General features: G+C 42.7%; 1 protein-coding gene across 1 annotated transcript; it reads right to left on the bottom strand.

Moving 5' to 3' along the window:
* Positions 1-48,665: 48,665 nt before the first annotated feature.
* On the bottom strand, positions 48,666-128,262 carry LOC106586282 (contactin-associated protein-like 5). The gene is made up of 24 exons (XM_014173412.3): positions 128,038-128,262; positions 118,764-118,874; positions 112,351-112,544; positions 96,413-96,560; positions 94,312-94,515; positions 91,897-92,081; positions 91,631-91,774; positions 90,395-90,662; positions 89,425-89,568; positions 89,084-89,252; positions 80,649-80,755; positions 79,563-79,682; positions 78,131-78,331; positions 71,550-71,706; positions 70,940-71,067; positions 70,556-70,726; positions 69,656-69,874; positions 67,470-67,709; positions 65,706-65,930; positions 65,462-65,595; positions 64,373-64,460; positions 62,367-62,570; positions 50,687-50,761; positions 48,666-50,051 (listed from the first exon to the last, which is right to left on the bottom strand). Exons 1-24 carry the CDS (start codon positions 128,120-128,122, stop codon positions 49,816-49,818), a joined length of 3,957 nt encoding a protein of 1,318 aa, XP_014028887.1. The 5' UTR covers positions 128,123-128,262; the 3' UTR covers positions 48,666-49,815.
* Between the last annotated feature and the right edge of the window lie 15,917 nt (positions 128,263-144,179).

Raw genomic sequence — 144,179 nt, 5'->3', positions numbered from 1 at the left:
AGGGTTGTCCACATACCTTTGTATATATATATATATATACAGTGCATTCGGAAAGTATTCAGACCCCTTCCCTTTTTCCACATTTTGCTACATCACAGCCTTATTCTAAAATGGATTAAATAAAACATTTCCTCATCAATCTACACAATACCCCATAATGACAAAGCGAAAATAGGTTTTTAGAATTATTAACAAATTTGTAGCGGGACCAGAAGGAAACCACTCCTCAGCAAAAGGCACATGACAGCCCGCTTGGAGTTTGCCAAACGGCACCTAAAGACTCTATGACCATGAGAAACAAGATTCTCTGCTCTGATGAAATCAAGATTGAACTCTTTGGCCTGAATGCCAAGCATCATATCTGGATGAAACCTGGCACCATCCCTACGGTGAAGCATGGTCGTGGCAGCATCATGCTGTGGGGATGTTTTTCAGAGGCAGGAACTGGGAGACTAGTCAGGATCAAGGAAAAGATGAATGGAGCAAAGTACAGAGAGATCCTTGATGAAAACCTGCTCCAGAGCGCTCATGACCTCAGACTGGGGCGAAGGTTCACCTTCCAACAGGACACCGACCCTAAGCACACAGCCAAGACAACACAGGAGTTGCTTCGGGACAAATCTAGGAATGTCCTTGAGTGGCCCAGCCAGAGCCTGGACTTGAACCCGATCTAACATTTTGGAGAGACCTCAAAATAGCTGTGCAGCAATGCTCCCCATCCAACCTGACAGAGCTTGAGAGGAGCTGCAGAGAATAATGGGAGAAACACCCCAAATACAGGTGTGCCAAGCTTGTAGCGTCATTCCCAAGAAGACTCGAGGCTGTAATTGCGACCAAAGGTGCTTCAACAAAGTACTGAGTAAAGGGTCTGAATACTTATGTAAATGTGATATTTCAGTTTAAAAAAAAATAATTAATTAGCAAAAATGTTTTTTGCTTTGTCATTGTGTTTTTTGTGTGTAGATTGATAAGGAAAAACAATTTAATACATTTGAGAATAAGGCTGTAACCTAACAAAATGTGGAAAAAGTTAAGGGGTCTGAATACTTTCCGAAGGCACTGTAGATTTGCATGTGATCTAGATTAAGGTTTCAAGAAAGACTCTTTAGTCAGACTTGTCACGCCCTGACCTGAGAGAGACGGTTTATTTCTCTATGTTGTTAGGTCACGGTGTGGGGTGGGTAGTTATTTTCTGTTTTGTTATTCTGTGACCTGAAGGAACTGTTTGGCTGTTTTCGGGTTTGTTTCTTTATTATAGTGTTTTCATTGTCTAAATAAATATAATGAATACTCACCACGCTGCGCTTTGGTCCCCTCCTTTTGACAGCCATAACAGAACTACCCAGCACCAAAGGACCAAGCAGCGTGGGCCGATTGACTGGACCTGGGAGGAAATCCTGGATGGGGCAGGACCCTGGACAAGGCCTGGGGAGTATCGCCGTACGCAAGAAGAGATAGAGGCAGCGAAAGCGGAACGGCGATACTGGGAGGAACAGGCAAGGAAACAACGGAAGCCCGAGAGGCAGCGGCCCCAACAATTTTTTTGGGGGGGGGGCACACGGGGAGCTTGACGAAGTCGGGGTTGAGACCTGAGCCAACTCCCCGTGCTTACCGTGGGGAGCGAGTGACCGAGCAAGCACCGTGTTAAGCGGTGATGCGCACTGTGTCGCCAGTGCGCACTCACAGCCAAGTGCGCTCAGTGCAAGCTCCTCACCGTTGCCGTGCTAGAGTTGGCACTCAGCCAGGAAGGAGTGTGCATGCTCAGCGTTCCTGGTCTCCGGTGCGTCTCTTCGGCCCAGGTTATCCTGCGCCAGCTCTACGCACGGTACCCCTCGTTCACCAGCACAGTCCAGTTCGTCCTGTGCCAGCGCTCCACCCTTGCTGGGCTAAAATAACCATCCAGACCTCCAGTGCGCCTCCATGGCCCAGTATACCCTGTGCCTGCTCTGCGCACCCAGTCTCCTGTGCGTCTCCCCAGTCCGGTGAGACCGGTTCCAGCTCCTTGTAGAAAGCCTCCAGTGATGATCAATGGTCCGAAGCCTCCAGTGATAATCCATGGCACGAAGCCTCCAGTGATGATCCATGGCCTGGAGCCTGTAGTGATGATCCATGGCACGAAGCCTGCAGTGATAATCCATGGCCCGGAGCCTCTAGTGATGATCCACGGCACAAAGCCTCCAGTGATGATCCATGGCGCGGAACCTGTAGTGTTGATCCATGGCACGGAGCCTACAGTGACGGTCCCCAGTCCGGAACCTACAGCGACACTCTCCAGTCCGGAGCATCCAGCGACGCTCCCCAGTCCGGAGCCTCCAGCGACGCTCCCCAGTCCGGAGCCTCCAGCGACGCTCCCCAGTCCGGAGCCTCCAGCGACGCTCCCCAGTCCGGAGCCTCCAGCGACGCTCCCCAGTCCAGAGCCTCCAGCGACGCTCCCCAGTCCGGAGTCTTCAGCGACGGTCCGCAGCCCAGAGTCTTCAGCGACGGTCCGCAGCCCAGAGTCGTCAGCGACGGTCCGCAGCCCAGAGTCGTCAGCGACGGTCCGCAGCCCAGAGTCGTCAGCGACGGTCCGCAGCCCAGAGTCTTCAGCGGCGGTCCACAGCCCCGAGTCTTCAGCAGCCCCGAGTATTCAGTGGCAGTTCGCAGCCCCGAGTATTCAGTGGCGGCCTGCAGCCCAGAGTCTTCAGCGGCGGTCGGCAGTTCAGAGCCTCCGGCGATGATCCACGGTCTGGTTCCTCCGGCGACACAGAAGCGGGGGGATCAGCGGGCGGTGTGGGGGCTACGCCCCGAACCAGAGCCGCCGCCAAGTATAGGTGCCCACCCGGACCCTCCCCTATAGGTTCAGGTTTGCGGCTGGGAGTCCGCACCTTTGGGGGGGTACTGTCACGCCCTGGCCTGAGAGAGACGGTTTATTTCTCTATGTTGTTAGGTCAGGGTGTGGGGTGGGCATTTTATGGTTTATATTTCTATGTTTTGGCCAGGTATGGTTTCCAATCAGAGGCAGCTGCCTATCGTTGTCTCTGATTGGGAACCATACTTAGGCAGCCTTTTTCCCTCCTTGAGTTGTGGGATCTTATTTTTGTACTGCTGTGTAAAGCCTGCAAGACGTGACGGTCGTGTTCCATTGTTTATTATTTTGTTTAACTGTTCAGTGTTTAATAAATATCAAGATGAACACATACCACGCTGCACCTTGGTCTACTCCTTTGGACAAACGTTACAAGACTTGCAAGTCTTAAACATTCCCTCCTTGATAATTTGATGTTAATTATGCACATTTCAATCTTTAAACAGAGTTCATTTGCATTCCTAAATTCTTGATCAATCTGGATATGACAAGGATGAAAATGAATGTACGTTTTCCTTATTATCTTGTGACTGATATGAATGATCACATTGGGCAAATGTAATTTCCCAGTTATTTCCTTATCTTTTTTACCTTGCGTCTCACCCTCTTATATTAGTTCTCCTTATGCTGCAGGAGCAATAGCAGCATGAGATGAATGACGATAAAGCATCTCTTTCTTCTGATAATTGGGGCTGTGGGTGGATTTTTCATTTCCGCTCATCTGAGCTCTTAAACGAGGAACGATCTAACGCTGACTCCTCATTTGTTCTCAAGGACTTTAGAGGGACGTTTAAAAAAGTGCTTGCCTATTGAACGGCCCTCTGAAATACAGAGCCCTCTCGCATAGATAGAGAACAAAGCGTAGGCTGCTTCCTATAGAACATGAGTACTAAGCTCCATGACTGACAACGTACAGCACTTCTCTCAGCTCCCATGCATTCTCTCCCAGCTCGTTTTACCCTTCCCATGTTAGGCGTGAAATTATAATGCTGCAGCTATCATTAGACATGGGAAGAATGTCGTGTGAGACTTGGGACTTTGTGCTGATGTGATTGAGGTAGAATATGGTAGTGTGCATATTTTGCATACACTGTATGTATTTCACTTATTATTCAGTAAAGTGTATTTTTGCAACGTGTGATGTTAACTTTTGAAGTAGGAGTCTCTTAGTGAGTTAGGATATCTATTTAACCTATTCTCTTATTAATTAAATTATGTATTTCACTTATTATGTAAAAGTATGCGGTGGGATTTACATAGTACGTTATGATAACTTTATTTCAAATGTTGAAAATTCTAAATTCTAATGATAAATACAATGCCAGAAAGTAGTATGAGAAATGTCAATCTGCTGAGTGGCACTGTGATATCTATAATGGATCAATTTGGCTCATTGCCATTCTATGATATCAAATAACTGAACGAAAAGAATGCAGTAGCATATATTGTGCTATCTTACATATCTTACATTATTTGACCTTCTCACTGGTTTCCTGAGGAGGTTTGTGTGTCAATAAAAATGGCAAGGATGGATGAGAAATATATAAGAACAATCCAAAATGTATTTTTGATACGGTCGCAAAGCTAACTAAAAAGCAGCATTCCTCAAGAGAGGATGGCTTTCACTTCAGCAGTAATAAATTCATGAACTTCTTTGAGGAAAAGATCATGATCATTAGAAAGCAAATTACGCACTCCTCTTTAAATCTGCGTATTCCTCCAAAGCTCCGTTGTCCTGAGTCTGCACAACTCTGCCAGGACCTAGGATCAAGGGAGACACTAAAGTGTTTTAGTACTATATCTCTTGACACAATGATGAAAATAATCATGGCCTCTAAACCTTCAAGCTGCATACTGGACCCTATTCCAACTAAACTACTGAAAGAGCTGCTTCTTGTGCTTGGCCCTCCTATGTTGAACATAATAAACTGCTCTCTATCCACCGGATGTATACCAAACTCACTAAAGTAATAGCAGTAATAGCAGTAATAAAGCCTCTCTTGAAAAAGCCAAACCTTGACCCAGAAAATATAAAAAACTATCTTCCATTCCTCTCAAATTTTTTTGAAAAAGCTGCCTTCCTGAAGACAAACAATGTATAAGAAAAGCGTCAGTCTGGTTTTAGACCCCATCATAGCACTGAGACTGCACTTGTGAAGGTGGTAAATGACCTTTTAATGATGTCAGACCGAGGCTCTGCATCTGTCCTCGTGCTCCTAGATCTTAGTGCTGCTTTTGATACCATCGATCACCACATTCTTTTGGAGAGATTGGAAACCCAAATTGGTCTACACGGACAAGTTCTGGCCTGGTTTAGATCTTATCTGTCGGAAAGATATCAGTTTGTCTCTGTGAATGGTTTGTCCTCTGACAAATCAACTGTAAATTCCGGTGTTCCTCAAGGATCGGTTTTAAGACCACTATTGTTTTCACTATATATTTTACCTCTTGGGGATGTCATTCGAAAACATAATGTTACATTTCACTGCTATGCGGATGACACACAGCTGTACATTTCAATGAAACATGGTGAAGCCCCAAAATTGCCCTCGCTAGAAGCCTGTGTTTCAGACATAAGGAAGTGGATGGCTGCAAACTTTCTACTTTTAAACTCGGACAAAACAGAGATGCTTGTTCTAGGTCCCAAGAAACAAAGAGATCTTCTGTTAAATCTGACAATTAATCTACAGTCGTCTCAAATAAATCTGTGAAGGACCTCGTCGTTACTCTGGACCCTGATCTCTCTTTTGAAGAACATATCAAAACTGTTTCAAGGGCAGCTTTTTCCCATCTACGTAACATTGCAAAAATCAGAAACTTTCTGTCCACAAATGATGCAGAAAAATGTATCCATGCTTTTGTTACTTCTAGGTTGGACTACTGCAATGCTCTACTTTCCGGCTACCTGGATAAAGCACTAAATAAACTTCAGTTAGTGCTAAATACGGCTGCTAAAATCCTGACTAGAACCAAAAAATTTGATCATATTACTCCAGTGTTAACCTCCCTACACTGGCTTCCTGTTAAGGCAAAGGCTGATTTCAAGGTTTTACTGCTAACCTACAAAGCATTACATGGGCTTGCTCCTACCTATCTTTCCGATTTGGTCCTGCCGTACATACCTACATGTACGCTACAGTCACAAGACGCAGGCCTCCTAATTGTCCCTAGAATTTCTAAGCAAACAGCTGGAGGCAGGGCTTTCTCCTATAGAGCTCCATTTTTATGGAATAGTCTGCCTACCCATGTGAGAGATGCAGACTCGGTCTCAACCTTTAAGTCTTTACTGAAGACTCATCTCTTCAGTGGGTCCTATGATTGAGTGTAGTCTGGCCCAGGAGTGTGAAGGTGAACGGAAAGGCTCTGGAGCAACGAACCACCCTTGCTGTCTCTGCCTGGCCGGTTCCCCTCTCTCCACTGGGATTCTCTGCCTCTAACCCTATTACAGGGGCTGAGTCACTGGCTTATTGGTGCTCTTCCATGCCGTCCGTAGGAGGGGTGCGTCACTTGAGTGGGTTGAGTCACTGACGTGGTCTTCCTGTCTGGGTTGGCGCTCCCCCTTGGGTTGTGTCGTGGCGGAGATCTTTGTGGGCTATACTCGGCCTTGTCTCAGGATGGTATGTTGGTGATTGAAGGTATCCCTCCAGTGGTGTGGGGGCTGTGCTTTGGCAAAGTGGGTGGGGTTATATCCTTCCTGTTTGGCCCTGTCTGGGGGTATCGTCAGATGGGTCCACAGTGTCTCCTGAACCCTCCTGTCTCAGCCTCCAGTATTTATGCTGCAGTAGTTTATGTGTCCGGGGGCTAGGGTCAGTCTGTTATATCTGGAGTATTTCTCCTGTCTTATGCAGTGTCCTGTGTGAATTTAAGTATGCTCTCTCTAATTCTCTCTTTCTCTCTTTCTTTCTTTCTCTCTCTCGGAGGACCTGAACCCTAGGACCATGCCTCAGGACTACCTGACATGATGACTCCTTGCTGTCCCCAGTCCACCTGGCTGTGCTGCTGCTCCAGTTTCAACTGTTATGCCTGCGGCTATGGAACCCTGACCTGTTCACCGGATGTGCTACCTGTCCCAGACCTGCTGTTTTCAACTCTCTAGAGACAGCAGGAGCGGTAGAGATACTCTCAATGATCGGCTATGAAAAGCCAACTGACATTTACTCTTGAGGTGCTGACTTGCTGCACCCTCGACAACTGTGATTATTATTATTTGACCATGCTGGTCATTTATGAACATTTGAACATCTTGGCCATGTTCTGTTATAATCTCCACCCGGCACAGCCAGAAGAGGACTGGCCACCCCTCATAGCCTGGTTCCTCTCTAGGTTTCTTCCTAGGTTTTGGCCTTTCTGGGGAGTTTTTCCTAGCCACCGTGATTCTACACCTGCATTGCTTGCTGTTTGGGGTTTTAGGCTGGGTTTCTGTACAGCACTTTGAGATATCAGCTGATGTAAGAAGGGCTATATAAATACATTTGATTTGATTTGATTTGATGATATAAGCAAGTGTGATATCCATCAGTGTACTTAATTAAAACAATTCTAAACATATACATTGTTTGTCTTTGTCCTGCCTATTATGACAAATGAGAGAAAGTAAACAATGTCTAACATTGATGGATTTGACATTACAAAGATGTAAAAATGATGTGTAGGAGAGATCAATATAGCAATAAGGAACAAGAGATTGTGATACACTGTGAGCATATAGTCATAGCTGAAGGTTTAGTTTGTGAAAGAAGAAAAATATATTTAATTCTCAATTTGTTTGTCTCACATTGTCTCAGCAAACTTTTATTTAATCAATAAAACATTAATTCAGTGATCAAACTGAATTTTTCTGTCATTTTGAGAAGAGACCAAAGAAATGCAACATACACTACATTCAGTTGATAAACTCAGCAAAAAAAGAAACATCCTCTCACTGTCAACTGCGTTTTATTTTTTTATTTTCAGCAAACTTGACATGTGTAAATATTTGTATGAACATAACAAGATTCAACAACTGAGACATAAGCTGAACAAGTTCCACAGACATGTGACGAACAGGAATTTTATAATGTGTCCCTGAACAAAGGGGGGTCAAAATAAAAAGTAACAGTCAGCATCTGGTGTGGCCACCAGCTGCATTAACTACTGCAGTGCATCTTCTCCTCATGGACTGCACCAGATTTGCCAGTTCTTGCTGTGAGATGTTACCCCACTCTTCCACCAAGGCACCTGCAAGTTTCCGGACATTTCTGGGGGGAATGGCACTAGCCCTCACTTTTCGATCCAAGAAGTCCCAGAAGTGCTCAATGGTATTGAGATCCGGGCTCTTTGCTAGGCATGGCAGAACACTGACATTCCTGTCTTGCAGGAAATCATGCACAGAACGAGCAGTATGGCTGGTGGCATTGTCATGCTGGAGGGTCATGTCAGGATGAGCCTGCAGGAAGGGTCTTCCCTGTAACGCACAGCATTGAGATTGCCTGCAATGACAACAAGCTCAGTCCGATGATGCTGTGACACATCGCCCCAGACCATGACGGACCCTCCACCTCCAAATCGATCCCGCTCCAGAGTACAGGCCTCAGTGTAACTCTCATTCCTTTGACGATAAATGCGAATCCGACCATCACCCCTGGTGAGACAAAACCGCGACTCGTCAGTGAAGAGCACTTTTTGCCAGTCCTGTCTGGTCCAGCGATGGTGGGTTTGTGCCTATAGGCGACGTTGTTGCCAGTGATGTCTGGTGAGGACCTGCCTTACAACAGGCCTACAAGCCCTCAGTCCAGCCTCTCTCAGCCTAATCTCCACCTGGCACATCCAAAAGAGGACTGGCCACCCCTCATAGCCTGGTTCCTCTCTAGGTTTCTTCATAGCTTCTGGCCTTTCTAGGGAGTTTTTCCTAGCCACCGTGCTTCTACACCTGCATTGCTTGTTGTTTGGCGTTTTAGGCTGGGTTTCTGTACAGCACTTTGAGATATCAGCTGATGTAAGAAGGGCTTTATAAATACATTTGAATAAATTTGATATTGCGGACAGTCTGAGCACTGATGGAGGGATTGTGCATTCCTGGTGTAACTCAGGCAGTTGTTGTTGCCATCATGTACCTGTCCTGCAGGTGTGATGTTCGGATGTACCGATCCTGTGCAGGTGTTGTTACACGTGGTCTGCCACTGCGAGGACGATCAGCTTTCTATCCTGTCTCCCTGTAGCGCTGTCTTAGGCATCTCACAGTACGGACATTGCAATTTCTTGCCCTGGCCACATCTGCAGTCCTCATGCCTCCTTGCAGCATGCCTAAGGCATGTTCACACAGATGAGCAGGGACCTTGGGAATCTTTCTTTTGGTGTTTTTCAGAGTCAGTAGAAAGGCCTCTTTAGTGTCCTAAGCTTTCATAACTGTGACCTTCACTGCCTCACTTCTGTAAGCTGTTAGTGTCTTAACGACCGTTCCACAAGTGCATGTTCATTAATTGTTTATGGTTCATTGAACAAGCATGGGAGACGGTGTTTAAACCCTTTACAATGAAGATCTGTGAAGTTATTTTGATTTTTACGAATTATCTTTGAAAGACAGGGTCCTGAAAAAGGGTTGTTTCTTTTTTTGCTGAGTTTACTTTTGTATATATATACATTTGTCACGATTCCCACCGACGGTGGCGCCCCCTCCTGCTCGGGTGGCGCTCGGCGGTCGTCGTCACTGGCCTATTAGCTGCCACTGATTCCCTTTTTTGTTTTCCCCCTTTTGTGATTGTTTGCACCTGTTCGTAGTGGCGGTGATTAGCGGGGCTATAATTATCAGCTGGTCCGCCTTCTCATTGTGCGGGATTGTCATTCTTGTTTGTGTGTTTGTGTTTACGCTTGTGCGTTAGTTTTGCGCCGCATGTGTTTTCCCCTGTGTTTGGGGCACTTTGTTTTGTTTGCTCGCTATTCGCTGTTTGGGGTGGCTTGTGTGTGTTCGCCTCTTGACCCATTAAAAAGCCACTACCCTGTGCTCGCTGCTTCCTGCATTTTGATTCCTCACCCACGACGCCCGAGCCTCACAACATTGCATTTGGAAAGTATTCAGACCCCTTCCCTTTTTCCACATTTTTGAAATTATTACAAAAAATTGGACCGAAATGGCAACCAAATCACAGATTTTTGTTGACATTTTGATCCCTCGATTGAGAGGATCACATTTCAGCATGCTCCTAATGATTTCAAAACATTGTGTGACATCTGTGGATTAGAATGATATATAACATGTACCAAAACAGTCCTTGCATATAAAGTAATATTTGCCTTAGTATCATGTCCCATACATCCCACTTAAAAAGGTAGAGTTCAATTGGATTGGCTTCTGTCCATAGATGCGGTAAAGGGGTCAATGGCATGCAGGATTGCCGCACATTCAACAAATCTGATCTAACTGTTTGTCAAATCGTTCATGATTTGTATAATGTAACAGGCCCACAATGTGTTTACTATAAGTCTGATTCTGATATTTTTGGCTGTTTCCGCTGCATAACATTTAGAAGCTGTCATTTTCAAGTGAAGCTAGCATACAGAAATTGGTGGTTGTAGTCAAAGTTGTTTTAGACTGTAATGCAGTTGATTGGTGAAGATGACTTGAACATACTTTTGTATATACAGTGTATGTGGACACCCCTTCAAATTAGCTATTTCAGCCACACCCATTGCTTCACAGTAGGGATAGTGCTAGGTTTCCTCCAGATGTGACGCTTGGCATTCAGGCCAAAGAGTTCAATCTTGGTTTCATCAGACCAGAGAATCTTGTTCCTCATGGTCTGAGAGTCTTTAGGTGCCTTTTGGTAAACTCCAAGCGGGCTGTCATGTACCTTTTACCGAGGAGTGGCTTCCGTCTGGCCACTCTACCATAAAGGCCTGATTGGTTGAGTGCTACAGAGATGATTGTCTACCTAGAAGGTTTTCCTATCTCCACAGAGGAACTCTGGAGCTCTGTCAGAGTGATCATCGGGTTCTTGGTCACCTCCCTGACCAAGGCCCTTCTCCCCCGATTTCTCAATTTGGCCGGGTAGCTAGGTCTAGGGAGAGTCTTGATGGTTCCAAACTTCTTCCATTTAAGAATTATGGAGGCCACTGTGTTCTTGGGGACCTTCAATGCTGCAGAAATATTTTGGTACCCTTCCCCAGATCTGTGGCTCGACACAATCCTGTCTCGGAGCTCTACGGACAATTCCTTCGACCTCATGGCTTGGTTTTTTAAATCTGCAATGGCATTTATTTATTTAGACTTTTACTTACTTTGTTTGAAGGCTGAAAGGTCTCATCATAAAAGCATTTGGTTAAAATGGGTTACCTGTCTCTCTGCTGGACATAATGCATTCCTATGGGATTTCACTTAAAGTGACGTGTACAGGGAAGGTTTCCTGTCATATTTCTTAACCTGTTGGGGCTACAGGTTAGCAATGAACCCCGAGCCGGGATTGCTAACAAGGCTGGAAATTCAAAACATCAAAAATCTAATAATTTCAATTTCTCAAACAATCAACTATTTTACACAATTTAAATGATAAACATCTCCTTAATCTAACCACATTGTTCGATTTTCAAAGAGGCTTTACGGCAAAAGCATAAAGTTAGATTATGTTAGGACAGTACATAGCCACAAAAGTACAAACATCCATTTTCAATTCAAGGTCAGGCGTCACCAAAAGCAGAAACCAGCTTGAATTATGCACTAACTTTTGTCAATCCCCATCAGATGACACTCCTAGGACATTATGTTATACAATACATGCATTTTCTGTTCCATCAAGTTCATATTTATATCCAAAAACAGCATTTTACAGTAGCGTGAAATTCAGATTTTTTTCTTCTCTGAAATGCTTCCGGTGAACATAACAAAATTACTATTCGAAAACATTGGTAAATTATAATATTGTCATTCAAAGAATAATATATTATCATCTCGTAATTGCTACCGAATGGCCAGATCTCAAAATAACTTTACTGGGAAATCACATTTTGCAATAAACGGGGTGCTATGCTAAGAACAACAGGCTATGCTATACAGTTAGCATCATCTAAAATCGATAATAACATTGTAAATATCCCCTTACCTTTGATTATCTCCATCAGGAAGTAGGGATCCCAGGTCCGGAAGGCATCCCAGGTCCGGAACAAATGTGGTTTCTTTTGACAAAGTTCATAATTTATGTCCAAATAACACCAAGTACTTAGCGTTCATTATGCTCCCACAAAACGTGGTGGGGGGACTGTAAAATCACGCCGAAAAGCTAAAAAAACCTAGTAAATAATCTATTTATGTTCGTTCAAACATGTCAAATGTTGTTTAGCATTAATCTTTTGGTCCATTTTTAACGTTAAACATCAGTAATATTTTCACACAACCTATCCTATGTCTAGATTTATGCGCAGGCGCAAAAAAATGAAGTGATGACATGTCAACTTCCTTGGATTCTAATTTGCTCTCTGTTTATCATAGACGCTTCAAACAACTTTATAAAGATCGTTGACATCTAGTGGAAGCCGTAGGTGTTGCGAAATGAATCCTTTCTCACTATGGTATCTATAAAACAATGACACTAAATAGTACAGTCACAAAATTCACATTTTTTTGGATCTATTTTTCACAGGTTTTTGCCTGCAATATGAGTTTTGTTATACTTACAGACACCATTCAAACTGTTTTAGAAAATTCTGAGTGTTTTCTATCCGAATGTGTTAATAATATGCATATCCTAGCTTCTGAGTTGGTGTAGGAGGCAGTTAAAAATGGGCACATATTTTTTTCAAAATGTCTCAATACTGCCCCCGAGCCCCAACAGGATAAACATCATGTTATGTAACTTTTTAGAGTGTTTACATGTACACTATTGGAACTAGCATTGAAAACATTGACCCCAAAAAATAATTGACATTTATATGGGATATTTGGCACATTTTATTGTGTTTTCCAGACCCTCTCGAAGATTTTATGCCGTCATTGGGCTGTATGTACCAATTATTTATCGAGATATAGCCATGTAAATCATTTTCAATATGGCCTCATGCAGCTGGTTGACGGCCATATTGGAAATGGCCTTCGGTGGGGTAATGGACAAAATCTGAAATGGCACTATAGCCAAAGAAAACATATTTATACATGCCCTAGTTGTGTGTGACATTTCTTGGCTCTATCACAAAGTCCCAAAAACTTTTGCGTAACCTCTGGACTATGGTCTTAATGATCTCAATATGACCCCATGAACATCTTATTAGTACTTTCTGATTAGTATGATTGTCTATATTATCTGTGGGGTTTATTTATTGGGTAGATAACATTACAAAATCATTTTCATATTGTTTGATTTTACCCGCTTTTCTTCTAACAGGAAATTGTATTCAAATGGCTGCCCTGGTTGACTGACAGCCTTCCCAGACTTCCTCCAATCTTTAAAATGTTCCTTAACCTGTTAGGGCTAGGGGGCAGTATTGACACGGCCGGATAAAAAACGTACCCGATTTAATCTGGTTACTACTCCTGCCCAGTAACTAGAATATGCATATAATTATTGGCTTTGGATAGAAAACACCCTAAAGTTTCTAAAACTGTTTGACTGGCGTCTGTGAGTATAAAATAACTCATATGGCAGGCAAAAACCTGAGAAGATTCTAAACAGGAAGCGCCCTCTCTGACAAGTTGTTGTTCATCTTGGCTCTTTTTATTGAAGACTGAGGATCTTTGCCGTAACGTGACATTTCCTACGGCTCCCATAGGCTCTCAGAACCCGGGAAAAAGCTGAATGATATCGAGGCAGGCCCAGGCTGAAACACATTATCGCGTTTGGATAGTGGCTGGTCAGAGTACTCTGAGACTCACGCTCGTGCACGAGGGCACGAGATGTATTTATTTTCTCTCTCTTTGTACGTATACAGGCTTTCCCGGTCGGAATAGTATCGCTTTTTTACGAGAAAAATGGCATAAAAATAGATTTTAAACAGCGGTTGACATGCTTTGAAGTACGGTAATGGAATATTTAGAATTTTTTTGTCACGAAATGCGCCATGCTCGCCACCCTTATTTACCCTTTCGGATAGTGTCTTGAACGCACAAACAAAACGCCGCTGTTTGGATATAACAATGGATTATTTGGGACCAAACCAACATTTGTTATTGAAGTAGCAGTCCTGGGAGTGCATTCTGACGAAGAACACCAAAGGTAATCAAACTTTTCTAATAGTAAATCGGAGTTTGGTGAAGGCTAAACTTGCTGGGTGTCTAAATAGCTAGCCCTGTGATGCCGGGCTATCTACTGAGAATATTGCAAAATGTGCTTTCACCGAAAAGCTATTTTAAAATCGGACATATCGAGTGGATAGAGGAGTTCTGTATCTATAATTCTTAAAATAATTGTTATGTTTTTTGTGAACGTTTATCGTGAGTAATTTAGTAAATTCACCGGCAGTGTTCGGTGGGAATGCTAGTCACATGCTAATGTAAAAAGCTGGTTTTTGATATAAATATGAACTTGATTGAACAAAACATGCATGTATTGTATAACAAAATGTCCTAGGGTTGTCATCTGATGAAGATCATCAAAGGTTAGTGCTGCATTTAGCTGTGGTTTGGGTTTATGTGACATTATATGCTAGCTTGAAAAATGGGTGTCTGATTATTTCTGGCTGGGTACTCTGCTGACATAATCTAATGTTTTGCTTTAGTTGTAAAGCCTTTTTGAAATCGGACAGTGTGGTTAGATTAACCTCTATGGGCTAGGCGGGACGAATTCGCCCCACCTACGTAACAGCCACTTGCAGCCTGTGGCGCGATTTTCAAAACCTTAAAAAATCCTATTACTTCAATTTCTCAAACATATGACTATTTTACAGCTATTTAAAGACAAGACTCTCGTTAATCTAACCACACTGTCCGATTTCAAAAAGGCTTTACAACGAAAGCAAAACATTAGATTATGTCAGCAGAGTACCAAGCCAGAAATAATCAGACACCCATTTTTCAAGCCAGCATATAATGTCACCAAAACCCAGAAGACAGCTAAATGCAGCACTCACCTTTGATGATCTTCATCAGATGACACACCTAGGACATTATGTTATACAATACATGCATGTTTTGTTCAATCAAGTTCATATTTATATCAAAAACCAGCTTTTTACATTAGCATGTGACGTTCAGAACTAGCATACCCCCCGCAAACTTCCGGGGAATTCGCTAACATTTTACTAAATTACTCACGATAAACGTTCACAAAAAGCATAACAATTATTTTAAGAATTATAGATACAGACCTCCTCTATGCACTCGATATGTCAGATTTTAAAATAGCTTTTTGGTGAAAGCACATTTTGCAATATTCTAAGTACATAGCCCAGGCATCACGGGCTCGCTATTTAGACACCCGGCAAGTTTAGCACTCACCATAATCATATTTACTATTATAAAAGTTTGATTACCTTTGGTTGTCTTCGTCAGAATGCACTCCCAGGTCTGCTACTTCAATAACAAATGTTGGTTTGGTCCAAAATAATCCATCGTTATATCCGAATAGCGGCGTTTTGTTCGTGCGTTCCAGACACTATCCGAAATGGTAAAGAAGTGTCGCGCGCATGGCGCAATTCGTGACAATAAAATTCTAAATATTCCATTACCGTACTTCGAAGCGTGTCAACCGCTGTTTAAAATCAATTTTTACGCCATTTTTCTCGTAGACAAGCGATAATATTCCGACAGGGAATCTCCTTTTTGGCAAACAGAGGAAAAAAATCACAAAGGCGGGGCGGTCGGGTCACGCGCATAAGCCCAGAGTCCCTTGATCGGCCACTTGAGAAAGGCGATAATGTGTTTCAGGCTGGGGCTGGAATGACGACATTCTGTTTTTTCCCGGGCTCTGAGCGCCTATGGAAGACGTGGGAAGTCACGTTAGAGCAGAGATCCTTAGTAAAAGATAGAGATGGAAAAGAAGTTCAAGAAATTGTCAGACAGGCCACTTCCTGTAAAGGAATCTCTCAGGTTTTGACCTGCCATTTGAGTTCTGTTATACTCACAGACACCATTCAAACAGTTTTAGAAACTTTAGGGTGTTTTCTATCCATATGTAATAAGTATATGCATATTCTAGTTACTGGGTAGGAGTGGTAACCAGATTAAATCGGGTATGTTTTTTATCCAGCCGTGTCAATACTGCCCCCTAGCCCTAACAGGTTAACGAGAGTCTTGTCTTTAAAATGGTGTAAAACAGTCATATGTTTGAAAAATTGAAGTTTTTGCATTTTTGAGGTATTTGAATAACGCGCCACGGGATTACACTGGCTGTTGAGTAGGCTGGCTCTAGCCCATAGAGGTTAAGGTATGTAATATTAGTGTACCAAGTTTGATAATTGTATCATAAAATGCACGATCTTGAGTATATTTAGTTTTTTTACTATGGGGCCCTTGTAAAGGTCAACGGCATCATGGAATTTACAGTGTACAAGGATATTTTAGCCAAAAACCTGGATGCCTCTGCCAGGAGGCTGAAACTTGGCCGCAACTGGATCTTCCAGCAAGACAATAACCCGAAGCACACATCAAAATCCTCAAAGAAATCGTTTATTGGCACATAATAAAAAAATCTCAGTCTCCGGACTTGAAACCCTGTGGATTAAATTGAAGAGGCCGTCCATAAGTACAGATGAAGGATATGAAGGATCTGTAAGGATTCTGTATGGAGGAATGGTCTCAGATACCTCCCAATGTGTTGTCCAACTCATTAATTATTTTAGAAAAGGCCTCAGTGCTGTTATCCAGTTGCGTTTATCAGGATCCAGTTGCGGCCAAGTTTTTATTACTTGTCAGGCAAAATCTCTTTCTCTGAGCAATTGTATTAGTATAAAATAATATAATTTCCCAATTTTTTGGACTGTACAATATACAGTACATAGGCAGTAGTATGTGGACACCCGTCCAAATGAGTAGATTCGGCTATTTCAGCCACACCAGTTACTGACAGGTGTATAAAATTGAGTACACAGCCATGCAATCTCCATAGACAAACATTGGCAGTAGAATGGCCCATACTGAAGAGCTCAGTGACTTTCAACGTGGCACCGTCATAAGATGCCACCTTTCCAACAAGTCAGTTCATCAAATTTCTGCCCTGCTAGAGCTACCCCGGTCGACTGTAAGTGCTGTTATTTTGAAGTGGAAACATCTAGGAGTCACAACAGCTCAGCTGCGAAGAGGTAGACCACATAAGTTTAAAGAACGGGACCGCCGAGTCCTGAAGCACGTAGCACATAAAGATGGTCTGTCCTCGGTTGCAACACTCACTAGCGAGTTCCAAACTGCCTCTGGAAGCAACGTCAGCAGAAGAACTGTTCGTCGGGAGCTTTGTGAAATGGGTTTCCATGGCCGAGCGGCCGCACACAAGCCTAAGATCACATTGCGCAATGCCAAGCAGCGAATGGAGTGGTGTGAAGCTCGACGCCATTGGACTCACTGGAAACGCGTTCTCTGGAGTAATCACGCTTCACCATCTGGCAGTCCGACGGCTGAACCTGGGTTTGGCTACCTGCCCCAATGCATAGTGCCAACTGTAAAGTTTGGTGGAGGAGGAATAATGGTCTGGGGCTGTTTTTTAGGGTTTGGACTAGGCCCTTTGGTTGCAGTGAAGGGTAATCTTAATGCTACAGCATACAATGACATTCTAGATGATTCTGTCCTTCCAACTTTGTGGCAACAGTTTGGGGAAGGCCCTTTCCTGTTTTAGCATGACAATGCCCCCAAGCGAGGTCCATACAGAAATGGTTTGTTTGATCGGTGTGGAAGAACTTGACTGGCCTAACCTCAACCCCATCGAACACTTTTGGGATGAATTTGAATGTCGTCTTCGAGCCAGGCCTAATCGCCCATCATCTGTGCCCGTACTCACTAATGCTCTTGTAGGTGAATGGAAGCAAGTCCCCGCAACAATATTCAAACATCTTGTGGAAAGCCTTCCCAGAAGAATGGAGGCTGTTATAGCAGCAAATGGGGATCAAATCCATATTAATGCCCATGGTTTTTGAATGAGATGTTCGACGAGCAGGTGTCCACATACTTTTGACCATGTAGTGTAGATTTTAATTATTTATTTTATGTAGTCTTTATTAAGGGTGTCATTCATTTCGGACACCACAGTACATATATATATTTCAAGATATTTTTTTTTTATAGAAAGAAATATAGTAATAATAATTTGATAATCTAAAACAAATGTAAAAGGAAACAAAATATTAAGGAAAAAGAAGATACACTTTGGACCATCATTATTTGCCCTTGATCATCATAAGCAACAACAACAAAAATTGTATAAAATAATTAATACATATACTGAGCTATATTGTTGTGATTTTATACTAATAAAATTGCTCAGAGTAAGATATTTTGTTTAACAAGAAATACAAAACTATACAAAAAAGATAGGGTTCAAAATGATTGGCAGCCCTGTTTTCAGTACTCCAGCACCCTACCCTTTCAATGATAACAGCCTTTTTCTAAAATATTTAATGAGAGATGTCGGTACAATGAGATCATGTCGTCTACTGTAAATGGCTGCAGGTATAAGTGTAACAACATTGAATACGTACTATGACATACAATGAGATAATCTATGGAATGTAGGTGTGCATGCAGATGTCAGTAGTGTCTGTGTGTATGTGTGTGTGTGTGTATTACATGTTCTTTGATGTATTATTTAATGCGTTTTTAGAGTGTATACATGAGGTGTTGTGTGTGAGTATGTCGAAATGAAATTAGTAAAATAATTAAATAAGAACACAAAACCAAAACAAACACATCGAAACAAAACAAAAACACTAACAACCGCAAAGGCTATCCCATCTCTCTCTGGTTGTGGCAAAGGGTAACACATTTAGCTGCCAGCTATCTCTCTCACACACACACCCTGGCTATCAACAGGCACACAATCACACATACATAAACATGAACCATCCGCTTCTCCTGCTTGGCCTCTATAAGTTTATATACATTTATATATATTTCTGACAATGACAGGATATGAAATTATGACCCAAAGTATAATTACTTTACATCTTCAATATCGCTCAGCCTCTTTCCATCCTTAGTAAAAGCCTTTTTATTTCTAATCAAATGAACCTGTTGAAAATGATAAACAATGCAATGAGGCTGAACTTCAACTTGATGAATATCCCTGCAATCTTCCCTGCTTTAATGGCTCCCAGCTTTAATCAGATGCGATTTTAAAACACCGAAGTGCAAAAACAATTAGGACCAGACCCCAATGAAAAACCGAAAAACAACTGGTACCCCTTGCCTTCTAGAAGCCCTTTAGCCTACCCTATGTATTACAGATTGTAGCGTACCCTGTGATTTACAGATTTTAGCCTACCCTGTGAATTACAGATTGTAGCCTACCCTGTGAATTGCAGATTGTAGCCTGCCTTGTGATTTACAGATTGTAGGCTACCCTGTGATTACAGATTGAAGCCTACCCTGTGATTTGCAGATTTGCAGCCTACCCTGTGAATTACAGATTGTAGCCTACCCTGTGATTACCGATTATAGCCTACCCTGTAAATTACATGTTGTAGATTACCCAGTGAATTACAGATTGTAGCCTACCCTGTGTATTGCAGATTGTAGCCTGCCTTGTGATTTACAGATTGTAGGCTACCCTGTGATTACAGATTGAAGCCTACCCTGTGATTTGCAGATTTGTAGCCTACCCTGTGATTTACAGATTGTAGCCTACCCTGTGATTACCGATTATAGCCTACCCTGTAAATTACATGTTGTAGATTACCCAGTGAATTACAGATTGTAGCCTACCCTGTGTATTGCAGATTGTAGCCTACCCTGTGATGTACAGATTGTAACCTACCCTGTGGTTTACAGATTGTAGCCTACCCTGTGATTTACAGATTGTAGTCTACCCTGTGAATTACAGATTGTAGCCTACTCTGTGGATTACAGATTGTAGTCTTCCCTGTGCATTACATGTTGTAGATTACCCTGTGAATTACAGATTGTTGCCTACCCTGTTTATTACACATTTAGTGAAATGTAGTATATGCATAAAACATCAGATAGGTCTATTTACTGAGTGCACTAGAATGAGTATATCTATTCGCATGATTCCCTTTTTCATTGCCACTTGATAGTCAGCTGCAGGCACTAATTTGTATTATTCAATATCATTACAATGCAGTTCTGACTATGGATTTACTTAACCTACATGAACTTTCACATAACTTTTCAATAGACAACAGGCCCTTTCTGTCTGACGGTTTGTTAGTTGTCATAGCCTGTTGTAGCATGTTTTGTATAGTAGAAACCAAAGTACAGTGCGTTCGGAAAGTATTCAAACACCTTCCCTTTTTCCAAATTTCTAAAATGGATTACATTATTTTTTCCCTCATCAATCTACACACAATACCCCATAATTACAGAGCAAAAACAGGTTTTTAGAATTTTTGAAAATGTACTACAAATAAAACAGAAATACCTAATTTACATAAGTATTCAGACCCTTTGCTATCAGACTCAAAAATGAGCTCAGGTGAATCCTGTTTCCATTGATCATCCTTGAGATGTTTCTACAACTTGATTCAATTCCACCTGTGGTAAATTCAATTGATTGGAGATGATTTGAAAAGGCACACACCTTTTCAAAGGAATTGTTCGTAGATCTCCGAGACAGGATTGTGTCGAGGCACAGATCTACGGAAGGGTACCAAAATATTTATGTAGCATTGAAGATCCCCAAGAAGACAGTGGCTTCCATCATACTTAAATGGAAGTTGTTTGGAACCACCAAGACTCTTCCTAGAGCTGGCCGCCCGGCCAAACTGAGCAATCGGGTCTTGGTCAGGGAGGTAACCAAGAACCCAATGGTCACTCTGACAGAGCTCCAGAGTTCCTCTGTGGAGATTGGAGAACTTCCAGAAGGACAACCATCTCTGCAGCACTCCACCAATCAGGCCTTTGTGGTAGAGTGGCCAGACGGAAGCCATTTCTCAGTAAAAATCACATGACAGCCTGCTTGGAGTTTGCCAAAAGGCACCAAAAGGACTCTCAGACCATGAGATACAAGATTCTCTGGTCTGATGAAACCAAGACTTTACACTTTGGCCTGAATGCCAAGCGTCACGTTTGGAGGAAACCTGACACCATCCCTATGGTGAAGCATAGTGGTGGCAGCATCAAGCTGTGGTGATGGATTTAAGCGGCAGGGACTGGGAGAAAGATGAACGGAGCAAAGTACAGAGAGATCCTTGATGAAAACCTGCTCCAGAGCGCTCAGAACCTCAGACTGGGGTGACGGTTCACCTTTCAACAGGACAACAACCCTTAGCAGACAGCCAAGACAACGCAGAAGTGGCTTCGGGACAAGTCTCCGAACTTCCTTAAGTGGCCTAGCCAGAGCCCAAACTTAAACCTGATCAAACGTCTCTGGAGAGACCTGAAAAAAGCTGTGCAGCGACGTTCCCAGTCCAACTTGACAGAGAGGATCTGTGGAGAAGAATGGGAGAAACTCCCCAAATACAGGTGTGCCAAGCTTTTAGCGTCATACCCAAGAAGACTCGAAGCTGTAATCGTTGCCAAAGGGTCTCAATACTTACAGTATGTAAATGACATATCTCCGTTTTTTTTGTTTTTTTTTGGTGCACATTTTTCTTAAAATCTGTTTTTGCTTTGTAATTATGGGGTATTGCGTGTAGATTGATAGCGGGAAAAAACTATTTAATTAATTTTAGAATAATTGTTTTATTTCATCCATTTTCGAATTAGGCTGTAACGTAAGAAAATCTGAAAAAAGTCAAGGGCTCTGAATATTATACAAATGCACTGTAGGTCTTACTCTAGTAAAATGCTGTTTTTGTCATTATACCAATACAACCAACAGATGAACACTAATACTAGCATTGGATTAACTTGACTTCCATGCATTTAACAAAGATCCAAGTTTTTGGCTGTAGAATTTTTCTCCAGCTGTAGCGATGATGCAGTCTCCCTATAAATTAGACTGACGCTTGTTATTATAAAAAGAGTGCTATATTCCCAAGGCCAACAGGCCCAGACAGACCTCTGATTGGCTTTCTCAGAGGGCTTCACACACACACACACACACACACACACACACACACACACACACACACACACACACACACACACACACACACACACACACACACACACACACACACACACACATTGGAATCAATCAGAGGTAAATTGTGCAAACCTGATCCAACTATAGCTGTAATTACTACCATTATGGCAATGGAGTTGATGGAGTAAATGTGTTGATACACTGTGTGTGCTTTTGGGGGAGGAGGGGGGGGGGGGGGGGGGGGTTGCTTTGTGCATGCGTGTGTGCATGCCGTAGAAATTACTTAACACCCGCAAAGATATTTAATGATATGTTTGTCACCCACGTACACCGCTAAATACAGTTGAAGTCGGAAGTTTACATACACTTAGGTTGGAGTCATTAAAACTCGTTTTTCAGCCACTCCATACATTTCTTGTTAACAAACTATAGTTTTGGCAAGTCGTTTAGGAAATTAACTTTGTGCTGGAAACAAGTAATTTTTCCAACAATTGTTTACAGACAGATTATTTCACTTATAATTCACTGTGTCACAATTCCAGTGGGTCAGAAGTTTATAAACACTAAGTTGACTGTGCCTTTAAACAGCTTGAAAAAATCCAGAAAAGGATGTCATGGCTTTAGAAGCTTCTGACAGGTTAATTGACATCATTTGAGTCAACTGGAGGTGTACCTGTGGATGTATTTCAAGGCTTACCTTCAAACTCAGTGCCTCTTTGCTTGACATCAAAAGAAATCAGCCAAGACCTCCAAATTGTAGACCTCCACAAGTCTTGTTCATCCTTCGGAGCAATTTCCAAATGCCTGAAGGTACCACATTCATCTGTACAAACAATGGTACGCAAGTATAAACACCTTGGGACCACGCAGCCGTCATACCGCTCAGGAAGGAGACGCCTTCTGTCTCCTAAAGATGAATGTACTTTGGTGCAAAAAGTGCAAATCAATCCCAGAACAACATCAAAGGACCTTGTGAAGATGCTGGAGGAAATGGGTACAAAAGTATCTATATCCACAGTAAAACGAGTCCTATATTCACATAACCTGAAAGGCCGCTCAGCAAGGAAGAAGCCAGTGCTACAAAAAAGCAATAAAAAAGCCAGACTACGGTTTGCAACTGCACATGGGGACAAAGATCGTACTTTTTGGAGAAATGTCCTCTGGTCTGATGAAACAAAAATGGAACTGTTTGGCCATAATGACCATTGTTATGTTTGGAGGAAAAAGGGGGAGGCTTGCAAGCCGAAGAACACCATCCCAACCGTGAAGCACGGTGTGGCAGCATCATGTTGTGGGGGTGCTTTGCTGCAGGAGGGAGTGGTGCACTTCACAAAATAGATTGCATCATGAGGGAGGAAAATTACGTGGATATATTGAAGCAACATCTCAAGACATGAGTCAGGAAGTTAAAGCTTGGTCACAAATGGGTCTTCCAAATGGACAATGACCCCAAGCATTCTTCCAAAGTTGTGGCAAAATGGCTTCAGGATAACAAAGTCATGGTATTGGAGTGGCCATCACAAAGACTCAGTTACACCAGCTCTGTCAGGAGGAATGGGCCAAAATTCACCCAAAATTCACCCAACTTATCGTGGGAAGCTTGTGGAAGGCTACGTGAAACATTTGACCCAAGTTAAACAATTTAAAGGCAATGCTACCAAATGCTAATTGAGTGTATGTAAACTTCTGACCCACTCGGAATGTGATGAAAGAATTTAAAGCTGAAATAAATCATTCTCTCTACTATTATTCTGACATTTCACGTTCTTAAAATTAAGTGGTGATCCTAACTGACCTAAGACTGGGAATTTTTACTAGGATTAAATGTCAGGAATTGTGAAAAACTGAGTTTAAATGTATTTGGCTAAGGTGTATGTAAACCTCTGACTTCAACTGTATTTTATTGACGTGAATTCTAAATTAACTGCAGGTTATGGTCGTAGTTTAGAGTTATTATATGTTTACAGTTACCAAATAGCTGAAGTCATTGTGCAGAAAACAAAGGTCATTTCTGTTTTGTACACAGTCATACGATACAGGGTATAGAAAAGTAGAGTACAATTTGAAGACACAGTCCATCTAAATGCCTAGAATCCAGGCCCTAGATAAACTGCATATCACGGCTGTGATAAGGAGTGGACCAAAGCGCAGCGTTTTCGTAGTTCCACATCTTTATTTAATAGTGAAACGTGATGCAATACATAAATATTTAAACTAACCAGAAAACAACAAACCGTGACGCAGCGAGGGAATAAAACACACTACTCAAAATATAATCACCCACAAACAACATGCAGAAACACCCCTCCTAAATATGACCTCCAATTAGAGGCAACGAGGACCAGCTGCCTCCAATCGAAGGTCAACACAAAAAAACCCAACCTAGAATTAGACAAACTAGAACTACAAAGGTGCAGACTCCGAATGCCAACACCACAACAAAATCCCCCCCGCATCTGCGGTGAAATGTGGCATAGCTCGAGCGGTGTTTGTCAGACCATGAGACATCCCGAAAATCATTATTCTCACGAAAACGCCTGTAGCGTCTGAACGGTTTGACCTACAAACTATTATGACCACTCTATTGAACGGGGAGACTCTCACAAACACGATGGTGTTCTCTGTAGCACGGGACTCGTCTCAAGGTAACCGGTACCTTTTTTCCATTTATTAATGTTTTATTCAATGCATTTCTATGGACTTTAGTGGTAAAGGCTGAAATTTATATTTTACAAAATATTTTTTCTATACCTAAAGGGGTTCTAAAATTCAAAATCAAATATAGCTAAATGATCTGTAGTATGACCATTATAAAACAATTACATATTTCAATTTAGCACCCCCCCCCCAAAGAATTAAGTACATTTTCAGTCCCTGAAACTCGATTACATCAAAATTATGTGAAATAGACTTACACTAAGAAACTTTTTAAACTGCCCTCACAGGGAGATATTTGAACCATAGCTCATTAGTCGGGATGTTTTGGAAAAACTTTGCCTCTAAGTGTTCATAATGCAGTAAAATAACGAGATGAGCAGTGTCCCCCAAAGTTACAATGGATGGCCCTGAAGTCATTAAGTAATTGCTGAATCTAATAAATAAGCAAAGAAAGTGATTTTAATCACTCCATTTCATTCCTCTGGTTTCTTGGATACAAGTTTACTGTGTGTGTGTGTGTGTGTGTGTGTGTGTGCGTGTGCGTGTGCGTGTGCGTGTGCGTGTGCGTGTGTGTGTGTGTGTGTGTGTGTGTGTGTGTGTGTGTGTGAGAAACAAAGTTCAATATGCATACAGTGCCTTCTGAGAATAGTCACACCCTCTGGCTTTGTCCACATTTTGTTGTGTTACAGCCTGAATTTAAAATGTATCAACATGAGTGTTTTGTCACTAGCCTACACACAATAACCCATAATGCCAAAGTGGAACACGTCTCCAGTCTCTGGGCAAAGTACAGCAGCAGAGTTTGTAAGTGGCCTGCCTGGGGACAGTGACACTGGAGATGCACGTTCACGAGACTTCGCCATTTTTTTTCTTTCTCTCTTTGAATGAATAAAACGTTGTCTGGTTGGAATATTATCGCTATTTTACGAGAAAAATAGCATAAACATTTATTTTAAACAGCATTTGACATGCTTCTAAGTACGGTAATGGAATATTTTGAATTTTTTTGTCACGAAATGCGCTCGCACGTTACCCTTCGGATAGTGACCTGAACGCACAAACAAAACGGAGGTATTTGGATATAACTATGGATTATTTGGAACCAAAACAACATTTGTTGTTGAAGTAGAAGTCCTGGGAGTGCATTCTGACGAAGAACAGCAAAGGTAATCCAATTTTTCTAATAGTAATTCTGAGTTTAGGTTGTCCCAAACTTGGTGGGTGTCAAATTAGCTAGCCGTGATGGCTGAGCTATGTACTCAGAATATTGCAAAATGTGCTTTAAAATCTGACACCGCGATTGCATAAAGGAGTTCTGTATCTATAATTCTTAAAATAATTGTTATGTATTTTGTCAACATTTATCATGAGTAATTTAGTAAATTCACCGGAAGTTTTCGGTGCGTATGCTAGTTCTGAACATAACATGCTAATGTAAAAAGCTGGTTTTTGATATAAATATGAACTTGATTGAACAAAACATACATGTATTGTATAACATAATGTCCTAGGAGTGTTATCTGATGAAGATCATCAAAGGTTAGTGCTGCATTTAGCTGTGGTTTTGGTTTTTGTGATATATATGCTTGCTTTGAAAATGGCTGTGTGATTATTTTTGGCAGGGTACTCTCCTGACATAATCTAATGTTTTGCTTTCGCTGTAAAGCCTTTTTGAAATCGGACAGTGTGGTTGGATTAACGAGAGTCTTATCTTTGAAATGGTGTAAAATAGTCATATGTTTGAGAAATTGAAGTTGTAGCATTTTTGAGGTATTTGTATTTCGCGCCACGCGATTCCACTGGCTGTTGAATAGCGTGGGACGCAAACGTTCTGCTGGCCCAGAGAGGTTAACTTGGTATGCCCAGAGAATTGCCCTAAAGACAGTTACTCACACTTCTGACCTGAGGATATAAGACATGTGAGTTAAGAATTAACATATCAGACTAAGTGACCCGAGCTGCAGCCATGGTCTGAATAGTCAACGAACGCAAAACACAACACAAGGTTGAAGACAAAGAAATCTTTTTTCTACCCATGCTACGGATGAGTAGCTGTGTCTAAGCGGGTGAATTCAAGCCGGACCACCTAGCCTCCACTCTCCATCAAATCGTGGTATCTCCGCTGTTTCATTCCTACGCTGTGAGCTCTGAGCTACAGAGCTGTCTGTCCTCAGAAGACCCCTTCCAGAGCAAGGGCGAGGAATCAGACCACTAAGCCAAAAGGACACTGACATCGTGAGGACAACCAGAGAGTTGCGCCGGAGAAGTGCTTCATTGAGAAGCCTAAACGACCCACGCGGAGTTTCCCATCTGAGACCACCAACACGTAATTACATCATTATATTCTGACCCATAAGAGCGGCAGTTCGGGGCAAGGCTAGGGTTGAAATAGCATAGCTGACAAATGCACCCAAATGTATATTTCTCTCGTGTACTTTCTCTTTTTCTCTCTCTTTTAAATCCCCATTTTGGGTAACACGCGCCATAGTGTGTTGGCCCGTTATACTAAGTTCTAATCAATAGCCTAGACTGTGTTTTGTGTATGTGTATCTTTTATCATCATTTTAGCTTTCTAGTAAATAAATAATCAACTCAAATTGGTGTGGTACGAAGTCATTGATGGGACCCGGGTTTGTGCAGATTCCCGGATTATGCGACCTTCAGAATGATATAGATATGACGAAGGGCCTCATCCAGTTCAGCCATTGAAGGGATGATAACCTCACAAACCAAGAGCATTATTGTTATTTGGTGGATAAAACAAAATAACACCATAGAAATCAGGAGGACTTTCAGAGGCTGTTGAAGTCTCGCACCCTGCACACTCTGAGGACATAGCAGACAAAGAGCAAAGACAATGTTCAGCAAAATCGCTATGAATGAAATGGGTCCATTAATTGCTGCAAAGACAACATTCTGCATCCTCAAAACGTCCGTTGTTGAGATCTCGCTAGAATGAATGTATCATTGAATGAATGATAGGTCTTGCGATGAATCAACCCAACCTATTTTACATCTACAGTGTCAACACAGACATGTATTTTTAGTTGAATCATTGCTTTGTTAAATTGAACCAATGGTGTCGCCATTGAGCATGTAAAGTGGGAATGGTTTGTATCTTTAGCTTAGAGGATGTCACGAGAGGTTAATTGAGAATGCTGAGCTAAGTCACCGAAGGCAGGTCTCCCACTCCAGTGAAGGTACAGATCAGGGATGGGCAACTTTGATGGCGGTGGGGACCACAGTTGCTTGCGGGTCTGCGTACTCACATGATAGGGAGTGAGGTTACGACTCCGTTACAACCTCTCTGAGGACATAGCAGACAAAAGGTAAAGGGCAAAGGTAAAGACCATTTTCAGCACTATAGCATTTTCAAAATGACTGTTTTCTTGAAATCTCTCTTGAACAAATCAATTAGTGATTGAATGACATCTCTGTCAACGTATCATCCCAACAGCCCAACCTTTGTCTTGATAAAATGTTATTTGTTTTAACATTTTTCACATCTACAGTTTCAACAGTGACATGTTTTGTAGGTGGCTCATTAAGATAGTGATATTTCAAACTGACTGTACCAACCCTTACAGTCAAGTCAACCTTTGCAGACAGAATAACAGCAAAGTAGGTGCATTAGCATTTGTTTAAGCTATTTTCTAGTGACATTCATTTGGATACATTGATAACAATAAGCTGATGGTACACGATTTTGCATGGCATAGACAATTTGCTTTCTCGTCAGGACACTGTTCATTTTGAGGAGATCGCATTGCATAAAAATACAAAATAAATAAATCAACATATGTGCCTTATGTAAAATAAACATACCTTATTTGTCTAGGCCAGTTCTAATGCTATTACAAACAATCCTCTATTACATGCAACCGTCACCAAAAATAATTACTAAGAAAGTTAATTCATGGAACATTTAGTGTCAATTTCCCAGACACTGATAAAGCGTAGCCCGGGAGATTCTCAGATGAACATGCTTTTTAGTCTAGTACTAGATTGAAACTGTGTCCGGGAAACAGCCCCATAGAGTATTGGAAATTACATTAGCTATGTTTCCATTACTTGCCCAGGGATATTTTGGTCAACATTTAGTGTCACGCCCTGATCTGTTTCGCCTGTCCTTGTGCTTGTCTCCACCCCCCTCCAAGTGTTGCCCATCTTCCACATTATCCCCTGGGTACTGATATCTGTGTTCTCTGTTTGTCTGTGCCAGTTCGTCTTGTTTGTCAAGTCAACCAGCATTTTGTCTCATCTCCTGCTTTTTCCCACTCTCTCTTTTTCTTGCCCTCCTGGTTTTGACCCTTGCCTGTCCTGACTCTGACTCTGAGCCTGCCTGCATCATGCCTGCTGTCCTGTACCTTTGCCCCACTCTGGATTACCGACCTCTGCCTGACCTGAGCCTGCCTGCCGTCCTGTACCTTTGCCCCACTACTCTGGATTACCTGTCGTTTGCCTGCCCCTGTTGCTGTAATAAACATTGTTACGTCAACACAGTCTACATTTGGGTCATACCTGAAACGTGATCATTTAGAAAATAGATGTGACAATTGCCTGCTAGGATGCATTTCCATTTAACTATCTTGTGACAATAAAAACAGCTGGACGAAATGACATCACACCTAGAAAAATAATAATTTTCGCAAAAACATACAGTGTTGAATATAAATGTAGTGGTTAAAATGTCTCCTATATCTGCTGTTTCCATTACACATATCGCAACGATTTGTTTTGCGAGATTGCTTTTGATAAATAAACTTGGATCAATGGAAACCTGCCTATTGTTAAACCGGAACACAAAACAGTTCCCCATTACCCTTGAAAATTCCCTTATTACATTGCTTGAAAACTCCCTCAAATATAAACACTGCCCTCGGTCTAAAGACAGTTTGGAAGAGCCCCAGACACACAGAGCTGCTTAGGGCAACCAGAGAGGAAACTGTGACCTGGATAAATCAATGGGGATCAAAGTCCTCATACATTGCCAGACTGACAAGAAACATCACACTCGTTGTCCATAAACAGCAGGGCAAATACAGAACAGCATGGACTAAACCTATAACAGTGACCCTCATCTGGCTCTGTAGCTGTGGCTGGGAGAAAGGGCCACTGCTCTCCTCCATCTTCTTCATGTGCCTTCTCAGATACATGTAGGTGCTGCTCCAAGACAGATTCATAGTCCTAAAGTAGATGATCAAGAAAACATCAGTGCCTAATTCTGCAGTGATGTTGAAGTAGGATGATGAATTGATGATGAGTATAGCCAAATAACTCTGCCAAGAAGCACGATTCTGTCCACAATGAGACCAATGTATAACACATTCTTGATGTGTCTCTTCAGCCAGACAACATCGTGCCCATTGTTGGGCACGATGTTGATGTAGTAGACGTTCACTGAAGGCAGATTCACCCCACTGGTGAAGTTACAGATCTGATGAAGGGCCTCATCCAGTTAAGCCATTGAAGGGATGATAACCTCATAAACAAAGACCATTATTGCGATTTGGTGGATTAACCTGTTAGGGCTAGGGGGCAGTATTGACACGGCTGGATAAAAAACATACCCGATTTAATCTGGTTACCACTCCTACCCAGTAACTAGAATATGCATATACTTATTACATATGGATAGAAAACACCCTAAAGTTTCTAAAACTGTTTGAATGGTGTCTGTGAGTATAACAGAACTCAAATGGCAGGTCAAAACCTGAGAGATTCCTTTACAGGAAGTGGCCTGTCTGACCATTTCTTGAACCTCTTTTCCATCTCCATCTTTTACTAAGGATCTCTGCTCTAACGTGACACTTCCTACGTCGTCCATAGGCGCTCAGAGCCCGGGAAAAAACAGAATGTCGTCATCCCAGCCCCAGGCTGAAACACATTATCGCCTTTCTCAAGTGACCGATCAAGGGACTCTGGGCTTAGGCGCGTGACCCGACCGCCCCCGCCTCTGTGATTTTTTCCTCTGTTTGCCGAAAAGGAGATTCCCTGTCAGAATATTATCGCTTTTCTACGAGAAAAATGTCGTAAAAATTGATTTTAAACAGCGGTTGACATGCTTCGAAGTACGGTAATGGAATATTTAGAATTTTTTTGTCACGAATTGCGCCATGCGCGCGACCCTTCTTTACCATTTCGGATAGTGTCTGGAACGCACAAACAAAACGCCGCTATTCGGATATAACGATGGATTATTTTGGACCAAACCAACATTTGTTATTGAAGTAGCAGTCCTGGGAGTGCATTCTGACGAAGACAACAAAAGGTAATCAAACTTTTATAATAGTAAATATGATTATGGTGAGTGCTAAACTTGCCGGGTGTCTAAATAGCTAGCCCGTGATGCCTGGGCTATGTACTTAGAATATTGCAAAATGTGCTTTCACCAAAAAGCTATTTTAAAATCTGACATATCGAGTGCATAGAGGAGGTCTGTATCTATAATTCTTAAAATAATTGTTATGCTTTTTGTGAACGTTTATCGTGAGTAATTTAGTAAAATGTTAGCGAATTCCCCGGAAGTTTGCGGGGGGTATGCTAGTTCTGAACGTCACATGCTAATGTAAAAAGCTGGTTTTTGATATAAATATGAACTTGATTGAACAAAACATGCATGTATTGTATAACATAATGTCCTAGGGTTGTCATCTGATGAAGATCATCAAAGGTGAGTGCTGCATTTAGCTGTCTTCTGGGTTTTGGTGAGATTATATGCTAGCTTGAAAAATGGGTGTCTGATTATTTCTGGCTTGGTACTCTGCTGACATAATCTAATGTTTTGCTTTCGTTGTAAAGCCTTTTTGAAATCGGACAGTGTGGTTAGATTAATGAGAGTCTTGTCTTTAAATAGCTGTAAAATAGTCATATGTTTGAGAAATTGAAGTAATAGGATTTTTAAGGTTTTGAAAATCGTGCCACAGGCTTCAAGTGGCTGTTACGTAGGTGGGACGAATTCAGGAAGGATATTCAGAGACTGAATTCTCGCCCCCTGCCCAGTCTGAGGACATAGCAGACAAAGGTAAAGACCATGTTCAGCACTATAGCATCTTCAGAACAGCTGTTTTCTTGAGATGTCTCTTGAACAACTCAATCAGTGAATGAATGACAGCTCTGTCAGTTTGTCATCTCAACAGCCCAACCCATGTCTAGATAATATTTGATTTGATTTGATTTAACTTATTTTACATCTGCAGTGTCAACAGAGACATGTTTTTGTAGGCAGCTCATGGCCTTGTTGTTCTTTGTCAAACTGATTGTATCAACCCTCCATTGAGCATGTAAAGTGGGGAGTGTTTGTATCTATTTGCCAGGAAGACTACAAGAGGTTAGATGAGGATTTGGGGAATTTGAAGCAGATGATCCTATGATCTTGCATTTGACATTGATTTTACAATCAATATTTTAATGTAAGTTACTACATTTTGGAAAGTTTCAGGTTGACTTGCAAATCCTCCCCACTGGGAATTGACCCTATCAGGTTTTCACATTTTGTCTGCAGTTTTCTTTACTTTTGAAGTGGGATATACACTTTACTCATCTTTCCATTTACAGCAAAATGCTCCCATTTGAGCATAATCCATCATTTATGTAAGGGATAAACACTGATGTTCTGTACATTACCTTGGAAATAATGGATGAGGATGAAGATGAGTGCGGTTGAATTTATCCAAGGTAAAGTACATAACGGAGGTGTTTATACCTCTTATACTACCGTTGCCAAACAAAACAATACTAAAGCACACATTTACCCATAGAAACGACATGTTTTATTTATTTAAATATTTTTTATTTATTATAGAATATTAAAACTTTCAATCTACCTGCAGTGAAGCCGCTGAACATTTACATTACATTCAGTCATCTAACAGATTCCCATCCAGGGCGACCCACAGGAGTAGCCAGGGTCTAGCACCCTGCCCAAGGGCACATTTACAGATCTCCCACCAAGTCAAAACGGGGACCCGAACCAGCGACCTATCGTCCACCGGCCCAAGCTCCCAACCGCCAGGTCACCAACAATCCAAGATCCCCCAACAGTTCCCCGAGAGCTGCCCCCCTCTCCCCCCCACAGTCCCCCAATGCACCAACAACCAAAAACAAAAATGCATACGTGTGCGTTTGAATGTGTTTGTGTTTATATGCATGTGTACACAAGAACAAGCACCTGCGCTGCATCAGCCTCAGGCAAACAGGTATTGGATGTAACAGGCATTGGATTGTTCATTTTTTTGATTAAGTACATGTTTTATTGATATACAGTACCAGTAAAAAAAGGTAAATTCATGATTTTTCATCCTCCCACCAAACCTGATTGTTAGTCTGTTGCCAAAGACACGACACAGTTGTTCATTCTTTCTGTTCTATATCTATGAATGGGACCCAGTCGTTCATTCTTTTTATTCGGTTGCCATGCTGTTTGGCAATGTTTTTATTCTTTGCTTGCTAGCTAGCCAACTAAGGCTAACACAGTTACATCAACCTCTGCAGCCAAAATAACAGCAAAAGGGGGGTCAATGCAGATCATTCGTTTTTTGGGGCGGGGTTAAGTATCTACTAGTCTTATGGCTTGGGGGTAGAAGCTGTTCAGGGTCCTGTTGGTTCCAGACTTGCATCGGAACCGCTTGACGTGTGGTAGCAGAGAGAACAGTCTATGACTTGGGTGGCTGGAGTCTCAGAAAATGTTTAGCATCTTCAGCTGAAACCCCCTAGTATAGAGGTTCTGGATGGCAGGCAGCTTGGCCCCAGTGATGTACTGGGCCATATGCACTACCCTCTGTAGCGTCTTGCGGTCGGAGGCCGAGCAGTTGCCATACCAGGCGGTGATGCAACCAGTCAATATGATCTCACTGGTGCAGCTGTAGAACTGTTTGAGAATCTGAGGGCCCATACCAAATCTTTTCAACCATCAGATACATCATCAGAGCGTGCAACAGAACACTGTACTGTCTAGACTCGGTTTGTTGTTTATATTAAAAACATTTTATTCCGAACGAAAGTTTTGTTGCTAAGGATTCCACGATGTGGTTAGCCTTTACAGCTGGGACTGCAAGTTTGTGTTCCTTTTTTTTGCGTGGATTCCGCGAGTGCTAGCTGGCTGTACTACAGACACCTGTCGTCGTCGTGGGAAAGACTCATTGTTATCTTTCGTAAAACAACTGGTTGCAGTAAAGAGCCAATCTGGATACGAAGGAGATCCTGAGGGAAATCGATGAGTACCAACAGCTTTACGCTATGGAGGAACAACATACTTCATCATGGAAAGATCCGACCACCTCACAAAATAACTTTAACCCGACAAAAAAAAGAAAAACAGATTAATCTATAAACACGGACGATTTACTTACCATTGAGGTAGAGGCTAGTGCTCTGGCTGGAATCCATGCAACACTGGAAAAGTTGTGTGAGGAGGTAGCAGGGCTGAGGGGGAGTTTGGAGTTCAGCCAGAGTGAAATTCTCACGCTCCAAAGAGAAAACAAGACACTCACAGCCAAGGTAAAAATCCACGATTCCAACATGGATTGCCTACTCAGAGAAAATAGGGTGATGAAGGAGTCGCTACTAGACATACAAAGTCGTAGCATGCATGAAAATCAATTTTTTTCTGGGATTCCTGAGGACGCATCCAATAATCCAGAGGGCGCGATCAGAGAATTCATGCAATCCGCCTTGAAACTTCCTATAGAGACTGTAAACACCGAGTACACAGACTTGGAGCTCGGAGCCACAAGACCAAGGGTCCCCGACCGATCATCGCAGAATTTGAACACTACCAACAAAAGGAGCTGATCAAAAGCAGGGAAAGGGAGCTTAAAGGGACCAAATTCGGTCTCAATGACCAATTTCCAAGGGAGATAAATGAACGTCGTAAGAGACTGTATCCGGTACAAAGACAACAAAGGGAGAATGGTAAGCGTGCCTTTATCATTGTGGACAAACTCTTTATAGATGGACAGCTATTCCGAGATAGCTCCATAACACCGTGGCTGTACTAAATTCTACAGGGACTTCAGGTTACGAATAAAAAGAATGTATGGGAACTGTAAAAATATCTGAACATTATGAAGTGGATATGAACACACGTACTCAATTACATGCCTGCTTACACATACGGACTTATACATACACACACACCTGATCTCGTTCTCTTCTCTCACTCTCTCGTTCTCTCTTTTCTCTTCTCTTCTCTCCCTCTCTCTCTATTGTCGAGAACTGTTTTATAATTTAATGTGTTTATTGTTTGTCTATCTTTTTTATGTATTTGTCTACAAGTTTATATATGTTTACAGCAAGTAAGGAGAAGATATCAGAATAGGGGCATTGGGGAATAATAACATATTGTACGGAATACATTTGTACTGTAGTGAAGCCGTCTAGAATATTGCAAGGTCTCTTTCATGATCATGTGAAACATCAATTGCTATGGAAATGCTGGGATGTTATCAATTATGTTAAAGGTAATTATGATGCAACTATGATGGTGATACGATATGGATTACAATTATCATCATGAATATTAAGGCTATACGCACTACATGTTACACACATAGACACTCAACCATGAAAATTGGCAGAGTTATTATTTATTTGGACATCACACATTATAGTCTTGCTCTTATGCAGACATCGTACACACTCTCACTATGTCACATCCAATATCATACACATCAACCTACTCAAAATTTGCTACACACAAAATCTTGTCTCAATTTTCTAACATCTCTGGCGTTGGCTCACAGGCAAACAGGCAAGGCAATAAAACAAATATTGCTAGAACCTATTTCTTGAATTCTAAATATCAGACATTTGAAAGCTCTAGTTTTGAACTTCATAATCCCTCTGATGGCAGTAACTTCACAAGCACTAATTATAGTCAATTTAGACTGAGAATAGTATCTAGTTATGGTAAAGGGTGAAATAAGCATAGCCAGTTATTATTGTAACGGTTTAGCAGATTATAAAAAAAGAAGATCGGTCTTTACATGGCTAAAAGAAAAGGAATATAACATATACTGTTTACAGGAAACTCACTCTACATCCTTAGATGAAGTTGCATGGAAAAAGGAATTGGGTGGTGAAATAATTTTCTGTCATGGACAAAGGAACTCAAAGGATGTGATGATATTAATTAACAAAAAATTCGATCTGAATGTGCAAATAGTCAGGAATGATTTGCAAGGAAGGTGGATTCTTTTGAATATGAAAGTGGACGAAAAAGGGCTTTGGCTCATTAATCTATACGGTCCAAATCAGGATGATCCACACTTCTTTGAAAACATTTATACCAATTTATTGAACTTACAGGCAACAAATGATCTAATCATTATGATAGGAGACTATAACACAGTGTTAAGTACCTCAATGGACCATAAAGGTAATCACTCAATAAACTATCATCACCGTGGTTAACCTGTCTGGGCTAGGGGGCAGTATTTTCACGGCCGGATAAAAAACGTACCCGATTTAAACTGGTTTCTACTCTTGCCCAGAAACGAGAATATGCATATTATTATTAGATTTTGATAGAAAACACCCTGAAGTTTCTAAAACTGTTTGAATGGTGTCTGTGAGTATAACAGAACTCATATGCCAGGCAAAAACCTGAGAAAATTCCAAGCAGGAAGTGGCCTGTGTGACAATTTGTAGTTCTCCTTTTGCTTCTCTATCGAAACTACAGGATCTGTGGGGTTATGTGACACTTTCTAAGGCTTCCATTAGCTCTCTAAAGCCTTCAGAAACCGGATTGAGGCGTCTCCTGTCTCTGGGCAGAGTATAGCAACTCAGTTTGTCAGTGGACCGCCTGGTGACTAAGAGATTGGATATGCGCATTCACGAGACCACGCCATTTTTTATTTTCGTCTTTGAATGAATACACTATTGTCCGGTTGGAATATTATCACTATTTTACGAGAAAAATAACATAAAAATTGATTTTAAACAGCGTTTGACATGCTTCTAAGTACGGTAATGGAACATTTTTTATTTTTTTGTCTCGATATGTGCTCGCGCGTTACCCTTTGGATAGTGACCTGAACACACGAACAAAACGGAGATATTTTGACATAACTATGGATTATTTGGAACAAAAACAACATTTCTTGTGGAAGTAGCAGTCCTGGGAGTGCATTCTGACGAAAAACAGCAAAGGTAATACCATTTTTCTAATACTAATTCTGAGTTTAGTGTGCGCCGAACTTGGCGGGTGTCAAATTAGCTAGCCGTGATGGCAGAGCTATGTACTCAGAATATTGCAAAATATTTTAAAATCTGACATAGCGATTGCATAAAGGAGTTCTGTATCTATAATTCTTAACCTCTTACATCTAGACGTTCCGCTAGCGAAATACAAACTCCTCTAAAATCCGAAAACTTCAATTTTTCAAACATATGACTATTTTACAGCATTTTAAAGACAAGACTCTCGTTAATCTAACCACACTGTCTGATTTCAAAAAGGCTTTACAACGAAAGCAAAACATTAGATTATGTCAGCAGAGTACCCAGCCAGAAATAATCAGACACCCATTTTTCAAGCTAGCATATAATGTCACATAAACCCAAACCACAGCTAAATGTAGCACTAACCTTTGATGATCTTCATCAGATGACAACCCTAGAACATTATGTTATACAATACATGCATGTTTTGTTCAATCAAGTTCATATTTATATCAAAAAACAGCTTTTTACATTAGCATGTGACTAGCATGTGACTAGCATTCCCACCGAACACTGCCGGTGAATTTACTAAATTACTCACGATAAACGTTCACAAAAAGCATAACAATAATTTTAAGAATTATAGACACAGAACTCCTCTATGCACTCGATATGTCCGATTTTAAAATAGCTTTTCGGTGAAAGCACATTTTGCAATATTCTCAGTAGATAGCGCAGCCATCACGGCTAGCCATTTAGACACCAAGCAAGTTTAGCACTCACCAAAGTCAGATTTACTATAAGAAAAATGTTATTACCTTTGCTGTCTTCGTCAGAATGCACTCCCAGGACTTCTACTTCATATAACAAATGTTGGTTTGGTTCAAAATAATCCATTGTTATATCCAAATAGCGGCGTTTTGTTCGTGCGTTCAAGACACTATCTGAAAGGGTAAATAAGGGTGACGAGCATGGTGCAATTCGTGACAAAAAAATTCTAAATATTCCATTACCGTACTTCGAAGCATGTCAACCGCTGTTTAAAATCAATTTTTATGCCATTTTTCTCATAAAAATGAGTAAATATTCCGACCTGGAATCTGCGTTTAGGTAAACAGACGAAAGAAAATAAAGCATGGGGTCGACTCGGGCACGCGCCTAAGCCCATAGTACTCTGATCGGCCACTTGCCAAACGCGATAAAGTGTTTCAGCCAGAGGCTGCCTCGATATTGTTCAGCTTTTTCCCGGGCTCTGAGAGCCTATGGGAGCCATAGGAAGTGTCACGTTATAGCAAAGATCCTCAGTCTTCAATAAAAAGAGCCAAGATGAAACACAACTTGTCAGACAGGCCACTTCCTGCATGGAATCTTCTCAGGTTTTGGCCTGCCATATGAGTTCTGTTATACTCACAGACACCATTCAAACAGTTTTAGAAACTTTAGGGTGTTTTCTATCCAAAGCCAATAATTATATGCATATTCTAGTTACTGGGCAGGAGTAGTAACCAGATTAAATCGGGTACGTTTTTTATCCGGCCATGTCAATACTGCCCCCTACCCCCAACAGGTTAACTAAGACAAAATAATTCATAACTGAATTTTTCCAGTATGATATAGGTTCAGCAAATCCTCTTGTTGTTTGGGATACCTTTAAATGTACCTTCGGGGTCATTCAATTCAATATTCATCAATAATAAAAAAGCAGTTTCTGGCTAAAGAGACAAGACTAACAAGGGAAATCCATTAACTAATAGTACAGGTAGATAGCAATAAAAGCGATACTACTGAGATACAAAATAAGTTAGAGGAAAAACATAAAGAACTTGAGGAACTTATTCAAGAACAATCTAATGTAATCTATTACAAAAATAAAGCAAACTAGATGGAATATGGAGAAAAATAAACAAAATTCTTCCTGAATCTCCAATACAGGAACGCTAACAAAAATAATTTGCAGAAACTCGTTACTGAAGACGGAGTCATCTATGATTCTCCGAACTATATTTTAAAAGAGGAAACTAACATTTTTGGCAGATGTTCTCAATTCCATCTCATCCTTTCCCACTGAATGAAGATTATGGTAAGGAATTCTTTCCAAATAATATAAAAAATGGAAAATTAACAAATGTACAAAAAGATCAGTGAGAAGGCAAATATAAAATCCTTTCAGTCTGGAAAACCCCCAGAGCTTGATGGCATACCGGTAGAGGTATATCAAGTATTTTTTGATATACTAAAAGCTCCATTGTTAGATTGTTTTAACTTGTTTCCCCTCTGTTTCCCTTCTCTCCACTGGGGTTCTCTGCCTTTAACCCCATTACAGGGGTTGAGTCACTGGCTTACTGGTGCTCTTCCATGCCGTCCCTAGGAGTGGTGCGTCACTTTAGTGGGTTGAGTCACTGACGTGATCTTCCTGTCCGGGTTGGCGTCCCCCTTGGGTTGTGCCGTGGCGGAGATCTTTGTGGGCTATACTCTGCCTTGTCTCAGGACGGTAAGTTGGTGGTTGAAGATATCCTTCTAGTGGTGTGGGGGCTGTGCTTTGGCAAAGTGGGTGGGGTTATATCCTGCCTGTTTGGCCCTGTCCGGGGGTATCATCGGATGGGGCCACAGTGTCTCCCGACCCCTCCTGTCTCAGCCTCCAGTATTTATGCTGCAGTAGTTTATGTGTCAGGGGGGCTATGGTCAGTCTGTTATATCTGGAGTATTTCTCCTGTCTTATCCGGTGTCCTGGGTGAATTTAAGTATGCTCTCTCTAATTATCTCTCTCTTTTTCTTTCTTTCTTTCTTCTTTCTTTCTTTCTTTCTTTCTTTCTTTCTTTCTTTCTTTCTTTCTTTCTCTCGGAGGAGCTGAGCCCTAGGACCATGCCTCAGGACTACCTGGCCTGATGACTCCGTGCTGTCCCCAGTCCACCTGGCCGTGCTGCTGCTCCAGTTTCAACTGTTCTGCCTGCGGCTATGGAACAGTGACCTGTTCACCGGACGTGCTATCTGTCCCAGACCTGCTGTTTTCAACTCTCTAGAGACAGCAGGAGCAGTAGAGATACTCTGAATGATTGGCTATGAAAAGCCAACTGACATTTACTCCTGAGGTGCTGAACTGTTGCACCCTCAACAGCCACTGTGATTATTATTATTTGACCCTGCTGGTCATCTATGAACATTTGAACATCTTGGCCATGTTCTGTTATAATCTCCACCCGGCATAGCCAGAAGAGGATTGGCCACCCCTCATAGCCTGGTTCCTCTCTAGGTTTTTTCATAGCTTCTGGCCTTTCTAGGGAGTTTTTCCTAGCCACCATGCTTCTACACCTGCATTGCTTGCTGTTTGGGGTTTTAGGCTGGGTTTCTGTACAGCACTTTGTGACATCAGCTGATGTAAGAAGGGCTTTATAAATACATTTGATTGATTGATATAGACATTTTTAGTCTGTCAGGTACTCAGCAGGAAGGTCTGATTTCTCTATTATTAAAACAAGACCCAGATGGTAAATATAAAGACCCAGTCTATCTAAAAAAAACTGGAGGCCCCTTACACTTCAATGTTGTGATGCAAAAATACTAGCAAAATGCATCGCACTCAGAATTAAAAGGGTTTTACCAGGTATTGTTCATCCTGATCAGACAGGTTTTTTACATGGACGATACATTGCAGATAATATACGACAACTACTAGAAATAATAGAACATCATGAAACATATAAGAAGCCAGGAATGGTAGTTATAGCAGATTTTGAAAAGGCATTTGATAAAGTTAGACTGATTTTATTTATAAATGCCTGGATTTTTTCAATTTCGTTAATTCTCTTAGAAAATGGGTAAAAATAATGTATAGCAACCCCAGGCGTAAAATAGTAAATAACGGCAACTTCTCAGAGAGTTTTGAATTGTCAAGAGGAGTTAAACGAGGGTGTCCGCTGTCACCATATCTATTCGTTATTGCCATCGAAATGCTAGCCATTAAAATCAGATCCAATAACAACATTAGAGGAGTAGAAAGGCTTAAAAACAAAGGTGTCCATGTATGCCGATGACTCAAGTTTTATATTAAGTCCGCAAGCTAGATCCCTGCAATGTCTCATTGAAGATCTAGATAACTTTTCTGTACTCTCTGGACTAAAACCTAATTATGATAAGTGTACAATATTACGTATTGGATCCTTAAAAAATACAACTTTTACATTACCCTGAAGTTTACCTATAAAATGGGCTGATGGTGAAGTAGACATACTCGGTATTCATATCACAAAAGATATAAATAAGCTCTCCACAATGAATTTCAATCGAAAAATAGACAAGATCCAGCAACCATGGAGAGGTAAATACCTGTCTATTTATGGAAAAAATGCCCTGATTAACCCCTTAGTCATATCTCAGTTTACTCACTTACTTATGGCGCTGCCTACTCATGATGATTCATTTTTCAAATCATAAGAGCAAAAAATATTTCGCTTTATCTGGTATGCTAAACCAGACAAAATAAAATGTGCCTATCTATATAATGAATATGAATTGGGTAGGTTGAGATGATAAAATACAAAAGCACTTAACCTCTCTCTAAAAGCTTCACTCATTCAAAAGTTTTATTTGAACCCTAAATGGTTCTCAAGTAGATTACTAAGAAAAGCTCATCCATTGTTTAAAAATGGCCTTTTTGCCTTTGTGCAGATTGTCATGTCTCATTTTCGATTAATTGAAAATGACACAATTTTCAAAGATTCTCTCTTTTTCAAACAAGCGTTGCAGAGCTGGCTACAATTTCAATTTCACCCCCCTGAAAAGATAGAACAAATATTGCAACAAATATTATGGCTGAACTCAAATGTGTTGGTTGATAAAATACCTGTATTTATGGGAAAGATGTTAGAAAGGGGTATTTTGTTCTTAAATGATATTTTAAATTGGAATGGTAGAGTTATGTCCTTCATGTAGTTATCAGAATTGTACGGAAAGGTCTGCTCAATCCAAGAGTACAACCAATTGATTACAGCATTACCCCAAAAATGGAGGAGGCAGGTGGCAGCGGGAGGAGGTAGGGAACTGGTGTAACGGCCGTCGTCGGTGAAAGTAGGAGACCAAGGTGCAGCGGAGGATGTGTTCATCATTAGAATTTTAATTGACTGAACGAACACAATACAAAACGAAACAAAAACGACCAGAAACAGTTCTGTCAGGAAAACACACTAACAGAATACATCTACCCACAAACCCCAAAGGAAAAACAGGCTGCCTATGTATGACTCCCAATCAGCAACAACGAACTACAGCTGTTCCTGATTGAGAGCCACACACGGCCAAACCAAAGAAACAAACCAACATAGAAAAATAAACATAGAACGCCCACCCATGTAACACCCTGGCCTAACCAAACTAGAGAACCAAAAACCCTTCTCTATGGCCAGGGTGTTACAGTACCCCCCAAAAGGTGCGGACTCCGGCCGCAAAACCTGACACTAAAGGGGAGGGCCCGGGTGGGCCTTCCTACGGCGGCGGCTCTGGTGTGGGCCGTGGACCCTGCTCCACCCTTGGCTTAGCCCACTTAGGTGGCGCCCCTGGCTGCGCCCGGCTGGCGAGCGACTCTGGCTGCGCCCGGCTTGCGGGCGACTCTGGCTGCGCCCGGCTGGCGGGCAACTCTGGCTGCGCCCGGCTGGCGGGCGACTCTGTCTGCTCCGGATAGGTGGGCGGCTCCGGACAGGCGGGCGACTCTGGCGGCTCCGGACAGGCGTTCGGCTCTGGCGGCTCCGGACATGCGGCCGGCTCTGGCGGCTCCGCACCAGGACTCACCAGGCTGGGGAGACATGAAGGAGGCCTGGCCCTGGGCGCAGGCACTGGACTCACCAGGCTGGGGAGACCCACTGGAGGCCTGGTCCGTGGAGGAGGCACAGGACTGACCAGGATGGGGAGACCCACTGGAGGCCTGGTCCTTGGAGGAGGTACAGGACTGACCAGGATGGGGGGACCCACTGGAGGCCTGGTCCGAGGAGGAGGCACAGGATAAACCGGGCTGTGGGGGAGCACTGGAGTTCTGGTACGTAGGCTCTTTACCCACACTCCAGGCTGAATGCCCACTTTGGCCTGGCACGGGCGGAGCGCAGGCATTGGGCGAACTGGGCCCTCCCAGCGCCCTGGAGACACAGTGCGCGGAGCCGGTGCAGGATAACCTGGACCGAAAAGGCGCACTGGAGACCAGACGCGCTGAGCTGGCACAATCCGTCCTGGCTCGATGCCTGCAATCGCATGGCACTTGCGGGGGGCTGGCCTATAGCACACCGGGCTATGAACGCGCACTGGAGACACCGTGCGCTTCACAGCATAACACGGTGCCTTACCAGTACCACACTGCTTCCGGTAAGCACGGGGAGTTGGCTCAGGTCTAACGCCTGACTCCGCCAATCTCCCCGTGTGCCCCCTCCAATTATTTTGGGGGGGCTGCCTCTCGTGTCCGTCGCGCTCCCTCGGCAGGTTGCTGCAGTGGTCAAATAATTGATCCCATGTCCAGTCAATCCTTGACTCCAAAACCTCCAGCAACCAGGATGCCATTACCTCCCGAGCACGCTGCTTCATCCCCTCCTGGTGCTGCTCCTTCCTCCGTTGCTTGGTCCGGTGTTGGTGGGTGATTCTGTAACGGCCGTCGTCGGTGAAAGTAGGAGACCAAGGTGCAGAGGAGGATGTGTTCATCATTAGAATTTTAATTGACTGAATGAACACAATACAAAACGAAACAAAAATGACCAGAAACAGTTCTGTCAGGAAAACACACTAACAGAATACATCTACCTACAAACCCCAAAGGAAAAACAGGCTGCCTATGTATGACTCCCAATCAGCAACAACGAACTACAGCTGTTCCTGATTGAGAGCCACACACGGCCAAACCAAAGAAACAAACCAACATAGAAAAATAAACATAGAACGCCCACCCATGTAACACCCTGGCCTAACCAAAATAGAGAACCAAAAACCCCTCTCTATGGCCAGGGCGTTACAACTGGTCTGTCTGCCCAATATAAAGGATCAAAACTGGCAGAGGAATAAAAATAGCATAAATAGGAAAGTATACCAGTTTCATTTGAGGACCAGGATGTTGACAACTGTGCCATACAGATTGCAAAATAGTTGGGAAGAGATTTTTGATGTACCGATTCCATGGTACAGGGTGTATGATATATAAAACAACACAAGATTCAAGACTTCGTACTTTTCAGCTAAAATTATTACATAGAATTCTTGCCACCAACAAAATGTTGAATATTTGGGGCATAAAATCATCGAAGCACTGCAGATTTTGTTGTGAGGATACAGAATCAATAGACCATTTATTTTGGTATTGCCCTTCGGTAGCCTGTTTCTGGTCACAGGTTGATGAATGGCTGAAAATGCATAGCACTGATCTAAAATTGACCCTAGAAATAGTACTGTTTGGAGATCTGGAGAGACCGGGTCAGTCAATTACTAATATACTAATATCCTTAGTAAAAGTATTTATCTTCAACTCGCAATCTGTGGAATCTATTCGATTAGATAGATTGAAATTGTACGTTAAACATCACAGCATAGTTGAAAGATATGTGTTGCGTAGAAACCCGAAGTGGGTGGCCAGCAGAGATAGATGGGATGGGCTGAGGGAAGCTGAGGGTTGGTATGTGGAATTGGAGACAAGTGGGAGTGGAGTTGCTGTGTGGGAGATATAATGATGGTCAAAGTAAAAAATAAATACATTTTAAAAGTCAAAATAAATGCATATACTCACACTCTCATTCAAATAAACATATACAAGAACACCCACATACATGTAATAGTGGCAGGCATGCACACACACATATACAGTTGGCATTACTGTTATGATTTTAGTTGTCCTTGATGTAATTTTTTTTTTTTTTAAATGTGTGCATTGTTGTTTGCGGTTTTCTTCTCTCTTTTCCTTTTTTCTCTTTAGTTCATTCTCTATTGGATGTTGGTGCATTGGGGGGTTCTTGGGGGTGGGGAATGGAATAAATTGTATTTTTTATTTTTATTTGGGACTGTGGGATGGTCTCGCATGGTTGAAGGACAGCTATTGGGGAACTGTGGGGGGATCTTGGAGTGTTCGGATTCACGTTTTTTGGCCTGGTGGTAGATCGGTCAACATGCCCTTGAGCAGGGCATTGAATCTGGATGCTTCTGTGTAAAGAATATATACTGCTCAAAAAAATAAAGGGAACACTTAAACAACACAATGTAACTCCAAGTCAATCACACTTCTGTGAAATCAGACTGTCCACTTTGGAAGCAACACTGATTGACAATAAATGTCACATGCTGTTGTGCAAATGGAATAGACAACAGGTGGAAATGATAGGCAATTAGCAAGACACGCCCAATAAAGGAGTGGTTCTGCAGGTGGTAACCACAGACCACTTCTCAGTTCCTATGCTTCCTGGCTGATGTTTTGGTCACTTTTGAATGCTGGCGGTGCTTTCACTCTAGTGGTAGCATGAGACGGAGTCTACAACCCACACAAGTGGCTCAGGTAGTGCAGCTCATCCAGGATGGCACATCAATGCGAGCTGTGGCAAGAAGGTTTGCTGTGTCTGTCAGCGTAGTGTCCAGAGCATGGAGGCGCTACCAGGAGACAGGCCAGTACATCAGGAGACGTAGAGGAGGCCGTAGGAGGGCAACAACCCAGCAGCAGGACCGCTACCTCCGCCTTTGTGCAAGGAGGAGCAGGAGGAGCACTGCCAGAGCCCTGCAAAAGGACCTCCAGCAGGCCACAAATGTGCATGTGTCTGCTCAAATGGTCAGAAACAGACTCCATGAGGGTAGTATGAGGGCCCGACGTCCACAGGTGGGGGTTGTGCTTACAGCCCAACACCGTGCAGGACGTTTGGCATTTGCCAGAGAACACCAAGATTGGCAAATTCGCCACTGGCGCCCTGTGCTCTTCACAGATGAAAGCAGGTTCACACTGAGCATGTGACAGACGTGACAGAGTCTGGAGACGCCGTGGAGAACGTTCTGCTGCCTGCAACATCCTCCAGCATGACCGGTTTGGCGGTGGGTCAGTCATGGTGTGGGGTGGCATTTCTTTGGGGGGCCGCACAGCCCTCCATGTGCTCGCCAGAGGTAGCCTGACTGCCATTAGGTACCGAGATGAGATCCTCAGACCCCTTGTGAGACCATATGCTAGTGCGGTTGGCCCTGGGTTCCTCCTAATGCAAGACAATGCTAGACCTCATGTGGCTGGAGTGTGTCAGCAGTTCCTGCAAGAGGAAGGCACTGATGCTATGGACTGGCCCGCCCGTTCCCCAGACCTGAATCCAATTGAGCACATCTGGGACATCATGTCTCGCTCCATCCACCAACGCCACGTTGCACCACAGACTGTCCAGCAGTTGGCGGATGCTTTAGTCCAGGTCTGGGAGGAGATCCCTCAGGAGACCATCCGCCACATCATCAGGAGCATGCCCAGGCGTTGTAGGGAGGTCATACAGGCACGTGGAGGCCACACACACTACTGAGCCTCATTTTGACTTGTTTTAAGGACATTACATCAAAGTTGGATCAGCCTGTAGTGTGGTTTTCCACTTTAATTTTGAGTGTGACTCCAAATCCAGAACTCCATGGGTTGATAAATTGGATTTCCATTGATTCTTTTTGTGTGATTTTGTTGTCAGCACATTCAACTATGCAAAGAAAAAAGTATTTAATAAGCTTATTTCTTTCATTCAGATCTAGGATGTGTTGTTTAAGTGTTCCCTTTATTTTTTCGAGCAGTGTATATATATTTTTTAAAATAATAAAAAAAATGTATTTTCAACCTCCTGAGGGGAAAGAAGCGTTGTCGTGCCTTCTTCACAACAGTGTTGCTGTGTTTGAACCATGTTAATTCCTTAGTGATGCGGACACCATAGATCGTGAAGCTATCGACCCGCTTCACTACAGGATGTGGATCGGCCCATGCTCGGCCCTCTGTTTCCTGTAGTTCACGATCAGCTGACGTTGAGGGAGAGGTTGATGTCCTGGCACCACACGGCCAGGTAACTAAACTACTCCCTGTATGATTTCTCATCATATTCAGTGATCAGGCCTACCATCGTTGTGTTGTCAGCAAACTTAATGATGGTGTTGGAGTCGTGCTTGGTCATGCAGTCGTGGGTGAACAGGGAGTACAGGAGTTGAGTAAGCACCCACCCCTGAGGGGCCCCCGTGTTGAGGTTCAGTGTGGCGGATGTATTGTTGCCAACCCTTAGCTCCTGGGGCAGCCCATCAGGAAGTCCAGGATCCAGTTGCAGAGGAAGGTGTTCAGTCCTAGGGTCCTGAGCTTAGCAATGAGTTTGGAGGGCACTATGGTGTTGAACACTGAGCTGTAGTCAATGAACAGCATTCTCACGTAGGTGTTCCTCTTGTCCAGGTGGGAGAAAAGTGTGGAGTGCAATAGAGATTGCATCATCTGTGGATACAGTATGTTGGGGCAGTATGCAAATTGGAGTGGGTCCAAGTTTCCTGGGATGATGGTGTTGATGTGAGCCATGACCAGCCTTTCAAAGCATTTCATGGCTACAGAGTTCTATGGGGCAAAAGTAATTTAGACAGGTTACCTTGACATTCTTGGGCACGGAGACTATGGTGGTCTGCTTGTAACATGTACAGTTGAAGTCGGAAGTTTACATACACCTTAGCCAAATACATTTAAACTCAGTTTTTCACAATTCCTGATATTTAATCTTAGTAAAGATTCCCTGCCTTAGGTCAGTTAGGATCAAAACTTTATTTTAAGAATGTGAAATGTCAGAATAATAGTTGAGAGAATGATTTATTTTAGCTTTTATTTCTTTCATCACATTCCCAGTGGGCCAGAAATGTACATACACTCAAATAGTATTTGGTATGATTGCCTTTAAATTGTTTAACTTGGGTCAAACATTTTGGGTAGCCTTCCACAAGCTTCCCACAATAAGTTTGGTGAATTTTGACCCATTCCTCCAGACAGAGCTGGAGTAACTGCGTCAGGTTTGTAGGCCTCCTTGCTCGCACACGCTTTTTCAGTTCTGCCCACAAATTGGAAGAAGCCACTGCTCCAAAACCGCCATAAAAAAGCCAGACTACGGTTTGCAACTGCACATGGGGACAAAGATCGTACTTTTTGGAGAAATGTGCTCTGGTCTGATGAAACAAAAATAGAACTGTTAGGCCATAATGACCATCGTTATGTTTGGAGGAAAAAGGGGGAGGCTTGCAAGCCAAAGAACACCATCCCAACTGTGAAGCACAAGGGGTGGCAGCATCATGTTCTGGGGGTGCTTTGCTGCAGGAGGGAGTGGTGCACTTCACAAAATAGATGGCATCATGAGGGAGGAAAATTATGTGGATATATTGAAGCAACAGCTCAAGACATCAGTCCGGAAGTTAAAACATGGTCGCAAATGGGTCTTCCAAATGGACAACGACCCCAAGCATTCTTCCAAAGTTGTGGCAAAATGGCTTAAGAACATCTCTCTTGAACATGTCAATCAGTGAATGAATGATATATCTCTCAATTTATCATCCCAACAGCCCAACCTTTGTCTTGATACATTTTGATTTGATTGAACTTATTTTACATATACACTGTCAGAGATATTTTATTTAAGCGGCTCATGACCTAGTTGTTTTATTTCAAACTGACTGTATCAACCCTCCATTGAGCATGTAAAGTGGGGAGTGTTTGTATCTATTTGCCTGGAAGATCACAAGAGGTTAGATGAGGATTTGGGGAATATTACATGATCCTATAATCATGCATTTCATTTTGATATTTCAATAAACATATTTTAATGTAGGTTACTACATTTCTGAAGATTGGATTGACTTGCAAATCCACATCATTTTAATTGACATCACAGTCAACTGAACTATTCCAAGGGATGTAAGAAGGGAAAAAGCTACATTACAATATATAATTAAGAATGTCTTCCGTTTATTAATAAATATACATCTATACAATATACCTGTACAACTGCAACTATACAAATCATAAAGAAGGAAAGGTAAATAAATGACAAATGTAATAAAACAATGAGCAAAATCTCATTGTTAGTGGTTAGTAAAGTTTTTCTATAGAGACATCTGATCATTTCTTGTCTTGAGACACAGCTTCGTGACTTGAATCTTCGCACAACCATGCATTGATTTGAATGGCAAATTTGTAGGTAAATTCCAGTCACAGGCATGTCTCTAAATGATCTAGGTCAGCACAGCTTTTGAAGTGGAACATAAACTGTACTTATCAATCCATCTGATAGCAAAATACTCCCCTTTGAGCATAATGCATCATTTAAACATAAATTACAGCATTGTATAATTACAACAAAATACACCTTCCATTTGTTATAGGTTCGAACAGAGGATGATTTTACAGTACAGGTGCGTCATGTTCAGATGTGTGATTGATTCCCTTATACAAAATTCAAAACACAAGTTAACACTAATGAGTTGAAACCAAGTTGTAAAGGGTTGTTAAAAAAATAGGTTAAAACAATATGAAGAGGCACTCTTACAGAAGGCAGTATAGGCCCCTTGCCACACTGGAAAGTTCACAGTTGGCGTCATTTACAGACCTACAGTACGTTCGTATCTTTCACATGTAATTTAGGACGTTCCAAAGAACTCTGAGGGAAATCTTGAAGAATATTGGGGGTTACAAGAATAATGATGTATTCAGGAATTTGTACACATTCAGTAGGTGTGGCAGGTGAAATTCACTTATGTTTCCCTTCCTTCTTTATCTCAGTCCTTACTTCTGCTGGTTGAGAAATGGTTCACAATCACACCTGCATATTCACTCCATATTGTTTAACAGTTCCACCAACCACATAATACACTTACAGCCCTAAAAATCGTCTAAACTCGCTGTCCACTACCTACATGTTTTGTAACAATCAGACATTGGCCCTGGCAGAATCCCTGTGCAAGGGTACTGGGCATGGGCTCTGGGTTCATTTGATTTTCCGGAATGTTGTCCATGATTCTGCAGCAACATCTCTACTTCCAAATCCACTAACAGAGAAGAGGCCTTCCCTGATGACCAAGGGACTGGGACACTGGTGTTCAGATGTAGTACTCCCTGTTGTCCCTGAGGGTGGAGCTGTGGTGGAGGTGGAGCTCTGTTCGGTACGCTGGTTCTGCCTGGTAGGCTGCTTCTCTCCGGTAGGCTGTTTCCAGGTTGTGACGGTGCTCCTTCTCCTTGATGCTGGCATCTCTCTGGGCTTGCCGGTGTTGATACAGGAAACGGGTCATCACCGCCACCACACACAGAGTGATGAAGACCACCGCTGACACCACTCCTGTGGGGGAGAAATAGCAATCATCTTTAGTGGACCACAGAGGAAGTTCTTTCTTCTATTAGGATAAATGTTTTTCTATGTCTATATTATATCTATTAAGTAATTTCTCTCTCTCTGAATTGTTGGGAAGGGCCCGTAAGCATTTCACTGTTGTTCTACACCTGTTGATTACGAAGCATGTGACAAATAACATCTGATTTGATTGTAATTTGACTGTTTAGGCTCAGCAAAATGACCTTCCATATCTTTTAACTTCAGTGGCACAGATAATTGTTTGAACTTAAAATCCATTGACAAAAATGTCTCTCACTAGGAATTTACTCAGGAATTATATATATATATATTTTTAGATCAGTCAATCCATTAACTCCATGGCATACAATCATATCTGACTGAAAGTCAATTTACAAGACCTTTTACTTTACAGTTCAAATAACATCGCTTCTGGGTAATTACTTTGGAAGTCTCACCAGTGCTGGAAATACCTTAAACTGTGGCATGTTATCCTATCTTGACAGACACACATTATTCAGAGAAAACGTCTGATGAGAGAGGCAGAGATCGCTGGGGCTCATTTCACATCACACTGACTTTGGCAATTGAGCACTTTAACAACTCTGAATTGGAAAACTCACCTCCAATTACCACTGAGTTGTTTTTTGAAGCTTTCCTTAATGGCCCCTTGCCTCTGCTGACTGTCTCTGAATGATCTACCGGAGGAGGGAAGAGAGAGCAGTGAGGAATGGATTAGATCATTGATCTGTCATTTGTTTTAGAACTGGGTGACCGAAGGATATAGATGAAAAACAAACATAAAAGAATAAGCAACATTCACTTGGGTACCATCATTGTGACAACGTAAGAATCTGTTAGACTGAAAACTCTATCACTGCTTCGGTGTTGACAAGATTGGAATGTTAAAGTAACTGTGTCCGGTGAAAATCACACTTTTGAAGGCTGATATTCTATTAACTTATACACAAATAATGTTGACTCTTCCTATACTCACACTTGTAGACAAAGCATAAATAAGACCAAAAATTATTTAAAAAAAATCCCACCTCAAACTTACAGACTGTTTAAAAAATGCTTGCTATTTCCACATTTATCATGACAAAATGCTGGCTCAGTGGCTGAGCTGCCCAATCAGCTTTTTAATATTATAAATGACCGGTATTCGCCCGCACCCGACACTAACCTGTTAATGTAGAAAATGCGCTGTAAGCTACAGTCAGAGACTGCGGAAAGATTTTTTGACAGGGTGTGCACGTTTTTTTGGGGCCTGATTTAGATATGTTTCTCCTTATAATTTCCAACATTTTGGTAAGATATTTGTTAGTCAACTTGTCTATAAGCTCCCGAGCGGCATCAGTCTAAGGCACTGCATCTCAGTGCAAGAGGCATCACTACAGTCCCTGGTTCGAATCCAGGCTGTATCACATTAGGCCGTGATTGGGCGGCGCACAATTGGCCCAGTGTCACCATCTATTGGCCGGGGTAGGCCTTCATTGTAAATAAGAATTTGTTCTTAACTGACTTGCCTAGTTAAATAAAGGTTAAATAAAAAAAAATATATATAATAATAATAATAATATACATGCAGCTTCTATCCTGTCATTATATGTTGCCCTTGAAGAAAAATGAACCCTTGCTCACGAGAATAATGTAATAAATCGATAGAATGAATACTTCTATCTAGTTGACATCAGTACAGTATTCTCTGTCATCTCGGCTTCTTTGGCGGAGATGTTTAGGCACCGGGAGAAAATGCAAAAATATATATATACACTGCTCAAAAAAATAAAGGGAACACTTAAACAACACAATGTAACTCCAAGTCAATCACACTTCTGTGAAATCAAACTGTCCACTTAGGAAGCAACACTGATTGACAATAAATTTCACATGCTGTTGTGCAAATGGAATAGACAACAGGTGGAAATTATAGGCAATTAGCAAGACACCCCCAATAAAGGAGTGGTTGTGCAGGTGGGGACCACAGACCACTTCTCAGTTCTTATGCTTCCTGGCTGATGTTTTGGTCACTTTTGAATGCTGGCGGTGCTTTCACTCTAGTGGTACCATGAGACGGAGTCTACAACCCACACAAGTGTCTCAGGTAGTGCAGCTCATCCAGAATGGCACATCAATGCAAGCTGTGGCAAGAAGGTTTGCTGTGTCTGTCAGCGTAGTGTCCAGGGCATGGAGGCGCTACCAGGAGACAGGCCAGTACATCAGGAGACGTGGAGGAGGCCGTAGGAGGGCAACAACCGAGCAGCAGGACCGCTACCTCCGCCTTTGTGCAAGGAGGAGCAGGAGGAGCACTGCCAGAGCCCTGCAAAATGACCTCCAGCAGGCCACAAATGTGCATGTGTCTGCTCAAACGGGCAGAACCAGACTCCATGAGGGTGGTATGAGGGCCCGACGTCCACAGGTGGGTGTTGTGCTTACAGCCCAACACCGTGCAGGACGTTTGGCATTTGCCAGAGAACACCAAGATTGGCAAATTCGCCACTGGCGCCCTGTGCTCTTCACAGATGAAAGCAGGTTCACACTGAGCACGTGACAGACGTGACAGAGTCTGGAGATGCCGTGGAGAACGTTCTGCTGCCTGCAACATCCTCCAGCATGACCGGTTTGGCGGTGGGTCAGTCATGGTGTGGGGTGGCATTTCTTTGGGGGGCTGCACAGCCCTCCATGTGCTCGCCAGAGGTAGCCTGACTGCCATTAGGTACTGAGATGAGATCCTCAGACCCCTTGTGAGACCATATGCTGGTGCGGTTGTCCCTAGGTTCCTCCTAATGCAAGACAATGCTAGACCTCATGTAGCTGGAGTGTGTCAGCAGATCCTGCAAGAGGAAGGCATTGATGCTATGGACTGGCCCGCCCGTTCCCCAGACGTAAATCGAATTGAGCACATCTGGGACATCATGTCTCGCTCCATCCACCAACGCCACGTTGCACCACAGACTGTCCAGGAGTTGGCGGATGCTTTAGTCCAGGTCTGGGAGGAGATCCCTCAGGACCATCCGCCACCTCATCAGGAGCATGCCCAGGCATTGTAGGGAGGTCATACAGGCACGTGGAGGCCACACACACTACTGAGCCTCATTTTGACTTGTTTTAAGGACATTACATCAAAGTTGGATCAGCCTGTAGTGTGGTTTTCCACTTTAATTTTGAGTGTGACTCCAAATCCAGACCTCCATGGGTTGATAAATTGGATTTCCATTGATTCTTTTTGTGTGATTTTGTTGTCAGGACATTCAACTATGTAAAGAAAAAAGTATTTAATAAGATTATTTCATTCATTCAGATCTAGGATGTGTTATTTTAGTGTTCCCTTTATTTTTTTGAGCAGTATATATTCAACGGGAACGATTTTCTGTACAAAATGTCCGAATGACATCGGTTTGACTGGTTGTAAGGAAAAAGAAAGTAATACTATCAGCTTTGATGATACTGATAAAGACAATACCTCTACAGATTGTATCTAACGGCACATTCACATTATCTGAAGATGCTGAAAGAAATAAATCATATCTCTCTACTTCTGTTCCATTGTCAAAATATTAAGGCTATGTGAGAGGTTATAGACCTACAGTCAGTGTCTAGATTTCAGTTTCCATTTAACCCATCTGAACAGTAGGCTACAGTAGGCCTATTTGAGATCCCTGTCTTGTGACTGTCAAATTTGTCTAGGGCCTCAATCATCACACATAACATAGCCGGCACTGCTATCATCCTTCTTTACCACCCATATGTTCACTTGGCTATGCATGCCTCTCTCTAATATCAATATGCCTCGTCCATTACTGTCCTGGTTAGTGATTACTGTCTTATTTCACTGTAGAGCCTCTAGCCCTGCTCAATATGCCTTAACCAACCATGTTGTTCCCAGGCTAGCTATTTTGACACCCACCAAGTGTGGTACTCACCAAACTCAGAATTACTATTAGAAAAATTGGATTACCTTTGCTGTTCTTCGTCAGAATGCACATCCCAGGACTTCTATTTCAATAACAAATGTTGGTTTGGTTCCAAATAATCCATAGTTATATCCAAATAGCGGCGTTTTGTTCGTGCGTTCAAGACACTATCCGAAGGGTAAAGAAGGGTGACGCGCCCGACGCGTTTCGTGACAAAAAATTTCAAAATATTCCATTACTGTACTTCGAAGCATGTCAAACGCTGTTTAAAATCAATTTTTATGCGATTTTTCTCGTAAAAAAGCGATAATATTCCGACCGGGAGTCGTTGTTTTCGTTCAAAGAGAGAGAAAGTAAACATGGTGTCGGCTCGTGCACGCGCCTCCAGTCTCATTGTCCTCAGATCGACCACTATCCAAATGCGCTAATGTTTTTCAGCCATGGCCTGCAAAGTCACCATTCATCGTTCTGGCACCTTCTGAGAGCCTATGGGAGCGTTAGAAAATGTCACGTTATGCCAGAGATCCCCTGTTTTGGTTAGAGATGATCAAGAAGGCCAAGAAATAGTCAGAGAGAGAGATTCCTGTTTGGAATCTTCTCAGATTTTGGCCTGCCAAATGAGTTCTGTTATACTCACAGACACCATTCAAACAGTTTTAGAAACTTTAGGGTGTTTTCTATCCAAATCAAACAATTATATGCATATTCTAGTTACTGGGCAGGAGTAGTAACCAGATTAAATCGGGTACGTTTTTTATCCGGCCGTGCAAATACTGCCCCCTATCCCCAACAGGTTAACCTCTCTTGGGTAGGGGGCAGTATTTTCACGGCCGGACGAAAAACGTACCCAAATTAAACGGCCAGGAACTAGAATATGCATATTATTGGATAGAAAACACTCTGAAGTTTCTAAAACTGTTTGAATGATGTCTGTGAGTATAACAGAACTCATATGGCAGGCAAAAACTTGAGAAAAAATCCAACCAGGATGTGGAGGATCTGAGGCTGTAGTTTTTTCAAGTGATTGCCAATCTAACACACAGTGACTTAGGGTTCATTTTGCACTTCCTAAGGCTTCCACTAGATGTCAACAGTCATTAGAAAGTTGTTTGAGGCATCTATGGTGAACAGAGAGCCAACAAAGGAAGTTGGAAGTTGTTGACTCAGGAAAGCACATGAGTTCATTGGTGCGCGTTCACGTGAGGGGTAGCTGTGTTCCAAAACGTTTTTCAAGACATTGGAATCGTCCGGTTAGAATATTATTGAAGTTCTAAGTTAAAAAGGCCCTAAAGATTGATGCTATACAACGTTTGACATGTTTGAACGAACGTAAATATAACTTTTTTTGACTTTTCGTTGTGACATTTTGGCCGCGTTTCCTACACTTGGAGTAGCTTACTGAACGCGCAAACAACAAGGAGCTATTTGGACATAAATTATGGACTTTATTGAACAAAACAACATTTATTGTGGACCTGGGATTCCTGGAAGTGCCTTCTGATGAAGATCATCAAAGGTAAGTGAATATTTCTAATGCTATTTATGATTTTAGATGACTCCAAAATGGCGGGTATCTGTATTGCTTGAGGTCTTTTTCTGACCGCAGTACTCAGATTATTGCAAAGTGTGCTTTCCCCGTGAAGCTCTTTTGACGCTAGCGTCCCACCTGCCCAAGAGAGGTTAACAAACAGATTACCGACCATTTCGAATCCCACCGTACCTTCTCCGCTATGCAATCTGGTTTCAGAGATGGTCATGGGTGCACCTCAGCCACGCTCAAGGTCCAAAACGTCATCATAACCGCCATCGATAAGAGACATTACTGTGCAGCCATATTCATCAACCTGGCCAAGGCTTTCGACTCTGTCAGTCACCACATTCTTTTTGGCAGATTCGACAGCCTTGGTTTCTCAAATTATTGCCTCGCCTGGTTTACCAACTACTTCTCTGATAGAGTTCAGTGTGTCAAATTGGAGGGCCTGTTGTCTGGAACTCTGGCAGTCTCTATGGGTGTGCCACAGGGTTCAATTCTCGGGCCGACTCTCTTCTATGTATACATCAATGATGTTGCTCTTGCTGCTGGTGATTCTCTGATCCACCTCTACGCAGACGACACCATTCTGTATACTTCTGGCCCCTCTTTGGACACTGTGTTAACCTGTTAGGGCTAGGGGGCAGTATTTGCACGGCTGGATAAAAAAATGTACCCGATTTAATCTGGTTACTAATCCTACCCAGTAACTAGAATATGCATATACTTATTATATATGGATAGAAAACACTCTAAAGTTTCTAAAACTGTTTGAATGGTGTCTGTGAGTATAACAGAACTCATTTGGCAGGCAAAACCCTGAGACATTTTCTGACAGGAAGTGGATACCTGATGTGTTGTATTACCTTTAAACCTATGCCATTGAAAAACACAGGGGCTGAGGAATATTTTGGCACTTCCTATTGCTTCCACTAGATGTCACCAGCCTTTACAAAGTGTTTTGAGTCTTCTGGAGGGAGATCTGACCGAACAAGAGCCATGGAACGATGATGGCCCATTAGACACCTGGCGCGCGAGTTCATGTTGGGTACCCTCGTTCCAATACGTTATAAAAGAGAATGCATTCGTCCACCTTGAATATTATTCATGTTCTGGTTAAAAAAGGCCCTAATGATTTATGCTATACAACGTTTGACATGTTTGAACGAACGTAAATATATTTTTTCCCCTCGTTCATGAAGTGAAGTCCGGCGGGCTTAGATCATGTGCTAACAAGACGGAGATTTTTGGACATAAATGATGAGCTTTTTTGAACAAAACTACATTCGTTATGGACCTGTGATACCTGGAAGTGACATCTGATGAAGAGAATCAAAGGTAATGGATTATTTACATAGTATTTTCGATTTTAGATCTCCCCAACATGACGGCTAGTCTGTATCGCAACGCGTATTTTTCTGGGCGCAGTGCTCAGATTATTGCAAAGTGTGATTTCCCAGTAAGGTTATTTTTAAATCTGGCAAGTTGATTGCGTTCAAGAGATGTAAATCTATAATTCTTTAAATGACAATATAATATTTTACCAATGTTTTCTAATTTTAATTATTTAATTTGTGGTGCTGACTTGACTGCCGGTTATTGGAGGAAAACGATTTCCTCAACATCAATGCCATAGTAAAACGCTGTTTTTGGATATAAATATGAACTTGATAGAACTAAAAATGCATGTATTGTCTAACATAATGTCCTAGGAGTGTCATCTGATGGAGATTGTAAAAGGTTAGTGCATCATTTTAGCTGGTTTTATGGTTTTGGTGACCCTGTCTTTGAATTGACAAAACATTACACACAACTCTTGTAAATGTACTGTCCTAACATACTCTAAATTTATGCTTTCGCCGTAAAACCTTTTTGAAATCGTAAAACGTGGTTAGATTAAGGAGATGTTTATCTTTCAAAGGGTGTAAAATAGTTGTATGTTTGAAAAATTTGAATTTTGACATTTATTTGGATTCAAATTTGCCGCTCTTGAAATGCATCTGCTGTTGATGGAGTGCACCACGGGTGGGACGCTTGCGTCCCACCTAGCCCATAGAGGTTAACAAACCTCCAGACGAGCTTCATTGCCATACAACTCTCCATCCGTGGCCTCCAACTGCTCTTAACCTGTTATGGCTAGGGGGCAGTATTTTCACGGCCGGATAAAAAACGAACCCGATTTAATCTGATTATTACTCCTGCCCAGAAACTAGAATATGCATACAATTATTAACTTTTGGATAGAAAACACTCCAAAGTTTCTAAAACTGTTTGAATGGTGTCTGTGAGTATAACAGAACTCATTTGGCAGGCCAAAACCTGAGAAGATTCCATGCAGGAAGTGCCCTGTCTGACAATTTCTTGGCCTTCTTGATTATCTCTATCCATTACAGGGGATCTCTGCTGTTACGTGACACTTCCTACGGCTCCCATGGGCTCTCAGAAGGCGGCAAAAAGCTGAATCGTGGCTTTGCAGGCTCTGGCTGAAAAACATTCGCGCGTTTGGATAGTGGCTGGTCACAGTACTGTGAGACTCAGGCTCGTGCACGAGTGGACTCCATGTTTTATCTTTGAACAAAAACCACCACTCCCGATCGGAATATTATCGCTTTTTTACGAGAAAAATGGCATAAAAATTGATTTTAAACAGCGGTTGACATGCTTCGAAGTACGGTAATGGAATATTTAGACATTTTTTGTCACGAAATGCGTCATGACCCTTATTTACACTTCGGATAGTGTCTTGAACGCACGAACAAAACACCGCTATTTGGATATAACTATGGATTATTTTGAACCAAACCAACATTTGTTATTGAAGTAGCAGTCCTGGGAGTGCATTCTGACGAAGAACACCAAAGGTAATCAAACTTTTCTAATAGTAAATCGGAGTTTGGTGAAGGCTAAACTTGCTGGGTGTCTAAATAGCTAGCCCTGTGATGCCGGGCTATGTACTCAGAATATTGCAAAATGTGCTTTCACCGAAAAGCTATTTTAAAATCGGACACCTCGATTGCACAAAGGAGTTCTGTATCTATAATTCTTAAAATAATTGTTATGTTTTTTGTGAACGTTTATCGTGAGTAATTTAGTAAATTCACCGGAAGTGTTCGGTGGGAATGCTAGTTCTGAACGTCACATGCTAATGTAAAAAGCTGGTTTTTGATATAAATATGAACTTGATTGAACAAAACATGCATGTATTGTATAACATAATGTCCTAGGGTTGTCATCTGATGAAGATCATCAAAGGTTAGTGCTGCATTTAGCTGTGGTTTTGTTTTTTTGTGACATTATACACTAGCTTGAAAAATGGGTGTCTGATTATTTCTGGCTTGGTACTCTGCTGACATAATCTAATGTTTTGCTTTCGCTGTAAAGCCTTTTTGAAATCGGACAGTGTGGTTAGATAAAGGAGAGTCTTGTCTTTAAAATGCTGTAAAATAGTCATATGTTTGAAAAATTGAAGTTTTTGTATTTTTGAGGAATTTGTAATTCGCGCCACACCTATCATTGGATATTGGAGCAGGTGTTCCGCTAGCGGAACGTCTAGATGTAAGAGGTTAAACGCAAGTAAAACTAAATGCATGTTATTCAATCGATCACTGCCCGCACCTGCTCGCCCGTCCAGCATCACTACTCTGGACAGCTCTGACTTAGAATACGTGGACAACTACAAATACCTGGGTGTCTGGTTAGACTGTAAACTCTCCTTCCAGACTCACATTAAGCATCTCCAATCCAAAATTACATCTAGAATCGGCTTCCTATATCGCAACAAAGCATCCTTCACTCATGCAGCCAAACATACCCTCCTAAAACTGACCATCCTACTGATCCTCGACTTCGGTGATGTCATCTATAAAATAGCCTCCAACACTCAATACTCAACAAACTGGATGCAGTCTATCACAGTGCCATCCGTTTTCTCACCAAAACCCCATACACTACCCAGCATTGCGACCTGTACACTCTCGTTGGTTGGCCCTCGCTTCATACTCGTCGCCAAACCCACTGGCTCCAGGTTATCTACAAGTCTCTGCTAGGTAAAGCCCCACCTTATCTCAGCTCACTGGTCACCATAGCAGCACCCACTCATAGCACGCGCTCCAGCAGGTATATCTCACTGGTCACCCCCAAAGCCAATTCCTCCTTTGGTCGTCTTTCCTTCCAGTTCTCTGCTGCCAATGACTGGAACGAACTGCAAAAATCTCTGAAGCTGGAGACTCATATCTCCCTCACTAGCTTTAAGCACCAGCTGTCAGAGCAGCTCACAGATCACTGCACCTGTACATAGCCCATCTGTAAACAGCCCATCTATCTACCTACCTCATCCCCATACTGTATTTATTTATTTATCTTGCTCCTTTGCACCCCAGTATCTCTACTTGCACATTCATCTTCTGCACATCTACGATTCCAGTGTTTAATTGCTATATTGTAATTACTTCGCCACCATGGCCTATTTATTGCCTTAACTTACCTCATTTGCACTCACTGTATATAGACTTTTTGTTTTCTTTTGTTCTACTGTATTATTGACTGTATGTTTTGTTTATTCCATGTGTAACTCTGTGTTGTTGTATGTGTCAAATTGCTATGCTTTATCTTGGCCAGGTCGCAGTTGCAAATAAGAACTTGTTCTCAACTAGCCTACCTGGTTAACCTGTTATGGCTAGGGGGCAGTATTTTCACGGCTGGATAAAAAAACGTACCCGATTTATTCTGGTTACTACTCCTGCCCAGTAACTAGAATATGCATATAATTATTGGCTTTGGATAGAAAACACCCTAAAGTTTCTAAAATTGTTTGAATGGTGTCTGTGAGTATAACAGAACTCATATGGCAGGCAAAAACCTGAGAAGATTTCATGCAGGAAGTGGCCTGTCTGACAAGGTGTCGTTCTTCTTGTCTCTGTTTATTGAAGAGTGAGGATCTTAGCTGTCCCGTGACACTTCCTACGGCTGCCATAGGTTCTCAGAAGGCGGCAAAACGCTGAATCGTGGCTTTGCAGGCTCTGGCTGAAACAAAGTAGCGCGTTTGGGTAGTGGCTGGTTACAGTACTGTGAGACTCAGGCTCGTGCCCGCGTCGACCGAAAGCTTTGTTTTCTTTCCTCAGTTTAGCTAAATGGACATTCCCGGTCGGAATATTATCGCTTTTTTACGATAAAAATGGCATAAAAATAGATTTTAAACAGCGGTTGACATGCTTTGAAGTACGGTAATGGATTGCGCCATGCGCACGACCCTTCTTTACCATTCGGATAGTGTCTGGGACGCACAAACAAAACGCCGCTATTCGGATATAACGATGGATTATTTTGGACCAAACCAACATTTGTTATTGAAGTAGCAGTCCTGGGAGTGCATTCTGACGAAGACAACAAAAGGTAATCAAACTTTTATAATAGTAAATCTGATATTGGTGAGTGCTAAACTTGCCGGGTGTCTAAATAGCTAGCCCGTGATGCCTGGGCTATGTACTTAGAATATTGCAAAATGTGCTTTCACCAAAAAGCTATTTTAAAATCGGACATATCGAGTGCATAGAGGAGTTCTGTATCTATAATTCTTAAAATAATTGTTATGCTTTTTGTGAACGTTTATCGTGAGTAATTTAGTAAATTGTTAGCAAATTCCCCGGAAGTATGCTAGTTCTGAACGTCACATGCTAATGTAAAAAGCTGTTTTTTGATATAAATATGAACTTGATTGAACAAAACATGCATGTATTGTATAACATAATGTCCTAGGTGTGTCATCTGATGAAGATCATCAAAGGTTAGTGCTGCATTTAGCTGTCTTCTGGGTTTTTGTGACATTATATGCTAGCTTGAAAAATGGGTGTCTGATTATTTCTGGCTTGGTACTCTGCTGACATAATCTAATGTTTTGCTTTCGCTGTAAAGCCTTTTTGAAATCGGACAGTGTGGTTAGATAAAGGAGAGTCTTGTCTTTAAAATGCTGTGAAATAGTCATATGTTTGAAAAATTGAAGTTTTTGTATTTTTGAGGAATTTGTAATTCGCGCCACGCCTATCATTGGATATTGGAGCAGGTGTTCCGCTAGCGGAACGTCTAGATGTAAGAGGTTAAATAAAGGTTAAATAAAAAATAAATCAATAAAAAACCTCTTCACCAACTCTTTCCCAAACATGAGTTTTCAGGCCCTCCCTTCTCTTTATTTCCAACTCTCCATTTCACAGCTTTTTGCTTCCGTGGATCGAAGTTAACTTTTTCTGTCTGTTACCAAAAGTATTTGGCGATTGGCGTATAGGCTATTTGGCGCACATACAGTTAGGCTCTGATGCTTAGGCTTACGCACTAATGCCAGATAGCCTAAAATAATGAAAGAAAAACCTCAATGTAGTCTATAGATATAAATTGCACAATAATTATACATTTATGGATTTTTTAAGGTATTGCTTTCTCTTCATTCAGCCCGACCGCCCCCACCCGCCTTTTATCCACAAAATAATTCATGACCCTAAACCCGCCTGCCCCGCGGATATAATCAAGGGGACTGCAGGTTACTAGTGAACACGCGCATCACTAACACCCACACCATTCTGTTATTGGGGTACGCCCACACCATTCAAACACAGAAAAGCTGCTTTTTAACATACTGTACTTAATTACAATTTTTGTGAAGAAATAATTCGAAGGAAAAACCATTTCACTCATATCGTAATTAATTATAGCTCATATTTCATAAAAATCTGGAAACACTGGACAGCTACTTTAAATGACATTTTCCATAGTTAAAACTCTAGAAGTTAAATACAGCTAATCTTTGTACCCCACGTCTTCCAAAATGGCAGAAATACATTATATTTTGAATACATCATACAATACCTGACTGAGAGTGTAATATTGTCAAGTCAGCCAACGTCCCACAGTTAGACTCCATCAAGTGACCTCGGACAGTGACCAATGAGCTGCCACGATTTAGTAGCACTGCTTTCAGTGGAGCCATGTGATTAAACTGGACTGATGACAGACAGCCAATGAAGCCCTTAGATCCTGCCCGCATCACTTCCTCATCCACAGCATCCACTCCTGTAAACAATAAGTAAGGTACTCACTTATTCGTTGATTCATCTGAATGTTCATAAAACATTCAAACATCCACGACTGCCACAATTACAACAGCATCCAACTTTGAATAATAGTAATATAATATATGCCATTTAACAGACACTTCTATCAAAAGTGACTTACAGTCATGCGTGCATACATTTCACTAAAGGGCATGTTGTATAGTATCCCTTATAGCAATCACTCTTTGTCAATGTGAGATATGACCCATTGAGCAGGCTCTTTTGAGACTGTATGAAAATTGTCCCTGCTTGTCGTGTTCAACGGGAGAGTCTGTAATTGCATAGGAAATGTATGCAAATGCAATTAGAGCTCCACCATACGTTTATTTAAAGATTCCTCGTCATTTGCAGGAAAGTAATCAATAACGACTGCCACATATGCAGCTAGCATCATGGCTGCTTAAAGCACTTGAATATCATTCATCAGCGATAGGAGAGCTGAGATGCAATTTACGGTTTTGATTTGTGTTAAGGACAAGAGTAGATGGGAATATAAGATACAACAGAGATGGGAGTGTGCCTGTCATTCCTTTAAAGATGTACTATTGTCTTCTTCCTATACAGTACTTTCTATAGTTAAATAATGGAGCTAATCAGACTGGGTGAACATTCAACAGCATCTTCCCTTTAAAATAATATTCTAATCTATAATTACCAGCATACTTCCCATGGGGGACACATTTATTGTAGAGGAAGTAGTTGGCCCAAAAAAGTTGTACAATGATCATCGCCACCATGGTCTATCATTGATCTTTGTTTGTGGCGCTGCAGCATTCATTTTGACTTAATAGATCCCTGGGAGACATAACCCAGCCAAGAAGGTAAATGTCTTTCCTTTGGTCCTTTAGAGAACAAGTGGATGCTGTTGTGCTGTGCTGAAGTCATATGAATACAATGTGACTGAGAGTGAGAAACAGCATACCTTAGAATGAATGTTATGTCCTATATAGTAAAAGCCCTGATTTGGCATACATAAAGGAGATTTGATTTTGTCTCTACTCTCATGATTTTTCTTGAGTTTGATGAAAAAGTTGGCAATACAGCAATTACCATTAGAATGATTAAGGCTTATAGGCCTATGTTTAATAGTTCAATGGCTCAAAATATCTTATACATTGCCAATGACCAATGTCCAAAAAAGAATGTTGCTCTCAAAATCTCTATATAAAATGTATTCATCCGTGGGGATCTGTGGTACCTTAATGATAAGATGAATACATTTGTTTTGAAATGCAAATTATGTTGTCAATTAGCATAGATTTGCTAGTTCCCCAAGCTATTGAGAATCTTTGTTAGACAAATTAGGCATGATTTACATAAGAGTTCCATTTAGCTTCTGACTAATGCTCAAAGTGATAAGCTTGAGTGCAATACACCCAAGATTTGCAGTGCGTGCAACATGTGAGACTGATTATTAGACAGATACAATGTCTTGGTGGGGTGGTGATGGGAGTGGCTTACACCCCTCCCCATCTGTTTGTCAGTTCTACAGCAGATGCGAGAAGTGATTAAGATATTTGACCAAATCTCATTTGTAGAATGCCTATATCACATGTGATATCACTGACACGTCTCTTCTATCTCTTCCAGCTTACAAGCTTTGCTTTTATTGCAGACTGATTCTTCTAATCCCTGCAATCATGTCCTAGGCTGTTAATTTCCTCCATGTAGAACAAAAAATAACATTGACAGTAGCCCCCAGTCATTTCGTCATTTCAAACTACATTAACCAACAGGTCCTCGTTTCTATGTTGGGCTCACCTATAACTTTCCCCAAAGTCAGCGATTTGATAGAGATTAACTCTGCGTCTGATGACAGGCTGTACTTTAGGTTCATGTCCTTGTCAATCTAGTGGAGTGGGAGAGGGAAAAAGGACAAGGAGGTGTGAAGAACACATTCAACCACATACAGTATACTTGGTTAATCCAACACATTGGTTAGCGTTAGCTACCGTAAAAACATTTTTCCCAACAAGATATTTGCTCATGGTGACCAAGTACAGTGTAGTTCCTCTCTCTGCTCACATGTCATCTTTTTATATAGCCCCAACTGTTTGAATACAACTTGTACATATCCTCTATACTCCCCTGCTCCTCACTCTCTTCACTCCCCTGCTCCTCACTCTTCACTCAGCTGCTCCTCACTCTCTTCACTCCCCTGCTCCTCACTCTCTTCACTCCCATGCTCCTCACTCTCTTCACTCCCCTGCTCCTCACTCTCCTCACTCCCCTGCTCCTCACTCTCTTCACTCTCCTGCTCCTCACTCTTCACTCAGCTGCTCCTCACTCTCTTCACTCCCCTGCTCCTCACTCTCTTCACTCCCATGCTCCTCACTCTCTTCACTCCCCTGCTCCTCACTCTCTTCACTCCCCTGCTCCTCACTCTCTTCACTCCCCTGCTCCTCACTCTGTTCACTCCCTTGCTCCTCACTCTCTTGACTCCCCTGCTCCTCACTCTGTTCACTCCCTTGCTCCTCACTCTCTTGACTCCCCTGCTCCTCACTCTCCTCACTCCCCTGCTCCTCACTCGCTTCACTCCCCTGCTCCTCACTCTCTTCACTCTCCTGCTCCTCACTCTCTTCACTCCCCTGCTCCTCACTCTCTTCACTCCCCTGCTCCTCACTCTCTTCACTCCCCTGCTCCTCACTCTCCTCACTCCCCTGCTCCTCACTCTCCACTCCCCTGCTCCTCACTCTCTTCACTCCCCTGCTCCTCACTCTCTTCACTCCCCTGCTCCTCGCTCTCTTCACTCCCCTGCTCCTCACTCTCTTCACTCTCCTGCATCTACATTTCCCTTTGACTCATGCAAATGTTAACATCCCATATGTTTATACATCCCCCTTCTTTCACCTGTAGGTAGACATCTTTCCCCTGACGGTGGATTCTGATACGGTGGAGGCGTCTATCTGCCAGGCTGCTAGGGCTGGGGCTGAACACATCTGGCTTTCTGTCCACATGGAGACGGTACCAGATCTGGAGACTCCCTGTTGATCACAACACAAACTGGGTTAAACTGTGAATTCTGTTGTATGAATCCTACCTTGATAATCCTACCTTATTTATTGTAGTGAAAAATTAGTAGAGGGTTCCATACCGTTGCGTGCCAGGATGACTGCTATGTACTGCTGGCTGAAGGTGCTGACAGTGAGCAGCATGGCAGGGCTATGTGTGGTCATGAAGCTGAAAGCTATGTTCTCTCTGGCCCTGCCGCTCTCTCTGTAGACTCTGGACGCCAGGGAGCTCCTGTTCTGCATCACAGAGAAAGGCTCCTGGAAGGTGTAGGTCACTGACGAATCTCTGTCAAATGAAACAGACACCTCTGCATGGACGCAGAGAGAGAAGATGGGTTAGGTACTGCATTATATCATGGTGATAGTCACATTTTACTTGAGGATAGCCTCAGCCCCAGGGCCAGCAACATTTATAATATCTGCCGTTCGGTTAATATGAAATAAGTCCCCACCCCCACCCCCACTCCATGGAAGTGGGAATGAATCAAAGTGGGACTACTGTAATTCAGACCAGTGGAATATTTCAGGCAGGTCTGCTCCATGATAATGGAGGCCTAGATTAGTGTGAATGTGAGAGCCGGATCCTCTCAGACAGACCAGAGACAGCAGAGCAGTCATCTCATCCTCTCCCTCTTTGATCTCTTTTCCAATCTGCACTCTGAATGCCACTGATCTCAGCACCTCTACTCCAAAACTTCAAGAGCAAGTGAACATCATCAGGACTGAAGCAGCCTAAGATCTTTGCTGCAGTTGAATATTTCACTAGAAAACACAAAATATTCAATGTTTTCATCTCTGTCCAATCAAAAACACATCTTTTGACCAATGGGTAAAATAATACAGTATGTTTAATTGTATAGATACTCCTCTACGAAAACCAATGGTCCAAACCTCATGTTCCTATCATAACCCGTTAAAAGTTTTTTTTTTGTTGAGTTCTCACCGTTGTAGGACGGCCAAGATTAGAATGACTAAATCAATGGAGCCCAGAGAACACAATGTGGTAAAACATCTGGAAAATAGCATAGCGTCAGCTAGAGTGGATGCTGTGAGAGAATTAAGGCTAACTTACAGGCTCACCACTGAACTCGTCATCTTTCTTCTCCAATCCGGAGGACATAAAACAATATAGAGGTAAGATAGATATCGAATTTGAGACATGACAATTCCTATTTTAGTGTACACTTTTCATATTAATGCGAAATTCCTGTATTTTTTTAATATTTCTCAGAATAACAAGCATATCTCTGTGAAATGTCAACGGAGCACTGAGTGAAACGCAAGATGTTTTATTTTCAAAGCCTTTTACATTTAATTCAGCTCCTGTCATGTTAATGTTGCTTTTTGTGACCCGCGGAAACAACTTTGCAGAAGACCACCACAACATGTAAAATCTTCAAAAGTCGCTGGGAGAAGTGGCACTATGTCAACAGAGCTCGGTGCTTATTATTGGAAGTATTAGCTTACGATTCATAACATGAAGAATCATATTTGTCTTGGTAAAATGTATTTTATAACACACTCTACTCTGAGCGATGTTAGATTTCTGTTAATGTAACACAATATTTTGCAACAGAGGGCTGTTGTGACATCTTACAGCTCTATGTTAATCAACTTCCCCTGATTGCAGCCGATTGCATTTCACTAGGGAACTTTTACACCCACGTGTTAAAAATTATACTTTACAAACAGTGCAGGTTTTGTGTGTATACTTGAAGTTACATGCTGCATGTTAGAATCATAGATTCGGTGTCAAAACAGCATCAGAATGATTAGATGAAAGTACATTACAGCTAAATTAACCCCAAGGCTTAATCTCTATGATGAAGTTACTATAAGATTCACACCTTCCTTGCAGGAGGGTCCTCCGTAAGCAGACTGTGAGCAGTCACAGACATAGCCACTGTTCTTCTCAATGCACCTCCCTCTGTTGTGGCAGAGACTGCTGGAGCCGCTGCAGTGGCCGGGGCAGCCGACGCTTACCCCCGGGGTCATCTTAGCCCGCTCCTCCAGGTTAAAGGTCACGCTGTTTATAGTCAGAGTTCTGATGCATCCCAGGAAGCCCCTCTGCCTGGCCGCTGTTCCCCCTGGAGGAGGGACCACAGGTTATAACTAATTAATATGGCTTTTCAGTGTTCTAATATGTATAACCAGCTGGCTGGTGTGTTTACGGGCATATTCAATCAATCCCTATCCCAGTCTGCTGTTCCCACATGCTTCAAGAGGGCCACCATTGTTCCTGTTCCCAAGAAAGCTAAGGTAACTAAGCTAAACTACTATCGCCCTGAAGCACTCACTTCCGTCATCATGATGTGCTTTGAGAGACAAGTCAAGGATCATATCACCTCCACCCTACCTGACACCCTAGACCCACTCCAATTTGCTTACCGCCCCAATAGGTCCACAGATGACGCAATCACACTGCACACTGCCCTAACCCATCTGGACAAGAGGAATATCTATGTAAGAATGCTGTTCATCGACTACAGCTCAGCATTTAACACCATAGTACCCTCCAAACTCATCATAAAGCTCGAGACCCTGGGTCTCAACCTCTCCCTGTTTAACTGGGTCCTGGACTTTCTGACGGGCCGCCCCCAGGTGGTGAGGGCAGGAAACAACATCTCCACCCCGCTGATCCTCAACAATGGGGCTCTACAAGGGTGCGTTCTCAGCCCTCTCCTGTACTCCCTGTTCACCCATGACTGCGTGGCCATGCACGCGTCCAACTCAATCATCAAGTTTGCAGACGACACTAGAGTGGTAGGCTTGATTACCAACAACAACGAGATGGCCCCAAAGGGAGGAGGTGAGGGCCCTCGGAGTGTGGTGTCAGGAATACAACCTCACACTCAACGTTAACAAAACAAAGGAGATGATCGTGGACTTCAGGAAACAGCAGAGGGAGCACCCCCCTATCCACATCGACGGGACAGTAGTGGAGAAGGTGGAAAGTTTTAAGTTCCTCGGCATACACATCACGGACAAACTGAAGACAAAGGAGATCACGGACAAAGGAGATGATCGTGGACTTCCTCGACAAACACATCACGGACAAACTGAAGACAAAGGAGGTCACAGACAAAGGAGATGATCGTGGACTTCAGGAAACAGCAGAGGGAGCACCCCCCTATCCACATCAACGGGACAGTAGTGGAGAAGGTGGAAAGTTTTAAGTTCCTCGGCATACACATCACGGACAACCTCAGGAGGCTGAAGAAATGTAGCTTGTCACCAAAAACACACAAACTTTTACAGATGCACAATTGAGAGCATCTTGTCCGGCTGTATCACCGCCTGGTATGGCAACTGCTCCACCCACAACCGCAAGGCTCTCCAGAGTGTAGTGAGGTCTGCACAACGCATCACCGGGGGCAAACTACCTTCCCTCCAAGACACCTACACCACCCGATGTCACAGGAAGGCCAAAAAGATCATCAAGGACAACAACCACCCGAGCCACAGCCTGTTCACCCCGCTATCATCCAGAAGGCGAGGTCAGTACAGGTGCATCAAAGCTGGGACCGAGAGACTGAAAAACAGCTTCTATCTCAAGGCCATCAGACTGTTAAACAGCCATCACTAACATTGAGTGGCTGCTGCCAACATACTGACTCAAATCTCTAGCCACTTTAATAATAAAAAATTGGATGTAATAAATGTATCACTAGTCACTTTAAACAATGCCACTTTATATGTTTGCATACCCTACATTACTCATCTCATTTGTATATACTGTACTCTATACCATCTACTGCATCTTGCCTGTGCCGTTCAGCCATCGCTCATCCATATATTTATATGTACCAATTCTTATTCATTCCTTTACACTTGTGTGAACAAGGTAGTTGTTGTGAAATTGTTAGATTACTTGTTAGATATTACTGCATGGTCGGAACTAGACGCACAAGCATTTCACTACACTCGCATTAACATCTGCTAACCATGTGTATGTGACCAATAAAATTTGATTTGATTTCTAACTGCTCTATGTACATATTAACCACAGAGGGGCTGTTCACCCTATCCCTACCCACAAACAGCTGGCTGTTGAGCCGGAGGCGGAGGTGTCTGTCAGACGGGGCTTCCAGGAAGCGCAGGGGCAGCTGGTCCACGTGCAGAGAAGCCTCCTTCACGCTGCGCTCCGCTCTCAGATAGTGCCACTGCCTGTCATTCAGGGGCACGTGGGACTTAACGGCCAAGACCACTGGCCCGTTTCCCACATCAAAGGAGAACGTCACCACAGAGGGAGCTGAGAAAACAAATTGGGACACAAGCTAACAGTCAGTCAGGTTAGCATTGAATCTGAGACTCCTCTTTTATATGATACACAATTTCGTTTTATGTCGACGGCATGCAATGTGATGCATTGAGACTTAGAAGGCTTTGATGACCTGTATGGTTTTATGTAGGGCAGTGTTGACAGCTTATCAATACTTCTAAATGCACCTCACATTTCAGAAGCTGCAGTTTTTTCAGTTCTGCAAATGTCCTGTGAGAGAATGGACTCTTACAAAAGACCTAAAGAGAAGCTTTTTTCAGATGCATTTTGAGCCCGACAACTAAGTTGTCCTCCTCTTTATGCTCTTTAGTACATTCATAATGTAGTTTGACCATTATTTTCTTCAGCAGTTACTTCTATATTCAGTGAGGATATTTTGATTATATGGTTACTGCGGGAAGTGCTATTAGAGGTTAATTTGACAGCTTGATTTTAGAGCACTGTGTGTGTCATTAGGATTATATTATGCAGTGCAGGTCAGGAGTGGCATGTTGCAAAAAAATTTTTTCAACTGCATGTCAAATGTAGGCTACTGTAGCTGGGAAGTGCTTTCATCAGAAAATAGAATCTTGATGATTTCACACTGCTGGCCTCCTCCAAATGGATTCTGGTGTGTATGTGTATGTTTGTGTGTGGGGCCTACAGACTCACAGCTGAGCTCTAGCCTGATGAAGTGCTTGAGGCCCAGGTTCTCCAGAAAGACTCCTGATGGGACGCTGGTCTTGAAGTAGAAGGAGATGTCAGCACTGAGCTCTGCCTGGAGGGTCGGGAAGTGTAGGTAGGATGACTCCTGGTAGAAGGACACCGCATTCCACACAGACTCTAGAAAACAGGAAATACACATTTCTTCTTTGAGGAAAGTCTTGACTCACATAATAAGGATACAGAGATGAGTGAAAAAGGGTTTATGTCTTGGAACTAAGTGGAGCGTTTGAACATACTCAATATTTAATCAGCATTTGGCCTGGAAAAGGATGCCCAAGGGGACCATCTGTAAGAATTTTTTTTTTTTACAAAATAGGAGAGTTCACCTACTGTCACCATAACAACGCAGTGGGCCGATTCTGTAGAGCGCCTCAGAGCCTGTTCTGTTGGTGTCTCCAATCACAATCTCACTCACTGGTAAGTGCTCTTTGTAGGAGAGGACTCCTGTGTCATTAGCCCTCCAATACAGAGAGAGAGAAAAGCCTCTTCATTTCACAACAGATAAACTAATCCATTCCTCAGTCAGCATTGCCTGGAACTTTAGAGTAAACACTATAAAGATGGGGTGATCTATCAAGGTGTGGACGGGTGCCTCAGGAGATATGCAAAAGAGGTTCCCCAAATGCAAAATTACACAGGGACACACTGGGTGAGAATAAATGTAGGCAACGTAATTCAAGTTAAAGATAAAGTATGTAATAAAGAACATCATGATAAGATCTGCAGTTGAAGCCTAATATGTTTTGATAGTAATTTACACCTTCATATAGTCATTTTTGCATTTCAGCTGTTGAATTGTGATAGAAATATCCCTGTATTCAGTTCTATATAAATATATATTTTTCGATAATAATGGTCACTAGACAAACCCAAGGGCCTGTAGACCATATTCATTAATGAACAGCACAGAGATACACAAGAGCCATATTTGCATTGTTACCATGAGTCTGTGTCGGCATCACAGTTGCAGAAGTAGTTCATGTCCATGCAGTTTTCCTCCAGGCTGCAGGAGCACTGCTGAACCCCCGGCAGGAAGCCTCCCCAGTAAGTCCGTCTCTCTCCACCCTGGTCCACCCACCAGGACAATGGGGTACCATCTACAGCAGAGCACAACATAGTTCATACAAAAAGAAGCAATTATATCAATGCAGTAAATGAAAAATATATATAAATATAGGAAAAATGCAATTAAGAGAAAAAGCTTTACAGTAGCTAGTTATACAGTTAGTTCAAAAGTGTAACTACTGGATCAGATAGACTAGCCAGATGCATAGAAAAAAGAAAAAAGAAAAAATGCCAACATTTTAGCAATGAAATCCTTGTCATCTGTATTCAAATATTCCCAATACCCTGCTGGTCAGTGAGACTCAGACAAATCCTATTAGAGACCAGCTAATAATCCAGGGGTTATCTCTGCAGTATGGCTATCTGCACAGTGACTGTGATTAGAGCCATTGGCATCTGTTGGCATCCCATGGCATTGTGTCAATGAACCCTCAGTGATGCCAGTCAGAGAGGCAGGGCTCATTTCCTGGAGCATCTGTAAGTGGCCCTGCTACAGCCATCCATCAGACAATGTGACTCTGCATTAGAGACACTGCAGGCCTGCAGAGAGCAGCCCCACTGCTCTCAGCACAGCTATAGGCTACTATCAACACATCTGCATTGTGCATTGCGGATTCGTGATGTTGCATGCTAAACCTGCATACATTATATATGCCCTCTCATTGACCTTAACCTGCAAGAGGTCTTGAAATAAACTGCAGTACAATATTGACAGTAACAGTGTTGCTTGCTTATTTAGTCAGAATAGGTCCCAGTGTTGGGCAAGCATTTGAAAGCATATCAATACTAGACAAATTAGTTGTTGTTTATTGTTTTGTTTTTGTGGTCATGACAAAGAATGTGCAAATGTGAATCCTTAGTATTCAAACTGCACGTTGACAGATAATGAAACGGTAATATGAAAAGAGAAGACGAGTTAAAATTACATTGTCATCGTGGATGGTAATTGGTATTTTCTTGTCATATTACAAGCTGCAGCTGTTGTCTGTGCCCAACACTACAACCACATAATTAAACAAATGAAAATGACAATTAAACAAATTAATAACAATAATCAAACATATTAAACTAAAGGGAACCATATTCCATGAATGGGTGTAGGTTACGCATGCATGACATTGTGGTGTCACAAAAAGCCACTTTTTAATCATGTAAATTTACATAATCCATGGGCCAACTTGGTCTAATAATAAACAATTAGTGAATTGCTATTTATTGAACAGCTGAGAGACATGGTGTGTATGACAGAGGGGCTGTCACGACTTCCGCCGAAGTCGGTCCCTCTCCTTGTTCGGCCTGCGTTCGGCGGTCGACGTCACCGGCCTTCTAGCCATCGCCGATCCACTTTTCATTTTCCATTTGTTTTGTCTTTGCTTTACACACCTGGTTTCAAATCCCCAATTACATGTTCATTATTTAACCCTCTGTCTTCCCCATGGTTTTTGTGCGTGATTGTTTTATGTATGTTCGGTCCGTTATTGTGGGCTCGGTATTATGACATGTTATTGGAATATTTGAGTAAAGTTACTTGTGTTACTCATCTCTGCTGTCCTGCGCCTGACTCCTCTGCACCAGCTACACCCAGACCACTACAGAATCACGCACCTAAAAATGGAGTCAGCAGGAGCAGACAACCCCACTTTGGCGGTGTGTCCAGCAGCATGTGACCATGTTGCAACGTCTCGGCACCGCCACGGATCGCGTGCTGCAGACGATGGACCAATGGGAGACAGGAGGAGTTCTTCCAGCGCCTCCACCGGCACCACTACAACAGGCACCACTGTTCATCCCTCCTTCACCCGGTCCCAGTGGGATTCGGCTCGCGCTCCCGAGGGAGTATGATGGGGCGGCTGCCGGATGCCAGGGGTTCCTACTCCTGCTGGAACTCTACCTGGTGACCATCCACCCGGCTCCTTCGGGACGTGAGAGCGTGTCCGCCCTCGTCTCCGTCTCTCAGGGAAAGCCCTGGAGTGGGCCAACGCAGTATGGGGGGAAGGAGAAGCGGTGTTGGACCATTACGCAGAGTTCACCCGCCGCTTTCGAGCAGTTTCGGACATGGCGGGTGAACGTCTGTTCCACCTGAGGCAGGGGACGAGGAGCACACAGGAGTTCGCCTTGGACTTCCGGACCCTGGCCGCCAGCGCGGGATGGAACGACAGGGCCCTGATCGATCACTACCGATGCAGTCTGCACGAGGACGTCTGTCGGGAGTTGGCCTGCAGGGACACCACTCTCACGTTTGACCAGCTGGTGGACCTGTCCATCCGGCTGGATAACCTGCTGGCTATCCGCGGACGTCCGGATTGGGGCCTGTCAGTTCCATCCCCCAGCACCACCGCTCCGACGCCCATGGAGCTGGGAGGTGCTGCGCTTAGGGCGACCGGAGGAGGGGCCGTTCCCTGTACCATCTGTGGCCGCAGAGGGCACACTGCTGGTTGGTGCTGGGGAGGTTCCTCTGGGAGTCGAGGCAGCAGGCAGGGCACTCTTGTGTCACCCCAGGTGAGTCGGCACCAGGCTCACTCAGAGCCCCCTGTTGCTCACATGTTTTTGTTTATACATTTTCCTGAGTTTTCCCCGCATTCCCAGCATAAGGCGCTCGTAGATTCAGGCGCAGTTGGGAATTTTATTGACAGAGCATTTGCCCATAGTTTAGGGATCCCCATTGTTCCTGTTGATATGCCCTTCCCTGTACACGCCCTAGATAGTTCACCATTAGGGTCAGGGCTAATTAGGGAGGCCACCGCTCCACTGGGCATGGTTACGCAGGAGGGTCACAAGGAGAGAATTAGTCTTTTCCTTTTTGATTCTCCTGCATTTCCCGTGGTGCTGGGCCTACCCTGGTTGGCCTGTCATGACCCCACTATTTTGTGGCAACAGAGGGCTCTCAAGGGGTGGTCACGAAAGTGCTCGGGGAGGTGTTTAGGGGTTTCCGTCAGTGCTACTACAGTGGAAAGTCCAGACCAGGTCTCCACCGTGCGCATCCCCTCTGAATATGCCGATTTGGCTCTCGCCTTCTGTAAGAAGATGGCGACTCAATCACCACCCCATCGACGGGGGGATTGTGCGATAAATCTCCTGGTAGACGCAGCACTTCCCAGGAGTCACGTGTATCCCCTGTCACAGGAGGAGACAGCGGCTATGGAAACATATGTCTCCGAATCCCTGGGGCAGGGGTACATTCAGCCCTCCACTTCACCTGCCTCTTCGAGTTTCTTTTTTGTGAAGAAGAAGGAGGGAGGTCTGCGCCCGTGCATTGACTATCGAGGTATCAACCAAATCACTGTGAGGTACACCTACCCGCTGCCTCTCATAGCCAGTGCGATAGAGTCAATGCACAGGCCATGCTTCTTCACAAAATTGGATCTCAGGAGCGCTTACAACCTGGTGCGTATCCGGGAGGGGGACGAGTGGAAGACGGCATTTAGTACCACCTCAGGGCACAATGAGTACCTCATCATGCCGTACGGGTTGATGAATGCTCCATCAGTCTTCCAGGACTTTGTAGACAAGATATTCCGGGACCTGCACGGGCAGGGTGTAGTGTTGTATATCGACAACATTCTGATATACTCCGCTACACATGCCGAGCATGTGTACCTGGTGCGCAGGGTGCTTGGTCGACTGTTGGAGCATGACCTGTACGTCAAGGCTGAGAAATGTCTGTTCTTCCAACAGTCCGTCTCCTTCCTAGGGTACTGCATTTCCACTTCAGGGGTGGAGATGGAGAGTGACCGCATTTCAGCCGTGCGTAATTGGCCGACTCCTACCACGGTAAAGGAAGTGCAGCGGTTTCTAGGGTTTGCCAACTACTACCGGAGGGTTATCCGGGGCTTTGGTCAGGTAGCGGCTCCCATTACCTCACTGCTGAAGGGGGGACCGGTGCGACTGCAGTGGTCGGCTGAGGCAAACAGGGCTTTTGATCACCTGAGGGCTCTGTTTACCTCGGCTCCCGTGCTGGCTCATCCGGATGCCTCTTTGGCGTTCATGGTGGAGGTGGATGCGTCCGAGGCTGGGATAGGAGCCGTGCTCTCTCAGCGCTCGGGTACGCCACCAAAGCTCTGCCCCTGTGCTTTCTTTTCGAAGAAGCTCAGCCCGGTGGAGTGAAACTATGATGTGGGGGACCGGGAGCTGTTGGCTGTTGTCAAGGCTCTAAAGGCGTGGAGACATTGGCTTGAGGGGGCTAAACACCCTTTTCTCATCTGGACTGACCACTGCAATCTGAAGTACATCCGGGCGGCGAGGAGACTGAACCCTCGCCAGGCAAGCAGGGCCATGTTCTTTACCCGTTTTGTTTTCACCCTGTCCTACAGACCAGGTTCCCAGAACGCTAAGTCAGACACACTGTCCCGGATGTATGACACAGAGAAGCGGTGTCTGGTGACACCAGTGGTGTGGGAGATGGACGCAGACATCGAGCGGGCGTTGTGTGCAGAGCCCACTCCCCTCCAGTGTCCAGCTGGGCGTCTGTACGTTGCGTCTGCTGTCCGTGACCGTTTGATCTATTGGGCCCACACGTCTCCCTCCTCTGGTCATCCTGGCATCGGTCGGACAGTGTGCTGTCTTAGTGGGAAGTACTGGTGGTCCACCTTGGCCAAGGACGTGAGGGTTTATGTTTCCTCCTGCTCGGTGTGCGCCCAGTGCAAGGCCCCTAGGCACCTGCCCAGAGGGAAGTTACAGCCCTTACCTGTTCCACAACGGCCGTGGTCGCACCTATCGGTGGACTTCCTCACGGATCTTCCTCCCTCACAGGGTAACACCACGATCCTGGTCGTTGTGGATCGGTTCTCTAAGTCCTGCCGTCTCCTTCCTTTGCCCGGTCTCCCTACGGCCCTACAGGCCCTGTTTACACACGTGTTCCGGCACTACGGGGTGCCTGAGGATATAGTGTCTGATCGAGGTCCCCAGTTCACGTCAAGGGTCTGGAGGGCGTTCATGGAACATCTGGGGGTCTCGGTCAGCCTTACCTTGGGATTTCACCCCGAGAGTAACGGGCAGGTGGAGAGTAAACCAGGATGTTGGTAGGTTTCTGCGGTCTTCATCCCCTGGGCAGAGATAGCCCAAAACTCGCTCCGCCACGCCTCCACTAACCTTCCAGTGCGTACTGGGGTATCAACCGGTTCTGGCACCTCGGCATCAGAGCCAGATCGAGGCTCCTGCGGTTGACGAATGGTTTAAACGCTCGGAGGAGACCTGGGACGCTGCTCATGTGCACCTGCAACGGGCCGTGAGGCGTCAGAAGACGAGCGCCGACTGCCATCGCAGTGAGGCCCCGGTGTTCACACCGGGGGACGGTGTCTGGCTCTCGACCCGAAACCTGCCCCTCTGCCTGCCCTGCCGAAAGCTAGGCCCGCGGTTTGTGGGGCCATTCAAAGTCCTGAGGAGACTGAACGAGGTTTGCTACAGGTTACAGCTTCCCCCCGATTACCGTATTAACCCCTCGTTTCATGTCTCTCTCCTCAGGCCGGTGATGGCTGGTCCACTCCAGGAGTCTGAGGTGTGGGAGGTTCCTCCACCCCCTCTGGACATCGAGGGGGACCCGGCGTATGCTGTTCGAGCCATACTGGACTCGAGGCATCGGGCGAGGGGCCTTCAGTACCTCGTGGAGGGGGAGGGGTACGGTCCGGAGGAGAGATGCTGGGTGCCGTTGAAGGACGTCTTGGACCCTTCGTTGCTGCGGGAGTTCCACCGTCTCCATCAGGATTGCCCTGCGCCTCGTCCTCCGGGTCGTCCCCGAGGTCGGTGTCGATGCGCGGCTGGAGCGGGCGCAGACCTCCAATTGCATGTTCATTATTTAACCCTCGGTTTTCCCCATGGTTTTTGTGCGTGATTATTTTATGTATGTTCGGTCCGTTATTGTGGGCTCGGTATTACGACATGTTATTGGAATATTTGAGTAAAGTTACTTGTGTTACTCATCTCTGCTGTCCTGCGCCTGAGTCCTCTGCACCAGCTACACCCAGACCACTACAGGGGCTGAACGTCATTCATCTTCTATAGAGAATATATGTGTTCAAGCACGACAGCCAGCAGAAACAACCTATTGATGTTCCATCTGACACTGTTCATATATAGCCCATTCAATAACTTTTTTATTTTCTCTCTTGGATCCACTGTGATAATGAACTTGTTTGTTTGCACGCACATGACAGCCGGGGAATCAGGGAATTCAGCACTTCATGAATGTTTCATGATTTAGGAGCAAATGTGGGATGTCTGGGAGACCGTTTGCTCCCAAAGCAATTGAAGATGAATGCTCAGAGACATGCTCGGCGGTAGCCTTTCAAGTTATTGCAAGATAACGGGAGAAATGGTTGAAGATGTACTGTATATTCACACGCTCAGGTCAGAGTCAGGTTCATTCTCAGAATTCTAAACATTTATATTAGGAAACAGGTCTGTCTGGGACCATGTCTAAGTTTGACGTCATAGGATAAACAGGGTGTTATCCCAACTCACCTCTAGTGTTGAAGAGGCGGGACTTCCTGCAGCCGTACATCACTTCCTGTTGACACTGCTCTGACCCGGCCACAAGGGTCATCAGTTGTTCAGGTGAGGCACTATAGTTGAACTTCATAACGTAGGGCTTTTGGAGAGTAGAACCCTGGACCCTGACTGGATCTGTGCTGTTGTGGGTCACCACTGTCCACACCTTGTCTTCTACAAACAACATGGAACAAAACACATGTCAAACCTTAAGACATTTTGACGTGTAACATGCTGTACGGGCTTGAATACTCTCTGAATGCACTGTAACTCGCACTCTGGATGGCACTTTCAAGTAAATTTTCTGCTGTATGCTAACACCCTTATATAAAATCCTGACATTCAATGCAAACACTTTTGTAATTGATTTATGATTTATTTGAAATGGGAAATGTACCAATCATAAGCTGAAGCATTTAATGTGTTGAAACATCATAATTATATTGAAAAAAATCCACCTTGCATTGATTAAGGTTCAAAATGTTATCGCCCCCCTTAACTGGATCTGTGCTCCACCTTGGTCACTCCATTCAACATTTTCTGGACACGCTACTGCAGTAATCCACAGATTTCCAGTAGGCTCTCTAACCAAGGGTTAATAGCTTGCGAGATTAATTGAGGTGAGGACTCCAATTCATTTCCATCCCCCCATTTTATGTATTATGGGGAATTCTGTGTTTACCTTGCCTGAGAGGAAATCCTATTTCACTTTGTGATTATTCACATCCCAGTTTGTCAAGCTGAGAGTTATTTACATCTCTAATGGATTCTTTAATTGAGGTCAACCTGAGGCAGCTCCATGTAAAATTATTAGGATTTGTGGCATAAAAAAAGGAAAATATATTGTGATCCTGAGCCAGACTATCAACAGTCAGCAGCAGCCAGCCACCTCCGTAATGACTTAAATGTTGCATTAACCTCCGGAAAGGTCAGAGCTGTAAACTCATGACAGCAAGGTGATGGATATTGTCTTGTGTGCCAGCATCCAGGCATTGAGCTCTCATTCCTTTACTCTGTGAAAAGTCTGAGCCCTGAAGGTGAAGACATGACACAGACTTGAATCAGAGCTCTGGTATTTTTTTATGAGCGTTCACTTTTGAGATTGTGTCATTTTGCACACATTTGCACATTGTCTTATTTAGAGCAGACATTTTGACAAATCTGTATTTAGAGCTATCATTGTAACCAGGGGCTGGTTCCATATCAAGTAACCCTAATGATTTTCCACTTGATAGCTTGGCTGTCAGTCATCAATTGTGCTGTGGGCCAATGCAATGTGTCTGTAAGTGACTGAATCAGATCTTGTTTACTCTGCCTCTCCTCTGCCACGACCTCAGAGGTCTTATGGGTTTCAGGGGAGTGCAGAGAGGTGATGACTGGGCTGTGTGCCCCAGTGGCAGTTTACCTGTCATGTTGCAGTAGACCTGTGTCGGCCCCAGAGGTCCACTGCCGTCTGGATCAACAGAGAAGAAGCCCGAGGAGCTGCCAGTCAGCCTGTAGGCCTCACATGATGCCTCATAGATGGCTACAGACAAACACAAATATACTGTACATAATGCTCCAAAATGGCTGACAGAAATCTCAGTGAGGAAGTTAAAAACGAATTTAATGGGTAGCATGTACATAATTGCACAGTGGCTGGTAAACATTTAGCAAGAGCACTGAGTGGTCAAGCTCTAAAACACTGAGTGGTCAAGCTCTAAAACACTGAGTGATCAAGCTCTAAAACACAAAGAAATGCACCTTCAGAAAATATGAATATAATATATGGTACATTAATATACATAAGTAACATACTTCATACAATTTCACCTTTTAATACTAATGTTGTAGCCTCCCCTACTTTTCCCCATATTGCATATTTTAAATTGCACACATATGCATAACTTACTGTAGAAAAGGTAGCAAGCCAGACACCATTATGCATATAAAGACGATGTTCAAAGTAAGTGGCCACATTTTCATTCATGTGGTGCATATTCATGTCAAGGTACACTCCAACATGCAAGGACAACTGCATCCGCTGGCAAGTAAACAAGAAATCAGTATTCAGGAGCAGAGGGTTCTCGCACAAGGATTCTGAGCGCGCTCAGTGGTGAATATCAAAGGGGAGTCTGTGCATGTCTGGAGACGACAGATGAGAGGTGAAACTTCCATATTTTAAACTGAGGCTCTTGACATATAGCGAACAGGGTTTACCAGATTCCCAGGTAGTTATGCCATGCAGAATACCAGGGGATTGATTATTATAGGGTCACTCTGGCATTGAACCATTGATGTTGTTACCAACCCTTTTGAATTGCACTTTATAAGGATGGAAGCACAGGGATAACAGTTCTATGTGATTGTGAGATTGTGTGCTGCATTTAATACATTATATATCCTGGCTTGGGTTGGATTGTGCAGTATCATTGAGAACAAGTTTGAGAAAAGTGTGGGAAGTGTATAGTATACTGTAGGTATATATAAGTTGGAAGTCTAGATAACTCACAGTTGTGGCATGTGGCTCCAGTGTATCCTGTTCCAGAGCAGTCACAGTAGAAGGTGTTCCAGAACTGGGAACACTGCCCTCCATGTTCACAGAAGTTGGGCAGACATCTGGAGAGACAGCAGCAATATACACTATATATACAAAAGTATGTGGACACCCATTCAAATTAGTGGATTTGGCTATTTCAGCCACACCCGTTGCTGACAGGTGTATAAAAATGAGCACAACGCTATGCAATCTCCATAGACAAACATCGGCAGTAAAATGGCCTTACTGAAGAGCTCAGTGACGTTCAACATGGCACCGTCATAGGATGCCACCATCCCAACAAGTCAGTTCATCACATTTCGGCCCTGCTAGAGCCGCCCCGGTCAACTGTAAGTGCTGTTATTGTGAAGTGGAAACGTCTAGGAGAAACAGGCCACACAAGCTCACAGAATGGGAAAAATTGTCTGTCCTCAGTTGCAACACTCACTATCGAGTTCCAAACTGCCTATGGAAGCAACTTCAGCACAATAACTGTTTGTCAGGAGCTTCATGAAATGGGTTTCCATGGCCTAGAAAATGTACACAAGCCTAAGATCACCATGCGCAATGCCAAGCGTCGGCTGGAGTTGTGTAAAGCTCGCTCCCATTGGACTCTGGAGCAGTGGAAACGTGTCCATCTGGCAGTCTGATGGATGAATCTGGGTTTGGCGGATGCCAGGAAAGCACTACCTGCCCCAATGCATAGCGCCAACTGTAAAGTTTGTTGGAGGAGGAATAATGATGTGGGGCTGTTTTTCATAGTAAAGGCTAGGCCCCTTAGTTCCAGTGAAGGGAAATCTTAATGCTTCCACATACAACGACATTATGTGCTTCAAACCTTGTGGAAACAGTATGGGGAAGGCCCTTTCCTGCTTCAGCATTACAATGGCACTATGCACAGAGCAAGGTGCATACAGAAAGGGTTTGTCAAGATCGGTGTGGAAGAACTTGACTGGCCTACATAGAGCCCTGACCTCAACTCCATCGAACACCTTTGAGACGAATTCGAACACTGTCTGCAAGCCTGGCCTAATCGCCCACCATCAGTGCCGACTTCACTAATGCTCTTGTGGCTGAATGGAAGCAAGTCCCTGCAGCAATGTTCCAACATCGAGGGGAAAGCCTTCCCATAACAGTGGAGGATGTTATAGTAGCAAAGGGGGGAATAACTCCATATTAATGCCCATTACTTTGGAATGAGATGTTCGACGAGCAGGTGTCCACATACTTTTGATCAGGTATGTACAGTGCATTCAGAAAGTATTCGTACCCCTTGACTTATTTAACAATTTGTTGTGTTACAGCCTGAATTCAAAATGTATTAAATATATTTTTTGCTGAACTATTTACACACGATACCCCATTTCAAAGTGAAATACAGAAAGATCTAATTTACATAAATATTCACACCCCTTTGCCCTTACACTCCAAATTGAGCTCAGGTGCATCGAATTTCCTTTGATCATCCTTGAAACGTCGCTACAACTTGATTGGAGTCTACCTGTGGACCAATTCAATTGTTTGGATATGATTTAGAAAGAAACACACCTGTCTATATATGGTCCCACAGTTGACAGTGCATGTCAGAGTAGAAACTATACCATAAAGTTCAAGGAACTGCCTGTAGATCTCCAAGATAGAATTGTGATGAGGTATATATCTGGGCAAGGGTATAAAACAATTTCTAGAGTGTTGAAACATTTCAAGAGCACAGTTGTCTTCATCATTGGGAAATAAAAAAAATATGGAACTACCCAGACTCTGCCTAAAGCTGGCCATCTGACCAAACTGAGCAACCGGGTAAGTAGGACATTGGTCAGGGAGATGCCCAAGCACCCAATGACCACTCTGACAGAACTACAGAGTTCCTTGGCTGAGATGGGAGAACCTGATAGAAGGATAACAGTCTCTACAGCATTTCACCAATCTGGGCTTTATAGGAAAGTGGCCAGAAGGAAGCCACTCCTGAGAAAAAGGCACATGACAGCATGCCTGGAGTTTGCAAAAAGGCACGTGAAATACTTTTTTTTGTATTTTATTAGGAGTCCCATTAGCTGTTGCAAAAGCAGCAGCTACTCTTCCTGGGATCCACACAAAACATTAAACATGACATACTGTATTACAGAACATTAACAGACAAGAACAGCTCAATGAAAAAACGACATAAATAAAAATGGCACACAGCCTATATATCATTACATACACTCAAAATATCTAGGTCAAATAGGTGAGAGGTGTTGTGCCGTGAGGTATTGCTTTATCTGTTTTTTTTAAACCGGTTTGCTGTTCATTTGAGCAATATGATATGGAAGGAAGTTCCATGCAATAATGGCTTTATATAATACTGCACGCTTTCTTGAATTTGTTCTGGATTTGGGGACTGTGAAAAGACACCTGGTGGCATGTCTGATGGGGTAACTTACTGTGTCAGAGCTGTGCATAAGTTGACTATGCAAACAACTTGTAATGTATAGTATTTTTATTAGCCCTCTGGTTACAATGAAGAGAAAGACGTGCCATCCAGTTCTGGGCCAGCAGCAGCTTAATTAGTTTTTTCTTTGCAGCACTTGACCACATGACTGGACAATAATCCAGATAAGACAAAACTAGAGCCTGCAGGACTTTCTTTTGGAGTATGGTGTCAAAAAAGCAGAGAATCTCTTCATTATTGACAGACCTCTCCCCATCTTTACAACAATTGAATCAATATGTTTTGACCATGACAGTTTAGAATCTAAGGTCATTTAATTTAGTCTCCTCAACTTGTTCAACAGTCACACCATTCATTACCAGATTCATCTGAGGTCTAGAGCTTAGGGAATGTATTGTACCAAATACAATGCTCTTAGTTTTAGAGATGTTCCGGACCAGTTTATTACTGGCCACCCATTCCAAAACTGACTGCACCTCCTCGTTAAGGATTTCAGTGACTTCATTAGCTGTGGTTGCTGACATGTATATAGTTGAATCATCAGCATACATGGACACACAGGCTTTGTTAAATGTCAGTGGCAGGTCATTGGTAAAAATATAAAAGAGTAGAGGGCCTAGATAGCTGCCCTGTGGTACATCACACCCTACAACCCTCTGAGTTCTATTATATAGATACTGTAGCTCTGAATCCGCGATATGGCAGAGGTTAAAAAGCCATAAAAAATAAGTTCTCAACAGCAGGTTATGGTCAATAATATCGGCTTTACTGAAATCTAACAGTACAGCTCCCACAATCTTCTTCCTTGCTGAGCGGCCTTTCAGGTTATGTCGATATAGGACTTGTTTTACTGTGGATATAGATACTTTTGTACATGTATCCTCATTTTTTTCTGAGGTCTTGGCTGATTTCTTTTGATTTTCCCATGATGCCAAGCAAAGAGGCACTGATGTTTGAAGGTAGGCCTTCAAATACATTCACAGGTACACCTCCAATTGACTAAAATTATGTCAATTAGCCTAACAGAAGCTTCTAAAGTCATGACATCATTTTCTGGAATTGTCCAAGCTGTTTAAGGCACAGTAAACTTAGTGTATGTAAACTTCTGACCCACTGGAATTGTGATGCAGTGAATTAAACGTGAAATAGTCAAAACATATTGATTCAATTGTATGTAAACAATTGTTGGGAAAATTACTTGTGTCATGCTCGAAGTAGATGTCCTAACCAACTTGCCAAAACTATAGATAGATTGTTAATAAAAAACATGGCAATGTTCAGCCCTTTCCTGGGTAGCTTCTCAGAGATAAACATAATATGGAAAATAACAAAAAAAGCCAAAGAAAAACACAAACATTCAGAGATTGTAAGTCAAAAGATTCTGTGGTGTGATGAGACAAACGTGGCCTGCTGGAGGTCATTTTGCAGGGCTCTGGCGGCGCTTCTCCTGCTCCTCCTTGCACAAAGGCGGAGGTAGCGGTCCTGCTGCTGGGTTGTTGCCCTCCTACGGCCTCCTCCACGTCTCCTGATGTACTGGCCTGTCTCCTGGTAGTGCCCTCATGCTCTGGACACTACGCTGACAGACACAGCAAACCTTCTTGCCACAGCTCGCATTGATGTGCCATCCTGGATGAGCTCACTACCTGAGCCACTTGTGTGGGTTGTAGACTCCGTCTCATGCTACCACTAGAGTGAAAGCACCGCCAGCATTCAAAAGTGACCAAAACATCAGCCAGGAAGCATAGGAACTGAGAAGTGGTCTGTGGTCCCCACCTGCAGAACCACTCCTTTATTGGGGGTGTCTTGCTAATTGCCTATAATTTCCCCCTGTTGTCTATTCCATTTGCACAACAGCACATGAAATGTATTGTCAATCAGTGTTGCTTCCTAAGTGGACAGTTTGATTTCACAGAAGTGTGATTGACTTGGAGTTACATTGTGTTGTTTAAGTGTTCCCTTTATTTTTTTGAGCAGTGTATATTATGTTATTTGATGTTAGAAAGTTATTGATTTCATTAACCTTATTTCTATGGCTAAATATATTAACATGGCAATGTTCAGCCCTTTCCTGGGTAGCTTCTCAGAGATAAACATAATATGGAAAATAACAAAAAAAGCCAAAGAAAAACACAAACATTCAGAGATTGTAAGTCAAAAGATTCTGTGGTGTGATGAGACAAACGTTTTACTCTTTGGCCTGAATACAAAGTGATATATCTTGAGAAAACCAGGCACAGCTCATCACCCATCTAACACCATCTCTACTGTGAAGCTTGGTATTTGGCAATGGGGATGTTTTCAGCAGCAGGGACTGGGAAACTGGCAAGGATAGAGGGAACAATGAATACAAGCAAATCCTTGATGAGAACCTTCTTCAGAGTGCAAATGACAATGACCACAAGCATACAGCCAAAGCAATGCTGGAATGGCTTCAGAACAAGAATATGAAACAGCTCAAAATCCGGTGTTTATGTCAAACGGTTTTGTTATATTTCAGTCGTCTGTGATGTACACTGAGTGTACAAAACATTAAGAACAACTTTCTAATATTGAGTTGCACTAATCCTAACCCTTTTTGCCCTCAGAACAGCCTCAATTCATCAGGACATGGACTCTACAAGGTGTCGGAAGCGTTCCACAGAGATGCTGGCCCATGTTGACTCCAATGCTTCCCACAGTTGTGTCAAGTTGGCTGGATGTCCTTTGGGTGATGGACCATCATTGATATACACAGGAAACGGTTGAGTGTGAAAAATCCAGCAGCGTTGCAGTTCTTGGCACCTACTCCCATACCCCGTTCAAAGGCACTTAAATCTTTTGACTTCCCCATTCACCCTCTGAATGGCACACATACACAATCCATCTCAATTGTCTCAAGGCTTAAAAATCCTTATTTAACCGGTCTCTTCCCCTTCATCTACACTGATTGAAGTGAATTTAACAAGTGGCATCATTAAGGGATCATAGCTTTCACCTGGATTCACCTGGTTGGTCTATGTCATGGAAAGAGCACGTGTCCTTAATGTTTTGTATACTAAGTGTCAGTGGTGTAAAGTTCTTAAGTAAAAATACTTTAAAATACTACTTAAGTAGTTTTTATGGGTATCTGTACTTTTTACGCCATACATTTTCCCTGACACCCAAAAGTACTCGTTACATTTGGAATGCTTGGAAGGACAAGAAAATGGTCTAATTCACACACCCCACTGGGCACAGACGTCAATTCAACGTCTATTCCACGTTGGTTCAACGTAATTATATTGAAATGACGTGGAAACAATGTTGAGTCAACCAATGTGTGCCCAGTGGGACTTATCAAGAGAACATCCCTGGTTATCCCTATTGCCTCTGATCTGGTGGACTCACTAAACACAAATGCTTCGTTTGTAATGATGTCTGAGTGTTGGTGTGTACCCCTGGCTATCGGTAAAAGAAATTGTGATGTCTGGTTTGCTTAATATAAGAAATTTGAAATTATTGTTATTATATGACAATTGGGCACTTTTTCCACCACTTTTCAGTGTATACAAAGTGTAATATTGGGATGCAAACTCAAAATTGAATACATTTCTATTTGACATGGTACAGGTATCTTCTTTTTTTAAGCCTATAAAAATGTGTGTGTACTGTATACTATAAACACTCTGCGAGACCCTGATTTAGCCCACAGCAGTAAAAGATTAACAGAGTTTGACAAAATGCGCAAGGAAGAATGGGAGAAAATCTCAAAATCCAGATGTGCAAAGCAAATACGGACATACCTAAGATGACTCAAAGCTGTAATCGCCGTCAAAGGTGCTTCTACAAAGTATTGACTCAGGGGTGTGAAGACATATGCAAATTATACATTTCTGGATTTCATTTTCAATACATTTGCAAAAAATTCTAAAAACATGTTTTCACTTTGTCATTACGGGGTATTGTGTGTAGATGGGTGAGAGAGAAAAAAAATGATTTCATCCATTTTGAACTCAGACTGTAACACAACAAAATGTGGAATAAGTCAAGGGGTATTAATACTTTCTGAAGGCCCTGTACATTACATTACTATGTATATACACATCTTTACTATGCATTAGCAAATGTCAGGGTATTCATAGTGACATAAGCAAACATAAATACATTTGAAAAGATGAACATTGATAAGGTAGAAAAAACAACAACATCTCAGAGATTGATGATCTATACTAGTTCTTTGTTTTTAAAAATTAAAGACTTTTGTGCAGTGATAAACAGAAAAAAATCGCACAACATGATTGTGGAAATATCAGAGAAGGATAAAATGAGATTTGTTGGTAAAAGAATGAAAGTTATTTAAAAGCATAAAGACATATCTGTCAGATTTGCCAAGCCTTTCTGTAGGGTAAAAAGGGAAAAAAACAAGGTTTGTCTTTGTGTCAAAGCCTACTATCCTCAGCCTTTCATTATCTGTTAAGCAGACTCCCTTTTTCATTTCCTTGCCATTATCAAGGCACGGTCTGGCACCCGAGTACTCAAGAGGCGAGGCAAACACAGTTTGTGCATTTCCTTTGCCGTTGTTTATTTACGATTTACAAGGCCGCTCAGTAAATCCCAAATGAATTGAGTACCATTCCAACTCAAATTGTTGAGGCAAATGGTAAACAAACACTTGCCAGTACTGTGTTGTTGTGTGTTTACAAAAAGAAGAAGCAGCAGCATCAAGTCAAACCCAGAGCACGTATTTACAGGTTTTGAACACCCAGCGCTTCATGGAAATCTCTCTCCTAACCACGCTTTCCTGATTAATAGTACCTTCCTCAAGCCTCCTTCAGTTTCACATAATTGCCCGGGTTTCAAGCGTGCATCTATAATTTCATACATTTTCATCTTTCTCCCATTAATTGCCATGGAGCAGAGTGACTGCGGCGTGGATAAGGTTGCAGGCCATGGTTTAATTACCATAGAGCTATTTCTATTGATGTGTTCACGGCTGCCCTCACAGGTCATGAAATTACAGAAGCCGTGGCACAGAAGTGCACACTTGCAAAAAATGTAGTCATGGAGTTTGATTGGACACAAAGAAAAGTAGATTAACACTCGTAAAGGTTAATCTTCCAATCCTTTAATGAAGCATAGTTCTGGTCGTTACACAAAGACATGGCTCTGTGATGGACAATGAATTACAGTCCAATGAAGAGATTTATAGAACGGTGAACAATACTGAGCATAAACCTTGCCCCAACCATCTGGTTGCGCTAGCCTCTCTAAAATAAGGGATAAGGGGTAATATTGCATGGTAGTGAAATATACAAAACATTCTCTCTGCGTACATCTCTTTGTGGAAGGCTCATCGAAAGGCAGCCAATATAGGGCACACAGACAGCTGTCACCTGTTTTGTTTTCATGCGAACCATCTCATTCCGTCTTTTTACACATTTCCCATATTTCATGTATTTTACTAACAGCGCTGTAGGGCTTATTCATCTGTTTGTGTTCCACACACTCCAACAGCCTTTAAATCTGCCGGTTAGCATTCCAAACAGAATAATCAGGTATAGCTGCGATCTGACATCAGAGAAGTAGGATTCCCCTCAGGGTGAATAAAAGAAGAAGCACCAACTCACCAAGTCCTTTGTTTGTATCCTCCCTGTATGTGTTTCAGGTTTCCTCAACTTTGCCATGACATCTATTTAGCGTGTACTAATCCCACCCTTCGGTCCCACAACAGAGCGGGGTAATGAGGGACAGAGAGGAAGCCACACGCCACAGAGGAAGCAACTTGTTAGCAGGGCCCTTAGCCAGGATGATAGTGCTACAGTACTAGACTCCATTGCATGATTTAATTGGCAGATCCAGTCTGTAAGCCTATCTCTATTAGTTGACTTGTCAGTGACACTCAAGCATGGGCTGTGGTGGACAGAATAACCTCATCAACAAATAAAGACAGAACCTTTTAAATCTGTTTAGTTCGTCATTCAAACACATTTTGGGATTGGATCCCCACCTAAAAGCTTACCTGTCATGGATGCCACATGTGTCAAACTGCAGCTCCTTGTAGTTTCCCAGCCGTCCTTGTTGCACCCGGTTCAGGTCCATGGGCTGGCTGTTGATGGAGATGAGACGCATGCACCCCTGGAACGCCAACGTGGGGTTCTCACAGCCTAAGATGTTCAGAGATGGACAACCTGTGACACAGATTGAAGAAATGTTGCTAAATAATTGCATTTTCATCATTCAACATGTCCTGTATACATCTTCAGATAATGTCTTCAGATGCTGCAACAAGACCTGACCATCAAGTCCTGGTTTCATGAGATGAGTGATGCAGACAACAAGACTCATTGTGTGTGGTCTTACCTCCGAAGTAGAGGCTGTTTCCTGCCTCCATGTGGTCCCCCAGCTCGATGGTTGAGGACGGCTCGTTGTCCAGGGTCGTAGTGACTTGGAGACCTTGGGAGCTGAGACTCACGGAGTGCCACAGTCCATCATTCACTCTGTGACCTGTGGAGACAGCAGAGTGTGTTTTCTGTGTGAGACACTATTACAGGCTCATCAAACACCAACTACATGTTTATTCAGGGATTGCTGGGATTGGGATCTCCAACATAATGTAGGTACTAGGCTACATATTAAATTGTAAATCAGAGCCTATCAATCGCTGTGTAAGCTACAGTATGGTCACATGGTTTGTCTTAATAACGGTCCTACATTACTAAACAAGAATGGAAGATGACACGGAAATGAAAATCAACGACAAGTGTGGCTGGTCAGATTGAAGCTAAATCGTTGCCAGAGGACAGAACGTAATGGTTATTATTGGATGAAACATTCATTTGACCGTAGGTTCAAGCTTCAAACAGACGTAACAGCAGATTGTGGTATATCCATTTTGATTGTCCTTTATAGTGAAGGGCTTCCTAGCTGTAATGGTCTTTCTGTGTGTCTATAATTCCCTCTGTGCCTGCCATCTGCTAAAAGTCTGGGCTCTGCAATCCAACGTAATTATACATGTTATTTCTCTCTGACTCCAATCCTGGAGCGCTCACGTCGAAAATACAAGGATGACATTTTTCCTCAAGCCATTCCAAGGAGATTAAATGTGCTTTGAGTTTCTCGGGGGCAAAAGGTCATATGAATGATGTTGATGTAATGATGTGCACAACCAAACACAGACAGTCTCACCCTGGATGATGGATTAGCTTTTCACTGTCTGTCTGCTTCACTGGAATAAAGACTGTTTTATATTTTCTGTCTCCCTGGGTGTACACACTGACTCCAGCCCATAGTGTGGGTCAGCTAGGCTAGAGGCTGTTGGCCTGGCCCTCACCGGTGGAGACCTCTTCTTTCTGCTGGGCTGATGTGTGATGGGTCAGGCGCAGCCGGCTGTTGCTTATCTGCAGGTCCAGTCGCTGGGGCTCCAGGGACAGCTGGGTGGAGAGCAGTAGCCCGTCTGGGTTCCATGTTCTGAACTGGAAACGCACCGCGAAGCCCGCTGAAGCAGACTGCGTGGCTGGGAGCGACAGGAAGCTGCTGCTGGAGCTCAGGAAAGTGGTGGATACCAGCTGGGGCTCCGAGCACGAGAAGGTCACGTTGCCCTGGTGACACATCAACATGTTGGATTTACTGTATTTTTACTGTACCATTCATCTGAGCAGAATAAAATACAGTGAGCTGATAAAGAGATTTACTGAATATGATATTTAGAAAACTAACTTGCCTGCAAGAACCACACATTTCCTTGAGAATGCCATATAAAGCTGAATGACTATCTGGAATTCAAAAGGTGCCGTACAAAAGGACCACAGGCAGAAATGTCATATAATATCGAACTATAAAATTCTGAGTTTCTCCCCTCCAATCTAGGTCAGCCGTCAGGTGGGCAGAGAAAGAACACACCTTAATTCCAAGTGATCCAGAGGCCCTTGTGAGGTACATGGGCCAAAAGAGCAGCCATGTCAATTGAGGTCAGCGGCCCATCAGTCCCAGTGCCTCAGAGGCAGAGAAGAGCAATCGGCAGCACTTTGACTCTCATTGTGATCCCTCACCAGATAGTATTCCACATTGAAATTCCATTACGGATTCCATCATCGCAGTCACTCTCTCACTTGTAAGTAAAGGCCTTTTAACATAGCAATCAGATTTCCGATGGGAATAGGGTGTCTGTGATGCAATGTGACGCTTTGGCTTCTGTCTGATTTGATTGGGGGGAGGGTGTCCAAATTATAGGGTGTGCCTACGGCTGAATCTATTCATGGGTTTAGACTTAATGACACAGTAGTGAGGATCAGATAGAACTAAAAAAAAATCTCTACGGACAGTGTCTCTGCCCTGGATCTCACACAGTTTGAGGGACCATGGAGAAGTCTATGTGACTAACTCAAATACAAATGTGATTAAACAGAATCACATTGTAGCAAAATGTGAAATCTCACAGCAACAGTGCAATTAAAACAGACTGTCTGTGACCTTTAATAGGCATTGGTTGACTAGCTACTTTGTCCCCATACTATTTTAAGGATGTACTAATAATCTATGGTACGGTGGATGAGAATAGTTGTCTTACCACACTGTAGATCTGAGGCTTGCGTCGCTTGGCTAGGTCGATGATGTTGATCCCGTTGTAGTAGAGGTTCTCGATGCAGCCATGGAAGTTTTTCCTCAGGAAGGTACCAGGTTTACCTGGCAGTGGGATGCCTCCGAAGCTGAGCTTTGATGAGGAAAAAGGGTGAAATGACAACATCCTCTTAGAGTAAGATAACTTGGTTGAACTATTTACTTGGTCTGAATAAGTATCTGACTATTCTACAGTATGTGTTAGGATAAACACACCTCATAGTCCACCTCCAGAGAGTCTCCTTCCCCCTTGGTCCTGAAGTGTTGCGTGTGGGTGTCCATGGTGAGGTTGACCTGCTTGTTGAAGCGCTCGATGAGGACAGAGTGCCAGTGCTGGTCATCCAGAAGACTGCCCAGAGTTACCGCAACACGACCACTGCTGAACCGCAGCCGGGTGTCATCTGTAGACAAAAAAACAGAGAACAGATCATATGGTTACTTTAATATTGATATAGATATTGATCATAAAACAGGACGGTTTATTGAGGAAGAGGGAGCTCTCATAGACATTCTGAAAACAAACTACTTGAGAATGGTCTTCCCCAGACTCAGCTCTTCACAATGTGGATCCTTAACAGTCTGAGTCCAGCTAGTAAATGGAGCTCAGGTGCAGTGGTAATTGGAAGGGCAGCAGAACACAAACATTCAGTTACCCTCCCAGACTGCTCCCCAGACTCATTTTAAATGGTTCAAAAGACTCCTTCATACCCAGAGTCCCTTGTGTCCTGTTACCCATGAACTTACCCTTGTGTCCTGTTACCCATTACCTCTGCCCCCTGACCTCTCTGGTGACCTCTCCCAGGTTGAGGTAGAGGGCCAGCCTGCCAGGTCTGTGCACATTATTTTCCAGTCAAAGTTTATGAGAAATGTGCTTGTTTGATGCACAATTCATAACATTTAGATGTACAATACAAAAGACAAAATAGACTTAAAATAAGTAAAAATATACAGTGGGGGAAAAAAAGTATTTGATCCCCTGCTGATTTTGTACGTTTGCCCACTGACAAAGAAATGATTAGTCTATAATTTCAATGGTAGGTTGATTTGAACAGTGAGAGACAGAATAACAACAAAAAAATCCAGAAAAACGCATGTCAAAAATGTTATAAAATGATTTGCATTTTAATGAGGGAAATATGTATTTGACCCCCTCTCAATCAGAAAGATTTCTGGCTCCCAGGTGTCTTTTATACAGGTAACGAGCTGAGATTAGGAGCACACTCTTAAAGGGAGTGCTCCTAACCGCAGCTTGATACCTGTAAAAAAGACACCTGTCCACAGAAGCAATCAATCAATCAATCAGATTCCAAACTCTCCACCATGGCCAAGACCAAAGAGCTCTCCAAGGATGTCAGGGACAAGATTGTAGACCTACACAAGGCAGGAATGGGCTACAAGACCATCGCCAAGCAGCTTGGTGAGAAGGTGACAACATTTGGTGCGATTATTCGCAAATGGAAGAAACACAAAAGAACTGTCAATATCCCTTGGTCTGGGGCTCCATGCAAGATCTCACCTCGTGGGGTTGCAATGATCATGAGAACGGTGAGGAATCAGCCCAGCACTACACGGGAGGATCCTGTCAATGATCTCAAGGCAGTTGAGACCATAGTCACCAAGAAAACAATTGGTAACACACTACGCCGTGAAGGACTGAAATCCTGCAGCGCCCGCAAGGTACCCCTGCCCAAGAATACATATACATGCCCGTCTAAAGTTTGCCAATAAACATCTGAATGATTCAGAGGACAACTGGTGAAAGTGTTGTGGTCAGATGAGACCAAAATGGAGCTCTTTGGCATCAACTCAACTCGCCGTGTTTGGAGGAGGAGGATTGCTGCCTATGACCCCAAGAACAACATCTCCACCGTCAAACATGGAGGTGGAAACATTATGCTTTGGGGGTGTTTTTCTGCTAAGGGGACAGGACAACTTCACCGCATCATTTGACGGGGCCATGTACTGTCAAATCTTGGGTGAGAACCTCCTTCCCTCAGCCAGGGCATTGAAAATGGGTCGTAGATGGGTATTCCAGCATGACAATGATCCAAAACACACGGCCAAGGCAACAAAGGAGTGGCTCAAGAAGAAGCACATTAAGGTCCTGGAGTGGCCTAGCCAGTCTCCAGACCTTAATCCCATAGAAAATCTGTGGAGGGAGCTGAAGGTTCGAGTTGCCAAACGTCAGCCTCGAAACCTTAATGACTTGGAGAAGATCTGCAAAGAGGAGTACCATTAAAATTATTGACTGATAATTTCTTTGTAAGTGGGCAAACGTACAAAATCAGCAGGGGATCAAATACTTTTTTCCCCCACTGTATATTTTTAAATGCCACCAATCAAAAAGGGCACTTTTTCCCTAGGAGGGAAAACAGGCAGGTGGTCCAGCACCACTAGAGCCCTATCTGTGCACGTGCCTGCAGCCTGCCCCAATGTGACAAATTCACCCATGTTGAGGAAGAGGGCCAGCCTGCCCCGGTGTGACAAACTCACCCAGGTTGAGGTAGAGGGCCAGCCTGCCCCAGTGTGACAAACTCACCCAGGTTGAGGTAGAGGGCCAGCCTGCCCCAGTGTGACAAACTCACCCAGGTTGAGGTAGAGGGCCAGCCTGCCCCGGTGTGACAAACTCACCCAGGTTGAGGTAGAGGGCCAGCCTGCCCCGGTGCAGCTCCAGAGTGATGTAGTCGCCTCTCTGACCCTCTCCGTGGAGCAGCACCCCCTCAGCCTGGTGGCTCTTGAAGCGCAGAGAGATCACATCCTTCACCGTGCTCATGGACTTCTGGTTAAACCGGTAGAGCAGGGAGCTTCTGCCATCAAAGTCTGCCACGTCTGACTCTGAAGGCAATCAACAGACAGTGAAATGGGTTGTCATTGGGATACTTGTCCCCTGTCACTATGAGTCTATTTATTCACTGACTGCTATTGCTCTCAGGGCTTCATACCTGTTACGGTAATGTGGCTATATCAGTGATGGTATTGAAATGTATTATGCTGGAAGCCATATCCATGTGTAACTGGATAGGAACAATCTCTGACATACACCTGTTATTTTAATAATTACAGTACATGCTCTAGTGCTCACCTCTTTCGGTCATACTACAAAATGGATTCCTGTAAGTCCTCAAGAATGCAAGTTATGAATTTGTCATAGGGGGCATTTTCAGATTTTCCAATGTAATTTAGTCATTGGAAGACCTAGAGGACTCATGCATAGATACATGAATCTGTAACTCCAGCACTGTAATGACATTGCATAGCAAGTCTCTCTCTTCTCATCTCTCTCTCTTCTCTTTCTCTCTCTGCTCTCTGTGTCGTGAATTGATCAACCTGTTTTATAGTTTGAATTGAGATGTGTATGGTCTCTTCTTTTAACATTGAGATGCATTGAGGTGCATGTCACGCAGCATTTATTAGCAGAGCACACATTCATCCAACATGAATACAGGGATCATGCTGTGGAACAATTCGGTATTATGAAAGTGCTCACTCAGGGTTAAATGCAACTGTCTTTCACAGAGCAGTAATTCACTGGCTGATCCAGTTAATGCTGCTTCAGAATGTGTGTGAGAAGCGTCCCAGTGACTCCCCTTTATTTATACAGAAAAAATATATAAACGCAACATGCAACAATTTCAAAGATTTTACTGAGTTACAGTTCATATAAGGAAATCAATCAATTGAAATAAATAAATTAGGCCCTAATCTATGGATTTCACATGACTGGGCAGGTGTGCAGCCATGGGTGGGGCCTTGGAGGGGCATATTCTCACCCACTTGGCAGCCAGGCCCACCCACTGGGGAGCCAGGCCCAGCCAACCAGAGTTTTTCCACACAAAGGGCATTATTACAGACAGAAATACTACTCAGCACCCCCACACCCCTCAGACCATCCCACAGGTGAAGAAGCAGGATGTGGAGGTCCTGGCCTAGCATGGTTACGTGTGGTCTGCAGTTGTGAGGCCGGTTGGACGATGTTGGTAGAGAAATTAACATTACATTCTCTGGAAACAGCTCTGGTGGACATTCCTACAGTCAGCATGCCAATTGCACATTCCCTCAACACTTGAGACATCTGTGGCATTGTGTTGTGTTACAAAACTGCACATTTTAGAGTGGCCTTTTATTGTCCCCAGCACAAGGTGCACCTGTGTAATGATCATTCCATTCAATCAGCTTCTTGATATGCCACACCTGTCAGGTGGATGGATTATATTGGCAAAGGAGAAATGCTCACTAACAGGGATATAAACAAATTGTGCACAACATTTTAGAGAAATAAGCTTTTTGTGCGTATGAAAAATGTCTGGGATCTTTTATTTCAGCTCATGAAACATGGGGCCGACACTTTACATGTTGCATTCATAGTTTTGTTCAGTGTATTTAGCATTACCCAGGCAGAGACTGGCTCTCAACTGTCACGCCTGCCTGACAGTCACTGTTTGTCTCTGTTAGCTGGTGGGATCATTTGTGATAAATGAGAGAATAGCATCAATATCAAAATACTCGCTATCCCTATTTTTGCAGTTGTCCTCAAACGTCCTGCTTTCATTAAAGGGTATACACAAACGTAGGGTGTTCTGGATGTAAGGGGTGTTCTGGTCACTCACTGTGGCATTATTATATTAGCTGAACGTGTATGGTCTGTGTGTAAAGCCTGGTGGTCCCTTTATTGCAGGTACACCCTAATGTGTATGGTCTGTATGTTAGAGGTGGGGGTGGTCTGGTCACTCACTGTAGACACAGCCGTACACCTCCACTCTGAGTCCCACCCAGCCACTGGGGTTCCAGTCCAGCGGGACGAAGCGCAGGAAGCGGCTTCTGATAGAGTGGAACAACTTGTGGTGGATGACACTGTCAGCATTCACGTTCCCCACAAACCTCTGGAGACACACAGCAGAGAGAGAGGAGGGGAGAAAAGGCAGAAGAGTTAGATGCAATGCCAAGTGTTAATATACGGGGGCAGGGTATTCTTGAGGGAACTGTATTCATCAAACAAAACAGGAAATTACAGCTCCGTTATTAAGGGAGTCACTGTTAACCAAGTATGGCTCTCTGAACTGACCTTGTATCTTTCAGAGGAAAACAAAGAATTAAAAAGGGTTTTGTGTCTTCTAGGACTTAATGTTTTGGATCATAACATTAAAGAGGGTTAGTTTCCAAGAACTGTTAAAGGTATTAGTATTCTGCGACAAAACAAAACGTGTGCCATATGTTTCTCTTCACCTGACCCTACTTTTAGATAAAACATATCAAATGTGTTGCCTGGGTTGGGGATCCTGGGAGGATCCTGGGAGGATGTCCACCACTGCACAGACACACACTTCTGTGGCAAGTAGATGGAAAAAACAATTGCTATCATATTGTCTGCTCCCGGGCAGATAACAATGAATATCTCTCACTGAAACTGTGAGATGTCATTATTCTTCGTAATTTCCATCCCCCTGTCCCCCTACCCTCCACTGCATCAATAATCTGCACCATGGAGGCTTAGGGGGGTGAACAGACAGAGAGAGAGAGAGAGAGACAGAGAGACAGAGAGAGAGAGAGAGAGAGAGAGAGAGAGAGAGAGAGAGAGAGAGAGAGAGAGAGAGAGAGAGAGAGAGAGAGAGAGAGAGGAAACTCAGATGACTGATCACAAGAAGCCGTCATAACGGATTCGAGGCAGGTGACGAGCTAAATCGATAATGATGTGTATCACAGAGTAAAGGAAAGATGGATTGTTGACACCGGAGCTCCAGGCTCAACAGAGTCAAGAAATGCCATCAATTCATTTCTCCCTGCAGCTGAAAACACAATAGCAGATGGGGGAGGTAGTAGAAGAAGCACAAATTACACACACATGAAGTATGGTGTTACCTCTCTGAGGGATAGACTACAGAGATTGGTCTCTGTAGATAATGAAGATAATGAAGAAGAGGCAGTCTTACAAGGTAACTATTTAGGCTATTATTTTGATTTATACCCATGCTTTTTTATTGTGAGTCCATTTAAGTGGAGCCTGGTGACTGTATTTTAGAAGAGGTGCAAGCTAAGCAATTACAAATGTAACTCATGTCTGTGCAAGATAAGCATTTGCAAACTCACTGGGGTTTACTCATCCACTCAGACCATGCAGGCTATTGCAATGCATATCCTCCACAATGTAAAGTAACTTATTTAGCAAATACAATTTGATAAACGTTTGCTTCACCAAAATGTAGCATACATATTCATTACTGAGAAAAAGCTATTTGTCAATATCCATGTACCACCAGTCGCAGTGTGTGGGTAAAATCCCTGGGGAAGCCAAGCCAAGTCAGGAAAATATCCATATTGCAACCTATGTTGTGATAATTGCATTGTTTGTTCTATAACCTATTTGTTCATACACCACCATGATATACACTAAGGCAGACTGTCACGTTCTGACCAGTAAAGGGGTTATTTGTTATTGTAGTTTGGTCAGGACGTGGCAGGAGGGTGTTTGGTTTATGTGGTTCGGGGTTTGTTGTTATATGTGTTTATGTAGAGGGGTGTTTGTTTAGAGTATTCCGGGGTTTTGGTCTATGTTCTATGTTAGTGTATTTCTATGTTTAGTCTAGTCTTTTTATTTCTATGTTTAGTTTATTGATTTGGCCTTCAATTGGAGGCAGCTGTTCCTCATTGCCTCTGATTGAAGGTCCTATATAGAGGGGTGGTTTTTGTATGGGTTTTGAGGGAAGTTGTGGTTGCATAGCTGTGTTTAGCCTGTAATCCTGGTCGTTCGATCGTTTTCTTGTTTTGTTTGTTACGTGTTCAATAAAGTTAAGATGAGCACTCAACCCGCTGCATTTTGGTCCACTACCTACGACACCGTTACACAGACACAACAAAACGACAACGGTCACACAATGGTGGAATAAATTCAACCACGTATACGTTTGTTACATCCCAAAGCCGGAGAGCAACATCTGTCAATGTGGATTCCACAAAGCAAATATTGCATGTAACAAACAGTTACATAGTGTAGAGCAGGGATGGGCAATTCCAGTGGTGTCACACTTTTTCCCCATCCCTAGCAAACACAGCTGATTCAACTAATTGCATTCTAAACTGAAGATCATGATTTGTTGATTATTGGAGACAGCTGGGGCTGGGGAAAAAGTGTGACACCAATCAGGCCCCCGAGGACTGGATTTGCTCATCCCTGGTGTACAGCATGTTCAAGCAAGTTAATGTTTCTGACAGTTGACTAAACAACTACTGATTTAGACCAATGGAGAGTTAACGCAAGTCAACACAAAGACAACAGGAGAACTGCCTCCGCTATTCCAGCACCATTTACACTTAAACATTTCAACATCATTAAATCAACTAGGCTATATACGCTTTGTCTAATACAGTGAAAACAAATGTAAAGACACCAAAAACGATTTAGCCCAATCAATGTTGCTAAATAACATGTGGCTGTCCATGGTACTGATTTCTGTGTGTGTGCAAGTAGAAAGAACATGTTGACTCCCCCTACTTGTAGACTGGTTGGACACCAATGCCATCCTCCTCTCTTTCATGTTGGCAAAATGATCTATGACTCTGTACACACTTTTAGTTTTTGTTGTCTTAGGCTACCTAGCTAAAATGCTTGCTAGCCTAACTTCTTCACATGAGTAAAAATTAACCAACTAAGTTATCTTGCTTGTTAATGTGAACCTACTAGGCAACATCTAGGCTAAGAGCATTGGGCCAGTAACCGAAAGGTCACTGGTTTGAATCCCTGAGCCAACTAGGTGAAAAATCTGTCAGTGCCCTTGAGCAAGGCACTTAACCCTAATTGCTCATGTAAGTCATTCTATATAAGAGTGTCTGCTAAATGACTCAAATGTAAATATTGACTTCGCCATGGGCTTTGAACGGGGCACCTGGCTTATCCACGGGAGGCAGCACCGGTTCTAAAACGAACGCAATCAACTTTCACCCAGTGCAATACACGCCTAACCAGATGTATATTATTTGCATTCTTTTTACCAAAGTAGTTATAAAGGAGATATAGCACAAGGGCAACTTAATCTAAAAGAGTTACCCAAAAGTTTACTTCACTCTTGTTCATCAACACCAACCTAATGTTCGACACAAACCTAAACACCACAAACACTTCTGCAGCCATAGCTAACAGGCATGTCAATCCTTGATTAAACACCCTTAACACCCTCTTCCTGACGGATTGAAGAGGTGATATCTGAATATGTTTATTTTCTCTCATTACTGCAGTCTACAGTTTTTTCAACAACCCTTAAATTGTGTTTTGCACACCATTTCACTCCGGGGGTAGAGACTTTTTTGCTAATTGACAGAAAATACAACTTCCTTAATAAGCACAGAGTGGTTTACATGAAAATACCTACAAATTGGAACTGAAATTTGAAATAAGAAAATATCTTTATGATGTGTATTTGGACCAGAGAACATCAATCTTCTCAAACAAACTGACGGAAACACAAATACCAAAGTAAACAAAGTTCCAACAACCCAATGGTACAAAAAAATAACAACATCGTTAGACTATATTGCACAAAATAATACAACATTTCATAACTTAATAGCTAGCTGGTCACCCACAAACATGAGTCATTCCTTTCTTTCTCTCTGGCTTTGTCTAATTGGATGATTAACAACTGTTTCATGAGTGCCATCCTGTTGTTCCCAACATGGCCTATACTCCCTGTTGTTCCCAACATGGCCTATACTCCCTGTTGTTCCCAACATGGCCTATACTCCCTGTTGTGTCGTTGCAGTGCTAGCCTTGCTATGTGACTCCTAAGAGACAAAGACTGAGGAGAATTCCAAGAATAGATAATCATGTTGCCATTGTGACCTGGTCTGGCACAGAGCAGAGATAAAAGGACTGCAGCTCTGGCTGTGTCTTGTGGCTGCGGGTGTTGGTGTGCGCGTGTGTGTGTGTGTGTGTGTGAGTGAGAGAGAGAGCTTTGTGTGTGTGTGTGTGTGTGTGTGTGTGTGTGTGTGTGTGTGTGTGTGTGAGTTGTGTGTGTGTTGTGTGTGTGTGTGTGTGTGTGTGAGTTGTGTGTGTGTGTGTGTGTGAGTTGTGTGTGTGTGTGTGTGTGTGTGTGTGTGTGTGTGTGTGTGTGTGTGTGTGTGTGTGTGTGTGTGAGTGTGTGTGTGAGAGTTGTGTGTGTGTGTGAGGTGTGTGTGTGTGTGTGCGTGTAAGTGTGCATGTGTCATTGAAAGCGAGAGAAAGCAGGAGAGGGAGAGTGGGTGTGTTAGAGAACGTGCCTTTGCCCATGTGTGTATCTTAAGTGCTATAAAACCACTCTTTTCATACACAGCACATAATAATGGCTAACCTTACAGGTGCAGAGTTGCTGCAACCTGGCAGACGCAGGCAGCTGGTGTTCTCTCATTAGCCTTCTCAGCCTGCACCGCCGTCAGCAGGCCATTACCTTTGAACTTCCCTTGTTAAAATGCCAGACTGACGTCAATTCATATCTCCGTGTGGCGTGCAGGTTCAAATTGGTCGCCCACCTTTGGAGTGCCTTCATTAGGGAAGTCTCACTAATTAGCTGCCACTCATCCAATTCATCCCACCGTTTCTGTTTCTTCAGGCATGGATCAAAACCAAATGACACCTGCTATCTTCTCACATTAACAGAAGAAATGTTATGACTATTTAACAGGTTAGTTAGATTTAGTATTCTGTGTGTCATTGATTGATTGACAAAAAAACAACTGGAATGTTCTTCGTTTTTTAATTAATTAACTGAGGATTGATGAGTCTCAACTTCGGTAATATGACTTGAAATACAGTTGCGGCCAAATACAGTGAGCTCCTAAAGTCAAATCAAATCAAATTGTATTAGTCACATGTGCCGAATACAACAGGTGTAGACATTACAGTGAAGTGCTTACTTACGAGCCCCCAACCAACAATGCAGTTTTAAAAAATACGGACAAGAATGAGAGATAAAAGTAACAAGTAATTAAAGAGCAGCAGTAAAAAAATAACAATATATACAGGGGGGTGAAGGTACAGAGTCAATGTGCGGGGGCACCGGTTAATTGAGGTAATATGTACATGAAGGTAGAGTTATTAAAGTGACTATGCATAGATGATAACAACAGAGAGTAGCAGCTGTGTAAAAGGGGGGGGGGGGGGATCAATGCAAATAGTCAGGGTAGCCATTTCATTAGGTGTTCAGGAGTCTTATGGCTTGAGGGTAGAAGCTGTTTAGAAGCTTCTTGGACCTAGACTTGGCGCTCCGGTACCGCTTTCTGTACGGTAGCAGAGAGAGCAGTCTATGACTAGGGTGGCTGGAGTCTTTGACCATTTGTAGGGCCTTCCTCTGACACCGCCTGGTATAGAGGTTCTGGATGGCAGGAAGCTTTGGGACAGTGATTTTATTGGGACAGTGATTATTTTGTTGTTGTTTTGGCTCTGTACTCCAGCACTTTGAAATGATACAATGACTATGAGGTTAAAGTGCACTGTCAGCTTTAATTTGAGAGTGTTTTAATCAATATCATGTGAACCGTTTAGAAATTACAGTACTTTTCGTAGATAGTCCCCCCCATTTTAGGGGACCAAAAGTCTTTGGACAAATTCACTTATATGTATGTGTATTAAAGTCGTCCAATGTTTAGTATTTTGTCCCATATTCCTAGCACACAATGATTACATCAAGCTTGTGACTCCACAAACTTGTTGGATGCATTCGCTGTTTGTTTTGATTGTGTTTCAGATTATTTTGTGCCCAATCGAAATGAATGGTCAATAATGTCTTATGTCATTTTGTCACTTTTATTGTAAACAAGAATATGTTTCTAAACACTTCTATATTAATGTCTATTCTACCATGATTACAGATAGTCCTGAATTAATCGTATATAATGATGAGTGAGAAAGTTCCAGACGTACAAATATCACACCCTAAAGACATGCTAACCTACAATAACAGAGGAGGTTAGCATTTTATGGGTGGGTATGATATTTATGCCTCTGTAACTTTCTCACTCATCATTATTCAAGATTCATTCAGGATTATCCATAATCATGGTAGCATCCACATTAATGTAGAGGTGTTTAAAAACATATTCTATTGTTATTTACAATAATGTTGACTCCAAAATGACACAATATATTATGTACCATTCATTTCTATAGGGCACAAAATAATCTGAAACAAAACCAAAACAAGTTCAGCAAATGCATCCAACAAATGTGTAGAATCACCCGCTTGGCACTCTTGCACCTTCCTTAATTAATTCCCAATTTTTCTTTAAATAAAAAAAATGTATAAAACATACGTTTTTTTCTCCACATGTTGTCATTGGATTGTCAACATTGCAGAACCCATTTAATTTTTGTAAACTTAAGTTTGCAATTTTTGTTGAGAAAATAAAGACAAATGGCATGGACACAATTATTGGCACCCAGGAATTAGCACAGCCTTTGGCCAAGATAACTGCCAACAAATGCTTCTTGGAGCCATCAATGAGCTTGCTGCACATTTCTACTGGCAATGTGCCCACTTTTCAGTAGCAAACTGCTCTAATTCTTCAATGTTTGAGGGGTAAACTCCACCAACTGCTGCTTTCTGTCACGACTTCCGCCGAAGTCGGCTCCTCTCCTTGTTCGGGCGGCGTTCGGCAGTCGACGTCACCGGCTTTCGAGCAATCGCCGCTCCATTTTTCATGTATCCATTTGTTTTGTCTTGTTCCCTGCACACCTGGTTTTCATTCCCCAATCAATTCATATGTATTTATTCCTCTGTTCCCCATCATGTATTTGTGTAGGATTGTTTGTGTTACGTATATTTTGATATTGTGGATATTGTTACGCGCATTACTTTTTGTCTATGTTCCGTGTTTTGGGCACATTTTATGTTATTTTTGTGCTGTCATTTTGACCGGAATAAAAAGTGCACCTGTTCACTCTGCTCTCCTGCACCTGACTTCGCCTTCGATTCACACTCCTAACTGTCACGGTTGTCGTTGGAAATTGAGGACCAAAACGCAGCAGGTATGTGTATGCTCATCTTGTTTATTAACTTCCAAAAAACGAACGTACAAAAATAACAAAAAAAACACGAACGATTGACAAACTGACAGTCTGGTAAGGCACTAGGCTAACACAGAACAATCACCCACAAAATACAAGACAAACACACCCAACTAATATAGGACTTCCAATCAAAGGCAACACCAAACAGCTGCCTTCAATTGGAAGTCCAACCCCAATTAACTCAACATAGAACCAGACACACTAGACTAAACATAGAAATACATAAACCAAAACCCGGAAATACTAAATCAAACACCCTTTTAACAAACACACCACCCCGAACCACATAAAACGAATACCCTCTGCCACGTCCTGACCAAACTACAATACTAATTAACCCTTATACTGGCCAGGACGTGACAGTACCCCCCCCTTAAAGGTGCTAACCCCGGAAGCGCCTTAAAAAAAAAAAAAAAAAAAAAAAAAAAACCCAAACAACAAAACCAAAATTCCCCTCTACTAAAGGGAGGGAAGGGAGGGTGGCTGCCGTCAACGATGGCACTGTGCTACACCCCCCCTCCCCAACCCACCTATATCTGGAGGTGGCTCTGGTTCCGGCCGTTCCAGGCTGTCGGGCCACTCTGGCATCGCCGGGGGGCAGTCGGGCCAGTCTGGCATCGCCGGGGGGCAGTCTGGCAACTCGGGACAGTCTGGGCAGTCTGGCAACTCGGGGCAGTCTGGGCAGTCTGGCAACTCGGGGCAGTCTGGGCAGTCTGGCAACTCGGGGCAGTCTGGGCAGTCTGGCAACTCGGGGCAGTCTGGGCAGTCTGGCAACTCGGGGCAGTCTGGGCAGTCTGGCAACTCGGGGCAGTCTGGGCAGTCTGGCAACTCGGGGCAGTCTGGGCAGTCTGGCAACTCGGGGCAGTCTGGGCAGTCTGGCAACTCGGGGCAGTCTGGGCAGTCTGGCAACTCGGGGCAGTCGGGGCAGTCTGGCAACTCGGGGCAGTCGGGGCAGTCTGGCCACTCGGGGCAGTCGGGGCAGTCTGGCCACTCGGGGCAGTCGGGGCAGTCTGGCCACTCGGGGCAGTCGGGGCAGTCTGGCCACTCCGGCAGTTCAGCGCAGTCTGGCCACTCCGGCAGTTCAGCGCAGTCTGACCTCTCTGGCGACTGTTGACTGGCGGGCAGCTCTGACGACTGTTGACTGGCGGGCAGCTCTGACGACTGTTGACTGGCGGGCAGCTCTGACGACTGTTGACTGGCGGGCAGCTCTGACGACTGTTGACTGGCGGGCAGCTCTGACGACTGTTGACTGGCGGGCAGCTCTGATGACGACTGTTGACTGGCGGGCAGCTCTGATGACGACTGTTGACTGGCGGGCAGCTCTGATGACGACTGTTGACTGGCGGGCAGCTCTGATGACGACTGTTGACTGGCGGGCAGCTCTGATGACGACTGTTGACTGGCGGGCAGCTCTGATGACGACTGTTGACTGGCGGGCAGCTCTGATGACGACTGTTGACTGGCGGGCAGCTCTGATGACGACTGTTGACTGGCGGGCAGCTCTGATGACGACTGTTGACTGGCGGGCAGCTCTGGTGACGACTGTTGACTGGCGGGCAGCTCTGGTGACTGTTGACTGGCGGGCAGCTCTGGTGACTGTTGACTGGCGGGCAGCTCTGGTGACTGTTGACTGGCGTGGCTGGGTTGACGCACTTGTAGCCTGGTGCGTGGTGCTGGTACTGGGCTTACCAGATTATGAACACGCACCTCCAGGCTAGTGCGGGGAGCGGGAACAGGACAAGTCGGACTGGGTTGACGCACTTCCGGGTCCGCACGAGAGACAGGAGCTGGAAACCCAGGGCTATGGAGGCGCACTGTCGGTCTAGATCTTACCTCCTGCACAACCCGCCTTGGCTGGATGGAACTAGTAGACCTGTACGAGCGGGGTGCTCGTACAGGGCAGACTGGGCTGTGCAGGGGCCTGATGGTTGCCGTGCGTAGAGCGGGAGTTGGGTAGCCTGGTCCTCGGAGGCGTACCGGCGACCAGATGCGCTGCGCAGGCATACTCCTACCAGGCTGGATGCCCGCTCTAGCACGGCACCTGAGAGGGGCTGGAATAACGCGCACCGGACTGTGCGTGCGTATGGGTGAGATAGTGCGCTCCTCAGCGAAACATAGCGCTCTCCACCCCATACGCTCCTCCATATAACCACGGGTAGCTGGCTTCCGGCTCTTCTTACGCCTAGCCAAACTACCCGTGTGCCCCCCCCAAAATAATTATTGGGGGTGCCTCTCGTGCTTCTCCCTCAGCGCGTCCATGGCCTCGTACCTACGCCTCTCTGCCTTGGCTGCCTCAATTTCCCACTGCGGGCGGCGATACTCCCCAGCCTGGTGCCAAGGTCCGGCCCCGTCCAGAACTTCCTCCCAGGTCCACTTCTCCCGCCAGTCCAACTCGAATTCCCTCTACTCCTTCTTCTGCGGCTGCTTGGTCCATAGTTGGTGGGTGATTCTGTCACGGTTGTCGTTGGAAATTGAGGACCAAAACGCAGCAGGTATGTGTATGCTCATCTTGTTTATTAACTTCCAAAAAACAAACGTACAAAAATAACAAAAAAACACGAACGATTGACAAACTGACAGTCTGGTAAGGCACTAGGCTAACACAGAACAATCACCCACAAAATACAAGACAAACACACCCAACTAATATAGGACTTCCAATCAAAGGCAACACCAAACAGCTGCCTTCAATTGGAAGTCCAACCCCAATTAACTCAACATAGAACCAGACACACTAGACTAAACATAGAAATACCTAAACATAAACCAAAACCCGGAAATACTAAATCAAACACCCTTTTAACAAACACACCACCCCGAACCACATAAAACGAATACCCTCTGCCACGTCCTGACCAAACTACAATACTAATTAACCCTTATACTGGCCAGGACGTGACACTAACACTTTCAGCTCTCGACATTGGTTATGGATGTGATTCATATCTATACTCTTCTCTGGCCACTCCAGAACAATAATTTTGTCCATGGAATTTGTCTTTATTTTTTCAATTAAAATGGTAAACTTAAGTTGGTTGTGCAATTGGTTCTGCAATGTTAAAAATATAATAACTAGGTGTGGGGACCAAACACTTTTTTCCTTCAATTTGAACTTATTTTTTTAAAGAAATAGGGAATTATTTAAGAAAAGTGCAGGGGTGCCAATATATTTGGCCACAACTGTATCATCTAAAGTACTTGACTGATTTCAAAGCACTGCATGGCATTTATACCAAGCGTAGAGGGGGGGGTGATAGCTTAAAAGCCATAGGCTGCTTATTCTCATCTCTCATTCTAATTCTATGGGCTCTACATCCGCTTACTTTAACTCACTGAAGAACGAATCAAATTAACACCACACGCTCCTTCCTTGCTTTAATTCTTAATAAAACCCATATTAATTACATAGACTAGAGTGTAGCCAGCCACTAAACTGTGGGCTGCCATAGTGTCTTCGTAATAGGAGACTGCTGAGAAAACAAGCTGCTGAGAAAACTATGTGATTTACAGTTAGAAGCTTGTGGTTAGTGAAAGGTAATGACAGACCAGAGGTTGAACCAGAGCCAGAGAGAGGGTTTATTTGCCTGGAAATCAAAGATGGTGTGAGATGAATTTACAACTGTCTGGTACAGCTTATTTATTAAGTACATTTCCAATCAAAAAGCATACAGTGAGGGAAAAAAGTATTTGATCCCCTGCTGATTTTGTACATTTGCCCACTGACAAAGAAATGATCAGTCTATAATTTTAATGGTAGGGTTATTTGAACAGTGAGAGACAGAATAACAACAAAAAAATCCAGAAAAACGCATGTCAAAAATGTTATAAATTGATTTGCATTTTAATGAGGGAAATAAGTATTTGACCCCCTCTCAATCAGAAAGATTTCTGGCTCCCAGGTGTCTTTTATACAGGTAATGAGCTGAGATTAGGAGCACACTCTTAAAGGGAGTGCTCCTAATCTCAGTTTGTTACCTATATAAAAGACACCTGTTCACAGAAGCAATCAATCAATCAGATTCCAAACTCTCCACCATGGCCAAGACCAAAGAGCTCTCCAAGGATGTCAGGGACAAGATTGTAGACCTACACAAGGCTGGAATGGGCTACAAGACCATCGCCAAGCAGCTTGGTGAGAAGGTGACAACATTTGGTGCGATTATTCGCAAATGCAAGAAACACAAAAGAACTGTCAATATCCCTCGGCCTGGGGCTCCATGCAAGATCTCACCTCGTGGAGTTGCAATGATCATGAGAACGGTGAGGAATCAGCCCAGAACTACACGGGAGGATCTTGTCAATGATCTCAAGGCAGCTGGGACCATAGTCACCAAGAAAACAATTGGTAACACACTACGCAGTGAAGGACTGAAATCCTGCAGCACCCGCAAGGTCCCCCTGCTCAAGAAAGCACATATACATGCCCGTCTGAAGTTTGCCAATGAACATCTGAATGATTCAGAGGACAACTGGGTGAAAGTGTTGTGGTCAGATGAGACCAAAATGGAGCTCTTTGGAATCAACTCAACTCGCCGTGTTTGGAGGAGGAGGAATGCTGCCTATGACCTCAAGAACACCATCCCCACCGTCAAACATGGAGGTGGAAACATTATGCTTTGGGGGTGTTTTTCTGCTAAGGGGACAGGACAACTGCACCGCATCAAAGGGACGATGGACGGGGCCATGTAAGGTCAAATCTTGGGTGAGAACCTCCTTCCCTCAGCCAGGGCATTGAAAATGGGTCGTGGATGGGTATTCCAGCATGACAATGACCCAAAACACACGGCCAAGGCAACAAAGGCGTGGCTCAAGAAGAAGCACATTAAGGTCCTGGAGTGGCCTAGCCAGTCTCCAGACCTTAATCCCATAGAAAATCTGTGGAGGGAGCTGAAGGTTTGAGTTGCCTCGAAACCTTAATGACTTGGAGAAGATCTGCAAAGAGGAGTGGGACAAAATCCCTCCTGAGATGTGTGCAAACCTGGTGGCCAACTACAAGAAACGTCTGACCTCTGTGATTGCCAACAAGGGTTTTGCCACCAAGTACTAAGTCATGTTTTGCAGAGGGGTCAAATACTTATTTCCCTCATTAAAATGCAAATCAATTTATAACATTTTTGACATGCGTTTTTCAGGATTTTTTTGTTGTTATTCTGCCTTTCACTGTTCAAATAAACCTACCATTAAAATTATAGACCGATCATCTCTCTGTACTTTTCTCCGTTCATATTTCCCTCGATCCTAACTAGTCTCCCAGTCCCTGTAGCTGAAAATCATCCCCACTGCATGATGCTGCCACCACTATACTTCACCATAGGGATAGGGACAGGTTTCATCTAGATATGATGCTTGACATTCAGGCCAAATAGTTCAATCTTGGTTTCAGCAGACCATAGAATCTTGTTTCTCATGGTCTGAGAGTCCTTTAGGTGTCTTTTGGCAAAGTCCAAGCAGGCTGTCATGTGCCTTTTAATGAGGAGTGGCTTCCGTCTGGGTACTCTACCATAAAGGGCTGATTGGTGGAGTGCTGCAGAGATGGTTGTCCTTATGGAAGGTTCTCCCATCTCCACAGAGGCCCTTCTCCTCTGATTGCTCAGTTTGGCCGGGCGGCCAGCTCTAGGAAGAGTCTTGGTGGTTCCAAACTTCTTCCATTTAAGATTGATGGAGGCCACTTCAATTCTGCAGACCTTTTTTGGTACCCTTCCCCAGATCTGTGCCTTGATGCAATCCTGTTCCGGAGCTCTATGGACAATTCCTTCAACCTCATGGCTTAGTTTTTGCTCTGACATACACTGTTAACTGTGGGACCTTATATGCAGTATACAGGTGTGTGCCTTTCCAAATCATGTCCAAGCAATTTAATTTACCACAGGTGAACCCCAATCAAGTAGTAGAACCATCTCAGTGATGGTCAATGGAAACAGGATGCACCTGAGCTCAATTTCGAGTTTAACCTGTTAGGGCTAGGGGGCAGTATTGACACGGCTGGATAAAAAACGTACCCGATTTAATCTGGTTACTACTCCTGCCCAGTAACTAGAATATGCATATAATTATTGGCTTTGGATAGAAAACACCCTAAAGTTTCTAAAACTGTTTGAATGGTGTCTGTGAGTATAACAGAACTCATATGGCAGGCCAAAACCTGAGAAGATTCCATGCAGGAAGTGGCCTGTCTGACAAGTTGTGTTTTATCTTGGCTCTTTTTATTGAAGACTGAGGATCTTTGCAATAACGTGACACTTCCTACGGCTCCCATAGGCTCTCAGAGCCCGGGAAAAAGCTGAAGGATATCGAGGCAGGCTCTGGCTGAAACACTTTATCGCGTTTGGCAAGTGGCCGATCAGAGTACCTTGGGCTTAGGCGCGTGCCCGAGTCGACCGAATGCTTTATTTTCTTTCCTCTGTTTACCTAAATGCAGATTCCCGGTCGGAATATTATCGCTTTTTTACGAGAAAAATGGCATAAAAATGGATTTTAAACAGCGGTTGACATGCTTCGAAGTACGGTAATGGAATATTTAGAATTTTTTTGTCACGAATTGCGCCATGCTCGTGACCCTTATTTACACTTCGGATAGTGTCTTGAACGCACGAACAAAACGGCGCTATTTGGATATAACGATGGATTATTTTGGACCAAACCAACATTTGTTATTGAAGTAGCAGTCCTGGGAGTGCATTCTGACGAAGAACATCAAAGGTAATCAAACTTTTGTAATAGTAAATCGGAGTTTGGTCAGGGCTAAACTTGGTGGGTGTCTAAATAGCTAGCCGTGATGGCTGGGCTATGTACTCAGAATATTGCAAAATGTGCTTTCACAGAAAAGCTATTTTAAAATCGGACACCTCGATTGCACAAAGGAGTTCTGTATCTATAATTCTTAAAATAATTGTTATGTTGTTTGTGAACGTTTATCGTGAGTAATTTAGTAAATTCACCGGAGGTTTGCGGGGGGTATGCTAGTTCTGAACATCACATGCTAATGTAAAAAGCTGGTTTTTGATATAAATATGAACTTGATTGAACAAAACATGCATGTATTGTATAACATAATGTCCTAGGTGTGTCATCTGATGAAGATCATCAAAGGTTAGTGCTGCATTTAGCTGTCTTCTGGGTTTTTGTGACATTATATGCTAGCTTGAAAAATGGGTGTCTGATTATTTCTGGCTGGGTACTCTGCTGACATAATCTAATGTTTTGCTTTCGTTGTAAAGCCTTTTTGAAATCGGACAGTGTGGTTAGATTAACGAGAGTCTTGTCTTTAAAATGGTGTAAAATAGTCATATGTTTGAGAAATTGAAGTAATAGCATTTCTAAGGTATTTGAAAATCGCGCAACGGGATTACACTGGCTGTTGCGTAGGTGGGACGATTTGGTGCCACCTAGCCCAGAGAGGTTAATAGCAAAGGGTCGGAATACTTATGTAAATAAGGTATTTCTGTTTTAATTTTTTAATACAATTGCAGAAATGTCTAAAATCTTTTAATCGCTTTGTCATTATGGGGTATGGTGTGTAGACTGATGAGGAATTTGTTTTATTTAATCAATTTTAGAATAAGGCTGTAACGTAACAAAATGTGGAAAAAGTCAAGGGGTCTGAATACTTTCTGAATGCACTGTAGATCCCAATTATTGTTCAGTCCCTAGCAATCATTGAAAACAATTTCAAAGCACGTCTCCCAGGGTTTATACACTACACCAGCATTTCTACACCATGCCACATTTCCATACTGGAGTGTAAACAATGATTTTTTTTAAGTCAAAGAAGAGAATAAATAATAGAAGACAGGCTGCTGTAGCGTACTGGACACGCTGTTTGTCCTTGTAACTCCAACTACTATTCATTATCCACCATGAGAGAGAAACTTGTTCAGAAAAAAATGGCAGGAATGTTGAGTTGTCTCCATTTTCTCTCCTCATTCTTTTTCAGTGCTTCCAATTTAAGATTTCGTCACACTATTTGACATAACTGGGGCGAGCACAATTGCTTATAAAGAATGTATGTGCACACCAACATCATGAGGTACAAACAGGCAATTTTTTTTAGATGTTAACTCAATTATGCACACATGCTAGCCAAGTACTAGCTATAAAATCATAGTAGAGGAGGAATAGGATATATGTGGAGGTAGCCAGAAGTGTGTAGTGTACATCCACACATCCCAGACTATTGTCAGACTTAACAAAATGTTTCCTTCACAAGGATGTGAAACAATGAGATAAAAATTGAGTTACAGAGTCTGAATTCTCCTTATCGTTTTCCCACAAAGCATGGTACCTCTGGGGAGAGCAAAACAAAGACAGAGATGTTTAGCTATCTACTCTCTCTCACACACCAGAGGTGGAGGACACTAACTCAAGTACAAGAGAGGGACCTAATGTCTTATTTTATGAGGTGTACCCTTGCAGCTCTGACCTACTCTGAGTTACAGCTCAATACACAGCTACTCACTCATCCTAGTGTGCCAAGTGAAAAGAAAAGTCAAAACTTAGATTATTATTTTGAAATCGATGTGACTGACTGGGTTGAAACCCGTATTAGCCCATTGAGCTAAAGCCAAGGCAATACCTCAGAATAGCACATCAGTGAAGTCTTCACAATGGCAACAGTAAATCTGCAGTATGATGCAACTCACCCCCACCCCGTCCTCCTGTCGGTACTGCTTCCAGGCTTGGCCTGTGTCACTGAACAGCAGCAGGTAGCCGCTGACCCAGTCTGAGCTGCCGTAGCGCCCCTGTGTGGCGACGGCCGTCACCTCCATCCTGTCCCTGAGGTCCAGCTGCAGCCACGGCTGGCTGTCTGTCACCTGGGGAGACCAGCCTCCCGCTCCTTGGGAGACCAGAGAGAGAAAATATCATATTTTAGCTTTCTGTCGCTGCACAGTTTGGATCGAATTGTGGTCGGTGTTTTGTCCAGTAACCCTTAACCTGTAGGCCTTGCCTGCATGCAATTGATGCTGAATTCTTGCATTTCTGTCTGCATGGGGAGTATCCTGTGAATGCTAGACTCCTCTGTATACTGTATGTGAGGTTTTTCGATTGCTGTGGAATATTAACTAACGCCCTCTATCATGCTGTCTAATAACCCCCTTCTATCATGCTGTCTAATAACCCCTTTCTATCATGCTGTCTAATAACCCCCATTCTATCATGCTGTCTAATAACCCCCTTCTATCATGCTGTCTAATAACCCCCTTCTATCATGCTGTCTAATAACCCCCCTCTATCATGCTGTCTAATAACCCCCTTCTCTCATGCTGTCTAATAACCCCTTTCTATCATGCTGTCTAATAACCCCCTTCTATCATGCTGTCTAATAACCCCCTTCTATCATGCTGTCTAATAACCCCCTCTATCATGCTGTCTAATAACCCCCTTCTATCATGCTGTCTAATAACCCCCTTCTCTCATGCTGTCTAATAACCCACTCTATCATGCTGTCTAATAACCTCCTTCTATCATGCTGTCTAATAACCCCCTTCTATCATGCTGTCTAATAACCCCCTTCTCTCATGCTGTCTAATAACCCCCTCTATCATGCTGTCTAATAACCTCCTTCTATCATGCTGTCTACCGTAAATTCCGGACTATAAGCCGCAACTTTTTTCCCAGGCTTTGAACCTCGCGGCTTAAACAATGACGCGGCTAATATATGGATTTTTCCCGCTTTCAATTTTTTTTTCTCCAAAAAAACACATTCTGTGACGTGCTCAGTTTTTTGGCGGCATGAAAGCTTTCATTAGACCAATGAAATTGCCGAACGGGTTAAGGTCAAACAACATTTTTTGTTTACTGTTTAGATTAAATCGAGCGCTCTCAAACTTCCCATCATTCTGATTACGGTAGTAATTTTGTCACCCTCATCATGGCAAAGACACGGAGAAATGCATATGATGCAGCTTTCAAGTTGAAGGCGATTGATCTGGCTGTTGGAAAAGGAAATAGAGCTGCTGCACGGGAGCTTGGTCTTAATGAGTCGATGATAAGATGTTGGAAACAGTAGCGTGAGGAATTGACAAAAAGACAACTAAAGCTTACTGCTAATTTTACATTTTTTGTTACAAGCCGTGTTTCGTTAAAGCCTATTTATTTTTGTTACAAGCCGTGTTTCGTAAAAGCTTATTTATTTTTGTTACAAGCCGTGTTTCGTAAAAGCTTATTTATTTTTGTTACAAGCCGTGTTTCGTATAAGCTTATTTATTTTTGTTACAAGCCGTGTTTTGTTAAAGCCTGTGTAAAGTTAATTTGTTTCAATGTACCGGTAGGCACCTGCGGCTTATAGACATGTGCGGCTTATTTATGTTAAAAATTATATATATTTTTTAATTCAGTGGGTGCGGCTTATATTCAGGTGCGCTTAATAGTCCGGAAATTACGGTAATAACCCCCTTCCATCATGCTGTCTAATAACCCCCTTCTATCATGCTGTCTAATAACCCCCTTCTATCATGCTGTATGAAATGGAGTGTGAAAACACTATTTTGTTTAAATAACCCTCCAGCCACCCTATTCATAGACTGTTTTCTCTGACACCGCACGGCAAGTGGTACCGATGCACCAAGAATGGAACCAACAAGACCCTGAACAGCTTTTATCCCCAAGCCATAAGACTGCTAAATAGTTAGTTAAATAGGTAACCAATAGCTACCCGGACTATCGGCATTTACCCTTTTTGTTATTTAGCTCTTTTGACACGCTGCTGCTACGGTTTATTATCAAATCAAATTGTATTGGTCACATACACATGGTTAGCAGATGTTAATCCGAGTGTAGAGAAATGCTTGTGCTTCTAGTTCCGACAGTGCAGTAATTTCTAACAAGTAATCTAACAATTCCCCAACAACTACCTAATACACACAAATCTAAAGGGGTGAATGAGAATATGTACACATAAGTATATGGATGAGCAATGGCCGAGCGGCATAGACAAGGTGCAGTAGATGGTATTAAATACAGTATATACATGTGATGTGAGTAATGTAAGACATGTAAACATTAATAAAGTGGCATTTTTTAAAGTGGCATTGTTTAAAGTGACTAGTGATCGATTTATTAAAGTGTCCAGTGATTGGGTCACAATGTAGGCAGCAGCCTCTCTGAGTTAGTGATTGCTGTTTAGCAGTCTGATGGCCTTGAGATAGAAACTGTTTTTCAATTTCTTGGTCCCAGCTTTGATGCACCTATACTGACCTGGCCTTGTGGATGATAGCGGTGTGAACAGGCAGTGGCTCGGGTGGTTTTTGTCCTTGATGATCTTTTTACCTTCCTGTGACATCGAGTGCTGTAGGTGTCCTGGAGGGCAGGTAGTTTGCCCCCGGAGATGCGTTGTGCAGACCGCACCACCCTTGCAGTTAGCCTTGCAGTTGTGCATCTGTTAAAGTTTGTCAGGGTTTAGGGGGATATGCCAAATTTCTTCAGCCTCCTGAGGTTGAAGAGGTGATGTTGCGCCTTCTTCACCACACTGTCTGTGTGGGTTGACCATTTCAGTTTGTCTGTGATGTGTACGCAGAGGAACTTAACATTTTCCACCTTCTCCACTGCTGTCCAATCGATGTGGATAGGGGGGTGCTCCCTCTGCTGTTTCCTGAAGTCCACGATCATCTCCTTTGTTTTGTTGACGTTGAGTGAGAGGTTGTTATCCTGACACCACACCTCCTCCCTGTAGGCTGTCTCGTTGTTGTTGGTAATCTAGCCCACTACTGTTGTGTCGTCTGCAAACTTGATGATTGAGTTGGTGGCGTGCATGGCCACGCAGTAGGGGGTGAACAGGGAGTACAGGAGAGGACTGAGCACACACCCTTGTGGCGCCCCAGTGTTGAGGGTCAGCGAAGTGGAGATGTTCTTTCCTACCTTCACCATCTGGGGGCGGCCCGTCAGAAAGTCCAGGACCCAGTTGCACAGGGCGGGGTTGAGACCCAGGGTCTCGAGCTTTTATGATGAGTTTGGAGGGTAGTTTGGTGTGGAATGCTGAACTGTAGTCAATGAACAGCATTCTTACATAGGTATTCTTTTTGTCCAGATGGGATAGGGCAGTGTGCAGTGTGATGGCGATTGCGTCAACTGTGGACCTGTTTGGGCGGTACGCAAACTGAAGTGGGTCTAGGGTGGCTGGTAAGGTGGCAGTGATATGATCCTTGACTCTCAAAGCACTTCATGATGACAGAAGTGAGTGCTACGGGGCGGTAGTCATTTAGGTCAGTTATCTTTGCCTTCTTGGGTACAGGAAGAATGTAGCCATCTTGAAGCATGTGGGGACAACAGATTGGGATAGTGAGCGATTGAATATGTCTGTAAACACACCAGTCAGCTGGTCTGCGCATGCTCTGAGGTCGCGGCTAGGGATGCCGTCTGGGCCAGCAGCGTTGCGAGGGTTAACACGTTTAAATGTTTTACTCACGTCAGCCACAGAGAAGAAGCGGGGGGGGGCTCAGTTTTTGTTAGCGAGCCGCGACGGTGGCACTGTATTATCCTCAAAGGGGGCAAAGAAGGTGTTTAGTTTGTCTGGAAGCGTGACGTCGGTGTCTGTGACGTGGCTGTTTTTGTTTTTGTAGTCCGTGATTGTCTTTAGATCCTGCCACATACGTTTCGTGTCTGAGCCATTGAATTGGGACTCCACCTTGTCCCTGTACCGGCATTTCGCTTGTTTGATTGCCTTGCGGAGGGAATAACTACACTATTTATATTCAGTCATATTTCGAGACCTCTTTCCATGGTTAAATGCAGGGGATCGTGCTTTCAGTTTTGCGCAAATGCCTCCATCCATCCACGGTTTCTGGTTAGGGTACATTTTAATAGTCACAGTGGGTACAACATCTCCAATGCACTTCTTTATAAACGCACTCACAGAGTCAGCGTATAGGTCAATGTTGTTCTCTGAGGCTGACCGGAACATATTCCTGTCCACGTGATCAAAACAATGTTGTTGCGTGGTTTCCGATTGGTCAGACCAGCGTTGACTGGTTCTCGTCACTGGTACATCCTGTTTGAGTTTCTGCCTATAAGACGGTTCGAGCAAGATGGTGTCATGGTCGGAATTTCCGAAGGGAGGGCGGGGATAGGGCTTTGTATGCATAACAGAAGTTAGAGTAGCAGTGGTAGAGAGCATTAGCCCTACGTGTCGTGCAATCAATATGCTGATATAATTTTGGTAGCCTTGTTCTCAAATTTGCTTTGTTAAAATCCCCAGCTACAATAAATGTAGCCTCCGGATATATAGTTTCCAGTTTACATAGAGTCCAGTGAAGTTCCTTGAGGGCCGTCTTGGTGTTCTCTTGAGGGGTAATGTACACAGCTGTGACTATAACTGATGAGAATTCTCTTGGTAGGTAAAATGGCTGGCGTTTGATTGTAATGAATTCTAGGTCCGGTGAGCAGAAGGACTTGAGTTCCTGTATGATGTTATGATTACACCATGAGGCATTAATCATAAAGCACACACCCCCGCACTTCCTCTTCCCAGAGAGGTGTTTATCTCTGTTGGCGCGATTCATGGAGAAGCCCGGATGCTGAACCGATTCCGACAACATATCCTAAGAGAACCATGTTTCCATGAAACAGAGAATGTTACAATCTCTGATGTCTCTCTGGAATGCAACCCTTGCTCGAATTTCGTCTACCTTTTTGTCAAGAGACTGGACATTGGCGAGTAGTATACTCAGAAGTGGTGAGTGATGTGCACGTCTACGGAACCTGACCAGGAGGCCGCTCCGCCTGCCCCTTCTGTGGCACCGTTGTTTCTGGTAGCCTACTGGAATTTGATCCATTGTCGTAGGTGGTGGTGTCACTGTTAATGTACACCTGTTGTTTATGAAGCATGTGACAAATAACAATTTATTTTATTTGAAATGCATCAATGTACTTGATATAGTCCAAGGGCCATCCACCAAAAAAGGCTTCAGAAAAGGCATTTCGTGACCCGGGAAAAAACACTGCAAAGTTTCAACATCATTACGTAGATAATTTTATGTATATGAACACTGTGTGGTTAAAACGTTTAAAAAAGTTGCACATTAATGAAATATTATAAATCAAAAGTACGATTTTGAAATCATAGCACATTTTGGGTAAATTCCCCTAGCAACATTATGAGGTTGCAGTGTCACACCTTGGTTACAATTGTTACACACGTTCTGTTGTCCAAAATTGCAGTTAGCAACATACTGTATGTACCGGACCAGAGGAAATAATACGAGATAAGAAGCTGTTGAAAGGTGCTAAATAAATTTGTCTCAGATGCCAGAACATCGCTGATGTAGCTGTCAGTACCTTGAATGTTTTGAGAGCTGTGTTATCTAACAAACATTGCTGTCTTTAGTTTCGCTAACAGACAAAATAAATGATGGCCCTTGTAGGCTAAATACTACTGTTAAAATGTCTTATATTAACTACGAAAAACATGGTTAAAACCTATTTCCTCATTTCGGGGTTCATCTGGATCAGTCAAAGACCGATAACCTGTTGCTTGAGCTTATGCAAGGGCAAACACCGAACGCACAAATAGATCTGTGTTCTGTGCACCAGTGGTAAGAAGGTGAACCATAGCAGCAAATTACCCAAGATGCGCTATGATTTTGATGCAAAAAAATCATAACTTTTGTTAACAATAACAAATGAATGTGCAACTTTTACAAGTTTTGAACCACACTGTGTTCATATTCATAACATTATCTATATAATGTTGTTGAAATTTTGCCGTTTTGTTTCCTGGGTCACGGAACAAAACATTTTTGGTGGATGGCCCTTGGACTAATATGATAAATACACTGGTGAATAATAACCTCAGTATCTACATCCAAACATTCATGTGAAAGTGTGATATGGCGGTGCTGTGTACAATTAGTAGATTCAGACCCCACAAGCCGCCCAGTTATCAAGCAGAAGAAACAGGTCAGCTCCGACAGAGATGTTTATTACTCAGCTGCTGTGGGCTGGGACTCAACACCATGGGAGCAGATGAGTTCTGAATATTAAACCAGAGTCTCAGTCACAGAGAAAGCATCATTGTTCAGAAACTTTAAATAAAAAAAGATAACTTTCCATTGTAACTCACCATCTCTTCTGTTGATCTTGGCAAAGTGTGGAGCGTTACTGACAGAGGACTGTGAGGAGCTCTCTAAGGAAGCTGGGGGTAGCATGGATACCAATGGGCCATTACAAATATCTGTAAGAGTAAAAAGGAGAGTATGCTGTATGAAGTTCATGGTTGGGTAGAATATATAGAGCTTTAGCACCATCATTATCTACTAGAGCAGGGGTGTCAAACATACATAATAAAAAATAAAATAATATTAATACATACATATATATATATAATATACTGTATACACTGAGTGTACAAAACATTAGGATGACAGACTGACCAGGTGAAACCAGGTGAAATATATGATCACTTATTGATGTCTGTTTGCAATTTTATGGAAAATTATGTTTGTGTCTGCAAGCGCAGCACAGTATGGGGTCTAAACGCAAGTATTGCTAAAATAGCGGGGCTGCCTCACTTAACCACTCCACAAATCTCTCCCCATCTCTCCCCAGCAGTCCATTAACTCAAGCAGTGACCCCTAAAAAGAGGACAGTAGAATCCACAGTACCCTAGGCAGCCCTATGTGTTTGTGTGCGTGTGTGTGTGTGTGTGTGTGTGTGTGTGTGTGTGTGTGTGTGTGTGCATGTGTGTGCATGTGCGAGTGTCAGTAGTGTTCCTCCTAATCCATCAGATTAGATCACTTCCACCAGGCAGAAGGAGATTAAGAGGTCAGTGATCTGAACTTGTCGGCCTCATCTTCCACTGATCCAGCCCTGCCTGCCGGGCCCCAATAAGAGCAGTGAGTGGGGTGGAGCTCATTCACTTAGCTAGCTACTGCACCACAACTCTCCTTTGTCGTTTCCACTGAGCAGTGTGGCTTCTGGAGCATCACTGTGTGGCTTCTGGAGCATCACTGTGTGGCTGCTAAAGAGAATCTCAGGACATAAAAATAACTGGCAACAGCTTGATTACAATGATCACAGTACTCTCTCCATCAGTGACTCATTCATCGATTTCTCTCTTTACATCATTTTGTTTTGGATGCCATCCACTCCATGTTGAATTTATCCTGGAAACATCTGCAGTAACTAATGAACATTCATCTGGTAGACAACAACTTCATGTTGAAAATGACAGCAGGAGCCTGTTTGCGACACTTTGGAAGTATCGTTGAGGACAGCCCACCACATTTCAGCAGACCTGAATTGACTGCACTTATATCACTTGCCAGCAGATGTCTCTAAATGTTGATTTACAGATTGACTCAAGTGGATACATTTTTTTTTTTAAAGGATATAGATATAATAAAAAAACAGCTTAGAGACACCAGATATATACATGCAGCAATATAGCCACAGATGCCCAACTTTTGAGAAAAATCCCATAATTTCACAAGGACATATACGTTTTTATCCTGATGTTATTAAACATTGTGTGGCAAATATGTTTTCTGTTTAGTGAAAATCCTTATATTACATTGTAGCCATTTCCTGCAGTCAAATGACCAAATCACCTCTAATGGCCTAATGGGTGGAATGTAATTCCTATTTTTCCTAATTTCATAAACTTGGTCAGATGGTTTTGTTATATTTCATTATTTTGTGATGTATATAAAGTGTAATATTCGGATGCAACCTCAACATGTAATACATTACAACTCTGATTTAGCCCAGTGTCGTAAAAGGTTTTAATCATCCCTGCCCACTACTTAACCACTCTAAGCATGACTCTGTCTCTCTCTTTCTATTTATATCTATCCATCTCTTTTTATCTCTCACACAATCCATCAGGCTCTGGGGATCATGCAACCCCTTTGAAACAAAGCAAGCACCTTTGATCCTGACAGCCTTCTCACAAACATCTTCATCAATGTCAGGTTAGTCTTTCACTTCTGTAAAAGTACCTGCTCCATTTCATCTGATGGTTACACCAAATCTTAACACACCTATGAGACCTTTGTACAGTGGGAAGGGTACACCAATAATATGTTTATGTCACAGCAGCATATAACGTAAAGCAATCGGCAAGGACATAACTCTAAGAGGCCCCTGAATACAAAGACAATTACGGTAGCTCACTTATAAAATGTGTGTTTTATGAACAGTGTTTCTGTTTATAGCCTCCATCTAGTTATTTGGCACCGAGCCAATAGCTGGGCTGTCAATCAGGAAGAATTATGGGTAGAGGATGATTTGCCTGCAAAGCTGCACTGCTCTGCTCAGTGCCTCCTTGCCTTGGGATAATTGAAAATCTATCCTAGCTATGAATGCGATCATGCCACGGCACACTCGCTATGCAAAGTGCTTGGGCTTAAATCTTAAACACTCACTCCCATAAGCAGACACACACACACACACACACACACACACACACACACACACACACACACACACACACACACACACACACACACACACACACACACACACACACACACACACACACACACACACACACACACACACACACAGAGATGAACAGAAACAAACACAAACAAAGTTGGAAAAGAAAGCTGAACCAGGAACCAGCCCTTTCTATAAACTCATAGCTTGTACAGTAGATCCTGACAGGGTACAGCGACACCGTGATTCTAGTATCCACACCAGTGAGAGACATCTTGACACCTCCAGGCTAGTAGAACATAGCTGGGGTTATCAGTGATAGTGTTTGGGATAAAAAAATAAAAGAACCTGCACTCCCTTCCACTTCCCTCTGTTCCCCAAGGTGTGCCATCATGCAGTGATGCATGATAAGATAGATGGCTGTGAACACATTTAGATGCACACTGTGAGCTCTCTTTTTTCTCCTTGGCCTATACACTTCCTCGAGGCCCATAAAGAACATATTTTTGTCATGTAACACAATGACCCATACTTAATTTAGTGGGAAGACTATTCAAGTGGAAGGAAGTTAGGCTATTTTGAGGTTGACAACATCAATATGACTGCAAATTAGAGTACCAAACCAAACATAATTTGTGAGTTTTATTGTCAGTTTTGGAAAAACAACCACATTATCTAGTCAAACTTGATGGCCACATTTAGCTCATTCAAATCCACAAAATACTGCCCTTGATTCTGCTTTTCACACTATATTTATTCAAGTTTTTTGGTAGATCTCAAACGCGACTTCCAAACCCAATCTACTTCATCTAACTTGCTCTCTTCAAAATGTGCAACAACATTTTACAACACAAAGGCCCCTGAGTTGACTTCCATCCCTCACACTGCTCATTAGCCAGCATCCTCTCCTAGTCTTTGTGCTAAACAAACAGCGCTCCACAAAGAAATCAAGCTCAATTACGCCAACAAACTGCCTTTTGTAGCGTATGCGGCTGGAATATTTTTAGCTCCGTTTCAGGCCCCAGCACACCTGCCGATGACTAGCAGCATGGTCAGAGCAGAAGTTGTGGGGCTGTTTAAATTCTGAGACTAAATGGAAGAAAAAAACTGCTTTTGCAACAGCTAATGGCTATCCAAATAAGATCCTTAAATCCTAAATCCATTATTATCTCTACGGAACTATATGGAGAGACTTGAAGAAGACAAAGATGCTCAAATGAGCTTCCTGTGTGCTAGGCACAGCAGGCACCGTCTACCCCCCTGTCTACCCATGATGCATCACTCCAAAAGGATCCAGAGGAACAATGACATGATCCAGTAAAGAATGGATGTATACCTCCGGGTAGTATCGATAAAGCAGAATACGATACCTCACATGTATTTATAGACTGGTCCCATCTCATCTCTGTTCAGGCAGAAACATTGACTATGGCTGAGGTATCGGTTGACAATTAGCTACAGACGCAGGCTGAATTTGAGGAAGTGCCGGTCAATACATGTGATTGAGAAACATAGCACTCTACTGTAGCACTTAATTTCCAATAATGTGTCTGATAGAGTGAGCAGCAAAACATAGTTTAGAGAGAAAGTGTTGATAACTGATCTGAAGGCTGATATGTTTAGGTTTACTTACAGACCGAGCGATCACATGACCATCACACACTTCATAAATTCAAGAGATTTTACACTGCTGGTGAGAATTCTCAATCAATGCACAAAGGAGAAGTAACACATACTGTGAAGCATTGTCAACCACTCTGTTCATTTTTCATATCATCATCAAGTTGGCAGAGATGGCGGTGTAGCTGCTCTTTTGATACATATCCCTTTCTGATTAGTCTTTCTGGTTGTGTCACCTCTGTGTGATACACTACCCCACACTGAACTCACCATTAGCCAACACTGTGTGTCACTATGCAAAGAAACCAGAGGTTACTGGCTCATTAGCCCCTGGTGAATACTAGATTGGAAAAGAGAGACTCCCATTGGACAAAAATGACAGCTTGGCTTCTATATCCAAGCAGCCCCAGATGGTGGGCCTGATACGGCCATCCTCTCTCCTGCCTGTGGAAATGTCACCAAGACCGCTTACATTTAAATACATGCAGATTAAGTGTTGAAGGCTCACCTTCATTAGAACTGGGAAATAACTCATACAATACTTTCTGGAGAAATACATTTAAAAGCTGTCCAAAATGGTCAAAATAAAGACAGCAGGTTTCAGATTAGATAAATGTTTGACTGTTGGCTTTCAGAACATCAATTCCCAAACCCAGTTGTCCTAATTTGGTCATTTTGTTACGGAAGCTATGCTGCAATAGCTACCTGTCTGGCTCAATCATGAGTCCTGCTCAAAACGTTTGCACGATCCACCTGTATCATCAAGCCCTGGATCATCAATTGAAAACTGTGTGTATGAGATTCCTTCTCACAGAAATGAGGAGTTACAGAGTAATAGCTACTGACAGAAAATGTCTGGCGGTATTCCCAAGTTTAAACCGGGCTTCCTGTCTGCTCGGTCTACTTTGCAGTCAAAGCCCTGCATAGCACCAGTGTTCTCTTATCGGCACGGTCAATAGTAAGTGGTCACTTGTAATCCTTAGCAATCCTTTGCCAGTAACACCAGAAATAAACAGAAGATGGCACTTACGGACTATACAGCTATTTGTAGCATATTCATTGCACTCTATAGATCGGGAATGGTGTACCATCAGTGTGAGAGCGATAGGATTGGAAATGCAAAGGCCTCCACTGGCGCCACATTCATCAAATAGATTTTTCCTCTCCCGGGGGGGCAATAAATTATTGCTCTAAATAGCCTTATATCATATATTGTTCGTTTTTTGGAGGGTTTGGTTTTAGCATTGCGCAAAAGCAGTTAGCTCTCCTCTGTCCAGACCAAATATATGTATCATAAACAACCCTAAGATAATACAATTGTGGCACATCCTGCTCACATGATTTTAGGTGAACACACAGGCTGGAAAAAAACTTTGGAGATGCATTCAAGATGAAAATACCTTGGTATTTTGACTGACAATGATTTATCGTTTAAAAAAAACATGACTGAGCTTGTTAAGAATTGAATTTTTTATTTAAATAGATCTTGTCTCTCTCCAGTCAACAGGAAGCAGGTTGGGCAGTCAACCCTTCTACCTGTTCTTTATTATGGTGATACTATTTATCAAAGTGCCTCTACTCTCAAACCCTTGGATTACGTTTTTTATAGGGCCCTTCGTTTTATCACAGGAGACAGTTTTATTAGTCATTACTGTATTCTTTACCAAAAGGTTGACTGGAGAGCACATCATTACGCTCTTTTTGTTTACAAAGCCCTGCTCCTCAAACTTCCAACTTACTTAACATCACTGTTATTAAGACTTAAAATGACATGTTATCAAACCCGTTCACTAGGTTGGTTAACTCTGGAGACTCCTTGGTGTCTCGAGAGTTAGGTAAATTAGCCTATCATTTCCTTGGACCTTACGTGTGGAATGATCTACAATACACTTTAAATTGGAGGAATTGGTGCCTCTAGTGTATTTACGACAGTTGTTAGGGGACCTTTTTACTGAGAAATGCTTCTGTTTTTTGGTGTATTGTTGTGTATAATAACATGTATTTTATTGTGTATATGAATGTGCATTTTGAAGTGTATTGTGGTGCTATACAGGGCTCATCTGGAAAATAGACCTTGGTCTCAGCATTGACTCCTTGTCAAAATGAAGGTTAAATACATTTACAGTGATAAAATAGGCTTCATTCTCCCTACAGTATTCAGCACATACAGTATATTATGTGTGGCCGTGGGGCGATCACATGAACAAGCACAAGTGTATTGTTGGGGAGCAAAAAACAACACCGTACAAAGATATTTTTACATAATGGGGTGTACCATAGCAACAACTAGGGAGATATTCCAACATACATACATATCATTGGTTTAATACTGCCATACCCCTTTCTTTATTCATTAGCTTAACAAGGCATGCTCCTCGACCATACTATCTCTGAATACATTAGGCTACATTCAAGGGTGAGTTATCTGTTGACTCCTGTACCAAACGTAACCCCCGTCTATAGCACAAGCCGGAGGTTGCCAAGAACTGCATTCTAATGTGATGATCGCCAACACCTAGAAAGAACCACAGTCTTTTTTCTTGGCATTTCAAATGAACAACACGCTCCTCGAAGTCACACATGAAAGGAAGTGCAAAACAGCCCCATCCATCCACATCCAGCTATCCACATCCAGCTATGCACACTCTAAATAGAACAAAAGACAGAGAAACATGTTTCACTTAATTAACCATGTAGTAATTGAACTCTAACTTCTGGGAAACATGTAGGAATCTCTATGAAAAAGGCGTATTGAAAAGAAAATCTATTGTAATCAACCTGATTCATAGACTTCTTATTGTCTATGTGATTCTTGGCTGTGTGTGTCGGTCCACACAATGAACAAAGCAGAACATGGATGAGAGTACCGTTGCCTTTAGGAGTGTACCAGCCCCAAGTCACACATTCAATAACCCTATCACCAGAGTAGCTCATAAAATGCTGCTGTCTTTATCAGTGGGTGCCCTTTCATTTGGATATTTTGTTGAATGTCAATCTGTGTTGCTGTATGCCATCTACCATACCACTGGGGAGATAATATTGGTCTATCTTTCCATATTTAACTGCACGTGTGCTGTCCATCTCTGATCCACTACCAGCAACAGTAATGACAGCACTATACTGTCTAATAAATTACCATAATTGGACCATTACGTGAAGTCAGATATGCTAAGGAAATCCAGAACCATTATCGAGAAGGGAAAACATTTAATTGGATAATATGTGTAGTGACTAACATCTAATTTTACTTCTACTGTGTCCCATGGCCTTTCCATGTTCTTACATACAGTATGCACTGTACATCGACCCATTCATGTGATGTACTTTTGAACACTCATTGCCTATGGCGGTTTGGATCTCCCAGGCTCTAGCTAGCTGAGCTCTTTCTCCATACTGACTTGACTAGTTAAATAAAGGTTTACATTTAAAAAAAAAAAAAAAAATTATACAAATACTGGAGAATTCAATCTACACATTGGAGGAAGTGGGAGCGCCCTACTGCTGTGTTATGCCTCATTTATCTCTTGATGAATGCATCACCCTTTTATGAATCTCTACAACAGTAGGAGTTCCTTTCATTCTAGAGACTGAGTGAGTGCCTGCTTTGCATTAATCAGCAAGTAGAATATGGTGTGGACTCAGGACTGCTTTTACACACGCATGCATAGTCAATATAATGCTGTCATCTTTGCTGCATTGTGGGATGGTACAGTACTTTACCAAATGTACTTCAGTAAGTGCCTCTGCTATGGGATATAATTTACTCTGAAAGGTCTGCTCAAAAAGATAATACAATCAGAAACCGAACGGAAAATCCAAGCAAATAAAACATAGTATGGTGTTGTCCGTGTGACTGTTTACACTGTTAGTAATATAAGTATGTGGATAATATTGTGGGCTATAGTAGCTGTGATAGTATTACTGTAAACCTGGAGCAATATTCCACCCACAGAGGCATGGTGAAGTGAGTGATATCAAGAGACAGCTCTGGTAATGAAAGCCCCCTCTGTTTTCATCCAAAGGCAACATTCAAAATCATAATTTCACTCCCAGCAGGAAACTTTCCTTTTCAAGCACCACACTTTGGCCTTTATACAAATAAGATAAGGCAAATGATAAAGCAAGTCCAACCACCTGCTGAATTTCACTGTGAACCATTTGAATAGCACTAAGATTACAGGCCCACGGGCCCAGCAGCATATGCTGGAAATCATTGGATGAAATAGGTTATTTAGTAGATGTTCAGTATCAATTATGAATGTTTGCAAGAGACGGATCCGGTAGCCTTCATAGGACACTAGACCTAGGAGCATGAGGACATGCTCCTCTGGGAGGATGTGGCTGCCATTATCTCTGTCACCTGACACAGGGGCCACACAAACCACCCATGATGGATATTGGGCTTCTCCTTTTGTTTCTCAAAGGTAAATATGAGAACGACCATTTGCTTGTCCTCTAGGAGAATCTAGCCATTTCATCTCTGAGCAGCATGTCAATTCTGATCACTGGATACATTTGAGTGACCACAAGAAGGTCATAAATTAATAATCTAGCTGTCAGTTTAGCTAAATTCACTGGGTTACATCACTAGAATAAACTGCTTTTATGCCTTTCTCACAGGTACCAGGTCTCAAAGCCACCCATCAATTCTATGTTTTGGATAACAATTAGTATTTTCAGTTAATTTCCTTCAATAACTTAATGAATGATGCACGAATCAATGATATAGTTGTTTAACATGTTTGATATGGAGTTATAACAAATCCTTACCGATTTTGCACAATACACCACTTATCCTCCACCTAAAAACTCAGGTGAGGAAGGACGACCACTAGCGACGACAACATCAAAACAACAGGACTAAACAGATGCTGGCACAACAAATCAAAGACAATTGAATGTTAATTTAATACGACATATCAGAGAGAGAAACAAATGCCAACGATGCTGTGAATGACAATAGGGGTGAATATAATTTCCACCAAATTATGTTACTGCTAATTATGCTGCAATAATAGGTTATAGAATATAATTTACTGATATTTCAGTAGCCAAATCAAAAAAGTGTCATCTTAAGCTACACTAGAAAGACAATTGACAAAGGAATCCAATGTATCACGTTATATTTGCAACTCACGGCCCTACACCTATACATTTACTTGTAAAAAGAAACATAGCTATAACGTTATTATCTAGGGTTTTGCTTCTTCGGGCATTTCAGCATACATCTATGTTTTCATCCATATGAGTCATAAGACTACAGCAAAAAGCGTGTCACAAAGCGCGCGCGGTTTCATTTCCAAAACCAGTGGTACTGGTAAGCAACTTCTGATACTCACAGTGACTGGCGGCGGACGCAGAGCTGGAGACACTCAAAAGACAGACAATGAAGATATATAACCGAGACAGCTTTCGCAATTCCATTCTCCCTACTGTGATATATCCTTATGTTGTAGGAAGAGAGTAAATCTCATGAAAGCGATGCCTTCAAGTGTCTCTAGCGCGGACGGAATCATGCAGTGTGTTTGAAGCCCAGTGGAAAAGTAAACCACTCCCCCATCAGCAGTCCTTCATAGATGCTCAGCCCGTAGAATCTCTCTCTCTCGCGCTCACTCCTTCTCTTTCTCTCCTCTCTCAACGTATATCTCTCTAGTATTTCATGAGTTGGTTTCAAGTAATGGCCGTTCTAGTATTTTTCTTGAAGTATGTGCGTGTGTGTGAGTGATTTTGTACAGTAGTGTAACTAGTTTTGCCGCTCCTCTTGCTGCGCTCTAGACCATTTCAGCACCAAAGTAGCTGGACATCTACAAACTGTCAAGCAGGAGGAGGCTCTGGAGTCAAAATGAGTGAATGTTCATTTGGATAAGAGTATGTCAACATTAAAATGTATGTAAGAGGCTATGAGGGGGAAAAATATTGTTTTTGATGCAATTCGTTTAAAATATATCTGTGTATGGTAAAATAAGATGAGGAAATTACATTAAGGAATTTAGGAGGAATTTAAGTTTTATGGATAATTCTCTCTCCTCCAGGTAGCAGATAGGCTGTATGTTAAACATCCTAGATGCTCTGATTACAGACCATGATACAGACCATGGTAACATAATGTATTTCTGCTATTTCCAGCTTTCCCATTCATAAGCTCAGGTCTTTCATCACTTCCAGTGGATGGTCACTGTTTTCAGGCATGGGTTATTATTTAGTCCAGTGATTTACAAACTTGTTATAGTCCCGTACCCCTTCAAACATTCAACCTCCAGCTGTGTACCCCCTCTAGCACTAGGGCTAGCACACTCTCAAATGTTGTTTTTTGTCATCATTGTAAGCCTGCCACACAATACATTTATTTAACATAAGAATGAGTGTGAGTTTTTGTCCCAAACCGGCTCGTGGGAAGTGACAAAGAGCTCTTATAGAACCAGGGCACAAATAATAATATAATAATAATCAATAATGTTGCTCTTTATTTAACTATCTTAAATATAAAACCTTATTTGTTCATTCAAAATTGTGAATAACTCACCACAGGTTATTGAGAAGGGTGTGCTTGAAAGGATGCACATAACTCTGCAATGTTGGGTTGTATTGGAGAGTGTCTCAGTCTTAAATCCTTTTCCACACACAGTCTGTGCCTGTATTTAGTTTTCCTGCTAGTGAGGGCCGAGAATCCACTCTCACATAGGTACGTGGTTGCAAAGGGCATCAGTGTCTAAACTTCTTTGGGATAGGGGGCGGTATTTTGACGTCCGGATGAAAAGCGTGCCCAAAGTAAACTGCCTGCTACTCAGACCCAGAAGCTAGGATGTTCATATAATTGGTAAAGTTTCTAAAACTGTTAAGATAATGTCTGTGAGTATAACAGAACTGAAATGGCAGGCAAAACCCCGAGGACAAACCCTCCCCCCCAAAAAAATTCATCCGACCACTGATTTCAATGGCTGGCACTTTTATAATAGGGGGAAATCATGCCCGGTTGCAGTTCCTATGGCTTCCACTAGATGTCAACAGCCGTTAGAAAGAGTTTCAGGCTGGTTTTTGGAAAAATAAGCCAGAAATTGTAGTTTTTCTAGGTGGCTCCCATTTTGGCTGTAGTGTTTCCAAGCTCGTGAATGAGTGCGTTCTTTGGTATTTTTCTCCGGTAAAGACAATAACGATTCTCTGTCTTAAATTTTATCGTTTATTTGCGTATTAGGGTACCTATTGTTTGATTATAAACGTTGATTGACTTGTTTGGATAAGTTTATTGGTAACGTTTGGGATTCATTTTGTATGCATTTTGAAGGAGGGAAACCGAGTGGATTATTGACTGAAGCGCACCAGCTAAACTGAGTTTTTATGGATATAAAGAAGGACATTATCGAACAAAATACTTTTTTTTATGTAACTGGGACCTTTTGGAGTGCCAACAGAAGAAGATCTTCAAAGGTAAGGCATATATTATATCGCTATTTCTGACTTTCGTGTCCCAACTCCCTGGTTGAAAATGATTTGTTATGCATTTGTGTGCTGCGCGCTGTCCTCAGATAATCGCATGGTTTCCTTTCGCCGTAAAGCCTTTTTGAAATCTGACATGGCGGCTGGATTAACAACAAGTTAAGCTTTATTTTGATGTATTGCACTTGTGATTTCATGAAAGTTTAATATTTATAGTAATTTAATTTGAATTTTGCGCTCTGTAATTTCACCCGAAATTGTCGAAATGGGACGGTAGTGTCCCACAAGAAGTTAACATCACGATTTGCCAAGGCAGGATACTCTGAGCGCACCACAATCCAGAAATCTGGCAGTGGCTTCTGATTAAATTCAATTTTCACAGAAACGCTTGTTGCAATTTCGATCAGGCTCTCTTGTTCAGATGTCCGTAAGTGGACTGGAGGCGAGGCATGAAAGGGATAATGAATCCAGTTGATTGTGTCATCTGTTTTGGGAAAGTACCTGCTGATTTGCCCACCCAATTCACTGAGGTGCTTCGCTATATCACTTCTGACATTGTCCGTAAGCTTGAGTTCATTTGCACACAAAAAAATCTTACAATGATGGAAAGACTTGTGTGTTGTCCCTGTTAATGCAGACAGAGAAGAGCTCCAACTTCTTAATTATAGCCTCAATTCTGTCCCCCACATTGAATATAGTTGCGGAGAGTCCCTGTAATCCTAGATTCAGATCATTCAGGTGAGAAAAACATCACCCAGATAGGCCAGTCATGAGAGAAACTTGTCGTCATGCAAGCAGTCAGACAAGTGCAAATTATTGTCAGTAAAGAAAACTTTAAACTCGTCTCTCAATACAAAAAAACGTTTCAATACTTTGCTCCTTGATAACCAGTATGTTGTAAAAGCGTTACATGCTCGCTGCCCATATCATTGCATAGTGCAGAAAATACATGAGAGTTCAGGGACCTTGCTTAACAAAGTGAACCATTTTCACGGGAGTGTCCAAAACATCTTTCAATCTGTCAGGCATTCCCTTGGCAGCAAGAGCCTCTCGGTGGATGCTGCAGTGTACCCAAATAGCACCAGGAGTGCTTGCACGCGCGTTACCAATCCACTATGTCTCCCTGTCATGGTTTTTGCGCCATGTACAGATACCAACATGAGCAGCAGCTACATTTGGCTACATACGGACTGTTAGTGGAATTCCCGCAAGAGAGTAATGGTTAATGTGATTGGATGTTAATTATTTGACTTGACTACCTGTATTTGACATTGTGTTGTTATTTCGCTGAACACTAGATGTTTAATTTTAATTTTGCCAGTGAAACGAGGCTACTCAGGCGAGAAAAAAACAAATGTATAGCCCTGTCGGAAAATATAAATGGACTGTTTGAAAATGTGAAGAAAAAAGCATGCATTAAATTAGTGTCGTACAGCAGGTCAGCCACCAGGGGGAGACTCGTCGAGGCCTGGTGACAGACGGAGAATACATCACGAGGCGATGGCTCCATCTGCTGGACGTGTCAGGTCTTGACGGGCTATCCGGCAGGACTAATTGGGGCTGATTGGGGATTGGTGAGTAATCAAGGGCTGATTGCTCACCAGCTGTACAAGTCCCATAAAGCTGCCAGAAAGGCAGCACACCGGAGAGAGACTGGGGGAGGAAAGGACTCCCGTATAGTTGGGGACGGTACCAGAGGTAACATGAGGGAGTTCAGTTTTTGATCCCCACAGGTTACAGCAAGACCCGGAGCCCAGAAGACGGTATCCCGGAGATGGTCTCTTGGGGGAGACCTATTATTTGCTTTTGGACTATTATTTTAATAAACACCTTTGAAACTGAGCTAATCCTACTCTGTCCGTGTCTGATAGAGGTCGGCCGATTAATCCGAATGGCCGATTAATTAGGCCCAATTTCAAGTTTTCATAACAATCGGAAATCGGTATTTTTGGACGCCGATTTAAAAAAGAAATGTATTTTTTTTAGCTTAAAAAAAGTATTATTATTATAATTTTTTTAAGACCTTTATTTAACTAGGCAAGTCAGTTAAGAACACATTCTTATTTTCAATGACGGCCTAGGAACGGTGGGTTAACTGCCTTGTTCAGGGGCAGAACGACAGATTTTTACCTTGTCAGCTCGGGGATTCAATCTTGCAACCTTACGGTTAACTAGTCCAAGTCTGCCTGTTACGTGAATGCAGTAAGAAGCCAAGATAAGTTGCTAGCTAGCATTAAACTTATCTTATAAAAAACAATCAATCAATCATAATCACTAGTTAACTACACATGGTTGATGATATTACTAGTTTATCTAGCCTGTCCTGCGTTGCATATAATCGCTTAGGTACACGTTGCTCCAACCATAAACATCAATGCCTTTCTTAACATCAATACACAAGTATATATTTTTAAACCTGCATATTTAGTTAATATTGCCTGCTAACATTAATTTCTTTTAACTAGGGAAAATGTGTAATTTCTCTTGCAAACAGAGTCAGGGTATATGCAGTAGTTTGGGCCACCGGGCTCGTTGTGAACTGTGAAGACTATTTCTTCCTAACAAAGACAGCCAACTTCGCCAAACAGGGGATGATTTAACAAAAGCGCATTTGTGAAAAAAGCACAATTGTTGCACGACTGTACCTAACCATAAACATCAATGCCTTTCTTAAAATCAATACACAAAACTATATATTTTTATACCTGCATATTTAGCTAAAAGAAATCCAGGTTAGCAGGCAATATGAACCAGGTGAAATTGTGTCACTTCTCTTGCGTTCATTGCACGCAGAGTCAGGGTATATGCAACAGTTTGGGCCGCCTGGCTCGTTGCGAACTAATTTGCCAGAATTTTGCGGAATTATGACATAACATTGAAGGTTGTGCAATGTAATAGGAATATTTAGACTTAGGGATGCCACCCGTTAGATAAAATATGGAACGGTTCCGTATTTCACTGAAAGGAAAAACGTTTTGTTTTTGAGATGATAGTTTCCGGATTCAACCATATTAATGACCAAAGGCTCGTATTTCTGTGTGTTATTATGTTATAATTAAGTCTATGATTTGATAGAGCAGTCTGACTGAGCGGTGGTAGGCAGCAGCAGGCTCGTAAGCATTCATTCAAACAGCACTTTCGTGCGTTTTGCCAGCAGCTCCTCGCTGTGCTTCAAGCATTGCGCTGTTTATGACTTCAAGCCTATCAACTCCCAAGATTAGGCTGGTGTAACCGATGTGAAATGGCTAGCTAGTTAGCGGGTGCGCGCCAATAGCGTTTCAAACGTCACTCGCTCTGAGACTTGGAGTAGTTGTTCCGTTTGCTCTGCATGTGAAACGCTGCTTCGAGGGTGGCTGTTGTCGATGTGTTCCTGGTTCGAGCACAGGTAGGAGTGAGGAGAGGGACGGAAGCTATACTGTTACACTGGCAATACTAAAGTGCCTATAAGAACATCCAATAGTCAAAGGTATATGAAATACAAATCGTATAGAGAGAAATAGTCCTATAATAACTACAACCTAAAACTTCTTACCTGGAAATATTGAAGACTCATGTTAAAAGGAACCACCAGCTTTCATATGTTCTCATGTTCTGAGCAAGGAACTTAAACGTTAACTTTCTTACATGGCACATATTGCACTTTTACTTTCTTCTCCAACACTGTTTTTGCGTTATTTAAACCAAATTGAACATGTTTCATTATTTCTTTGAGGCTAAATTGATTTTATTGATGTATTATATTAAGTTAAAATAAGTGTTCATTCAGTATTGTTGTAATTGTCATTATTACAAATAAATTAAAAAAATCTGCTTTTTTTGGTCCTCCAATAATCGGTATCGGCATTGAATAATCATAATCGGTCGACCTCTAGTGTCTGATCTGTGACACACACACACACACACACACACACACACACACACACACACACACACACACACACACACACACACACACACACACACACACACACACACACACACACACACACACACACACACACACACACACACTTGGAAGTTTACATACATCTTAGCCAAATACATTTAAACTCAGTTTTTCGCAATTCCTGACATTTAATCCTAGTAAGAATTCCCTGTCTTAGGTCAGTTAGGCTCACCACTTTATTTTAAGAATGTGAAATGTCAGAATAATAGTAGCGAGAATGATTTATTTCAGCTTTTATTTCTTTCATCACATTCCCAGTGGGTCAGAAGTTAACATACACTCAATTAGCATTTGGTAGCATTGCCTTTAAATTGTTTAACTTGGGTAAAACATTTCGGGTAGCATTCCACAAGCTTCCCACAATAAGTTGGGTGAATTTTGGTCCATTCCTCCAGACAGAGCTGGTGTAACGAAGTCAGGTTTGTAGGCCTCCTTGCTCGCACACGCTTTTTCAGTTCTGCCCACAAATTTGCTGTAGGATTGAGGTCAGGGCTTTGTGATGGCCACTCCAATACCTTGACTTTGACTATTTTGCCACCACTTTGGAAGTATTCCTGGGGTCATTGTCCATTTAGAAGACTCATTTGCAACCAAGCTTAAACTTCCTGACTGATATCTTGAGATGTTGCTTCAATATATCCACATATTTTCCTCTCTCATGACGTCATCTATTTTGTGGAGGGCACCAGTCCCTCCTGCAGCAAAGCACACCCACAACATGATGCTGCCACCCCGTGCTTCACTGTTGGGATGGTGTTCTTCGGCTTGCAAGCCTCCCCCTTTTTCCTACAAACATAATGATGGTCATTATGGCCAAACAGTTCTATTTTTGTTTCATCAGACCAGAGGACATTTCTCCAAAAAGTACACTCTTTGTCCCCATGTGCAGTTGCAAACCGTAGTCTGGCTTTTTAATGGCGGTTTTGGAGCAGTGGCTTCTTCCTTGCTGAGCGGCCTTTCAGGTTATGCCGAGATAGGACTCGTTTTACTGTGGATATAGATACTTTAGTACCTGTTTTCTCCAGCTTCTTGACAAGTTCCTTTGCTGTTGTTCTGGGATTGATTTGCACTTTTCACACCAGTGTACATTCATCTCTAGGACACAGAACGCGTCTCCTTCCTGAGCGGTATGACGGCTGCGTGGTCACATGGTGTTTATACTTGCGTACTATTGTTTGTACAGATGAACGTGATACCTTCACCAGTCTCAACGTCAACAGTGAAGAGGCGACTCTGGGATGCTGGCCTTGTAGGCAGAGTTGCAAAGTAAAAACCATATCTCAGACTGGTCAATAAAAATAATAGATTAAGATGGGCAAAAGAACACAGACCCTGGACAGAGGAACTCTGCCTAGAAGGTCAGCATCCCGGAGTCGCCTCTTCACTGTTGACGTTGAGACTGGTGTTTTGCGGCTACTATTTAATGAAGCTGCCAGTTGAGGACTTGTGAGGCATCTGTTTCTCAAACTAGACACTCTAATGTACTTGTTCTCTTGCTCATTTGTGCATCGGGGCCTCCCAATCCTCTTTCTATTCTGGTTAGGGCCAGTTTGCTCTGTTCTGTAAAGGGAGTAGTAATCAGCGTTGGACAAGATCGTCAGTTTCCCATTTATTCTTCTAATAAATGGGCAAATCACCCAAACAAAGATCCACGTCTGAAAAGCAGAAACTTATGTTTGGCATGCGTTTATGAACATTTGCAATCCCCCTGTGCTGGCTCTCAGTAACTAATGACCAGGTTAGCCACTACTAAGGTAAGAATTTACCTCTCGAGGAAATTGGATTAGTTCATGGACATCGGATGGAATCGTTTTCCTCCAACAGATTACAATGTAATAAAGTTTGAAGATGTTTCTGAATGGTAGTGTGCCTATATAGTGTACATGTGACCCATGACCCAAATGGAATGAATATACTAAGACAGACAAACTATACACTACTCAATGCAACAACCACATATAAGTAGGCAAACATGGCTCCGACAATTGCATCTGTGATTGTGTTTCACTGTGTTGCATCTTAGTGTGTAAAATGGTTGTACCCTATCTCTTGTGAAATATATATTGTACTCCATTCGTTCTTGAGATTGAACGTGCTATACAAAAGTTTGGCTAATGTAAATGTTATTGAAGCTTCCTCCCATTGTAACATTCATGCTGTACTTCATCAGAGGAAGAAGACTAGAGCTAATTTGAAAAGGCTAATGCAGCCATGATTGGATGATAAATCTGCCCTCCTTCTCTAGGTAATACAAAAGAGGAGCACAGATATGGGCAATTTCACTGTAACAGAAGGATGCTGAGACTCAGATTTTTCACTTTAAAAGTATCCCGAACAAAAACCATTGATTGCAAAGTTAAACAAACCATACAGTTCTAAGTACTACTTGTAACAATTTCCACAGAAAATGTTACAAAACATGGTGCAGATGTAAATTTTATATACACAGTATACTGTATACACAGTGTATATATATAATTTCAACACATATATAAAACAATAAAACATGTATTATTTATTTTCCTACAACCTCTTGTTTTTACAGATATTTTGATACATACATTTCACATACTGTACATACCACAATTCTATATACACACCACACACATGGCCTTCAGACATATGCGGCATACATGATACATGGTTCTCTTGGCCCCAGCCACTACAGATCATGAGCTTTTAATCCCACCCCTTAGCTACTCTCAGCCCATCCCACATACAGTATCTCTGTAGACCACCCTCTCTTGATTTCCATGTGCCATACTGTATATTTTTTGTATCATTATGTACTATACAGAAATCTATAATTATGAATAGGTACATAAAGGTAGAAAATGTAATATCCTTCTTTGCATGTTTGGTAATGGGTATTATTTTACACACTGGCTGTCAATTAAAATCAAATGAAATAAAATTGTATTGGTCACATACACATGGTTAGCAGATGTTATTACGAGTGTAGCGAAATGCTTGTGCTTGTAGTTCCGACAATGCAGCAAAATCTAACATGTAATCTAACAATGCCACTCGAACTACCTGATACACACAAATCTAAGTAAAGGAATGGAATAAGAATAAATATAAATGTATGTATGAGGAATGACAGAGCGGCATAGGCAAGATGCAATAGATGGTGTAAAATACCATGTGAGATGAGTAATGCAACATATGTAAACATTATTAAAGTGCCATTATTAAAGTGACTAGTGATCCATTTATTAAAGTGGCCAATGATTTCAAGTCTGTATGCAGGCAGCAGCCTCTCTGTGTTAGTGATGGCTGTTTAACAGTCTGATGGCCTTGAGATAGAAGTTGTTTTTCAGTCTCTCGGTCCCAGCTTTGATGCACCTGTACTGACCTCGCCTTCTGGATGGTAACGGGGTGAACAGGCAGTGGCTCGGGTGGTTGTTGTCCTTAATGCTCTTTTTGGCCTTCCTGTGACATCGAGTGCTGTAGGTGTCATGGAGGGCAGGTAGTTTGCCCCCGGTGATGCGTTGTGCAGACCGCACCACACTCTGGAGAGCCTTGGGGTTGTGGGCAGTGCAGTTGCCATAACAGGCGGTGATACACCCCAACAGGAGGCTCTCAATTGTGCATCTGCAAAAGTTTGTGAGGGTTTTAGGTGACAAGCCAAATTTCTTCTGCCTCCTGAGGTTGAAGAGGTGCTGTTGTGCCTTCTTCACCACACTGTCTGTGTGGGTGGACCATTTCAGTTTGTCCGTGATGTGTACGCAGGAAGAACTTAAAACTTTCCACCTTCTCCACTGCTGTCCCGTCGATGTGGATAGGGGGGTGCTCCCTCTGCTGTTTCCTGAAGTCCACGATCATCTCCTTTGTTTTGTTGATGCTGAGTGAGAGGTTGTTTTGCATAAAAGGTGCTATCTACAACCTTAAAGGGTTCTTCGGCTGTCCCCATAGGAGAACCTTCTGTATAGCCCTTTTTGGTTCCAGGTAGAACTCTTTTGGGTTCCACGTACAACCCTTTCCAAAAAGGGTTCTACATGGAACCCAAAAGGATTATACCTTTGAACCAAAAAGGATTTTACCTGGAACCAAAAAGGGTTCTCCTATGGGGACAGCCAAAGAACCCCTTTGGAACCTTTCTTCTAAAAGTATAATGAGCTCTGCTCCCAAACAAGACTGAATTTTGTTGATCCGGACCAAATCTGTACCAATCATAGATGTCTATTTTTCACAAGTTTGGATATCAAAATACAGCACAGTAGATTCAGTCAGTGCTTAATTTGATCACTGACTTGAGACCAACGTGTAGCCTTGGCTGTGTGAGAAGCACGCCTGTATCTCTCACAGAACTAGAATACAGCTCCACAGTGGAGGTATCATAATACCCATAATACCTAGTAGTCAAACAGGGAAATGGTTCCAATCGTTTATCCATCATACATTTTTCCCATAGGGGATTTTAGAAGCAATTAAAATAAGGGCTGTGTTTCGTGTAGGCTTACCCTGGTGCAATGTTTTGATAACCATGTAAATCTCACTCAGACAAGTTTACTTTTATCAATATATTCAGCTCCATTTACTCCCAGGTTCAAAAATGCTAAGCATCAAAGTAGAAATCATGCAAAACAACAAATCCCTGCAAGCTCGTGCATGTCATCTCCACCTGACACCTTTGCTAACAGGTATTTTGTCAATTTAAAACTTGCACAAAACAGTTCACAAAATTGTCAATTTAAATAAATGTAGCCAATTTATTCATTACTACATTTAGCTAACATTAGAGTTAACCCAGAGATTCTTACCTTTGCCTCGGTTTGGCAGTCTCTTCCAGATCATCATGGCATTTGTAGTTCTTTATGATAGCCACATTAGCAGCTAATTAGCATTTCATCTTTTTTTGGGGGGGGGTAAATACAGGCAAACATATTGATGTTCATGGTTACCAAAACGACATGCCAGGGTAAGCCTACTTGAAAAACAGACCTTATTTTATGGGTTTCTGAAGTCCCCTATGGGAAAAATCAATGGTGGAAAAACAGTTGAAACAATTTCCCTGTTTGGCCTCTAGGTTTTATGTGCATTGTGACCCATACTGTGGTACTCTATGAGATCAACATTATATGATCTCTCTCCCTTTCTCATGATCCTGCAACTCTGAGCTCTCCAGCGTTGCACTTAATCTTTTATTTCCTTATAGAATCATAGATGCGCGAAGGGTTCTGGAGGAGCTGCAGTACCCCTGATGAATTGAAATCAATTTGTCAAAGTTATAGAATTTCTTGTCTGTTCAGAAAGAAATGAAATAATTCAGAATAGCCTACTACACAATGAGAAGGCCTAAAATTTTGCCACAGAGGATGAATAGCTATTTTTTTTTAATTGCAGGCATGTCACAATATTTCAAATACAATCGTGGGAAAACACTAGTTGGAAAGCAAATGGCGCCTGTTGAAAAGAGAAGACTCTAATCTGTCTGCTGAAGGCCATAAAAATATTTGATCAACTTCCAAATATTGTTTTACAACGTACAACAAGAGAGATAGGCTTTTTGGCAGGAACGCATCAGCCGTCACCGGCGACTGAGCTACGCATCATTAAGTGAGTCAGTGAAACTGGAAAGCATTTTTAGAACGATAATTTCCACCTCATATTGTAGCCTACAGCATGTGTCTCTCCACACACCTAGGCATAGGCTGTTGATGGTTTCAAGACAAAGTATTTTTTATTGATCTCAGATTCTCAGTTTGTCAATGTCAAAGTAGCCTGTCATTTCGATCATTTGTGCTCTATTAAAAAGATTCTGTGAAGTCTCCAGTCATGTAAAATTACTCAGAAATGCATGAAATGCGTTTATAAAAGGCCCAATTTTTTCCGAACCCTAGGTTACTAGAATGTTTCCCTATGTAAGCAATTTTTGTAAGTGCCCTTTACTCTGTTGCTCTATGCCAATACGTAAATGCGATGATAAGCATGCAATTTTTTCGGGTACCTCAGAGCTCCCTACGGTAGGTCACCCCCCTCTCATGCTCACTTTTTGTTCTGGCACCTCTCGATTGACAAACTAAGCACTGAGCACAGCACAGTCAGCACAGCAGAGTACAGTATAGTATAGTAGAGTTTAGTACACTACAGCACGGTACAGTACAGCATATTAGAGTATAGTACAGGAGAGGGGAGTACCGTATAATAAATTATACGGTACTCTAACTGTACTGTACTTACTCTACTTTTCTTTGCTGTACTGTACTGTCAAAACTTCTAAAACAGATGTCTATGACTGGTTCAGATTTGGACTGATCAAATTTCAACTACTTTTCAATGTCCATGGATGTCCAGTGTCAGTCGGTGCTCAGTGGTTGAGAGGGCTGGTTACAGAAAATGGAAAGAGAGGGGCCTCACGGGTCAGTAAGAGCTGGGATAGGTGACATTAACTGGAGAGAGTGAGGAGACAGGGAGAAAGAGAGGGAGGGGTTGTCCTGGGTTGACTGTTTTCACAATCTTGCTTTGACTACCACGTGACAGAAGGAGAAAGAAAATAGTTATAGCTGAACATAACAGTATGCCAGTGGAAGGGAGAAACAGTAGCAGGCGACCCAACTGTGGTTTGTGACAACCATGAATTCCCATAGGCAATTCCGTTGCATTCATTCTGTTAGAGATTTTTTGATAATTCTGTTACCGATTTAGTAACAGAATGACACATTTTAATCACTTAATGAATCATATATGAAATTGTTAACAGTAAGTCTACCTTTACTTGTTACTTCTGTAAACCTTCATTATCTCCCCTTCTCATGAGGGAGAGAAATTATAAAATATCTTAAAGATATTCAGGTTTTTGGTAACAGAATGACAAGACACGAGGCAATATTTCTTCAACTTACAGAAGGCAAATTGTTTCTGCAAAACTAAATACAAATGTTGATATTAGTCGGCAGGGGCCTTAACTTAAACATCAGTTTGATTTATTTCTAATACCTTTTAAGACTTTGTCTGCTAGATGTTTTCTAAGACCCTTTTTCCATCTGTTTGACCAGAAATCAAAGCCTTCGCTAATTCCTAATTTTCAGGAGTGAAAATGCTTGAAAGAGTGTATATACTGAATGCCTTAATTCAAAGCATATAGACTCTTCTGACACCAAAGGTGCTCTTATGAACTTCACATGTTAGCGCTTATTTGGCTTTTTATATGGAAATGCCGATATTGCTTCAAGATCACAGCAATACATCAGACAAAAAGATAACAAGGCTTTATTTTCAATTGCTACCAAGTAAACAATATAACATTATGATGAAAATACATTTATTAGCTCACTGAAAAAAAAAACAAAGAGAGTAATCAGTATAGTTGGATGTAAAAGACAGACAGCAGTGTATCTGCTTGGTGGATTAAGCTGAGGTTTAGGTTAATTACATCAAAAATGTGGGTAATCAAGAAAGAATACATTAACGTGAGCTGTTTGTATAATTACCCTTTCACACTAACAAAATATAATCCTAAAAAATATAGCACATATGCCAGAAAATCATAATCAAGTACTTTTTTCGACTATATAAACTTCTAAAATGGTACCCTCATCCAGAGATATAAAATTATGTTTTCTGCTTGCTTGGGTCTTGTGCTTGTGTGAGAGAACAATCTTTCAAGGGAGTCTTCATCAGAATAACTTTAATATGAGAGATTTTTTTGCATCTGAGATCTCAGCCTCATCCATCATCCATATGAGTGAAACTATAGGCATCCTTTCTGTTTCCCAAATTAAATTCCCCACAGTACCTGCATATGAGGATGTTCACAGAAGAATAATGTGATGGAGAACCTGAGAATGCAGCAATCAGTGAGGTGTTTGAGATCTAGGTGATCTGTGAGACCTGAAACCAGAGGCCATCTTGCCTACTGTTCTCCTCAGGTAGCGAAAACATTTCACACATTACACCCTCACACAAACCTCACACAATCCCAAGATTCATATTTGTGTTACTTTTTTTCATCTAGCACTAGGTTTTTGTGCCACAGTGCAAGCACAGCACTATGTCCAATGTGATTGCAATTGTCTACACTCTGTCCCACTTACCATACTAGATTACTTTGCATGGTTTTTCTGGACCATGCAACACAGCAGCCACTCAGATATCAAAGGAAACAGTTGCTGGAGGATCCTTACAAGAGAAGTGCTACAGTAGCACAACGGAAAAAGCTAACTGTCATTGTCAGCCATTTCATTTTAATTGCATGGATTATGGAGCTCGTTTCTAAAGATAATGTTTCTTGTTTTATTGACTTTTCAAGTCCCATCCTGCTTTATTGCTCTCTCACAGCTTTTCTTCCCAGTGAAAAGCCTATTCATTTCATCCTCACTTTCATCTGAATCATTTAATCCCAGGCAAATGACCAAATGGGAAATCCGGAAGTGCTTATTATCACGGAGTAGAATATGCTATGGGAAAACTGGGAGAAGTCAATGACAAGTGTATTTTCATTAAAGGTCCAATCCAGTCATTTTTATCTCAATGTCATTTCTGGGTAACAATTAAGTACTCTACTAGCTAGGTTTCCATCCAACTGGCGACAGATTTTCATGTGAATATAAAAAAATCTGCATAAAAACAATTTGCGCATTTTCCCTCCAGAGATGTGTTTCCATCCAATTGACCTGTTGAGGATAAAAGGCTGTGCATGATAATGTAGTGCACCAAAATATATTTTGAGGTTAAATTCCCATATACTGAATAAAGAACACAAGTTAAATGTGTTTTCATAGCATTTTCAACTCTACTGATGGTTTTGTAAAAAAAAAATAAAAAGTGAATGTGCCCAAGCTGGTCTTGGCACATGCGTTCTAGCCAACAGCTCTCAGATACAGTGCGGGGGGGGGGGGGGGGGGGGGGGGGGGGGGGGGGCACTGATGTATATAATGACCATATAATAAAAACATTGCAACTCATCATGTCGCTGAATCAGTAGGAGCCCTGAGCTTGTTTCCCAGCAACAAGATGGTCCCATCTAGGGGTGATGGGAGACAGTGACATGTTCCTTATGTCCAGTCTACTCCGTAATTTTGTTTTTGTTGCCGTCATTGCGGAAAACCCCACTTCGCAGAGATAGGATGTTGGAAATGGAAGCAATGTTTTCAGTGCATTTGTGGCTATCTCAGGATATTCAACCTTGATTTTAATCCAGAAGGTCAGCAGAGATGAAGTTATCTCAAACATACTTTTAAGGCCACCGTCATTTGCAACCTCAAGGAGTTGATCTTCTTTCTACACTTACATGGACGATTCACCTTGGACATTCACAAATGGTTTGCGGATCCATACCTTCACACTTTGTGGGAAGTAACGCTCGAACTCCATTGACTGCGAAGCTAAGTGATCGCGCAGCAGCTGGGAGAAAGACGGCCCAGTCTCAGTCTCTCCCAAAATCCCCACTAATGTTTGGAACATGTCAAATATGCCCCTGTCAACTCGCCGTCCCCACAGTTCCTGTTTGGCTTTGAATGCAGCCACTTTATCTGCCAACTTAAAGACAGTTGTCATTCTCCCCTGAAGTGACAGATTGAGTTTGTTGAGTAGGTTGAATATGTCGCACAGGTAAGCGGGTTTTGTGACCCATTCCTCATCATTTTAATGTGCTGCCAGTGGTGACTTTTTTTCTGAAAGAAATCTCTGTAGCGGCTCTCGTAACTCAAACATTCTGGCAAGCGATCTCCCCCTGGATAGCCTTGTTAGATAGCCTATCTCCACATACAACGCACAGGGGGCTTGGAGCATGAGAGTCACTTGTCTCAATAAAGCCATATTTTAGGTAGAACATCATATTTTCCATTGAATGAGGCTGTTTTTTTTTTCTACAGTCTCGGGCTCTGCTGTCTTTGCATTATCGACATCGTCGTTGGGCTTTTTATCTCCCTTAACCCTTCCGAAGAAGCTCTCCAGCGACGTTTGTTTGTTTTTATTCATGTCAGCTAACGTAGCTAGCTAGTACAAAGTTGTCAGGCAACACAGCTCACGCAGACCGTGATGAACTCGCGGCGCGAGCATTACTCAACTTCAAAATCTGTAAACTGTTGTGGGTGTGACAGAGATATTAGAGTGGTGAGAAAAGTACCAACAGACTGCACCAAGTTCAATGTTATT

Source organism: Salmo salar, chromosome 25 (assembly GCF_965601325.2).
Source record: "Salmo salar chromosome 25, fSalSal1, whole genome shotgun sequence".
Classification (NCBI taxonomy): domain Eukaryota; kingdom Metazoa; phylum Chordata; class Actinopteri; order Salmoniformes; family Salmonidae; genus Salmo; species Salmo salar.
This window is presented reverse-complemented; position numbering and strand designations above follow the sequence as displayed.

Coding starts and splice junctions, on each gene's coding strand:
- LOC106586282 (XM_014173412.3), bottom strand. CDS start 128,122: ATGGAATTGCGAAAGCTGTCTCGGTTATATATCTTCATTGTCTGTCTT. Junction 70,727..70,939: donor ACTGCGTTGTTATGGTGACA/GTAGGTGAACTC, acceptor CCTGTTTTCTAG/AGTCTGTGTGGAATGCGGTG. Junction 62,571..64,372: donor GACTTTGGGGAAAGTTATAG/GTGAGCCCAACA, acceptor TATTGTTTACAG/GAGTGGATGCTGTGGATGAG.